We start from the raw sequence: 144,179 nt of genomic DNA, 5'->3' as shown, positions 1-144,179 counted from the left end.
TCAGCACAGATCTCGACAAACCTGATTGATAGCTTATTTTTTAAAGATTTTTAGACATTAATCCAATGCAAGCATTTATGCCTGCTTTCTTTTTGTTAGCTCTTGCTTGGTGTTGGCACAGTGAATGAACACAGTTCCTCTCTGGTTTTTGTTTTGTTTTCTTTTTTTTTTTTTCCCCCCACTCCTCTGGCATGATCTTGAAGTTCAGAAGGAATGAGCTGGTCTAGACAAAGCAGTAGGTTTCTAATTTACTTTATTTATTATGTAACTGAATGTAATTGCTAATAGAAAAACAAGTTATTACTGGCTGATGTGCCTAGTTAACAAGAGCAAAGACCAATTCAAACACAGCTCCACTTCTCGTGTTTAGTAACATCGCTTGGCTTTTTGATGGGCATGGCAGGAGCTTGTTAGCTGTTTCGTACGGCGGAGCCGTGCGGCGTTTGGGGCGGTTGCGGGAGGAAACAGGAGCGCGATAGGTGGCGGCGGTGCCCGACTGCACCAACGTCGCTGGGGCTTGGTCCCTTGTGCAGCTCTCGGAGTCCAGATGTTCAAATATCCGTGGGCAATTAAGCCCGTTGATTATTGTGCATATTAAGAACTTGGTGTCGGGGCCTTCGTCATTAGAGAGGTCTCTGCCGTTGAATGGCAGCCTCTTGTATAATTTTGCTGGCAGCCTTGCCCGCAGAAACTGAGCGTTTGCAGCAGAGCAAAGCCGGACACAAAGGTTGTTAATTGGCTGGCCCTATGGGAGATACCGGAGGGGTTTTTTGCAGAGCTGAAGTACCTCCAGGAGATTTTTCTGAAGCGAGGAATCTCAAGTAATTGCCTTATGCAATATGCAAAGCACTTGACTGCAAAGAGCCCGACGGTCGTTTGGAGACCTGAGATATCCCAGGGGTGCTGCCTGCAGGGAGGGGTGTGAGGGAGGGGATGCTGGGTCCCTGTTAAACTATTAGAGGTCTAGCTATGGTCCATCAGATTTATGAGTTGTTCTCGATGGGGGGAGGCTGAATAATTGAGTTGTTCAGGGGGGCTGCCCTCTGCTAAAGTGTGGTGAGGTTCTGCAGCTCACGCTGCAGCACTGCAGGTAGATGCAGTGAAAATGCATCATCTCCCAGCACGTCACAGTGTGCTACGTTTTAGGAACCTGCAATTTTTGTAGGAAAACTGTCGTTTCCGTTCCAGGAGCAAAGGATCTTGTACGCTGAGCTGGTGCTGTTGTGCTGCCCACAGGTAGTCCGATTGCGATGTGAATCTCCCTGGGGCTTGAGTGCTCCTGTGTCACACTGAGCAAAAGAAGTTTACAAGCTGTACTTACAAAGCTGTAATAACTTAATTGCATCTATTAATTCTCATACCTGCTCTTTAAACACTCTCATTTACCTTTGACTGCTGTGTGACATGGCATGGCTTTTTCTAGAGTCACTTAGCTACTTTTCCTGTGTAATCGTGGTTTGTATAAGAACTACCACATTTTTTGCAAATCTGGAACTATGGATTTATCTCTCTGCCTGTTGAGGTAAATTAAGACTAATTTCCAACCCTCACCCAAAATTAAAAATCATCCAGGTTCAGTCTTCCTTAATGACCATTCATAAAGGAATCCCATGCATGGCGTCTTCGCACTGATAAATGGTTCAATAACAAGGTTTTGCCTTCATGGTTGCACTTGTGTTGCTCATCCTTCCTGGTGCTTTCCAGCAACCAGAAGTGGGAACACTGACAGGAAAAGTCAAAAGTTTCAGCTCTTTCTTTATTACTTGCTCTAACACCCCCAAAGCATGGGAAACCTTACGACAATAGTCTGTTCCTCTGCAGTTTCTGTCCCCTGGCTGGATTCCTCTCCCACATTTAAATGTGTCTCTCAAACTCCAGGAGTTTTTTTGTGTCTCTGGAAATTTGCATGGCTCAATATTGGCTGGTTTTATGTTGATCGCCATGAAGATTAGGAGAACCTGTACTGCCTCATCCAGGGGTCTGCAGTATCTAAATCCTGACAGACCACTTATTCCTAATGACCGCAGTGCCTGTGGAAAGGGAGAAAAGAAATTGAAGACATCCATCTGGATACTTCTAAATCCTACACTCTGTCCTATTTATAAAAGTCATTCTGAGCTTGTATGGCACAAAAGGACAATAATATTTCAATATCCAAAAATAAACCCTACCCTGACTGGTCTGCTTGAGACCTGGGGAGTTCTTTGCTCTCTAAAGCGTTTGTATTGTGGAGGAGCGCAATGTGCGTGCGTGTGTGGTCAGCAGCCCTGGAGGCTGCTTGTGTGAATTAAGTTCTGAATAAAACACCTTTAGTACTCGAGAGCTTAAAATACGTTGCTGCCAGTGTTCATTTAGGGTATGGATGTGGAATACATCACCTTTGTGTGCTGCTGCAGGCGTGGAGGGGCAGAGAAAATAATTTATTTTCATGCTTTCAGGTCAAGGAGAGACCTTGCTGCTGGTAGCATCTACCCAAGTGTGAGAGTCTGCCTTGTATCTGATGAAGTAGGGCCTAACCTCGTGCACCAAACACGTGAGGTCCGGGAGTCTCTTATGTTTCATTTTGAAGTACTAACATCTCCATTTATATTGCATATAAATAGCCTACGCTCTGCAAATATTCATGGCTGGCTTGTCTGAGAGTATGAAACAATCCTACTGGCATGTTTCACTTGCCTGTTTTAAAATGTTTGATACTTGGTTTCTGCGAAGGTATTAAACAGCTTTTGGATCTTCTGTAATAAATAAATCCAGCCTGGCCCTCTTAATTCTTTGAATAATTGCAAAGAGATTTGAAATTATTTATGGAATGAGTGTTTTCCCAAGACTACATAGACATTACCTAAATTTTAAGCCAATCTAATTTCTTTATCCGGGTTTAACAATTATCATAATTCATGTACCAGACTGAGGTTTCTTCATAAAAATAGGAATCAATTAGGTATTTGGGAAACGGTATGAAATCTTGCACATGAGTTTTGCACATGTTTTTTCCTCTTTTCCCAAGGAAACACAAAGCTCAGGAAGTTTGGCATCTTTCTTCTCCTTCCCCTACGTCCAAAGCAGTAGGTAATACATGGGCCCATTTCACTTAAAGTTTAGAAAACGTAAAATTCGCTGCTCACAAAGATACCTATTCTTATTATCTCTCCAGCTTGTGGAAATGGGAGAGTGATTGATGCTAGCATGATCTTAAACACAAGATTTGTGATGCTTGTACGTGGAGGACTTGGATGTTAGTAACTGGATGCGCGTGAAGAGGAGGCAGAGAGGAACCTTATGAAATTCAACAAGGGCAAGTGTAGGGTGCTGCACCTGGGGAGGAATAACCCCCTGCACCAGGACAGGTTGGGGGCTGACCTGCTGGAGAGCAGCTCAGTGGAAAGAGACCTTGGAGTCCTGGTGGACAACAGGATGACCATGAGCCAGCAGTGTGCCCTCGTGGCCAAGAAGGCCAATGGCATCTTGGGGGGCATCAAGAAGAGTGTGGCCAGCAGGTGGAGGGAGGTCATCCTCCCCCTCTGCTCTGCCCTGGTGAGGCCACACCTGGAGTGCTGTGTCCAGTTCTGGGCACCCTGGTTCCAGAGGGACAGGGAACTGCTGGAGAGAGTGCAACAAAGGGCTACCAAGATGCTGAGGGGACTGGAACACCTCTCTTATGGAGAAAGGCTGAGGGATTTGGGTTTCTTCAGTCTGGAAAAAAGATGGCTGAGGGGGGACCTTATCAACACTTATAAATACTTAAAGGGTGGCTGTCAGGAGGATGGGGCCAGGCTCTTTTCAGTGGTGCCCGGGGACAGGACACGAGGTAATGGGCACAAACTTGAGCATAGGAAGTTCCACCTAAACATGAGGAGGAACTTCTTTCCTTTGAGGGTGGCAGAGCCCTGGCACAGGCTGCCCAGAGAGGTGGTGGAGTCTCCTTCTCTGGAGACATTCCAAACCCACCTGGACGCGTTCCTGTGCCACCTGCTCTGGGTGACCCTGCTCTGGCAGGGGGGTTGGACTAGATGATCTCCAGAGGTCCCTTCCAACCCTACGGTTCTATGATTCTATGATTTAGTTCAGTTTCGGTGTGATCACTCAGACCCAGACTTAATTTCATGTGAGTCTGAAGAATTAAAGCATGTATTTTTTCTTTGCATCATGAGATTTTTTCCATTATTTTGAAGCAGGGTTCTGATATGGTTAACATCTTTGCTCAAAGGTTGAGTAGAGAAAACACAGGCACGTCAAGTCTTATCTTTAAATTTGGCGTACTCCCTTGCTGGCGCAAGGATGCTCAGAACTTCAAATCTAAGATACTTGAGAGCAAGGATGTTCTGATGTGTGTGGTGCTTCTTTCTATACCTCCTTCTATTTTTTCTTAAAGTCAATGGAGTCTAGTTGTGTTTCTTCTGGACTGAACTGGGAAACGAGCTCCAGGTCTCATCATGCCCAGCTGTTCTTTGGTCTTCTGTTTGTCCTGGGGCACCCGCTTCTCCTGTTGGATCAAACATTGTGCTGGACATGCACTCTCTGGAGCAGTTACTGGTTGTCGCTATGTGATTGGTTGATACTAACGTTAACTGCTACCATACTACTGATTGGTACTATATTACTAATTGCTGATAGTAATTTGTAATAGCTCGGTCTCTATATTTACTTTATTAATCATAGGTATATTTGCTAATGGTGATTTTTTCTTTGTGATATTTGTCGTAATCTGGAATAATGTAGAGAAATGTAGAGGATAGAAGCTTCTGTCCTTGTGTATTAAGGAATTCTGTGACCCCATGGCCGATGATCTTCACACGCCTGCAGACTGGGTAACCCTTTAGGTCATGGCAGGTCCTTCTCTGCAGTTGTGTGTTGTGTAGATGCTGGTGTGTCCCTTGCCCAGCTTTGTGCCAGGCAGGCAGGGCTGGATGGCTCAGGGCAGAGTGTGCGAAAGGCTGGTTCCTGGGCAGTTTGGAGTTGGCCATTCTGGTTTTTGTTGGTTTTTTTTAATGAGATGAAAAAGTGTAAGTACATAGCTGTGAGTTGTGCTTTCCCATGTAGCTGCTGGCCAGGGAGCAGCACTTAGCCAGCTTTATTTACTACTGCAGACATAACTTGGAGCTTTAGCTGGAAAATCCTCCCACAAATGCTAGGCGAGATTCATGGGTAGGTTTTATTCATGTTCAGCTGCTCTGTCATAACTAAGTCTTTCTGTCAGTGTTTTCCGTCTGGGTTAGCTGGAGCCAATGTGTTGAGCTGTACATATGGAGACTTGTAGGAAACGTAGTCTCTGTGAATTTAGTTATGAGTCCCACACAAATGGGTATGGCTTCTTTCCCTGCTGTGCTCTAGTGCTCTGGTTATTCTCCCAGGATGCACAAGGTGATGTTTCAGATCTGTATCTGGGGCAGGCTGTCCTTTCTGTATGAGTAAACCCTACACGTTCCCTGTTGGAAGATGGTCTCTTTTGCTCAGTTATGTGAAGCGGAACAACTGTTTACTGAGGCTGTGAAGGAGGATGAGTAGTTTCTAGTTTGTGTGAAGGCAATCACCTGGGACAGGGTAACGCAGGTCGTGGCTCCAGACAATGTGAAACAAAAGTCATCAGAGGAGGGATTAAGAAATAGTTGAGAATGTTTTCAGGGTTGTCCTTTGAGAACAATCTCAGAGGAAAGTGGGGAGAGAGTTTGGCTCAAATGTCTTCTCAACTGATCAAGTAGAAAAGGGATTTGAACTGAGGTGGCACTATTAGCCCAGGCAATTCCTCCTGCTGAATTTCTTCTGCTTTTATTAACTATCAAAACAAAATGTTTTATTTAACCTGGAGTAAATTTCTCCCTGCTCCTCAGTGAGTGTCATTGGTTTGACTAACAAACCAAAGAAATCAATTATTCTCACGGCTTTCTGTTCAACATGCTTCACTCTCCTACCAAAATCACTTAAGAGTGTTTAAACTGTGGTGAAAATAGTATGAGGTTGTTTGCACTAAAATGTAACATATGGTAGACAAGTCAGATGAATATTGGGAAAAAGTATTATGGCTCATGTCTAACAGCTGGAGAATTGTATTATCATTATATGGTTGGTTACTTCCAAAGGGATTCAGAAACTTCTCATGGCGGAGATCTCCAAAGCAAATGGCTCTTCTCTGGTAGCCCAGGACCATGATGTTTAAAGGTCTATGCAATATTAGCCTTGGAACAGGTTGTGTCAATCACTGGATAGCCGTCTTGTGTAAATTCAGCATCACAACGGTTGCTTTGAGAGGTGTTCACATAACTAGGCACGCTGATGGAAGAAGACCTGATAAAGATGGAACCCTAGGCATAAGATAAGAAAAAAACCCACTCCCATACCTTCAGGTGGAAGCCCAAAAGGAAGGTGAAGTCCACCAGTGTGACTTTGTGTATGATTACCTGCCTTATAAGTGACTGGTATTTTTTTACTCATGTACACAGGGAGGTGATGGTTTTCAGAGACAATCCTGCCCCTTAGCCCCATGGCATCCAGGCTGCAGGAGCTATGGTGGAAAATGTTATAGTCAAGCTCCATCTCCAGGTTATCCACACCTTGCTGAAAAGGAGAAACATCTTAAGACAGAAAATAGATGATGGCCACGTATCCCTTGGCATACAGGTCCCTGGTTTGGGGATCCCAAATCAATAACAGGCAGGAATGGAGTGCTAGGAGATCTTGTTATCAAGCATTGGATAACTGGATTTATAAAACCAGTGGCTTTTCAGCTTGGTACAGAAGACCTTTGGGGAAGGGAGGTAGTTCTGGTTCACAGTGATGAAAATTATAAATGCTTGTGGCCCAAGTGGACACCAAAAATGCTAGGGACATTGGAAACTAGCCGTAAAGGTAAAGTATAAGCTGTTAAATTGGGCTGCAGAGATCTGGATTGCAATGATACCATTGTTGGAAGCGTTCCCATTGTATCCAGGGTTGTACATTAGACCCAGTTCAAGAAGTATCAAAGATACCCTTTATCATAATGACCAGAATGTTTTCAAATTCAGTGCCTTGTGGTTATTGCATGTACAAAAGGTCCATGTTTTCAAAAAAATCATAGAATGGTTTGGGTTGGAAGGGACCTTAAAGCTCTTCTAGTTCCACCAGACCAGGTTGCTCAAAGCCCCATCCAGCCTGGCCTTGAACACCTCCAGGGATGGGGCAGCCACGTTTTGTTGTAGGAACTGAATCATTCCCCAATGAACAGCATGGTGCTCCAGGGTTACTTTAATGTATTTTTCCTGGAATGAGGATGAACCAACAGTTCCTACTCTGCAGGTATGGCTGCAACACCTGATGAGGTGCTAACTGCAATCAGGTGAGAACACTGAGGAATAGATGCATAACGAACTGCCTCATCAAAAACCCATTATACTCTCCGAATTAATGAGATACTGAGTGCTTCAATTAATATTGGGCATTTTGCAGAAATCTTTTTTTATTAATTTAGCAACAATTCCTAGCAGGTGACTATCAGCAGAAGTTGCAACAAAAGTGCTGGGGTGCTCAGAACTGGTTCAGAGGTGGATCTAGGCATAGCTAGAATCTGGATGTTTAATAAAACATCTATTATGCATTATTCCCCCACATCTACAACTAGTTATATTTGAAAAGATGAAAGCATTGGTATTCTTGACTCATGTAAGTTTGATCTTTCAAGTGAATACTTCCATGCCCACTGAGAATATATATTAATCTGAACACTGAATTTACTTAAGCAGAAAGTATATATGTAAACACCTTTGTGTGTGCAAGACACGCACACTCAAATGCCTATTTGCATAGCTAAATGGAGGAGTTAGAGCTTAGAGATACTGCAAATGTTTTTGTATCTGCGTTCAACAGATGCATTAGTTTCCATTTCTAAAAAAGAAATGGTCTGTCTCAAGTAGTGTAAACAAATCTGCTGTGTATTTTTCTTTTTACAGAAATAATCAAAGCTTACTTTGGAAAGCTCTTATTACATTTGAGCCAGTACTGGAGCTGAGGCTCAAAGATATTTCCATTTCAAATAGACATTTTTTGGTTGCTGGTAGTTTTGATCTTAACTTCCATGCTGCAATCTGGCATATGCGGGTATGTGTATATTTGTCTCGGTGCAGGAACACGTGCTTATAATGAAGGTTGGCATTTTGGGGATCAAATCATGTCTCACGATGGGGGGTGCCAGCATCAAGGTTTACTCATTACCCAAAACCTGGGACTTGGGTTTTCAGCGGACTTCAGGTGCTTCTTGTGCACCCTCAAACTTCCATTACAGAAATCAATTGCCAGTGGTCCAACTGCCTTTGCGGATCTTCATCCGGTCTTCCAGAATTGCGATGCTTTCCTAATTAAGGACAATTTGCAAATTGAGACTTCTCAGTAGGTAAAAATCAAAGTCCATTGAATCCAACTCCATGTAATCTGAAGAAACACTGAATTTCTGAAGCCTTTGACAGATGTAGTCCAAGGCTTAGATATTGAAGCCAGAAGGCCCCTTAATTTGAAAAGAAACTTCCTTTTTTCCCTTTCTCTAATCTCCTTTCATTGTAAGTTACTGTTTCCAGAAACCTGAGCCATTTGTCTGCACCTAAATATGATGATTTAGATGCCTAAATGCAAGGGATTTTTGTGCTGAATCTTTATTTGGAAGAGCTGTCTAAATGTAGTCCAGTATTAGCTATTTAAGGCCAAGTGAAAGACAGTTTCCTCTAGGTTTTTTCTTTCTTGGTTGACATAAGCCTCTCCCTGCTGAAAATCCCCTCTCGGTTGCAGAGCCGTGCATTTGGTATTTAGGCACCTGGCCCTCCCCAGTAAGCATAAAGGGAATTTGGGGATTTAACTCTGATTTCCATACCAGGAACCACTTGCTTTTAATTTGGATGCTACTTCAAGAAAGTCTCAGTGCCATTATAGGCCTCATATTTTTTCTGAAATTAATCTTTACATCCAAATAATAAACTGTAGGCTTGCTCCCTCTTCATCACTCTTTTAGAAAAATATATGTTGGGTGATAAACACGTGATTGCATATAGAAGATTGAACTACTGAACATATGCAGTTTTTTAATTGATTTAAAACCACAAATAGTCCCATTTGAAATGTTGTCCGGGGAGGAGCAGGCCCAAAAGGAAATCAGGTATAATCACTAATACTTCCGGGGCATGAAAAAAAGCCGTCCCAACATTGGTAGTATCACTTGTCAAAATCACAAACCTGCTTTGTTAGATGTCAACTTTGAAAGCTGTTTCTTATTTTTTACAAAGTCATCATGTTGATTCGTTGTAATAAAGCCTCCTTCATTTTAAGTAGCACTATTCAAAACTTTTGGTTTGTAGGTGGTTTTTGCCAAGGCTCGTAACTTCTTTTGAGGGACAGTCTAATTTTGGCATATTGCTGGCAAAACACTTGCCGCTCTGGTGTTTTTGTAGGTTTTGAAAATCGGGATTGTGTATTGGGCAATTCCTCAAATTCCTCACGGGGAAGATCAGACTGGATTTTATTTTTTTTCTTTTACCCTTTGGCCTGAGTTTGTGTGATTCTGCAGGAATTAAGTCCCGCACAAACATCATTCTGTAAAGTCGGGCTTGTCCTGCCTGAGCAGTCCCCTCATGTGGAAATTCATCCTTCAAAAAAGACATTGGCTTGACTGATATTATGATACAGTATTTAGTTGCGATGACTCAATTTTTTTGAATGATCTTTGAAAAAGTGGCAGAAAAGGGCGAAAAGATCCACAGAATGGCCTTGGGGCTGTGGAAAACGCGTTATAGTACGAGACCTCAGGAACACAATCCGTGTAGTCCATCAAAAAAGGAGATTAAGGTGACTTGATCTGTCTAAGTGACTTCCTGGTGAGGATATATCAGCTCCTAAAGTCATCTAAATAATGTGAAAAGGGGGAGAAAGAACTAATGGTTGGGAGCTGAAGCAATAAAAATTCAAACATGAATTAGACCTAAATTTTTTTTTAGACAAATGTGGTTAAACGCTAGAGTTGGCTTCTATTGATGTCTTCCTAACACTAGTGAAAAATCTGTTTTTAAAGTATACTTTTTCTAGAATGTAATTATTCTTCAGTCATGTATAATCTGCTGGGCTCTATGTAACGGCAACTGGATAAAATACAATATACAGGATTTTGTTAGAGGACTTGGTGGTCGTTTGTGCCAGTAAAAGCATGCAATTTATTAAAGAAGCTATACTTGTGTTGGGTCAGACCTAAGATCTAAATCTCCCTTCCCCAGACAGGCTGAGGGACACACGAAATCCATGAGAAAAGGGGAAATACAATAACTTCTCCTTTAGTATGGGGGGTTATTTTGAGCTGACCTGTTGGACCAGCACTGGGCGGCAAAAGTACGGAGTGTAGCCGTGGTGTGATTTCTTGGTGCGGGAGACGCTGGAAACAGATTTGATCCATGAAACATCGAAATACAGAAGCTGACAAGTTGCTCCCTGTCTGTGCTCCGGCCTTAGGAAATAGACCCACTCTCAAAGAGGGCTTTACATTCTCTTGAACTGCCTTCAAGGAGACAGAGGCGTAATGCAAGTTAACATCTTTTGCTTTCACCGACACGTTTGGAAGCCTGTGCTGTAGTTTCCAAGCCCCAGAAGCTGCCTGCCTGCCTGCCTCTGCGCTTCTGTGTTTCACTGAATGTGCTCTCAGCACACAGCGAAAACCATGACAAGATGTTATTAAGAATCTGATGGGCTCTTTGTTAGAACCGTTTTCTTGGAAAATATTGTTTCCCTAGATTCAAAGCTGTTAGAGAAACCTTCCGACTCCGATGAAATTTTACTAAAATTGAGAAGAAATAGAGGGGAATTTTTGCTTCCTTACACTTGATAACAAGTTATATAAAACACCTTAGAAAAATTAGTCTGAGGGAAAAAGCTGAAGTCTTCTATTCTGTGTCACATTACCCCACGTTGTTCAATAAGCTCATTTTGCGGGAACGTTCAGCGTGACGGATGCTCTTGCCTGTGATGGTGATCATGAAGCAGAGGATGACGTACAGCCAACGGAAACATGCTTGCTTTGCCTGAGGTAGAACCACAGGTCTACGGTGGAGTTTGGGAGATTTTTACTCTCAGGTAAAGCCAATTGCCAATAACAAAGTATTTCACAGGTGGCAAGGAGTTTGGAGAAGGTAATTATTTTCCTATAATTCTGATGGAGTTTCATCGCTTTTGGATTCACAGAATACAGACCCAGATATCTTTTAATCTGAACACTGCAGATGACAGGCTTAATGACCTCTCTCTGTACTAACTGCAATAAAATCAACCCTATCTTCATCACATCTTATGTCCTCAATCTTCCCTTAGTTAAGAGGCCTTTGGCTGCTCTCTCCAAAGCAAGTTTTCCTAATTTTCCTAGAGTCATCCTTGTGACTCTCCTCTGACCTCTCTGCTTTTTCAGTATCTTCCTGGTGTTCCAGCTGTAAGAGTTCCAGCTGTGCCTGCTGCAGGGGTAGTTGGTCTCTCTCTTCCTGCCCTCTATATCCTTCACCAGCACTCTCCTCCTAGACCCAGTGTCATCCTGGGAGGTCATGACTAGTGGGCTGAGAAGACTTGAGCCTCAAGGTGGGTACTAGTTGTTTTTTTACAACGTCATCCTGGCTCCTGATGGTAGGAGCCGTGTTCTTTGTTCATATTTGCATGACCCTGTGCTGAAGAGCAGTGACGGTACCTCCATTCCTCATTACCAGGCAAACCAGGTGACATGAAGCTGTACACCTGCCCACTGAGGTAGACATACGGGAAACTGCCTAAGCTCCCCATGGAAGTCCTGTGACTGCTTCTGAGTGTCAACCTAACGGCAGCCTTCCCCCTGGTCATCTCCTTATTGCTCCAGGACCTCCTGAGAACCAACGTGAGCAGGTCCAGAGAGCTGCTCTGTTAGCCCAACAAAAGACCTGCCGGAGCACTTGGAAGACAACTGAGATCCCCCACTGACTTTCTGTGTTGAGGGTGCTTCAGGGTTGGTACCACCACCTTGGGGTTACTCCCGCTCCCCACCTCTGTTGCTAGAAGGCTTGGTGCTATGAGGCTGTGCTGGCAGAGGTTTCTGTTCACCATCTGCAGCAAAGAAACCTGCAGAGCTGCATGAAAAAAAAAAAAAAGGGTGAGTCAATATGACTTTAGGAATAGTGTAATTGTAGGATTAGAGGTTAGAGCCCGCACTGCTGGGGAATAGGTAATATTTGAAGGCTCATTACCCTGCCATTTTAGGAAGGAAATCTTGGAAGTCTTCAGTACAGTGAGGAGTGTTATTCACAGACACCTACTCTAGTCCCTCTATTTCTATTATTTTCTCTTGAGTCCTAGCGTGCTGTGTTTCAGTGTTCTTTGTCTTTTGGTAACTGAAATTTAGACACCGGCAGTTTTATTTGTCTGTATCAAGCCACATCTTGCATTTGTGGAAAACAGGGGGCAGATCTGTCTCTGCCTTTATCAGGTGCAACCAAACAGGTTTTCGTAAAGGATCTGGAACTCCTGTCCCTCGAGCTTGTCCGTTAACCTGCTCACCGCCAATAAACATCTCTGGGTCGTGGAGCTGGTCAGGTGTAAACTAATAGTAGAAATTCAAGTACCTTTGGCCAGTTAACTCCACAGGGACTGGTACAGTACAGCAGAAGGCATTAAAATGCTAGTTTATACCAGAAGAAGATACGTGCTGTTAGCTATGGCCTCTGCTTACTGCAGGCATCGTTATATGGCGTTCTTTGCATTTATTTCTGAGTGGGCCATATATTTTGCTTTTGGGGAAAGAAATCGTGGGGTCAAAGACATTAAAGTAGAGCATGAGAAGATACAGGGGAGGAAGAACTCTTGATGGATGGGGAGAAAGATGACATCTGCAGATGAACCTTTCATTAAAGTGAAACAATCTGTGCAAGCCATTTTCTTTTTTTTCCTAGATCTCCTTTTCCAGCCTGGCTTAACTTGCGGTTCTCATAAAACTGGAGATGGGCAATTTGGTTTATTGGCGATTCAGATGCTAGCAGAATAGGGCTGTGGTTGCCAGTCCACAAACTTTACGGACATTAGGCAGTTCCCGGCAATACCAGTCTGCTGTATTATTTCTGCTGGAGAGTCACTTTATGAAAAAGCAGCAGCTGCTCACTGAAAATAAACATCTTCTCTTGATACTGTAAGCAAAAAGCTGCCTTTTAATCATTAAATGCTCCATAGTGTTAAAAAACCAAAATGTCTTCTTGACAAAAATGCTGCGTTATCACTGTCACGCTATTGCCTCCTGTGTTGAAGTCTTCTCCCTTTTACTGGTTTTCCATGCATGTGACTCCTTTGACTTCAATAATGATAACCTTTGAGTAATTAAAATAGAATTAGAGCCTACTGATACTATATCCTAATGCCCTTATAGCATCAATACCTCATCGGGGAGCATGCCCTCAATTCACTTTCCTATAAATCCTCTTGTTGGCAAACAAAAAAAAAAATCTGCATGGAGACCTCTGAATGATTAATTCACTGTTTAAGAAGGAATGTGCAAACTGTAGAGGTTTTACCTAGACAACTTCATTAATAGAGGTAGCAAAAGCTTCCTGGTGAAATCCATGGAGAGTATACGACGTGTGGGTTTTTTGATTTGGTCAGGACTCCACCAAGGGATCATGACAATACATCTTTGAGTTGGGGGACCTTGCAGGCAGCTGAGGTTCTCCTAAAATGATGTAAAAACCAAAAAGAGTATTGCCTCATTGATACAAATGGTGGCAGCTCATGGGGCTGATGCTGGGCCCTGTGTCTCTGCACGGGGGTGAGGTTGGGGCATGAAGCCACGTTTGGTTTTGTTGGTTTCATCCACTAAAAACCTTGTAGCTCTAATCTCAGGTAGCGACGCTGCTTATACCTTATCTCCCAAATTTGCTCTTGGAATCCCTATGCCTTGACCATCCTCTGGGCACACACACTGCTTCACTGCTGGGGTGGTTTTTTGAGGTGTGATTCAACCCAGGTGTTATCCTGGGCGCTCGGAGCACCAAGGCAGCACGAGCGCCAAGCTCCACCTTGTCCCCGCGGTCCTCTGACACCAGCCCAGCACGCTTGGACTACTGTAGGGCTCCCCGCCATGCAACCATGTCTCTTTTAAAACCCCATTGTGGTGCCCTGCAATACAGCCCTCGCTTTTACAATAAAATAATTGCAAAAGCGTTGTAATTTCATGCACCCTGGGGGTGCTGCATGGGATACAGAGCTGTGCATTGCTCCAGAGAAGGCCAGCTCTGAGCTGCTCTGATGGAAAGCTCTACAACATTTTGCGTGGCACCAGGGATCGCTTCCAAGGGCAGATGCCTTTAGCAATGTAGACACAGCCATTGTTATACTTCCCTGGATTATAAACCTTTATTTTTGCTATTGCGACTGGAAACCGTCCGATGCACCATGTTTGGCTACGTCATTTTCTGCTCTGCAAAAAGCAATTACGGATACAGCCTCTTGTCTTTGCAGCTGAATAAGCCAGGGTTTGTAATAGTTCCGGGCAAATGAAAGGAACAGCATTTTTTAGAGGAAAACGTCTCAAGAAATATGTGCCCTCCATGTGCGCAGAGCTGCGGTAACATACTTGTTAGCCTAAAGCTTTCCACGGGGATTTGGCAGATAAAAAACCACTGGCCGTCACAGCTCTGTCAAACTGTCAGAAAACGCTGATTTGTTGAAACTGAAACTTCATGAAGAGATGCCTTTTTTTTTTCTTTTTTTCTTTTTTTTCTTTTTTTTCCTGGGGGGTGGGGAAAGTTCATAGGAAAAATTTCCCTGCTCAGAGGTGGAGTTTTTGAGCAGACCAACAGCTTTAATGAGGCGGTTGAGTGAAGCGAGGTTCAAGCTTGGTGGTGTTGGACCCCACAGCCAGAACTTCACCTGCTCCTGTTGTGCTGGCGTGCGAGTCCTGCCGTGCTCTCTCAGTGCACACTTAATTATCTTCAGGTTATGATGTAGTAATGGAAATCACTTTCTAGGTTTTTTTTTTTTATTTGTTAGCTCTCATGACAACTTTTCCATTATTTTCCTTAGGGTTGGCAGCAGACATCTCAGCCTGAAGCTTCCCTGACCCCTGCTTGCCATGGCTGTGTGTAGACACTCTTCCAGCCCCTTGAACTGCACTGATGTATCAAGGTATGTTAAAAACGTACAGTAATGTCTCGTGAATGGCTTGTAATTCTGCCAAGTGACTGAAACATCAGGGAGGCTTCACCGAGAGCAAATACGGGCTGTTTATCCTGCTCAGCATCGGGTAAAACATGATGTTAGCAGCTTGGTTTGCTGCCTGTGGATCTCCACTTGCCCCAAGCTCTCGGGCTTTGGTTGGGGTTTGCTGCTAGAGAAGGACTTTCATGCAATGCTTCCCGGGGTGAGCTCCTTTGTTTTGTTCTCATCCCTCTGAGATTTCCAGTCCCTTTTAATAACCATCTGTGATGGATGGTGCAACAAAAGAAGCCTCGTTAAATCCTTAAAAAAATTAATGTGTAAGCACTTTTCCCAAGGAGGGCAAAAAGAAAGGAGATAAATATATGATAGGCAAGACGTTAAAACAAATGGCCGGCAATTACTGGTTCGCTTGTTATTCTCTGCAATCATGAATCCAGAGGGTATGAACATGCTTTTAAATAGAATATCTGGTCCAGGAAATCTCTTCCAAATCCCTCCTGATTACAGGTTGTGATGGTGACTGATGATTCTGAATGGAAATGCCAATTTTTGCAAGTCTGCGACTGGTTGTTCAGGTTCTCTGCTATAACAGAGAGGCGTATGTGAGAAATTTGCTGCTGCCTCTTTCTTTTTCTCTTTTTTCCTTCTTTTTTTTTTTTTAAAGATTTGATTATTGTGAGGTTACCAAGGGTTTCTGAGAGAAAATGTGAACTGTTGTTTCCAAAGTAAATACTGGCAGCCACCCATGTGCCTGTAGTGCATCCTTACCTGCAGGCAGCTGCTTATTCGGTTCACATATTTGCTTATTTATTATTTTCCCAAAACCTGAGGGGTTTTTGACCTGGGGTTAACGCTTCCAATTTATCAGTGCATCAACATGCGTTAAAATGCAGAGGGAAAAAATGGAAAGAGCAGTGGTTTTGGGGGCTAATTAAGTGTGCCTTTCTCTTGCACTTGGCTATGGATTTGCATGTTGGCTGTGCCTTGAGCTCAGAACTGATGCATGTGTGGCCCCGGGCTGGGTGCAGCACAAATAATTCCTATCCTAAAACACGGCAGTCCAGGGGAGGTGGTGTGCTGGGCAATGCTGTCTGTCCTGGAAGGATTTGGGTGGCTTCCTAGCATATTTTTGCCTCCCCCTCCCACTCCTCTTTGCTTGTGGGAGTTGTGAGAGCAGCCAGACTCAGTGCAGTGGGGATGGACAAGCCTTGAGCAGGCAACGAGGGTGAGAACCAACGGAGATTGCTGAGTGGGGAAGGGACTTCAACTTCCCAGTGCCTGATTAAGATCCCTCCCACACTGTTAATTTACTGGATATCTTTTTTGGTCTTCTGTTTGTGGAGACATTTATGGCATCTTTAGTGTTCCTATGGAGGTTGGAGAGAGGTGGGTGTTGGCGTCTTCTCCCAGGTGAATAATGACAGGACCAGAGGAAATGGTCTGGAGTTGTGGCAGGGGAGGTTTAGATTAGATATTGGGAAGAATTACTTTACTGAAGAGTGTTCAGGCACTGGAACAGCCTGCCCAGGGGGGTGGTTGAGTCACCATCCCTAGAGGTATTGAAGAAACGTCTAGATGTGGCGCTTCAGGGCATGCTCTGAAGGGCAGAGATTGTAGGTTGTTGTGGGGTTTTTTTTGTTGTTTTTTTTTTTTTTTGTGCGTGTATGGTTGGACTCGATGATCTCAAAAGTCCTTTCCAACCATGAAGATTCTATGATTCTATGATATCTAGTTGCTAGGGATGTTTTTGTTTTAATTTCAGCGAGTCTTTGCAAGTCAAAGCCAGTCCATTTCATCCTTCACATCACAGAAGCTCTGGGGTAAAACCACTGATTTTAAGGGTTTGCTGTGATACCCTTAAGGGTTTCTTCCATGGACCAGTCTTGTTTTCTGCACTGATGGCAGTAAAAATGTTGGTGCCATGTCCATGCAGATAGGTAGGTAGCCAACTTCTGCTGACACTATTTGGGGGTTAGTCCAGATACTTCCATAGCACTAGGATATAAGGGCCCACAGATCCCCAAAGTAGTCTTCCAAAGAGGCAGGGAAAGACTTTCTGAGCCTCTGGGAGTGAAAGGTTTTTGAGGAGCAAGTGCTGATAGTCACTTAGAGTTAGAGAAGCCCAAGAACTGTGCCCCGAGATGGCTTGGTGCTGTGTCAGCATCTCTTGGTCAGGGTTGTTGGAAAGTCTGTGAAAGGAAAGAAGGCGGCAGTGTGGCTTCAAAATCCTCCTTGTTCACTAATGCAATGCAGATGGGCAGCGTTTTGATGTGCTCTTGCGCCTTGGTTATGATGCTTGTGGAACCTGGCCATCAAACCATCAAGGAAGAACAAACAATTGGTGGGAACATAGGTAGGGTCTGCACAAGGCTTTGAATTTAAAGTTGTATATAAATTTAATTGCAGTTCTCTAAAGCAGTCTGAGCTCTTTATTTGCTCAGCCCTTGTCATCTGGCATTTAGCAAAACTGGTAAAACGCCATGCTGTGGGGACGCGGTGCCCATGTTAGCGCTTGGTGCGTTATCAATCTAAGTGCGCCAAAATGACAAGTCTTTATTTGAGGCTGGCTCTGCAGTCGCTCCCAATGAAGTAATCACAGCACTTCTAATATAGTCATTTGATGCTGCGATATCATTTCTACAAGTGCACGAAGGCAATACTTCAAGAAAAAATAGAAAATGAGTGTGGTTCCCTCGTGTTCAGACTACATGAAGGTATATCTGCTATTTAATTTATTGAGTACTCAAGGGCGCCTGGCAGGATAGATGTTCCAGTCCCAGCCCATCTGAAATAACAAGCCAGGAGAAGTCCCTGCTACTGATATGAAGTGTCAGGGAAGAAGAAAAGCCTGCAGGAAAGAAAGCATTACGGATTTTAGGCAACGTGCCAGAGCGTAACCCTACAGAGAATCTTCATTTGATTTTTAATCAACCATTCTTGCAGCGAGTTAGGAAGGAGGATTTCAGAGGAGACTGAGCCCTGGTGCTTGCACTGGACAGGAGGGCAGGGCTCCCATCAAACAGAATCTGCGCACACACCTTGGGGATGAAAGCAAAATATATGCTCGGCGGCACCTTCCTCTTTAGCATGGAGAGGCCAAGAAATTAAAGCAGGAGGAGGATGTTTAGCACCGCTCTGGAGCACAAAGCCCAGTGTTTTGCATGAGTGGAAACACAATCTGTACAAGAGGAGAACATGGGCTGACAGCTTATGTTTACTGGCAGAAAATCAGGTAGGTGTGATTTCTAAGTCAGGCTGAGCTTCTTTAAGATGGGCGCCTCAACGGGAGCCGTCAGAAAGGAGCGTGAGGCAAAGAGAGAGGGATGGGGCCAACAGGCTGCAGCTCCAGCAGGAGCATGTCCCCTTCTGAAGCTGCCAAAATGCCAAGTTGCAGAGGAAGCTTCCAGTGATCTTGCAAATGTCAGAGAAAGATGGACAACATCGAGTCGGATCTGGTTGTTACGCTGTGATTGTCACAGGAGAAGATGAAAACTTGTAAGCAGTGCAGTAAAAGAAGAGGAGGATGTATAAGGAAAAGCTGTTTTGGGATCGGGGGTAACAAGGCTCAAGTGAGGTTTATATCTGAACTTGCCATCCTCAGGTGTTTTTAAACAGGGCTCTGTCGGCTTTTGTCCCTTATCCTCTGGCCTAATCCTAGTAATGTGTGTTCCAAAATTGCCCCTGGACTCATCTTTTGGTCTTCTATATCATTCTGTCCTTTATTGCTCCTTTCCTGTAGCCGCACCTCCAGAACCCCCGGGTCTGTCACACTAAACACAAAATCTTTTCGGAACATCTCCCCTTTTCAGTCTAAGTGCTTATGAACTTGAAGATGTGAACTTGAGTCGTGATGGATTTGATGGCTATTAATATTTTCTTACTCTTTTCCATTTATTTTCTTTTTCATTTCTACCCCAACAATTTTTTGCTTTCTCTCATGTTATCTTTCATGCTGATGGAGAGGGGGGGGATGTGGCAAGTGATTTGGACCGTGAATATGTCCAGGTATTATTGGTGGCTCCATGCTGAATTCAAAATTTAGTGTGCAAACTTAGCTCTCCCTTGATAAGCTGAAATCGGGCACTGAGGAAAAAGTCAAGGAATTTTCTTTACTAAGTAAAATACAAAACCAGGTAAACGCTCAGTTGTTTAAGGATATCACTGGGACTCAGCATCTGACCCAGTTTTGTGACCTTCAAGATGAAGGTCACATCTTGACCTGCTGGAACTTCAAGCTGAAGGGTTGAGAAGGAAAATTCATAAAACTGGTAGCGAGCATCCTCTGGTTTGCACATTTCAGTTCACTTCCGTACCCAAAAGACCACTGTGTTCTTAGAAAAGGCTTTGGCAAAGGTGGCTTGTTCTCCTCCGATGAGTATGCGAGGAAGCGCACAGCGTGGGACAGATCTTGCTCAGCTCTCCGGGAGCTCCTTTGGGATGTGTCAGACAAGTAAATTCACAGCTGGAGTTTGCATTGAACAGGGAAGTCCCACGTTGGCATGGAAATATTCTGTCCGGTTTTTCCCCTCAAAGTCAAGCACAAGCCAGATCTGCTCTGGCCTTCAACCTTTACTCCTCCAGCCTTTCCCTCCCTGCTACTGTGGTTTTCAAATGAGTACTTCGATTTTCTTTTCATCCTTTCACTGCCTGTACCAGATGTTGGGTCTCCTTGGGTTGTCAGTGGTCTAAGAAATTACAATATCAGTGATGAATGATTAACAAGAAATCGGAAAGTGATCTCATGTGCAAAGCGCAATGGCAGAAGGATGTTCTAAGTACCAGCAGGCAGCCACTGGGGTAGGCAGTAAACAGTCGGTGGTCCAACCTGGTGGGTCCACTGGGGATGAAGCAGCTTGGCGTCCCAAGTGGGATTGCTAAGGGGCACTGGAAGGAGGGCAGGAATGGGAGCTGAGTTACGCAGAGCTACGCAGGTCTTACTGCGGGCACCCAAGGAGTTGCCAATGGGCAACCAGCAGCATGTGAGCTATTCTTGCCTTGCTTGACAAGGGGAGCAGGGAGACGAAAAATGGGAGGAGAAGTGAATCAGTCTGACTGCAGCAGAGCTCTGGAATAATTGATGAATAATGTGCATTGACCTGGTTAGAGGGTTGTTTACTTCGTGAATGCCTGGATTTAGCTTAACAGGGAGCTGTAGGGGGAAAACCCTGAACAAACAGGAAGGGAAAATAATGACTGAGAAAATTCCTGTCTTCATTAAAACTTGAAGCTTGTTAAGAGACAATGTCAGGACAAGAAAATTTGCAGGCCCAGTTAATTTGACAAGAGAGGAGGATATTCCGTAGAAGGGATGGAGCAGCAAACTCTGGCATCCCTTTTTCCGCTGTGGGACCTGATGGAGCCCCTGGCATGCACAGCACCCTGTGCAAGGGGGGACTCGCAGACTGGGACCTTGCAGCGTGTTTGCAGGAGTCTTTTATGTTCTTCTGATCTACAAATATCTGTCAGACATTTGAATCAGGTCTCCTCAAGAAACTGGCTGGGGCCACTCCTCTGGGATGGATGGGTTTGCAAAACTGGCAGGATTTGGGAAAATCTAGATGCACAAAAGACTTAAGAGAAATTTCAGCTCAGAAGAGGTAAAGATTTGAGGGCTCCCTCTTCCTGGGGGGATGTTTAAAAAGGATGGGAGTGGGTCAGAAATGGAACTGAGTCTGGGAAGGAACTTTCTTTCATTTTAACTCTTTCTCACTAGGAGAGGAAGGATAAGAAAATTATAGAATAAACAAGACATTCAGACATGAAAATTCAGATACTGTTGGGAGTAGATTATGCGGGAGGAAACTACGGGGACATAATTATCTCAGATACCTAATTAATGAGATGGGAGGGTCTGTGCAGGCCCGCAGCTGTCTTGGTTGAGGAAGGAAAGGCTCGGAGGAAGGGAAGGGGAAACTTTGCTCCTTGGAGGAAAGGGGAGTTTCTGTGCAGTAATATTGCTTTGGTGTAGGTGGGGCCTATGGGTATTTTGAGCGGCGGGTGGGAATTAGCAGACCTGGGAAGGGCAAGTGGTTGGGGAAAGCTTTGTGGGTAAATCCTACATGTTAATATAAGAGGAAGGGGTTGGTGGGCTTGAGGCAGGGCTGGTGGCTGGGTGTGCCGAGACAGCCATGGAGGGACGGGAGGGCACTGCCTGGGAGGTGGGTGGCAGTGGCCTAAGCACGGGTGACTTCCGACTTGTGCGTCAGCTCAACCCTGTCCACCCCATGACAGATAGAAACAGGTTGGAGTATTGCAGTGGCTCCTCCTGCTCTCAAAAATCTCCATGGCTTGTTTTTCTGTAGCTATACCCCCTGCTTCCATCAACTGACTCCAACGCGTGCCTTTCCTTCCCTTCACATCTGGCCCCCTCCTTTTTAGGGGAGGGGGGCATTAATAAATAATTTGCTGTAAAATGAAGAGATGTAGGTTGTGGAAGCAAGTGTGTGCTTTGTGGTTTTGGTTTTTTTTTGTGTGACTGTCTAACGGAGTGGTGCCTTTCAAAGCAAAGCTGGAGTTTCCATTTGTGTTAGATTAGTTGTGATGATTAAGGCTTTTTGCTTGAGTACCTTTCTGGTGGACCTTTGTGATTAAAGTGAAAATCATTAACTGGGGCTTTGCAAGCCTTTTCTAAGATTTCAGGAGCCCTGACTGTATTGGCATTGAAAGAAAATGTCCTGGCTTGTCTTTCCCACTGCACTAACGAGTGTCTACAAACACAAATGTGTAAAACAGGCAGCGCGCAGCTATTGCAGCTCTGAGTAAGAGTAGGCAGATGCGCAATTAAATTAGAGTTTAACAAGTCGCTGTGTGTCAGCAGAGCCTCGGTTGCTGCCTGTGTGCGAATGTCAAGGTTTGCAGCAGACAGAGGCAATTTCCCGTGGTGTAAGCAGCATCCAGCAAGAATCCCGCTAAGTGAAATTACCCAGCTTTCTGGTGATCCGAGGGGATGCACGCAGATGGCTCTAACAGCTCAGGTGCTGGGTGGCAGCTCGCTGGGCTGCAGTGATTTGACAGTGCTTCATTCCCCTGAAGCAGGAGGAGCTTTGGAGTCCTTGGAGCTTTTGGGTTTCTGATGCACACGCAGGTCACCAGGTATAAAACCTTTGTTGGGCTTGAGGGCCGTGAAGCAAAACAACATGTTTGAGTTTGCTGAATATAATGCAACTTCAGGGCCATCAGTGATTCCTCTTGTGCTACTGCTGGGTGTTGTGGCTGCTGCCCCACATCGTGATTTGCACGGGCAGTTGGGTTACAGGACGCAGGCTCAGGCTTGGACCCTCGAATGGTTTGGGCGAATCCATATCCCCCTGTGCTGGGTGCTGCTGCTTGCACTGACTTGCAGGTGTTTGGGAACAAAGTGGGAGCGAATCTCCATCGCTCTGCAGGAGGAGGTGGCCTCTCTCCTGGTGTCCCCGCTGGGCACCTTGGCCACATGCTGACGTCCCCAGCCAAGCTGGCCCCTCTTTGCCTTCTCCCTTGCAAGTGGTGAAATGATATGGTAATCGTCCCTGTGTTTGAAAGGCTGAAGCGCAGATGTTGTTGTTGCTATGAAATCAGTTTGTTGATGGAAAAAGGAGTGTGTGGCTGCATGTTGTGACTAGGGCTGGTAATAGCGTGTGATTATTTCTTGCAACATCAACAGAAGTGCTTAATGAAAGAGGCTGCAAAATGACTGCTAAAACATTTGGTGCAAGAAGGCAGCAGCAGCTATGATATGTGGAGGTTGAGGCAGAGACAGTATTGTAATAGAAAGAATTTCAATGGCAATAGAGATGTTGCCATCCTGGACATGAGGGAAAATTCATTTCTCCAAGATTGTGTGAAGGGAATGGTATTGCATTTCCATTTGTCTTGCCAGAAGACTTTGGGGTTTGCTATGGCATGTAGCACGTGCTTTGTCTGTGCCCTGCTCACACCTACCAGCCCGTCTGAGCGCTCCAGCCTCTGCCCAAGCGCTGCCGGGGGAGCTCAGGGTGGCCATCACTCGGTCGGCAGCTCTGGGCATTGTGCTTCAGGTAGACCTTGCAGCCGGGCTGCCATGCCTGACCTTCGGCTGTGAAAATGCTCAGCTTGGGCCATTTTTTTATATCCAGCCATTTGGGACTTTGGGCATTCCATCAACAGGCGGGGAAGATGTAGAAAAGTGCGAGTCTAAACAGCGCACAAATGACACTTAGCTCATGGTATCCAGGCTCCTGTCTGTTATGCTGAAGACGGGCTTAAAGCCAGCAGAGACCACATTGTGAACTCTGTAACCGTGAGCTTGGTTTCACTTTAAGTTTCTTGATACTGAGAATATACTCCCGCATCTGGACTTCACTTCCTTGGACATGGGCTGGTGATTCTCCCTCATGCCCAGAAAGACAAACTGCTCATTTGATTAGAGACTTGGACCATGGATTTTTTTCTTCCTTGCTTTCTTTCTTCCTTGCTTTCTTTCTTCCTTGCTTTCTTTCTTTCTTTTCCTTCCTGCACAGTTTGTTTCTACAGTTTCAAAAATGCATTCACCAGTTAAACTTCATCACTGCTGAAACCTCCATTCAGAGGACAAAAGACTACAGAAGTATTTTTTCTCACTTATCCCTTGATGAGCTGGAGAAGAGGCTCACACTGGTTACAGCAAAGGAAGATAACGAGGGATGGGATGGGTAATTCCCTGCTGCTGTTATGATTACTCAGCCGCTCAGTTTAAACTAGCCCAGTGCAGGATGCTCCTTGGTGGTGGCTGGGGATGGAGGTGTTCACAAATGGCTTGTGGAAATGCCCCTCCTTGTCGAGTGTCCCTTGTCTTTGTGCTGCATGCGTTGATGGGAGCACCTCTAAAGCTCCACTGCTGGCCCTGCTCTGGGATGCTCTGCGTAGATGATTGCGCCAACCACAGCGGCTCCTCTCTTATCACGTGTGACTCTGTTTTCCCTCTGTACCCGCGCAGTTACAACTCGCCTTCGTGCTTACGACTCTAACAACAGCCCCCCAAAAGCCAGTGTGGGGGCTGTCAAGCAGCGCTGTGCACTGGTCCGCGCTGTTGCGTTACTGGTGGTGGGCTGGTCCTGGCTCTGCTGATGTTGTTCCCCCCGGCCGACATCAGCAGCGAAAGGAGAGGCTCTCCATGCGGGCACAGCCAGGGAGTGACTCATCCCCTCTTATATATAGGTCCTTGCAAGACGCCTGCAGGGAGTGACTCATTTCACCTCTCCGTGGGCTCTCAAGAGAGCTGCCACGACAAACCAGACGTCGAACTTCCCCATGGCTAGAGAGAGAGGAGGTGGCTTTTGCTCTCTGTAATGCCAGGGAAGCCACAGGTACAAGCTGTGTATTAGTTAGTGAAGGTGAAGGCTTCATAGCCTACTGGCTGCTTTCCCCTAATTATTGTGGAGACAAAATTCTGTGTTTCCAGGGCAGGAGGCAGAGCCCAATGTGTCATCTCCGAGCTGCTCAATGGGGGCATCCAAGCCATGCGTTGCTCTAACGTGAGGAGGAAGATTGCACTGTCTTGTTTCTTCCCTCCTTTGGTGTCCCTACACACTTCTGCCCTGTCCCAGGTGGATTTGACCTTGACAGGACTGGCCCGTCTCATCCGGTGGTCGTGCAATGTAGAATAATTGGATAATAAGAGGCCACACAGATCAGGAGATCCTGGATGCTGTCCCTCAGACCCAAGTGAGACCGGTGGTAAAGGGAAAAGCAAAATTTTTCTCAGTGTATTTCAGCTCTAATCGTCATTGCCACGTCTTTAAGAAAAGTAATCTTTTAGGAAAAAAGCAAGATTGTTGAATTTAATGCGGAGGAGGTTATTGTTTTAGCGGGGAGGAAAGCAAATGGCAGAACTTGTAACTTTTGGGCTCTCTCAAAGGTAGAAGATGTTCTGTGTTCCCTGCTGATGTTAGCTCCTTAAAATCCAGAGAAAATAGTCTTGTTTTTCTCAGGCTGTCTTATTGTGGTTGGGCTGCAAGTTGGACTGTTGTTGCCATTCGTCCTATGGAAACACCGGGGAAAGTTTCCCTTTGCTGACATATCTTGTCTTTTTAGTTTTGCTCAGAGAAGCTGCAAGTTCAGCTTTTTGATTAATTTAGACGGGTCTTGGACTTGTCTTGAATTTGGCCTGGAGTATAATGGGATGTAAAACTTAGGATTAATTCCCACCAACTTTGACTTTAGCACAAACTGAACATTTAAGCGTGGCGCAGGAAACACTTTTGTCTGCAGAAGCATTTTAAGAGGCTTGTGAGAAGCTGGAAAGTGACCTCTTTGCTCAAAAATGCAACTCCTCCAAATAAGACTTCCAGTTCCACGTTTCTCCAAATGACACGGATTTATGTGCCTACACCCCTGCGTGCAACAAAGCAATTGTATGTCCAAACCAGATAATAAAATACCTGAATTACCTGACTGTCCTGCCAGTGCCTTTGTAAGGCCATGTTGAGATTAGCAGATCTAGGTGTAAATATAACTTTTTTCCCCCTTATGAAATCTGCATGTAAATCCAGTCCTAGAGCCCTGTGCTGTGAGCAGGCAGTGAAAGGCTACAAAGCAAAGTCCCGTTCAGTCACAAACGATATCCTCTCCATAAAGTTACAGGTACTTTCCCCTTCCCTTTTAATAGGAATTATGTTTCCTGGCAGCGGTGCACGATGCGCACTCCACTCGTCAAGCTGCAGAAGAAATCCAGAACTTCGCGTAATGAGCCTGCCAGCTGGCAGTGGGTATTCGAGACAGTGGCTGTGCTGAAAGCAGTTATTCTCTGAATTTTCAGGGATAAATGAAATCAGAGTCCTGTGAGCTGCTTTCAGCTGTTGCTTCCAGTTACTATTATTTTCTTCAGATACACAAGGATTCAGCTTTCTGCTTTGGCTCTTCCCAGACCCACAGTGCTTGTCAGAGGACATAAACGTTTCCCTTCCCACCCCTAAGAATAACTAAACCATCATTAAATGGATTTAGAAATAAAAGACAGGGCATTTGGTGGAGTCCCACGGGGCCTGTGTTTGTGTCAAGATGTACATAAAGGCTGGACAAGGGTGTTTCAGCCCAAAGAGCCCGTGCAAGGGCAGAGAAGCAGAACCATGACCTGCAGCAGGCAGGGAGCGCATGGAGCCACGGTAGAGCCAAAGCAATTGGTGGACATGGGCAAGAAACAGGGATGGTCATTGTCGCTGAGAAAAACGCTCTTTTATACAACATTGTATTTTTCTCCTGTCCATCTGCCCGCCTCTTTCCTTTGCTGCTGGTATTTTACATAGCTCTGCATTCCCTTTTTATTTATTTATATATATTTTTTTCATTTCCCCTCCCTGTATTATTAAAGGAATTGTCCAACAAAAAGAGCAGCCCACACTTGAGTGCTCGAGCAAACAGCCTCAAAGGACCAGCATTTGAATTCTGGGCACAAAGAAGTCATTACTTGGCTGCTCTATCCATTTGTCATTATATGAAATGCACCCTGACTCCTCTGTAAAAGCTACAAAAAGCCATCTGGTCGTATTAGTCTTTCTCTTTCCTATATCGGTCTCTGGTTGTATGTCTTTATTATGTTCTTTTAAGAGAATCACAGTGTAAATGCTTGAAGCAGGGGAAGAAGAATCTATGGGTGTACCTGCCTTTGTAATTTTCCAGGGGGGGAGGATTTAATTCATGAAGGAGGTGGAAAAATAATGGTAAAATAACTCCCTCTTGTTGCTCATCTCAGGCAAAAGCTGAACCTTCCTGAGTCTTGATGCGCATGGCTTGGCATGGTGTACATGCCAAGATGCTTGAAGATCTTGGCATGGCGTACATGTGGCGGGAGGGAAAGGAAGAATTGCGTACTTGCAGAGACTGTTCAAACTCTTTCTTCTTGATGCATTTGCGTGAATCTGTGTTGAATGTGGCTTTTCCAGCCCAACACGGCTGTGAGGGACTGGCCCCGTGGAGAAGCAGTAGTTGAGAGCTTGTGCATTGAGAGGACCAAGGCTTGGCTCGTTGTGAGCAGTCACAAGGTGGTTGGGTTTTGCTGTCTTTTCCGTGGTGCCTCCGTATTCATGCGTTTGCTGTCACACATGGTGTTTTACAACTTAGAAGTGAGCTGCTGAATAAAGCAAGATCCGTATTGCCCATGTTAACAGCTACCAAGCAGAACTCATTATGAAATTCTATGAAAAATTTATTGCTGCTTTTCTTTTTTTTCCCCCGAATATCTTACAGTCTTTTGCCAGCACTCAAAGAACACAAAAGCTTTCATTGCACAGAACTTGTGAAAATGCTAGTGCATTTATGTTAAACAGGGGCACCTGTGGACAGTCTTGGGAGTGGAGAGGAAGCGTCCACATTCCACACACAGCTTCACAAATCCAGATTAAATAGGAAGATTACAGTTATCTTGGGTGTTGATTTGCAAGACAGTCCTTTGATAGGATACAAATGACTCTGTAAAAAGACTTTGCAAGTCACAATAACAAGTGTGATGTGTCACTTAGCGCTCCAGCAACATTTGGTAATTTATTTTATACCTTTTTTCCCTAGGTACGCTACAGATTGTGGTAAAATGGGAATAAAACCTTTAAAGGTCCCTTTTGTTCATTTCTGTAAACCGTGCTGCAGAGTTACTTCCACTTTTTCCATGTTTTCCATGAACAATTTTCAGCCTGTAAGAATACTTTGGCAGAAGCTGGGTGCTGAAGGGTTGGCTAAAACTCAACCTGTTGTCCAGGGGACATAAGGCCATTGTTTTACTAGTAATAAAATACGCTCGTGAGAGTTCTTCGGCTTTGGAATGGATGGAGCCAGGTTGGCCATATTACTAAGTGTTTTTATCCCCCCAAATAGTGTGGGCGCATATAGATAGCCCTTTAAAAATGGTCTTGGGAACCACATCTGGAAATTGTTGGAAAGACAACAAAACCCATGTTTGGGTGGGTAATTGCATGGCATTATTTCTGCTCCTGTTGTGAGAGACTGTCCTCCTGGAAAGAGCTCTCAAGTGCTCTCCTGACCTGTCTGTGCCACCGCTCTTGGCACAGGATCTGTGTCATTTGCCTTTTTGATGCATTTACCATACACCAAACAGGAGCAGAGTTGCATTTTGATGTGCATCTTCAGTGGGAGAAAGCTGCCCCTCGTGTTCCCAGTAACGGACAGAAGTGGCTCCCCACTACCGGGCAGGAGAGCGAGCTGGGGTAACCCGCACGCTTACAGCATGGTAATTGCTTTTTTTTTTCTTTTTGCAAAAAGAAGGGAAAACGAGGATCTGTATTTTCCAAGCTTGTAGACGATAAGGTAAGGATCACAGAAAGGACGTGATGCAGGTAGAGGAAGGGGCATGGTAATGGCTGAGGGTGCTCGTAGGTGTTGCTGAAGCTTGGCAAAGCGTGAAGGGCGAGTGCCCAGAGATCTTCCCCACTCTCTTCAACTCCCTGAAAGGAGGGTGTAGCGAGGGGGGGTCAGTCCCTTCTCCCAAGGAACAGGTGACAGGACAAGAGGAAACGGCCTCAAGTTGTGCCAGGAGAGGTTTAGGATGGATATTAGGAAAAATTTCTTCACCAAAAGGGTTATCAAACATTGGAACAGGCTGCCCGGGGAAGTGATGGAGTCACCTTCCCTGCAGGTACTGAGGGACATGGTTTAGTGGTGGTTTTGGCAGTGGTAGGCTAATGGTTGGACTTGATGATCTGAAAGGTCCCTTCCAACCTAGACAATTCTATGATTCTAAATACCCAAACCCTACATAGGCTCCCAGCCAAGCGGTGAGCTGTCAGTCTGGCTGTGCAGGCCAAAAGCCCTCGAAGATGCAACAATAGCTGCCTGGGCTTTGAATTTGACAACAAAAGTGTTTTTAATATCTGCAGGCTATGCTGATGCACTTCTTCCATGGTCTGAAATCAATACGTGAAGCTGCTTTGCATATTTATTGCTCTAGCTGCAATGTAACCACTTGGGCATCTGCTTGCAAGAGTGGTTCACATCCCCACAAAATATATCTGCTTTCAGTGGCGAAAGCTTAAGGAAAAAATACCCAGCAAAACCTATGGAAGTATCTTTATGAAGAAAGCTGAGTCCGCAGAGTCCGTTTAAAGCTAGTTGATATCCGTGTTTTTTTTTTTCCTGGGGAAAACAGAGAGGCATTTTTAAACTCCAGGAATTTTCCCAAATAAAAGACTTCATGCACAGTTTGGCGTAGTTGGGGCATTTATCCCATACAAGCTATCTGGGAGATTTGTGGACCTTTTTGTGTGGTGTTTTTTTTTTTTTTTTGTTGTGTGTTTTTTTTTTCTTTCCTGAAAAGATAGTGATGTGTGGGTAAGAAAAAAATAAAGCTCTTTGTGAGCTGCCTCAGAATATCTGGTGACAAGAAACAAGTATTCTAGTCCCGTGAGCAGATGTTCTTGCTGATGTGTAGGGTCACCAAATTAGTGGCTGACTAAGGAGAAGCTGCTGTCCCTGGGAGTGCCAAGCTCTGGTTTACCCAACCAAGGTCTTGAAAAATATGACGGGGTGAGATTAAAAAAGAATAACGTTGCTAGAGTGGAGTTTTCATCGCTTAAGGAACAGATGTGGTATTTTTGAAGTAAAAATTGGATATTGCTGGTTGGCTTTGTGTTAATCTGCTTTTATGGCTGTGTTTACACACAGCAGACAGCACCACTCTGTTATTTAACAGGTTGTAAGTGAAATGGAGCAATTCTGCTTCAGTCAGGAGCAGATGTGCTCTGGCAGGTACTCTTTGGAGATATGGCTGCAGTTTGCTTTTTGACCTGTGCTTGCTGTTCACCTGTGCCAGGTCCTTCTCCGAGGACCGACTCAGACTTGTCGTCAGCGTTTCCATTGCTCCCACCGCAAAGCCTTCTGCTGGTGGAGAACAGGCAAGATGCCCCTCAAGCTTTTTAAACATGGGGTAAAATCCTCCCTTGAGTTTCCCACATGGCTCTGCCCTGCCAGTTGCTCAAATGGCCTTTTCTGTGCGGCGAAGCAGTCTGTAGCCCCGGGAAGTGGCCAAGATGCCGGGTCCTGCACTTGGGTCACACCAGCCCCATGAACGCTACAGGCCTGGGGCAGAGTGGCTGGAGAGCTGCCCGGCAGAAAAGGACCTGGGCGTGTTGGTCGACAGCCAGCTGAATATGAGCCAGCAGTGTGCCCAGGTGGCCAAGAAGGCCAACAGCAGCCTGGCCTGTATCAGGAACAGTGTGGCCAGTAGGGCTAGGAAAGTGATTGACCCCCTGTGCTTGGCACTGGTGAGGCCCCACCTCGAGTTTGGGCCCCTCACTACAGGAAAGACGTTGAGGTGCTGGAGTGTGTCCAGAGAAGGGCAATGGAGCTGGTGAGGGGTCTGGAGCACAAGTCTTGTGAGGAGCGGCTGAGGGACCTGGGGGTGTTCATCCTGGATGAGGCTGAGGGGAGACCTTCTCGCTCTCTACAGCTACCCGAAAGGAGGGGGTAGCCCGGGGGGGTTGGTCTCTTCTCCCAAGGAACAGGCAATGGGACAAGAAGAAATGGCCTCAAGTTGCACCAGGGGAGGTTTAGGATGGATATTAGGAAAAATTTCTCCACCAAAAGGGTTGTCGAGCATTGGAACAGGCTGCCCAGGGAAGTAGGTGAATGACCATCCCTGGAGGTATTTAAAAGCCGGGCAGATGTGGTGCTGAGGGACATGGGGTAGTGGTGGCTTTGGCAGTGCTAGACTGATGGTTGGACTCGATGGTCTTAAAGGTCCCTTCCAACCCAGATGATTCTATGAAGCGACCTCTCAAGGTCTGTTCCAGATTTCCAGATTAATCCCTTAGTCTGTGGGCAGGACAAGTGAATGACACTGTCTGGGTTCGTTAACGCTCAACTACTATTTCATCTTGCACTGTAAAATTCAAAGGCTCTGACTGGGGTTATAGGGAAAGGCACACCAGAAGTTTTCTCTGGGATCTGCTGGACCAAAGACCTCAGAGAAGATCACTAAATATCTGCTCTTTTGCTGGAAGCGCCTCTGCGACACTGTCTCAGTTTGCTGCTCATCTCTCTGCGCTTCCTTCAGTGCCTCTCTCAAAAGCTTCCCATTCCCTAAACTTACCGCACGATAAAAGAAAACATTTTGTAAAATGCTTTCTGAATTTCCAAACCTTTTATCTTGCGCTCAGGCGAGCTGTTAGACTTATTCAGATGAGTGGGAACTGTGAAAGCAGGCATTATGCATGCCAATAAAAAATAGGACGCACTTCAAAGAGGAAGGGAATTTACCTTCAGACTCCGGGGGAATTCCACTGAAATTTGGAATATTATTAGATACTTCAAGTTTCCTTCACCAGAAAGTGTCTACCCAAATGCTCAGCAGACTGAATCACTTACTGCTGTACTGGTGGGCAATGAGATCCTAGAAAAATTCTCCCGAGGATGATTAATGATTTCATCTCTTGGGTCCCATACGGGCGCCAAGGTCGTTCATGTCAAGCAGCAGCGCCCTCTTTCACCCTGTCTCCGGGTGCCATGAGACGAGATCCACCGCCTCAGGGCTGCCAGGTCCGTCACCGTCTGATGGAAGCATCGCTCCTTCCATGTGATGCAGGTGAGCAAGTCCCGTGGCAGTTTCCTGCCTGAATGCCCCTAAATTTCCAAATCAGCAGGCAGGGCCACATTATCCTCCCAACAAGGGGAAAAGACAGGCAGGAGTGAATCAACTTTTCAAATATCAGTAGAATTGACCTAATTTTTTGAGCTAGCTAAAGCATTTGAAAACTTAATAAAAAGTTTTTTGGTTTTTTTTTTGAGACAACCCTTCCCTCAACTTGATATTTTGGTTGGAGATAACCCCTGATTGCGGAGGGACTACACATGTTTCACGGTTAAACAAGGGATTAAATATTCTGCTGAATAGGTGACAGGGAGCAAGTGCTGATTTTTCACTCTAAGTCCATTTGGCAATGTCTAGGCAGAAAAATATTCTTGCAGTTCATTTTAGTGACACTCTTGACTAATGGTGGTGGCTACCTCTGGCCAAGTAGATGGCCTGTTCTTCCTTTCTTGGGGCTGGACTAGGACTAGTTTAGTACCCATAAAGTCACTGGAAAGATGCTTTTGTAAAAAATCACTTTCACGTGTTGTTTTGCCCACAGTGACTTGGTATTGGTAATTTGCAGAAAACATGGGGAGGGTGAAAGGGATGTTTTTGGTTGTGGGGGGACGAGGTATTTGATCTCCAACTACTGGAAGCGAGGAAACAAAGGCCAGCAAGTGTCCCAGCCGCAAACAGCAATAATCTGAAGGAAGTTCTGGGCTGTGACCTGCTGTTGCACTTTCATGAGATGCCAGGGGACGCAGGGATGAAAATCTAGCTCAAAGATTGCTGAATTCTCTTTCCTCAATGAAGAGCAGAAAGGGTGTTAGTAGTAACAGGGAGAAAGTAAGCAATGGTTGCTTTAGTCTGCAGCTTCTTTTCTAAGCCTCCCTTTAGAGAGCTTTAAGAGAGATTATGCTTTTAAGTGGAGGTCTGTCTTTGGGGCATCTTTTTCCCTTAAGTTCTTAGTCAATCCTGTGTTAGCGAAGCATTGCTAAAGATAAAACACTTTACAGAGGAGGAGAGATTTCCATTTAAGAGCTGGTGAATCCTGTTTGGTAGGTAGGTAATCTTCACTAAAGCTTTCTGAAACCAACGGGAGCGTTTAAGCCGGTTACTTACAAGAAGCCACGTAAGGAGTTGTCTTGAAGCAGACAAATCAATAGCTATCACGAATCCTAATGCTGAAGGAAATCCCACTACTTCTCTCCGTTTACCAAAGCTGGCTCCTCTGCTCCCAGCGGGACCTTCTCCAGCGCTGGAAGTTCAATGCCTCATGGCGTGAGCTGGGAGATTCGGAGAGCACAAGAGGTTTGGGGACAATCAGTGGTCCTTGGGTAGCCATGAATCCACCAGCAACTGCAGTGGCTCCTCTGCCACGAAGAGCCGAGCTGTGGCCAGCAAGCACAGCGTTTTTCGATGCGTTGCAGTCTTTGAGAGTCTTCGGAATCCTTTGATGATCCCCTGGGGTCTGCGAGGCATTTTGTGAAATACTCAGCAGGCAGAAGAGTTACCCGCTCGGATTTCGTTATCCCGTTAAAACGACCCCAGGGACGTGTACGTGTGTGTGATCTGGGTGAGGCTTGACAACTTCATCTGGCGGCGGCTGGAAGGACGGAGGAACCTGAAAGGTTTAATCCCCGTCACGCTGCGTTGTCGTTTCCTTTGCTTTCTGCTGGCCTAATTGCCGCTCGCTCATGTAAGCGGTCCGGGTGAGCTGCGATAAAAGCTAAAATCTGAGAACGAAGGGAGAAGTGTGTTTGCTTGGATCAGGTATATTATATTGTCTGTGTTCTCTCCACAACGCCCTGAAAGGATGAAACCCACAAGGCTGCCATGCTTGGATGGGTTTGAAATTAGCTGCTGTCATCTCTTTCTCCTGTTCAACTTCTCTGTGAATTTATCTCGCCAGCCTCTCCGCTCCCTGAACAGAAAGTCCATTTAATCCATACGCAGCACATTTCTAATCACTCTTTTTTTCTTTTTTTTTTTTTTTGGCAGGGAATTCTTGGAACTTCCTTAAATTTAGCATTCAAGCTATTTATTTCCTTTTCTGGGGCGCTGAGTTAATTTCATCAGAATTTGTCAGGAGTCAAAATCTTGTTTTACATAAATCCAAAGAACTCTACTACTTTTATGTCCTACAGCTCTCTTTTCAAATGTAATTAATTCTCAAAGAGTTCATAACTTAAGAGCCAATAAAGAAGCCATTGTCCTTTCTTTTTAATTATTACTGGAGAAGTATCTCTTGTCTGTCAGAGACCGGTAAGGAAGTAGCTACAGCTCTGCCAGATAACCGATTTCCCAGTTTAATATTAATTTTTCCACTTGAATAAATGAATTCTCACATTAGTAGTGAGTACGGGCATCAAATGACCTTGCTGAATTCTACAAAATCATCTTTTCTACTTAGGTAAGAGCATATCAGGCAGTCACTGCATGAATCACAGCTGCATCTCTCCTGTGACTTGTCATCAGGTTTTCAGGTTTGTGCTACTATAAGAAAACAAGGACAGGAGGGAGCCAGCTTTCTTTATGGAGCATTTCCCAGCCTTCAGTATCCCTAAAATTGTATAGATGTAGAGTATTTCTGCAAAGTAAGCATCCCAAGATGCTTAATTCCTTGGGATAATTTTAAATTTTTGCATGTGGAGAGGGATGGAGGAGGTTTGCTTCGCGGCTTTCCTAATGGCTTGGATAACTCTTCCTCCTGTTTCTGCTTCTACATGCTTCCAAATTTCTGCTAAAGGAGGAACTTTGTAAAAGAGGCACAGATATCTGAAGACGTTTCTTTGGTTTGGGTTTTCTGTGGGTTTTGTTTATTTGTTGTTTGTTTGTTTATTTATTTATTTCTTAAGCTATGCTAAAATCATGCTCAGTTTAAACTGCTGTCTTGCAAAAGATACTCTGACGTGAGGACGATGCTCATCCTTTTGGAATGACTGTTAAACAAATTGTCGTAGTTTTCCAGTTTATCATTGCTAGTGCATTTACCATTTAGCATGAAAGATTTTTGTTAAGTATGATGTAAAAGGTACTTATTTGAACAACCAAAAGTTACGCGTGCACACTTTTGAACATAAAAAGGAATAATACAGAAAATTAAAGCAACTGAGAAGTCATAAAAGCTGTGTTTCAGAAGCTGTATAAGCACATTTAGATTTTTATGGGCAGCAATGTCATCTTTTTGGACGCTTGAGACTTGTCCTATGGTTACAGCAGAAAAGTCCCGGGAGCTTTCACTAGTATGAGATAAATCTAACCAAATATTGTGAAGGAAGGGAAATATCTCTCCTCCCAGATCACACGCATGTTATTCTCTGCAAGTTCCATCGGTATAAAGTAATTGTCAACATCTTTTAAAATTCTCTAAAACGCAGGCAAATTTGTGCTCTGTTGTGGGAAAAATAAAATGTGATAATATATCCATCCACTTTTCTCTCTTTTAAACCCTTCTGTCCGCACAGCCTGTGTACAAGCCTTTTTGTGCACCGTTACCTTTTATGTGGAAAAATGGAAGATACTTGAAGGCTTGGCCCATGCTGAGTTAACTAAAAGATGAAGATTTGCAGACAACTTTTTAAAATTTCTACGTATTTTTTAGATTCTTAGCTGGGTATCAGAAAAAGGAACCCTTCTGCTGGATGGATGCCTCACTGGATGAGTCTCTCGCTGCGTTTGTAAAGAGAAGAAAATGCATCTCATTATATGCAATTCATACCTGATGGGACAGATTCTTTTTCTGTTTTCTATTTTATATTTGCTGTTTTTTTCCAGCTTCTAACTTATTCCGATATAAAGTGGAATCAAGCCCATGCAGTCCTGCCAGTATCAGGAACTAACGACTTGATTTATGAGATTAAATTTAATCTGAAGGTCATGGTGATTATGGCTATTTCTTGTGGGTTTCTAGCCAAGAAAAAGTGACCAGTTGGCAAAATCCCACCTCAAAGTACTTATTAGATTAATTAGGTTACATGTTGTCTCTGTTCTTACTGAGAAATCAAGTAGATTGGGTGGAGTCATCTTTGCAGCCGTTCTTGAGAACTCATAGAAAGCTGGATGGTGCTAGACAGGTGCTGGAGTATCACCAAAATTTGCATTTAATGTGGTGCAAGCCCTTATGTGGTCCTTCCCATGCACCAGTACAGGTTGGGGGCTGACCTGCTGGAGAGCAGCTCGGTGGAAAGAGACCTGGGAGTCCTGGTGGACAGCAGGATGACCATGAGCCAGCAATGTGCCCTCATGGCCAAGAAGGCCAATGGCATCCTGGGGGGCATCAAGAGGAGTGTGGCCAGCAGGTGGAGGGAGGTCATCCTCCCCCTCTGCTCTGCCCTGGTGAGGCTGCACCTGGAGTGCTGTGTCCAGTTCTGGGCTCCCCGGTTCAAGAGGGACAGGGAACTGCTGGAGAGGGTGCAGCAAAGGGCTACCAAGATGCTGAGGGGACTGGCACACCTCTCTTATGGAGAAAGGCTGAGGGATTTGGGTCTCTTCAGTCTGGAAAAAAGATGGCTGAGGGGGGACCTTATCAACACTTAGAAATACTTAAAGGGTGGGTGTCAGGAGGATGGGGCCAGGCTCTTTTCAGTGGTGCCTGGGGACAGGACAAGAGGTAATGGGCACAAACCTGAGCATAGGAAGTTCCACCTAAACATGAGGAGGAACTTCTTTCCTTTGAGGGTGGCAAAGCCCTGGCACAGGCTGCCCAGAGAGGTGGTGGAGTCTCCAACTCTGGAGACATTCCAAACCCACCTGGACGCGTTCCTGTGCCACCTGCTCTGGGTGACCCTGCTCTGGCAGGGGGGTTGGACTAGATAATCTCCAGAGGTCCCTTCCAACCCTATGATTCTATGCTTCCAAAAGCAGCTGAGCTCCGGTCTGCTGCAGGTAGATTGCTGAATAGATGGCAGTGCAGTAGCAAGTGGAGAGGAATGTCTGAAGTTCTGGGGTGATTTAGATAACTTTCTGCCTGCTGAAGGTATCCAAGGATACGTTACTAAATTCTAAGATGAATGCTGCCTAGAGGAGCTGGTGATGGGCAGAGGTTCACCTTTCCAAGCAGCCATGGGAGCCAGGGTGTGCCAGGGTGGTGTTACCTTGATTGCTGCCCTTGCTGCAGAATGAACTTCCAGAGTTTAATTGGGCCAAATGCTGGATAGAATAACAAAGCAGCATTTCCCACTATTCCCAGCTCATGAGTTTCACTGCCTGCTGCTGCCGCCACTGTTTGGCCGGATTCTAGGATAATTCATTAGCGAGATGGCTGACTGTAATTGGCATGCTCTGAACCGCAGCCTGTTGTAGTTACAGCAGCTCCACCAACAGCCTTGCTGACCCACGGCCACGTTTCTCCGCAGCCGCCGACGTCACCCAATTTTGTCAGCCCTAAAGTGCAGAACGGAGGAGATCGGACAGTGCTGGTCTGGGGACAGGGGCAGGTCTGTGCAGGGAATAAATACGTAGTGGTGTGAAATTTCACCTTGCAGTGCCTGGCATTGCTCCCTTGCCAAGAGTGGAGTCATGCTGCCGTACTCCTGGGCTGGCTTGATGGGAGAGAGGAGGATGTCTGGAGGAGACATCACCGGAGAAGGGTTTCTCCAGCCTCTAGCTCAGTAATGAGGAACAGCGTATGGAAGAGGGGAGCGTTGTGCTCCCTCTCGCTCTCCCCCTCTTTTTAATGAGACTGGAATCAACTGTGTGAAATAAATAGTCTGTATTTAATTGCTATTTTGCCAAGATCCAGACCAAACAGGAGTCATCAAAAATCTGTGCGAATTCAGCTCTCATCTTTCACTGCTAAGAGCAAAGTATTTGGAGTGGGACAGAGAGTAATGTCATCTGTCCTCTTCCAAAATTAGTTATACAGAATGTGTTTTGTCTCCAGTAGACTAAGGCTTTAATTGTGCCGTGTGGAGGCCTGACATTTCCCCTTTTCCAGGGATTTTGCAGAAGTGATTTCTGCAGGAAGAAACCAGGCTTGGAGCGCAGAGCAGCAGATTCAGACAACGTGGTGTCACTTGTGTCCCCTCCCTCGTCTTCATCCCTGCCTGGAAGAGAGAATGAGGATGTGGTGAGGATGTTGACGTAGTGACAGTGCCAAAAAATAGGAAAAAAGGGGAAAATGTGTGTAGCGCTTGTGGAGGGAGGGCAGAGCACCTACTGCAGAGGTGGTCGGTGATGTGGGGGTCCCTGGCTGTGCATGGCAGAGTTTGGCAGAGTTGCCTGCAGCAGATTTGCCCATCCCATGGGAAGACGTGGCTTGAAGCTCTGGAAGCCTGAAGCACCATTTGGTCTGAAGGCAGCTGAGGGGTGTCCTCAGCTCCAGGTCCAGCCGGTGCCTTTTGGGAGAGAACGACGCTCCAGCACCCACCTGCAGATGTCTTTGTGCGTGGGGGAGCACCCCTTGCTTGTTCTTCTGGGTGGGTGCCAGCAGGACTCTTGGTTGGGGCTTTTGGCTGCAAATACTTGCAAGTCACAAATCAAGCCCCCCTATTTTAATTTTTTTAACCAACTTCTGTCTCTTTTTCTTTGCAACAAGGACTGAAGGACTGGCGTCTGGCAGTCTTGAAAACGGGCCTCTGATGTACTTATTTCACCCTGCTGGTAAGAGTTGCAGTAGGATCACAGACTCATGGCCTGTTGGCAACTGGTGGGATTGAAACGATCTAAGCCACGGTGACAATTACCTAGTATTTTTCTAGTTAGAAACATGTGGGAAGCCCCAACGTTTTACTGCAATCTCTTCACCGGTCCTTAGAAGTCAAACTTTATGGAAAGATGGTCTGATCTACATTTTATTATTTAAAATGAAAACATACCTCTATGTTTGTTTCATTCTAATGCATGAAAAGCAATACGTTGTTAATTACTTCTTCAACTTTAAAATGCAATATTTAAAACGAAAGATTCGCCTGTCTTGGCACCTAACAAAAAGCATAAGCTTCTCATTACTATTAAGCAAAAAAGGAGTTAACACTATTAAAAGCTTTTAAAGGTTAAATTATTTCAAGGTCCTTTCTTTTCCTTTCCAACTGGGAACTTTGAAAATACAGCTGTGGATGATTGGGTATCCCACCGAACAGTGCGAAGGGAAAACTTAACGCTACTTTAAGAATCCTCCTACCATCTCCTATGCTTGTAGATTTTATTTTAAAGTAAATGCCCACAAAACCTAAAAACCAAAACAAAATGTTATGAATAAGTCAGCTGGTTTAACGCTCCTAAGAACCAGAACTCAAGTTCTCTACAACGATAAATTATGATTATTGCAATACCTGCATTTTTTTAAACCCAATAACCTGCCCTGTTATCCAATAACACTGCAGGCAGGCTGAATAATTCACTCCCATCTTTCTTTTAATGTTGGAAGTCTTTTGAAACGGACTGATTCTTATCTTCTGCTACAGTCATTAAGGTGTCATTTAAAACCCACACAGCCTTTATGATGGCTTTATGCCTCCCCGAAGGATTAAACTATGAAGAGATAAATGCCTTCCTTAAGTTTTTAGCAGTGAATTCCATATCAAAGGAAAGCAGCAGATTGGCATCTTTTAGACTAAAACCCTTCATTAGCTTATATTTGGATGGAGCTTATTTTGGGTCAGAAAACATTTAGCATTATTCGCGTCACAAGGATCTGTCTGTGTTGCTGCTAGAGACTTGACCCTACTTCTTGTTGTTTTTTTCACTCTCTCACATAGCTCACGCTGACAGTATCGGCATAAAATTAAAATGGGATCATGGAAACGTGCTGTTTTTTCCCCCAGTCTTGTGTGTGAATTTCCAATTTTAGAGTTCTCTATTTTTGTCTCTCCGTATGCTCTCTCATCAGCTGGAGTTGAGCAGTCTCTCGGTTATTGGCAAAATGGAAAGCATCTGTCAGAGTCAGAAGTCCAATCAACACTTATCACCCATCAGGGAACGGAGATTTCTCTAAGTAATAAATGTTGGGTCCAGTAGTAAACATCTCCATACTGAGCCTTCATTTGTGATCCTACAGGTAACTCAAAAGCACTTCTGTGTTAATGGCAAGGCTTAGTTATTGATGTTATAATGGGGCTCAAAGCCCTCAGCCGGTTCGCTGTGTGCTTTGCTCTTGTGAAGCGGTGATCCTGAGCGTACCTATCGTTTCATCCAGGGCTGAATTCAATTGCAGCCCGTTACGTACATGATTCCGCAACAAATTTCCTTCTGCATTGCAGGAGAGAGGATAATAACCTGCAATTAGAATTGCCTGAGAAATGCCTTTTGTTGCTTCAGTGCTGTTCTTCCCCGGAAAATGTTGAAAGCTTTTGTTTTCTTGTAAATATTCCCGTGAGTAGGGTAAGGTTTTGTGACAAGAAACTCAAACAAAAGAACTTAGTAAAAATCTCATCGTTCACTGCCTGGCTGGGTTTAAACAAAACAAGACCCTTCAGCTTTTCTGCTGCATTCTCTGCAGGACTGCATCCTGCGGGCATCACTGTAGGAGATGGAAGCCAGATTATTATTATTTTCTTTTAGCTAAACCCAGAAGTTTTTACTGATAGAGAAACCAGAACCTGGTTTGCTTCTTGCCTTGAAAATAAAATTTAAAAGAAAAGCCGATCCAAACCCGTGTTGGGGCCGGAGGTAGGGCTTTTGGTGCCTTTCCAGTGTAGGAAAAGAGGATACTCCGTAATGCAGAATTTCTCCCAGAATGTTTTTTTTTACTTCAAAAGCCATGTTTTCATTGAAAACACAGTTGGCTGGCAAACCCTACCTCCTTAAATCCCCTCTCCCTCTATAGTGTTCCAGTAAGCGATGCCAGTGTGGGTGTTCTGCCAGGAGCACGCAGCGTGGCAGGGGCAGCTCATGCGGCCATCTGTCCCCCTACGTGGCGCCCTGCCGACCTGCAGGGTCTCCTCTTGATCCGTGTGGGTTCCACTACCCAGGTACAGCAGCAGCTCAGCCTGGTCCTGGGCCCCTGAGTGCACGCAGTCCCATTTAAAGAGCTGGGATGGGGTATGGGTGAGTGTTCCAGGCACATCAAGTGTTTCCAGATGAATCCGTAAACATAATAATTAGTGAGGGCCAATATACCTTAAACTAGAGTATATTGATATTTAATACACTACTAGTATGATAGTTGCACAAGCAGGTTTCTACTTTTGATCTCTCTGCAGTATTGCCCAAGAGGCATATTTGACTAAAAGGGAGGTGAGGTTGGAGGAGGAAAAAAGTGGTATTTTCTTTGGGGGAAAAAAAAAATGGTGGTATTTTCTTTCATTGACTTACTTTTTAAAGAGGAAAGTGCACAATGTAGAAATGCTTGAATTTCTTCTCATTTTAGAAAATCCTCTGGGAACGGACAGGCCACCATATACCTGATCATTCAAAATATACATGGTTTCCAGCAAGATGCCTGAAAGAAACATCACAGGTAGGTTTTCATTTCACAGATGCTATGAGTCCTGTGAGTCCTACTGGGAACTTGGAGTGCTTCTGGGTGTGATCACTTGAAAGGACTCTAATTCTCCAGTTTTTTGTTACAAGTCTGTAATAACCAGTATAAATCCAGTATGTCCTTCAGCAATAACATTAGTCAAGAGATAAATTCAGGAAAGCAGGGCCATGAGTGAATGAAGGTCATGAAATTTGGGTGTGCAGGGTGCTCAGAGGGGTACAGGGATGAAGATCATAGAATTATATTGTAGAATGGCTGGAGTTGGAAGGGACCTTAAAGATCATCTTGTTCCAACCCCCTGCCCTGGGCAGGGACACCTCCCACCAGACCAGGTCGCTCCAAGCCCCGTCCAACCTGGCCTTGAACACCTCCAGGGATGGGGCAGCCACAGCTTCTCGGGGCAACCTGGGCCAGGGGCCTACCACCCTCACAGCCAAGAATTTCTTCCTCAGATCTCATCTAAATCTCCCCTCTTCCAGTGTAAAACCGTGCCCCCTCGTCCCATGGCTCCCCTCCCTGATCCAGAGTCCCTCCCCAGCTTTCCTGGAGCCCCTTTAGGGACTGGAAGGGGCTGGAAGGTCTCCGCGGAGCCTTCTCTTCTCCAGGCTGAACCCCCCCAGCTCTCTCAGCCTGTCCTCACAGCAGAGGGGCTCCAGCCCTCCCAGCATCTCCGGGGCCTCCTCTGGCCCCACTCCAACAGCTCCGTGTCCTTCTGCTGTTGGTGCCCCAGCGCTGGAGGCAGCACTGCAGGGGGTCTCCCCAGAGCGGAGCAGAGGGGCAGAATCCCCCCCCTCGTCCTGCTGCCCACGATGCCGGGGATGCAGCCCAGGCTGTGGGGGCTTTCTGGGCTGTGAGCTATGTTGCCGGCTCATGTGCAGCTTCTCATCAACCGACGCCTCCCAGTCCTTCTCTTCAGGGCTCCATCCAATACCTCCAGCCCCTAGCTGTGGGAACAAGCGCAGCTCTGCATGCCTGCGTTACAACCTTGGGGACCAAGGAGGAGGCTACTGCAGTTGTGCAATGCCTTGGTGAAGCATCATTGTGGGAAGGAGGCAACCAGTGGAGGGAGGTGGGCTCCGGCGGAGCCCCAGGGGATGGCAGCCCCGGCTGCTGAGCACTGCCTCATGTTCGGAGGGACAGAGGTGAAGGCCCCTCTGTGGTTTGGGAAAGTCTCCTTTTCTTTTGAAGACCAAGAGAAGGGAAGTAGTGTCTGAGTGAGTCGAGCTACTGAGACAATTACTTACCTTCCCGCACAATAAAAATACAGGGAGCTATTTTTGTAAGCTTAGCAGCTATTCATTCCTGATCACGCTCAAATTATAAATGAATAAGATAATGAGGGCTATTAAAATAATTTTTCATCAAGGTTAATAGATGAATAAGACAATTTAATGTTGACACATACATCTCCAGGATTAATTCTGCGGGGTGCTAAGCAAGCTGTCCTCTTCCCAAGGATGGCTTTGAGGATCCATAGATGCCCTGGAAAACCCAGCATTAGCCTGTCTGAGTTTGATTCTTCATGAAAGCATCGTGTTCCTGAAATATTTAAGTTATTTAAATAAGTGCAGGGACACATTCCTACTCTGTGTCCTACTTAATGCGGCATTAGTGGATTGGTCACCTCATGCTGCATGAATAATGAAAACAGGGATTCAGCAATGTTTACAAGAATAAAAGCGGAGCATTAAGTTCTGCTATTTGTCCCCTCTGTTATTTGTGAGCGCTCCCACAGCCGCTGGGTGTTGTTGGTGATGCTTCTGAGCCCTGCATGACCTGCATGTTGAAAATGTATTTTCCAGAATGGAAATATTTATTTACCTGCATTTGGAGAGTCCTTATTTTTCTGGTTAGAAATATTGTAAGTGATGCAGCTAGGGAGCTGGTCTAATTCCAGCAGCTGGCTGAGCTTCAGAAACAGGGAGAGAAGTTGTCTAGAAACATAACACAGGCTGGAAGTTCTTTGTCCAAACTGTTTGGCAAACACCTCGGGCTTCATTCCTTGTCTATGGGGAGCTGGCTGGGAATTAGCAGCAGCCAGAGGAGAGGTGATGGACGTGGGAAGGACCTGGCTCTAATGTGCTCATTCAAATTGAGCTGCTGGGTTCCCAGCATTGCTCTTTTTGGAGCAAGTGAAGTCCAGCGTAGGGAAAGCGGCACAAATTTTGCATAGCACTTCAGTGAAACTTTGACGATTCTTTGCAAATCATTCCCGGCAGGGTTTTCTTCTTAAGTTCTTGATCAGCTTAACAGAACTGGGCTTTTGGCTAGAAACTAGAAAACTTAAGCCCTTTTTTTGATCATAATTTTTGCCTCTGTTTCTGGGAAAAAGCTTGAAAAGGTAAAAACAAAAACACTGAAACCCACAGGACTTTTAAGAAATAAAGGGCATATTTTTGAAGGACGGGTGGTTCAGTGATGTGGGGCTCCTTGTTAGCAGCTCCCCAAATACCCGGGGAAGGGGTCTGAGCTGCTCCGCTGCAGCGCTGCTTCCACGACTCGTGGCTTTTCTCCGGCAACAAGCAACTCTGCTGCTCAGCGGACAGGCACAGTGGTTTGCGACACTTGATCAGACGTATTAGGCATCAGATGGCCCAGAGACAAAAAAAAAAAATCACAGGGTTTCCAAGCATGGAAGGTGAGGAGACTTTAACTCCCAGGACAAATTTACCAGTCGTCTGCTATGCGTGGCTGGATGTCCTGAACTGCCACTAACGAGTCGGCTAGACAGATTAACCCCTGTGCTTTTGGGAGCAAGAGGGCAGGCGAGTCTGAGCATAGAGCTGAGAGAAGAACCCAAAATAGCCCCGAAGGCACAAACATCAGTCACAAACTCTATTCCTACTCTGGAAGTGCCCCGAAACAGCCGTGCACAGGCAGAGGGAGCACCGAATGCAAGCCAGCAGGGAGCTCCTGAGCCTGGATGACTCCAGGTTTATTTTCCCACTGAGTAAATGATTCCTAGATTGCATTTACACACGGGCACCTAAAGCCAGCCTAAATCCTCCTGTAGGCTCCCAAGCCCCAGCTCAGATCCAGTTTGGAGCGTGATTTGTAATAAGTAATTAAGCCCTTCAAATAGGTGGCTCCCCGATGTGGCTTGAAAACTGGCTGAACTTAATGCTCTTCTTGCTTTATAACGGAGAGATCTTTTATTTGTTGCGTAAGATGGGAAGATCTACAAGTGCTGCACTTTGCTAACAGGCCGAAGGCTACCACCTCCCTGGAAGTGAAAGTGAAAAGCTGAAACCATTCAAGAAACTGCTGTGTTGAAGTCCACTCCAAAGCCTCGTTAATTACAAACAAAACCTGGAAATAGCTCCAGCCCCTGAGGATTTTTTCACTTACAAAAACCCGTGTTTGGCTCCTAATTCCTCTGAACACAAACAGCCACTTACGACAAGAAACTTGTGTGAACGCTGCCCTCAGCGCATCCGACTGTGTTTCTTGCTACGGTGGTAAATGGAGTAGAAGTGAGGAAGCGGGGGTTGAGAAGAGGAGCCGTTGTCGTGGTTGGGTGTCGGAAGGTCTCTTAACTCCCAAATACATTTCTGTTTTTAATGTTTTTAGTGTTTGCTTACAGCTGAACCCGCTTTCATGTGTGCATCCGGCACCGCCGGGGTATGAAATGGCAGCACATTTAAAGCGGGAGAAGCAGCGCTTTGATTTAACTCCAGCTGTGCGAGTGGAGACTTAAGTGAAGTGCTGCTGTTCAGCTCCCGGCTGAGAGGAAGGCTGCTGTAGGAAATAACAACACATTCCTAAATTCTCGCCTGTTGGCTGACAGAGGGAGCAAAGCAGAATTAGCTGCGTTGGATCACAGGAGTAACAAGTACTAATTTCTGCACGGTTAAGCGTGCAATGAACTCAAATGAAGCGGGGTCACCGAAAGGAGTTTGGTGTCTCTCTGCGGTTTCCTGCATGACAAGAACTTAAGCTACTCAAACAATTACAGAAATAAAATTAGATAAGTGACCGGTGAACCTTTCCCAGCCCTGTTTCTGGTAGCTCTAATTTTTTTTTTTTAATTATTATTTCTATTTTTTTCAGGTGAAAATGTTTTAGAATTAAAATGCATGGGCACTTTGGGAAAGAAGAACTGCGTTTTGTTATTGTAGAGCAAACGCCTTTCACACGAGGGAAGATGAGAGCAACGCACAGCCAAAGCTGGGGAGGCCAGTGGGAGAGTGAAGCCACCGGTGTCCGGCAGCTCCTGGGTACCAGCTGGCGTGTGGGAGGATTGAGCATCCGATGAGTAAGTGAAAAGACGTTACTACTGGTCTGGATCGTCCGTAGTAAACCCAACGGTGATTCTTGCATTTGCCACAAGAATAATCAACTCTTCTCCTCCTGTTTCAATGTCAATTTATTCCTGATGGAACTGGCTGTGATTCTGTGAGCTGTCTTAAAATGTGATGAATATGATTGCTGTTATTCCGGTGACTAAGCATCAGGAGGTTGGAGGACACATAAGAGTTTGTCAATGCCATGTCTGCGTTCCATGACTTCCAACGGGACGGTTTTCTTCCGAGCCACGCTCTCTGCTTCTGGCTCAAACTTTTGTGGCTCACAGACATGTTCCTTTGTCTTGTTGCTAGTGGTGAGCATGGTTGTTATCATTAATGAAGGGGAAAAGCCACTGTCAGCGTAGATGGCTGAAGGAGGTTTGAGTAAGTAGCACAGGGCAGGCCATCAGCAATGTCCACTTACCCTGAACTCGGGTAGTTGGTCTGACGTGTCCTCCAAATTCTCATGTCCTCACATTAGAATTTGGATCGACTCTGCTCTGGCCAAGGCATGACCATGCAACAGCAACTACTCCTGTGCTCCTGTGACAGAAAACAGCCTTGGTGGCAGCACTTGGTCTCCTTGAACACGTTTTGTGTGATAATTAATCATGCTTATAAAACATAATTGCGCTTTGGACTATGCCTCTGTCATGCTTCCTTTTCTCTACTGTGGTGTGGGGTTTTTTTTGTTTTGTTGTGTTTTTTTTTTTTTTTAATAACTAATTTGGTGCAGAACTTTCCTGGCTTAATTTGACAAGCACAATAACCTGGGTAGGTAAGAGTCGCTCACCTTAGGTGATTTAGCAGTGTTACGGTCAGCAACAAATTACCTTTTCTCCTCTGATCAATGTCTGCCTGCAGCTCTTGTCTAGTTTTCTAAGAGGGCAATGATTCTTATTTATCTTAAATTTTAAAATCTATGGCAGAAAACAGACACAGCCACTACAACGTGGAGAAGGCTTAATCCAGCAGAGACACAACCTCCTAAGCGCAGGACAGGGGGTCCGGGTACCGCTGCTCCCTCCTCTTTAGCATTAGTGCTCCCTGGCAAATGCGCATCTTCTGCTCCCGGAATGCATCCGCAGTCCCACCTGCGTGCCCAGAGCTCAGCTGAACGCGCCCTGCCATAAATTGTGGTTGAAAACTAAACTGTGCAATAAAACGGTACGGGAACATAAATAGCTTAAACGGTGAGGCACAGAGGATGGGTAGTGATGGGGACCTGGAGGTTGCGGAGGGAGCTCGGCAGGCAGAGGAGACAATGAGAAGAATGATAGACCATTGAACCAGCTGGAGACAAAAATAATCAGGGCAGAGCTTTAGAAGATGAAGAAACTCAGAGGACGACAAGGAGAAACCAGCTTGGCACGGCCAGGAGGATTCAGAAATGAATTTTCACGCATGGGGATCATCGCACCCCCTCGTCTCACACTGGGGGAGCCTGGTCTGTCCCACTGCCCGGGAAGCTGCAGGCTCCTGGGGACATGCTGGGGACCCACGGGATGGCACAGGCGTCCCCATGTCCCACCCACAGCCCCGAGAGGCTGTAGAGGAGTTTGCTGAGGAGGCCCTTTTCTTGCCACTGGGTTCTTTTCCCCCAAACTTTGTGTTTGGACTCACCCTCCTTTTCATGCTTCCTGTATTTGTTGCCTTCAACCTGGAGACCCCGCAATAGGCAAAGCGAGGGGGGTTATCACCTGATGGTGTATGCCGAGAAGGGGTTTTCTTTTGAACAATCTCCAATGTGCTGCTCTGTGATTAGAGGCGAGCGCGCAGAGCTCCTGTAACACGACTTGCTGACAAAATGGCTCCTGGTTAGATATTTAAGAGGGTTTGCTGCTGAAATAATACACAACCCCAGCATATGGTAATTAGAGATAAGCAAACAGTTGAAATAAACATCTCTTAAATTATACCACACTGTGCACAAGGAAATGTGAGGCACATAAACAAACAAGCTTTCTTCCCCGGCTGCAGACAGGGTGTTAGCAGGTGATTCACTAGCGGTGCGTCTCCCCCTTGTCTAGTTCATTAGATCATCATTAATTTACACCTGTGTTTGGTGAATTACAGCAAAACACGGGCTTAGAAAACACCCTGGGCTTTTTGTTTTATTTTTTTTTTTTTGCAATGCTTACAAGGAAGAAATGTTACCGAACAAGGTGAGACCCCTTGGAAAATTAGGAAAGTGTTGGTTTCTTTCCCCAGAAGCAATTTGTTAACTCAGATACGAGTCTTATTTTTAAGTGCATTAGTGGGCTTGAAAGCAATTTTGAGACCCCTTGTCCTACGCACAGCATCATTTCTTTTTGCCTAAGAGCGGCTTATCCATTCAGCCGTTACAAGATCCGTTGCCTTGTCCAGAAAACATGAGGAAGGGGCTTTTCCTGTTGATTCTACAGTAACAGCTTAGTGTGAAAAAACCAACCCACAGCGCTTTTGGTTGTAACCAGGGGGCAGCTTTTGCCAAGAACTGTATTTTCTCTCCGTTTCTGTGCCTGTGTTTACATCGCTTCGTGCCGTTTCCAGGTATTTTGGAGGGTGGGGGGCGGGCATCGAAAATCTGTGCATTGACTGGCTTGAAAGAAAGACCATCCCTTGCTAAGGTGTGTGGTGAGCCTGGTCGTGGAGACCGCCGGAGGTACTGCAAATGGAAGCTGATGGGAAACGAAGTCCCTTCTTTTAGGGCCTTAGGGTATTTCATCTTTTCTCAAAGAGAAACCGTGCTGAGATTTCTCAGTTTTTAAAGTTGTGCGTACTGGGTGCCGTGTATATAGGTGTTAACGTCTGGTTAAAATGTGTAGGAGTGTTTCATAGAGCCTAACCTGGGACAGTTCAGACCCAGATCTGATTCAGGATCCGTGCCGGGAAAAAGAACAAATCAGCTGAACTAATCGTCCTCTTGCTTCAGTGTTTAATCGGGGAGTTTTCATCAAATGGTGAAGCAGCGCGTCTGTGAGCACTGAGGGCTGCAATTCCCCCATGACCCACGGCAGAGGGGGCTGGCATCCACGGGGATTTTGGCATTGAGAGATGTGCTCGAGCAGATCTGCAAGAAAAGTAGTCGATCTGGATATAAAGTGATCTTTGTAAGTGTTCGAGCAACCTCACCGCCTACAGTGCGTGTCTCGTTTGTAGTTTGAATTTGTTTGTGCTCAGTCAAGTATTGCTAGATTTCAGGATGTCTTTTAAAGCAAGACTAGCCATTTTTTTAATTGTATTTTTTATTAATTTGAGCTGCTTTTAGGGCATGATCAAGTCAATGCATGTGCATCTTAACACACTATTAATCTGCTTAAATTTTTGAGACCGTGAGCCACTCTTTTATCGAAATGAAACCCCTCCTGTGGGCAGTATTTCTTTCTTAAAACGCCAAGGTATGTGTCTTAACAAGGCAAAAATAGGGGATTTTGATTAAGTCAGGATCCTAAAGATGCATCTTAAACAATACAAGTGCTCCCAGACTGGAATGGGAAACATGGTAGTGTTTCATCATGTGAACATCTAAACTTGGCATCCTCTACTCACTGGCCATCTACTCTTAGCCAGGCTACCTGCACGGAGCCCACTAACTCTCGCTAACTCTTGATTAAAATTTAAGAGCTGCTATTTTTGAAAAGCAGTCTATCACCGAGCCTGGGAGAGCTGGAGAGTTTTGTGCTCTCCTCTGTAAGCTGTTGCGGTGGTTAGATACTCTCACATCAAAAGCGTGAATGTCTCTTCCTACTTCAGCTATTCTGTGATTTTCCAGCTCGAAATTTCCTGGCCAGGAGACAAATTACTGCTTTGCCTGCTAGACGGCTACAGCGTGAGATAAAGATGACTGAAGTAGGGCAGAAATGTTGAATACTCTGTCATTGGAAGTGAGGGGGGGGAGGGAATTTTTGCTGAAATACGCTGTTCTTCATGCGCTGCTCACCCAGGAACGGGCACAAAGGTAGGCATTCGTCTCGGCTCACAGCAGACATGCAGAAATTGGGTGACTCGTCTAAGCTGCCTGTCTAAATGGTCTCCTTCTCCCCCCAAAGCGCTAGGCATGTCCTCCCTGCTCCTGTGCTCCTGGAGTATGTGGAGAAGTTGGCCTGCACTGTTTGGGAGGTCAGCCCAGTTCACCCAGTTCCTTATCCTTGCCTGCATCTTTAGCTATGAAGGATCGAGGAAGATGGAGGGGAAACCAGCAGCTCTTCCTGCGAAGACTAATAGCTGTAGCAGCAGAGATCTGTCATATCTTCACGACTGCCTTGGTTTACAGTGCAGTCCCCGTCTGCTGCATGTAAAGAAGGCGATGTCAGCTGTAAAATATTGGAAGTCTGACTCCAGCAGCACAAAGATCCCTGACAATTTAATAAGAATTCCTCGTGATGCTTCACAGGCTCTTTCATGGTTTTGACACAATGCCTCAGGCAGGATGGATTACATGGACTCCCAGGCACTTTCCAAGAGGGAATTGCGCTGGCCGACGCGTATGAGTCAGCTAAGCATCTCACTCCATCATCACGGACTGACGCCTTGCATCCCGTAAACTGAGGCTAACCTCATGCTCCCTGACCCCTTCTTTTGCCACGAGGCAAGATAGAGGATGTTACTGTTGCCTCCTTGAAGGGCTGACACATAATCCTTAATGGGACATCAGGTTTAATAAATGCACGGCTGTGTTGCCTGTATAGGAAAGCTTTGTATCCTTCACGTAATCACACAGAGCCAACAGGGATGAACATAACCTTTTATATACTTATTTTCCTGAGATCTGTGAGTATATCCCAAATAAATCTTGGAAGAAGGTTTCATTTTTCTTTTGCGTGGTCGATACTCAGCTTGCAGGGAGCTGATACATCTGTTTATTTTCTTCATCATCTTGCAGGATGTACGTAGTGCACAGCAGCATGAACAAGAACTGGCTGGAAAAGGGATGCTGTTATTTCCTCTTATCTCAGCCCATGATTTTTGAAATGAGCTGACATAAGATCTAACAAATATTCAGTTAAAAGGGAAATGAAATGTTTTTTGCAAAGCTTCAGCTTTTGACTGGAGGGAAAGAAAAATAATAAAAAAAGAGAAATCTGAGATATTTCTGATTTCTAGGGTAGCTTTGTTAAAAGAAGACACGGGATGACTGTACCCAGAATAAAATACCAGACTGATATCCTTCATCACTACCTCAAGACAGTCTCTTAAGCCACACCTGGCAGCAAATGCCCTATCAGAACTCCATCCCAGTTCCTTGGCCGTGTTTCCACAGGAAATAAATGTATGACTGGATGATAAACAGATATATAACACAGAGACCAAAGGGAAAGATGGAATGTGTCAGGGCAGGCAAAACACAGCTATAGCACAGAAATGGGATCTTAAGGCCTCTTGGGACACAGGCTTAAAAAGTCTCTTGGTATTGATTAAACAGGTCTTCTCGCTGCTGGCATCCAGCTGCAGCTCGCAGCCAAAAGGTGCGAGGCAGCTTCCACTGTTCTCTGAAAAAAGTAAAAGGTAGCTAAATAGTAAAAGAATCCCGAGTTTCTCCCATGTCTGTGAGAAAGAAGAGAATCTATCACAGTGTGAAAAATCCAAAATGTAGGGAGATACAGATTAAAAGGACGCTTGAAAAAGGAGTAGGTTGAACGATGAGAAATACCGACATGTGGTTATTCAAATCTAACACCTTTCTCTTCTTGCTGCCCTGAGTGATGACTTCTGGGCTCACGGGAGTCTGGGGAGAGACCAGGTCCGGGCCCTTGCCAGTCAAAGACACTGCTTTCTACCAGCTGAGAACTTGGCTCCCAAATCACGTCCTCCAAAGCACCGTGCAAAGCACACAACGGTGAAGGTACTCCAGAAAGACTAGGTCAGTATTATACACTTCTGCATGATGAGCATCAGTACGTGATGTGAACAGATGGTGATGTGGCTGCTGCGGGAGGAGCCTGGGTGTGGACACAGCTACACTGGGAAGAGATTGCTTTAGTGGGTGAGGACAGGACAGGGCGTTATTTCAGGAGATAAACTCCTTGCGACAATTCAAATCTGCCCCAGGGGATGGTGTCAGGGGAGCAGAGCTGTGGTTACAGATACTTCTCCATCTTCTTCTGCCCAGGGAGGTTGTGGAGTCCCCTTCTCTGGAGATTTTCAAGACCCGCCTGGATGCAGCCCTGAGGGATGTGCTTTAGGCAGTCCTGCTCTAGCAGGGGAGTTGGACTAGATGATCTCTAGAGGTCCCTTCCAACTCTGAAGATTCCGTGATTCTTCATTTTTTTGGAGTGAAATCCTGTGCACATAAGCAAAGGCAGCGGGGGGGGGGGGGGGGGGGCGGGTTTTGCCGTTGGGATTCGGGTGGCTGGCTGATTAGTTACCAGCAAAACTTGGGATGAGAATTTCTATAGGGAGTGCTGTGATTCCTCCTTTGTTGTACTCCGTGGCTCCTCACTGCAAGTTTTGGTAGACCAATGAATGCCTATTCATGGGGTTTGGCACCTGCTTCAGCACTAGATCGGTTTGTCCTGTCCATCTAGATAGATTTTAAGCTTACCAAGTTTCGCCCATGGAGTCGTCTGCTTTCTGAGTCATCTGCTGCGTCCAATGAGGGTGTTATAGAGCCATGATATAAACCCAACCATTGGTAAATAGCCATCTTTAGCCATTAATGGCGTTTTAATAATGGCAAAGCTCCTGGTTAAAAATAACCCTTTGATCTTTGAAAGGCTTGCAAATGAGCAGAACGCAGCTGAAGTTCAGCTCAGATTACCTGCAAATGTTTGCGCACAGCACTGTGCCCTTTGGGGCCTTTGTTAAAAAAAAAACACAACACAAAACCCTCAAAACTTAATTAAATTAAAATAAGTATCAACAGTGATTTGAAAGAAGCATGGTTAAAAATGAGAAATGCTTTGACTTCCAGCTGAAAAGTGCTCCAAGAGAGGTCTCAGAGAAGAAGGTAATGAACTCCAAGAGAGGTCTCAGAGAAGAAATATTGCTCATGAACGTTCAGTTGGCTTTTAAATAGGAGTTTGCTTTGATTGCTGGTTCATACACCTGAGTGGCAATCATCTGTCAAAATATTATATTTCATCTCTGGGCCAGGGAACTTTCCTTGGGAGCTGCTCGCTGTCACGTTTAGAAGGTTATTGACTGTTGTATTATACCTGAAAAACGGCCCGTACTGTGGGTGCTCAGAAACTCTGTGGAGATGCAAGTAGTTCAGCTGGGCAAGTGGAGGGATGGTAGTTATCAAACAGAGATCTTTTGGAGGAGAAAGAGCTTTACCCCAACTGGTGGCTGACAGGCCAGAAGGTGGCCACAGGGAAGCAAAGAGCCTCCTAAGAGCTGAACAAGGCGATGCTGCGTCTCTGAGCCTACCTAGGAGGAAGGCGATGGAGAAGCAACCACGCGGCTGGTGCTGCTGGGACCACCACTGTAGCTCATAGACGGCAGGGTCCTCCCCCGTGGGATGTGGCATTGTGGTGGGGCACCACTGGAGACAGCCCTGCGGCAGCGTGGACAGGGGGCTGGTATCAACGACCCATCATCCAGCCCATTTCTCTCTGGGCCTTGGCTACTTTGCCCTTCAAGAAATGTTACTGCTCTCCAAACCATTCAGCTTGAAGGCTCCGGGGCTAGGATCTGTGGCTCCCAGTTGATGTCCTAGGCTCAGGCGTGAGCGCTGGTGAGGCTGAACCACTCTTCAAGGCAAAGGGTGGATCCCCTGCACGCTACCTGCAGAGTCAAGCGCCGTTTTGCTCACCCCTTTGCACTGCTGAGGGCTTCTGAGCCCTTGGTTCACAGCTGAGGTATCTCTTGAGGAGTGAAAGAAAACTTGCTTTGAGTAACATTCTCAGGGCTAAGATCTGTGAAACAGTCCTATCTTCCACCCCCCAGACTCAGGTAATCTTAACATCCCCCCCCGCCACGCTTTCTCCTTTCTGTTGCTGTTTGCCAGTAAGTGTGCAAGTTGTCCATGCTGCGCTGTCTCCACAAAGACCCCCCTAGCAGCTAACAGCAGCGTGCTCCGACCTCTGCCTGTCTTGTGATCGGTATCTCTGGTTCCTTGCAGCCTTCATCTGATGTCAGCGTTGGCAGCTCTAGGTTGAGGTGATAAGCACTGAGCAGCACGGCTTGTGCTCTGCTGGGTTTTCTGTCCGTGCAGCGCTGGGGACGGGGCGGTTCGTGTTATTCCAACTATGCATCATGTTTCAGACACACGGATGTGACAGACAGCTATCCAATACATCTGGCTGTAGTTTTGCTGTTATAGTTGGAGAATTTGAGGTTTTCTCTCGCTTGCTTAGGAAGCAAACTTTGGTATGAACTGGGAGAGGCAGCACGCTGCTCCTTCCAAATGTGTCCACTAGCTGGGTGGAAAACCACCTTTTCTGCTCTCTCTGCCTTTAGTCATCTTCAGACTTCCCATTTTTTTGAGCAGCAGGACACCAGTGGTGGCTTTGGCTGGCGCACAAACAGCCCAGCCTGTGTCCGTGGCCTGTGGCAGCTGCTGGCCTGGACTTTCAATGATGGAGGACAGGAGGGAAGGACGAGGGCCCCTGGTGCCGTCTGTAGTCATGCACTGTCAGCCAACACTGACTTGTTTTGTTCTGGAGGCGATATCATCTTGATGGATGGGGCCTGGGTGACACCTGGCAGGGGAGGAGCAGCAGAATAAGTGGTAACATGATCGTTAAGTTTGGTTGATGAACCAGAATCATTGGCAGAGCCTGACTTTAGCCAATATGAATGATTTTGGCCAATGTTTATTTCAAGGGGTTTTGTTTGTTTTTTATTTTTTTTTAATGGGTTGTGTGTGCATACACGTGCATTTATTTGTAATGCCAACTGTTTTCAAAGAAAATATAACGCCTGGACTAAAGAAACTTAGCTAGTTTATAGGATTTAAAAGGACCACAAGCTTTAAAAATGAAATCTCCTCGTTAGAGTTGATCCTCGCGCAAACAGCAAACCAAGGCGTCTCTAATTGCCTTCATTGTTTTAAGGAAGCTGGTCTAAGTGGAGAACAATCCGAAAGTTACATATGAAATGAGAAAGTCATTACCCACAGCACAGAAAGAAGCCACAGTAATTAGTAATCACACCTGTGTTACCTACATCAGTCTCAGCTGGAAAAATTCCTCAGTAAAGCCTGTTGCATAAAAAGAGAGCAGCTAGATTGCAACTTTCCCTGTTATGGTTGTTCTTCCTGAGTCTTTGTTATCATTCCAGAGGTTTTGGAGGTGCATTTCTAGCTCATCAGCAGGCAGGCTTTTTGCTTTAGAGCTTCTCTGAAGGACAGAGATGCAGCATCTCCTCCCTGTGCTCCGAGAAACTGGAAACACCAACGTGGTCCCGGAGACTCGTAGAGACACGACTCTCACTGCAGCCCTGTGAAAGGAGCTGGGTGTCTGGGCATGGCTTATCTTATGATAAATCCCGCTTGCTGAATCGGGGCTCTGGGAAGGAAGAGCCTACGTGTGTGTGTGTTTCTGCATGTGAGTGAGTTGAGAGGCAGAAGTGGGCCCTTTGAAGGTGCTGCCCATCATGTTTACCTTTGATGCGGGGTGGCCGAGCAGACCTCAGCAGATCCCGAGGTGCCGGAGTTTGGCAATTACAGTTGTCCATTGGCTGTGAGTGGGGTTACCAAGGTGATGGATTTCAAAAAGGCAAATCTGTGCTCGGTTTTCAAAGGCTGGGTTGTTTTCTTTTGATCTGCAAACCAGGGGGAAAGACAGATACAAGACTGCTGCCTGTTTTGTTTTGTTTCTGTGTTACAACCTGAATGATCTTGGCAGCAGAATTTGTTGGCTTAAAAACTCAGGGTAAGTTTTGACAGTGAGTAAAGTTGCTAAAGTCACTATCGAACTGCTAAAGTATTTTTGCAAACGGACATTTAAATACTGAGCCTGTGAATTCTTTGATGTTCTCTAATTCATGGGCAAAGTGATGCAATTGGGTTGACTTTTAAAGTCTTTACAATGCTCTGGTGGTACCCATGGGCATCCAGGATGCTGTTTGCAAAGCTTGTTGGATACGTACAATAGTTCTTGATTCATATAGTCATTGAAGGCATTCAATTTGCAGAGGGCGATGGGGACCACTGGGGGAACACATGTGCATCTACTCCATCTCCAACCTGAATAAGGACTGGGCATAAGAAACTACTTGTAGATTCCTGGTTTTTAATCAAGCTGGGGTTGAATTAGGCTCACAGCTTTCTCTTTGGCCTTTTTGTTGTCTCCTTAAGTTAATGCTTTTTATGTTCAGCTCAGAAGGAAGATATCCTGACTCAGCCGCTCAGACTCTAAAGACCAGTGAAGAACCTTGCACAACATGGTGCAGTGAATTTAAGCCTTTTAAATTTAAATTGGTGAATTTAATCTTCCCCAAATACTGCTTTCGTGGTTGAGGGAATACAATAACTAAAACGTGTGGTGCTCAGCTTTTGCAGATATCTGTGTCAAACATATTCCACCCACAAACAGTATAAGTGATGTTCAGAACTAGGCGAAATAATTCAGCATTTGCACAGCGCCCTTTAACGGACTCTCTGGGCATTCTTGATCACTCCAATTTTGCCATGCCCTCAGAGTGTATTAGGTGAATGCTCTGCCATTTCAGGGCCCTGGAAGAAGACAGGCGCTTTACTTGAACTTTCTCTTCTTCTGCAGAAATTTGGTCTGCAAAGACTTCAGGTGGATATCTGGCTCTCATTAGAGAACTTGTCTGACCAAAACTGTTGTCCCAGTTGCTTATTTTCAGCAGAGAGTACTGTTAGGTGCCTATAGCTCTTACCACTAACTGGTACCTCTGGTCTGAAACATAGGACTAATTTTTTGCAGATTAACAAACCATTACATGTACAACTCCCATCTGTGCTCCCAAGCTGTGGTAAACACCAGGAATTCATCTTTCCCTGGTTTCTAAGGAAAAAAAGAGAGTAAAGTGCCTTTAATTTGCACAGTTGTGGATAAGCTCATGTACCTGGGCAGCACCTGTGGCCACGCTGATGGGTGATAGTTGAGACACAACGCTCCACTCTCGTGTCAAAGCCCTCAAACAAATGTGTCCTTGTCCTCCAGCCTGAGGCATGAGCAGGGTGTTGTAGAATCATAGAATCTTCATGGTTGGAAAGGATCTTTGAGATCATCGAGTCCAGCCATACACACGCAAAAAAACTCACCAGCCTACAATCTCTGCCACTAGAGCATGCCCTGAAATGCCAAATCTAGACGTTTCTTCAATACCTCTAGGGATGGTGACTCAACCACCTCCCTGGGCAGGCTGTTCCAGTGCCTGACCACTCTTTCAGTAAAGTAATTCTTCATAATATCTAATCTAAACCTCCCCTGCCACAACTTCAGACCATTTCCTCTGGTCCTGTCATTATTCACCTGGGAGAAGAGGCAATAACTAAAACGTGTGGTGCTCAGCTTTTGCAGATATCTGTGTCAAACATATTCCACCCACAAACAGTAGAAGTGATGTTCAGAAGTACCAGCAACTTACTGATTAATCTCCGTCTGCTTGGTCAGAGGTTGCTAACACATAACCCGTTGGAGAGCATACCTTTCCTACTGTCGTGGCTGACCTCTGCATGCTGTGCCTATGTGGAATTGTTGTCTGGGTCTCAGTACTGTGTTGGCACCTGATGCCATCCTTGTGCATCATCTCTCTGCTGCCCGGGATGCTGCCGGCGTGTCAGAAGATGTCAGTGTTGATTCTGACTGCTGGTTTTCTAACACAGGTGACATTTGCTGCTCGTGTACTTCTTCTGCAGACATCTGCTGTGTGCTGCCACTGTGCAGGCAGGATAAAAGCGCTTGTTTTGTGTGATCTGCCTTGTGCTGGTAGCCCAGTGCACTGCCAACCTCGTGCTGTCTCCATGTTTGCTGAGTCCTGGCGGTGAACACACGCTGCCTGAGCTGGCGGTTACTCTCTGTAGTTCCTACCCTTTAGCGTCTGCGTTTCACTCCTCTCTGCATCTTTGCTAATGCTGAGACTTTCATGCAGGCATGGAAGTGTGAGCCTTGTTTTTCTCAGGGCTTTAACTTAAGCTGCCGTGGGTAGCGCAGCTCGCCGTGTGCTGACTCTTGTTTTTCGATGTAACACTGTTTTTATGGTTCAGCTTTGTAGTTCAAGTATTCACTGTCTTTCAGAAACAGCAAGACATGCTTTCTTCTACCTAAACTGTGGCTACTTTTAATGTTTTCAGAAACGTTTTGCTGCTGAGAGTATTTTCTTTGCCGGCATGCACCACTTTTGATATCCCGAGAGCACAGGGTGAGGGCAAATATAAAAGGCCAACCCTACCTTTAGAGAACATACACTGATTATCCTGCAGGTCTTCTCGCCTTGCAGAGTGCATTCCAGAATAGGAACAGGTCCCACCCTGCTGGCAGGTTTGGGCATTTGGAGGTGCCTGCTTTGGGGAGAGTGACTCGTTACTCTGAATAGGAGTCAATGGTGTGCCCTGGCAGCTAAAAGGGCCGGCCGCGTCCTGGGGTGCATCAAGCACGACACAGACAGCTGGTCGAGGGAGGTGATTGTCCCACTTGACACCGCACTGGTGTGGCCCCGCACAGAGTTCTGTGTGCAGTTTTGGGCACCTCAATATAAGCAGGACATCAAACTATTAGAGTGTGTCCAGAGGAGGGCGACTAAGATGGTGAAGGGTCTCGAGGGCAAGACTTATGAGGAGCAGCTGAAGTCACTTGGTTTGCTCATCTTGGAGAAGAGAAGGCTGAGGGGTCACCTCATTGCAGTCTACAACTTTCTTGAGGGGGAGGTGCTGGTGTCCTCTCTCTGACCAGCAATAAGACACGAGGACATGGAATGAAGTTGTGTCAGGGGAAGTTCAGATTGGGCATTAGGAAAAGGCTCCTCACTGAGAGGCTGGTCGGTCACTGGAACAGGCTCCGTAGGGAAGCTGTCATGGCACCAAGGCTGTCAGAGTTTAAGGACCCTCTGGAGGATGGTTTAGTTTTAGGTAGTCCTAGGAGGAGCAGGGAGTTGGATCCTTATGGGTCCTTCCAATCTGAGATATGCTCTGATTCTATAATTCAATAGTGTTTAAGACAGTGCTTAAGCACATTGTGGAGTGATGTGGAGCAGCTGGAGCAGAGATGAGGACATGGCCACACACTGAGCAAGGTCTGTAATGTGCACTTTCATGGCGTTTCTCTTCTGAACGAACCCAAAGAAGAGTTCATCTGCTCCCCAAAAAAGCAAGAGCAGCCAGAATTCCCATTCCTCTTTTCTGCTCTGGAGGTCTGAGCTTTGAGATGGGCTTGGGTCACCTACAGAGAAATGAGCAGAGGGATCAGTTTCCTGTGTTACTCCTGGAAAACAGGTGTTTGGATTTGATGATGTGAACCTGCTGCAGCTTCCTGGGCAGGTTTGCAGAGCAGAGGCGAGATTGGGGCTCATCTTCTCAGACACAGTGTTGGTACCTGCTGCTGCCCCTTTGGAGTCATCCCATGGAGAGCGTTTGTACAATGCAGAACTGAGTAGCCAGACCTGAGTGAATTCTGAATTAGTTGATGCTTGGGGAATTTCCACCCTGTTGAGGTGGCATTTTGTTTGTGTCACGTAGCCTTGCTGAGAAACAGTGAATATTAGCCTGGGAGGAATGCCATGGTAACCTGGCAGCGTTGCTTCCATTATCTGAGCTAACTTAACAGAGACAGCTTGAATATCCCTCCACAACTCTACCTAGTGTCTTACAGACATATACTTTGAAGTCTTGTGCAGAGAAAGAAGAGGCTGAGGCTCCAAACAAAAGCATTTCTCCTCGTCCTTCCTTGCCAGACTCTGTGCTTCAAATTTTTCCTCTTTAGCTTTTTGTTCTCATGGGACCGTATCAGCAAAAAGGCTGAAATTTATACCAGGCTCTGCAGGCAGCTATTTGATCTTCACTGCCTCTTCTTGTTTCATCTTCAGATAGACAGAGTGCTGGCCTAGGCATTAGGATTCTGTGTAATTCTGGAAGCTTTCTGTACTTAATTTTCCGGAGTCCTTCGTGGCATGGCTAATGGTCCTGTAATTTGAAAAAAGGGGAGCAGGCAATGTATTTCTGTTTGAATATCATGAGATACTGCTACTCTCTTAGGAAAACCCATGTTGTTTTCCAGTCCATCTGTTCCTACGGCTTTCCTGTCTATTGGAAAGGTAGTGGTGTCTTTATGGGTTTCTGCTATTATAGGTGGTTCCTTAATGTTAGCTGTATCTCTTGATGTCTACTTTGTGAAGGCTTTTCGTCCGGTGGGGTGCAGAGGAGATGGAAAAGGGAGACTAGGATAGGATATTTCAGTTGTAAGGGACGTACACTGATCATCTAGTCCAAATGTCTGACCTCTTCAGGCTGACCAAAAGTTAAAGGATATTATTAAGGGCATTGTCCAAATGCCTCTTGAGCGCTGACAGGCTTGAGGCATCGACAGCCTCTCTAGGAAGCTTGTTGCAGGGTTTGGCCATGCTCTCTGAAAGAAATGCTTCCCAATGTCAGGTCTAACCATGGAGGACGTGCTCTCCTCCAGCAGGTAGTTAACCATTTCTTTTCTGGAGATGGTTATCTGAGATTCTGATCAAAATAATTGAAAACTTGTTGTATCTGAAAAAAAGGAATGGTTGGTTGTCCAGCTAAGAACAACGTAGGCCAGGCTGTATCCAAGACCTTGGTAGCCAGGGAGGAGGAGGAGGAAGGTACAGTATCCGGTGAGTACCGGAGCTATAAGTGCACCTGCACCCTGTGGTCTTGGTGGCAGATGAGGTGCACTTGAGTGACAGGCGATAGCTGCCATCCTCTGCTGCCCAGAGGTTCATTGTAGTCAGGTAATTAGGGCAGTTCACGTGCAGCTGACCTGCGTCCTTGCTTTGTAATTTGGAAAGCTGTGGTTGACAATAAGAGGTTTCCTTGCTGGAACACTGTGGTCACTAACCATTTCCTTTGTGTCCTTTCAATCACAGGACGTTTTCCCTCTCGAGTGCTGTGTTACAACAGACTCACCTGCTGGTTCATTCCTCCGTACTGACACATTTTCTAACAGCACATGACATGACTGACGGTTGAACCCTTTGTTGCCTTATTTGTTGTGAAAGGTTGCTAACTTGAGTGAAGTGTGTTTAGAAAGTAAGACACTTGGCCTGGGGTTTAACCTTTAGAGTGCTGGGAGCAGGGAAATTTGGCTTTAGACATTGAACGTACCCACAGAGCTGCCAAGGGGGGAGCTCTGGGTCCGCCTGGGTGGGAGGTGGAGGCAAAGGGCAGGCTTTGCTACGAGTGGTTCAAATGTCTTCGCAATTGCGGATGCAGTGGAAGTGCTGCACATTTGCTCGGGGCTTTTTACACCATGTATTTGCACTTAACACGTGTATTTGCATGTGTAGTTTATCTGGAGACTTGGGTTTCAATCCCCTTTGAACGATTGCCTCCATCAACAGCTTGTGTTTTGTGGCTCAGATGAGATCGAAGGTTTACTTTTTGATATTTCTCCCCCTGCTCCTATTTTGGCCATTCCCCATTTGAAAGATGCACGCTCTTAGGAGCAGAACGAGGGAAGTGTCAGCAGAACAATCTACAGGCAGTCAAAGCCAGGGTTTTTGAAACAAATGTGCCATTGAAGTGAAACATTGCATAGCCCATGCACAAAGTGCTTTTTCCAACGAGGACTGCCATGGGGGAACTGCTGAAGGTGGCAGAAGCTCCCCTGTGGGCCAGCCTGCCTGAGCAGCTTAGCCGTGTGCATTCATTGTAGGGTGGGTTTGACTTTGGGTACAGTGAGACATCCCTGCTGGTGTCCATGGGGGAGAGCTTTTGTCCTCAGGAGAAACTATATTTCCTAACAGAATCCCAGACTGGCAGGAGTTGGAAGGGACCTCTGGAGATCATCTCATCAAACCCCCTGCCAGAGCAGGGTCACCCAGAGTAGGTGGGACAGGAACGCGTCCAGGCGGTTTTAGAATGTCTCCAGAGCAGGAGACTCCACAGCCTCTCTGGGCAGCCTCTTCCAGTGCTTTGGCACCCTCAAAGGAAAGAAGTTTTTCCTCATGTTGAGATGGAATTTCCCGCGTTCCAGTCTGTGCCCATTGCCCCTTGTCCTGTCGCTGGGGACCCCTGGGAACAGTCTGGCCCCATCCTCCTGCCACCCACCCTGTAAATATTGATAAGCATTGATGAGATCCCCTCTCCTCTTCTCCAGGCTTTCCTACCATCGTATGTATTTTGTGTGGTTTTGTTGCGTTGCCTGAGGGTGATACAGAGGTTATAACATCTAAAAAACATTTTTTTTGTTATTTTCCACCTTTTCATTTCTTTCTTGTGTAATAGTATTTAATGTGAAATGTTTTCTTCCCATGTAGAGCACTGTATTTAGAACAATTCAAAATATTCTTTTTTTGCACCTGTCTTTAAATACATTCAGGCCAAGTGATCTTTGCTGCAAGAACCTGCTGACTCCACAGCAGAGTCTCACTCTAAGTGGAAAGTAAGCAAATTCAATTGTGCTTGCTTTTCTTGCATCTTGTTGAGTGGAAGTAGGAGATTTTCATGGTAGCATCACTGCAAAAACAAAGGAAAAAAAAAAACCTTTGAAAAGAATTGGCTTGATCAGCTCGTTCTTTCTTTCCTCTTATGATGAAAGAGAAATTGTTATTTTTGAGACACAGAACACATTTTTACAAAGGAAGTCTGCTTCAGGCAGGTGTATCTTTGCTGAGGGTTAGAAGGTGTCCAGAAGCGTTGTGGGTATGGTTTAAAATATGAGATAATGACCCTTCTGAGGGTTGTGTTCCCACCATCCGAGGGACTACACAGAAACATCCAGAATAACCAGAACCTGTGCATAAGGTGCAGCACCAGGATGGAGAGGGGGAGCCAGGGAGGCCAAAGGAGACGTGGGGTGTTGTAAGGGGACAGAAAAAGACCTTGGTCTAGGATCGCTCATAAAAGCTGCCACTCACCATCTAGCCAGGTGTTGAGGAGCTGCAAAATACACTGGGGAAAAGAAATGTGGAGGAAACCGAGTTCATTTGTGCCTTTGTTGGGGCAGAAGGAGGGGGGATGCCCATCACCTGGTTGAACCGGTTTGTTCCCAGTTGAAAAGAAGGTGCACTAGAGAAAACGCTGCATGTATATCCTGACCTGACCGGTGCTCCCTGATCATGGCTGAAGCCTCCCAAAAAGGAGCATGGGGGAAAAAAAAACATATTCCCCAAGAATCTGAGCATGTTGGGCTTTGGAGATCCTCCTGGTGTGTCTGGTGAGCATCTGGGAGGATAATCAGGGAGGCAGATGGATGCATGCAGTGGAGGAGACACCTGAAGGGAAAAGGAAAGTCCGGCTATCTGCCTGTCCTGGGAGCAAATCCGGAGGCACGGAGCCTTCCTGCAGGCTGGGAGGAGACTGTAGTTCACCTCAGCCTGAGAAGGCACTGACAATTGCTGGAATCGAAAGAAAGGGACGGACGATCACAGCAGCAGGGTCAGCTGGTCTTCAGACTTGGTTCTTTGCACTCAGGTGTTCTTGTTTTTCCTAATTTTCAGAGATTTCTTCTAGTTGTTTGGGTGGTGGGTTTTTTGTTTGTTGGTTGGGTTTTTTTTATCCTGTGGTCTTAAAAAAACACCTCACCTTCCTTCAGTGATCGCATGTGTCTTCTAGCCTTTGGGAAAACCCTGGAAAGAAAGGAGGGAGCTGCCAGCGTCGTTGTCATGGTCAATGGTCATTTCTGGTCCCATTGTATACAGATTAAAGACAGTGCGGGCAAAGCAGGAGAGAAAGAGTGATTTGAGTCGAACTTGTGGAAGCTGCCGCTCCCATCATATAATATACACCGAGACCAATTTTTGATCCTGTGAGCTCCCAAACGTCTTCTGCAGCTCTTCAAGTTGAAAGAAACTGCTGATCAGGATCCTGAGGGACAGGAAGCAATATCTTCATCAGATATCTGATATGTGAGAAAAGCATTGCAGCTCCGTTTGTGAGCATACTTGAAATAACTTGTGTATAAGCAATAGGACCGTCAGAATGGTAGGGAAAAATTCTCATTATAATTTGCGTTGATTCAATTTCTTATTAAATTATCACAGGCATTCCAGTGATGAGAAGCAGGAGATGAGGTGGGAGTTGCATGCTTAGGCACGGGAGAGTCTCTGTGTGCTAATATATGTACAATGTACAGGTACTGCGACATTTAAAAATAAAACCCCAAATACTTGGGTCAAATGGGTGACATTTTTTTCTTTAGGAGGTCACTGTTGCACCTCTCCATCTCTGGCTGGACACTAACTTGGGTATCAGAAAACTATAGAGTGTTACCCAGGTGCCTGTGAGGTTGCACATTTACCTGCGATGATTCCTGGTGGTGTATTAAAACATAGTATTTGGTCTCTTTACGTGCACCTTTCTTACCTGGGAGTAAGAAGGTAGCACTCATTTTTTGGGAGCTTATAGTCATGTCTGTTTTTCCTGAGCCAGTCCTGGATTTCCTGCTTTCTCATGTCTTTTATTTTCTCCCTCCTGAGTGGCTGTAATTTGGGTTATGGCATTCTTTTTCTGTGCATTGATTGTAAAGGTGCAGGAAAACTATGTAAGTTTCCAGAGATACAACTGTAATTTAGCAAAGTGTCACAGGAGAAATGCAGATAGTCTTTGCTGTGGCTTCTGTGAATAAGGAGGAACCTGTGTACAATAGCACTGTAAACACTTCTCCCTTGTAGCGGGGAGATAATCCAGCTTTCATTTAAAAACAAAACAAACCCAAACCCTGAAACCTCCTTTGATTACAGAAGCATTGGGTATGTTTGTATGTTGGCTTTCCCTTCTTAACCACTCGTAGTATCTGTATTTGTTTTCTGCCCTGAGTCACGTAGCCACATTCTTTGGCTAACTGGCCATAAATCTGAATTGTGTCTGGATCTCGGTGCTTTTTTCTAATGGCCCAAGAGTTTGCTAATTGAGGAACGCACCTCAGAGAGCCCTACGAGGTACGGTGGGAATATCCTCCCTTTGGGAGAGCTCCTTCTCCATCCAGGGCTCTGCTCCATCCTCTCCTTGGGCTGCTCCACCTCAGGCAGGAGAAGGGGAGAAATTACTATTGCCTTGATTAATTTTGTTCCATGCTTTAGGAGCTGCTAGGAAAGACTGGGACTTCAGAATGGGTTATTTCCTCTAGAAATCCTTTACTGAAGAAGATCTCCATGTCACTATAAGCATGATGCAGAAACTACAATGCTAATACCCATCTGTGGCAATAAATCAGTGCAGTTCGTGTGCGGGCTCACCTGTTCAGAGTGTCCATGGGGAAGGCTGGGAGCCGCGTCTCCCTTCCCTGTACCTGAGCTCTACAAAATCCCTAGCTTGGGTTGGTTTGTCCTGATCGCTTGGTGTCTCAGTACTTCCAGTTGTGGATCCAGATGTCTCTGCGTGCCTGTGATGATGTGTCCCTGCTCTCTCCTTTATGCTATTGCCCAGGCTAGAGTCCCGTTTTAGGACTTGTGTGTATTTCTGTCCGCTACAGCTGATGGTGTGAACCTTGGGTGCTCTGCCAAGTGGTCGAGTGGTGAGTTCATGAAGGCAGCACAAATAACTCAGCCTCACCGAGGTGGTTGTGTGTCTCTCATCCGTCAGGCTTTCTGTCTCAGGGGTGGTGAGGTTGTGGCAGAGTCATCTCCTTGCTCCGTGTGCCCATGTGCATGGCTTCTTCTCTGCAGGATTCTCCTATGGTAGCACCAAGTGAAAAAGTACCTGGATTTGGCCTTGGAGCCAGAGCTGGCAGAGACGTATTTTTTTGTCCTGGAGGAGATGAGATTCTGTAAAACATTCTGAAATAATAAAGCCATCTTAAATAGGAATTAAAAGCCTAAACCCTAAACATATTGATCCACTGAAAATACAAAAGGGAAACAAGATTAAAAAAATAAAAAATATTCTTCATGCATCTTTGATTTATATTGCTTTGACTTGGGTTGTGGGGGGGAGCCACCAATAATCTTCTAAATTTGATCTTGGAATGGAATATTTCTACATATTTCTTTTTTTTGTATGCGTCCAAACAATTTTCTGGTAATTGTATTAGTTAGAACCAGCCCTGGGTCATGGATACTTGGTTTTCTCTGTCTTTTTCTTGAGTGGAGGGAAAAAAAAAAAGTTGGAAACAATCAACCCGTCATGTTCCAAATGGTGGAGGCTGAATTGTCTTCCCATGCCATGAGAAGCAGAACAGTAGGAGATGCTGTAAATAGCGATGCGCTTGGAACGAGCAGAACTCTTTACGGAATTTAGGAAGCCTGGGGAAAATATCGCTGCTGTGCCCCTGCTGTGGAAAAAAAGGAGAAGAGCATCCAATTCTTCGGCGTCCACCCGGCTTCCTTCTTTCACCTCTGCCGTGGTGGGCAGCCTGCCCCGCAGGCTGCAGTCCTAAGCGCAGGTTTTGTGCTTGCTTCACGGATATTTCTGCTATATCAGTGCTGACTCGATCAATACCGGGCTGAGCCTATGATTCCCTGCAATGTGCCATCATCTAGTGAGTAAAGGCAACGACAGCTTGGGGAAAAAAAAAATGCCAGGCAAGGCAGGCTTTTCAAACAAAGCTGGTGGGCTCATGGAGCTAGTGTTAGAGATTGCTTCCTAGAAGTACTCCAAGGGCAACATGCCGAGGGCTTCCTTTCATAAAATTCTGGCGATCTTATACGTGCATGTGCAATTCGGGTATTACAGAGCTGTTTGTTCCACTCCCTTTATTTCAGTTCTTTCATGGTAATAGGGAATTTATTTGGTACTATACTGGTGTAGATATAATATGGTGTGAAGGGTATTTATTTTCCCATCTCCTGATCTAAAGCTGAAGATGATTTGTTTAATGGTGAATCTCAAAGTAAGTGAGGAGGAGAAGGAAGAAAGCAATTTTCTGACTGTCTATGGCTTCCTAGGTTTATTACCCGAAACGGAAGGTAGAGTTGAGCTAAGCGTTCGGAGAATAATACTTTCTCTCTGGAGCTGTTCTTCTGTCGTGACGGTCTGGACGCAGCTCAGCTGAGGGTATCAAGAGGAGCAGAACAGGACCCATTTGACTGACCATCCAGGCTGGAAATGACAGGTCTGGGCTCAGCAGGTGGGTAGGAGGGTACGGACAAAGCGGTGTTATACAGAAGGGCAGAAAGATGCTGACTGTGCCCCTTCAGGGTGTAAGTTCTGTGTATCTGGGGGCAATGGTCCATGAGGAATAAGTGGCTGTGGCAAGCGGTGGAGGGGTTTGGAGCTGGGAAAGCTGCCTGTGGCTCCAGGCTGCTGGTCCTCGTTTAGCACGTGGTGAAGAAGTGGATGGGGATTGAGGGAAAAACTCTGAGCCAAGAGGAGCCGCTCGCAAGCTGGGGTTTTGCGTATGCACGGGGAAAACTGCATCGGTTTGGCAAACCCACCAGTGGCCTTCTTGCAGGCAGACTGATTCCATTTGAGGAGTGGCCAGCGGCATTTTACTTCAGCCTCTTCCCAATCAACAGAACCCAAATAAAATGTCTGGTTTAAGCTAATAGGAGGTTATCGCTATAGAGTCTTGCACCGGTTTAGCAAAACCGGTTTAAAAATCATCCCTTAAAGCACCGGCACTTAATAAATTGAGAAGCTCTGGATGGCGTAATGCGGAGGGATTAGGCACTTGGATTCATGGTGATGGACTTTCTGTGGGACCCTGGACACAAAGTGTTAGGGATAGATGAAATCATTGTGAAAGACATCTCCCTCTTGTCTAAACGTCTGCCTAATAACGTGTGAGTACATACAGTGAATTCAGCAGTTAGTGGTGATGCTTTGAGCCTAATTTCCACCTTTTTCACCTTGAAAGATTCACACCACCAAATAAAACCTGTGCTTTTGATTAATGGTATTTTCAGATGCATTTTTTTGGTGTTTGAAATGGTTTTTAAGAAACAATTTGGGAAAGTAAACCTATTTTTGGGAGTTTATTATTATGTCAAGCAATGTTTCCACTTAATGGTTATGTCCAATAAATTCCAGGCAGTGTTTCCAATTAATAATGATGTCCAAACTCCCATATTACCCTGCCACAGAGAGTTTAGTAATATATGGGCAAATTACTTCAATTCTTCCCAGTTCCATTAGCATGTTAAACTACAATTATCATATTCTCATATTTCAAAAATTCTGAAGTTTTTACCATATAGCATTGGAATTCCTTTCCGTGATGTCTGCAAAAAAAGGGAACTCATCTGCATAACACTATATTGGGTTTGAAGAGAGCTGAATCTGCTATTAAGAAATGAATATTTTACAGTCTGCATTAGGAAAAGACAGTTTTAATGGAGCAGGATATAGTTCATTTAAAACAACAACAACAAAAAAGGCTTGTCCCCTAGAACTGGCTGATCTGATCTATGTTTCTTTGTTAATTAAGAAAATAAAAACAGAGTTCTTGATGCTAATAGGCAGCAATAATTAGTCTCAAGACAGTATTGTGGGGAAAAGGAAGCTGTGGTGGTGTTTCCTAGAAATTCCTGGCGTTCCATTGGCTTGCTAAGAAATGTTGAAAACGTGTTCTGAACATGTCTGTTCAGAATTTATCACGTAGGGAAACAGAGCACAATGTGATACCAACATGTGTCCGCTGGCCGAAATCAAAGATTAATCTGCCTCAGTACCCCCATCACCAACCATGGTTTCCTGAGTGCCCAGGAAAGGACACGAAAAATAAGCCCAAATATCTAGATAAATTAATATTTTCCCCCAGAGCACTTCCTGTCTCTCCAGCTCTTCTGAGTCCAAAGACTTTGGATGCCAGATGTGGCTTCTGTTCGTGCAGCAATTCCTCTCCTTAGCAGCTCCATGCAAGTCTAAAGAAGAATCTGTAGGAGGTGGTTTTTCTCCTTTCATACAGGACTGGAAAAATGCAGGGAAATAACTGTGACTCTCTGGTAGCTCCCGCTGCGGTAGCGAGGTGAGGGCTGTCCTTTTCCCGGCTATGGATGTAAAGGAAATATAAGCTGCAGAAGCACAGAGGAGCCCTGTGCATTATCTTCTGGAGCCCTACACCATCCTTTGCCTGGAGAGGAAAGGGGACAGGAACAGAGCGAGGGCAAAAAGGGACACTGGCTCCGAAGCTGTGCAAGTCTGCTGGCCACTTCTCCTGGGAGAAATGCCACAGGCAAGGACCTAAAGAAAGGGATAAGAATAGCCAGCTCATTCTCATCATGGCAAAAGGATTACAGAGGCACTGCGATGTTCTATACCAAGGGATTTGTGTTTTAATCCATTTCTTGGTAATCCTCCCAAAAAACACTAAGAAAAGTATTAATAAATAATGATAATTGGAAAGGTAAGCTCTGAGCTAGCAAAATGTCCAAGTGAGCAAAGTAGTTTTTCCTTCTTTTTTAGGAGAGCCACACTGAGAGAAGACTGGTGGGATGTCAGAGACATCTAAACACTCTGGGACACCTGGGGGCGTGCGGGAATGAAGAGTCAGCTGCAGCAAAACTTTAACAATCTGTAGGATTTAAGGGTTTTACTGTTTCAGTAACAGGAACAAACTGTTAGTGTAGGTGCTGCAGTGAAAGTCTCTGCTTGGTGTGGTTATGAAAAAAGAAACAAAACAAAAAAGAAAAGCAAGACATCAGGGTAAGAAAGGGCTGAGAGGGAGACCTTCAGGGCCAATCTCACCAAACATCTGAAATCAGTGATGTAGCTTGGATGGGAGCCCTGTGTGGTATTGGTTAAAAAGATATTGCAGAGCTAGAAAGGGCTGAGGAGAGCAAGACGAATAAAGGCTGAGGTAAGCAAGCCTCTTCTCTGAAGAGCGTCTGGAAAGCACCTTTGTTCTCGGAGGGGACAGAGGGTGTGAGTGTGTCTGTAAAGGCTGCTCTATGGGGCACGGTCTGAACACACGGGTTTCCATCCTTGGTGTCTGAGCACAAGAAGGGGAGGAAATTCAGTGAAACTGAAAGGCAAGAAACCCTGAGAGGAAAAGAGTTTACTCTTTTATGCATTTTATACTGAGCCTGTGGAACCACCAAATGACATGACTGAAGCCAGAAGCAGCATTACCGAAAGCATGCTTTGCTGGATAATTAAAATAGCTAGGGTTCTTATAATTAAAGGGTGAGGGGGAACCCCCTTCCACGGCCCTTAGAGCAACCTCCCTCTTCTAGGATTGGCATGAAACTTATTGTCAGCAGCAGATTTTTTCGCCTGCCTCCCCGCAGTGTTTCACCTAACTCCCTTTAAAAGTCTCCTCTGCTAATAACGGCTACAAGCCAGTCATTTGGCTCCGTTCCAGCCTGGGAATTTCTGTGCTCCTGACTGCAAATTATTCTTGGTCAGGATAATTGAACCGGATTCTCTGTGGATGTAAATTATCCCTGGTCTGTTGGAATTGCTGTTGCGTGGTTTGTGCGGATCCAGCATTTATGGTATTGTGCATGGCGGTGTTGAACACGCCACGAGTACGTTGGGTATCTGCTCCTCTGGAAGTTTCGCAGGATTATTAAGTTAAATAGGTTAGCAGGAGGATTTGTAAAATGTTAATTTAATTGTACTCTGACTGCACTGATTAATTGCGCCTACCTTCAGGAGCAAAGCACGCTCGTCTGGTCGGTGCTGCAGAAATGAAGGCAGAGGGAGATACGTGACAATGTAATCATATAGTTTGATGTCTACTTCTTGCTTACTAATTTTATTAAACTCTGTAGATTCTCTTTATTGGTAGGCTTCACCTAACTTGTTAGGCTTCTTGCCCTAACTAGAGAAATCAAAAAAACCCTGAAAATTTGTTACTGGTAAACAGAATTCACGGTTTAAAAAAGAAGGGATTTTTATAGATCAGGAATTATTTTTTTTAGAGCCATTTATTTCTCTTAATCGTGTTGTGGTGCTAACAGCTTATCGAAATGTCTTTGTATGAGCCAGACATGAAGACAAGTTATTACTGCGCTGTGCAAAGGCAAACAGACGAACAAATTAAGACAAAAGATAAAAAGACACAGGAAAAAGTGAAGTATATTATTATAAGCTCATTTTGATGAAATGTGTGACTTCTAGTATTTTTCTAAAACGTTCACAGCTGATACCTTGGACGCGGCTTTTAATTCGAAAGAAATCTTTCTGTCTGAGTTACAGACCTGCTGAAAAGTGGTGCTTGTACAAACACCAGCCATGGAAAGCAAGGCTGGATTTTTGGGTATTTGACTGGGCTTGAGGCACGGCAGTTCAGTTCAGAATCTGCAGATCTCGGATGCAGACCGGCTGTTCCTTCTGTGTGCAGATGTGCTAGTGGTGTAGTTTGGACCGGGAATGCACTTTCAAAGGTAAATCTCCGTTCGTCCTCATTTTACTGCACTTGCGTGTTGTGGAGTGGTTTCGCCGTGCGAAATTGGTTTCCTTTGGGATGTAACTCGGCTGCATCCAACACGTGCCCATCACACACTCTAGTGTTCAGTGCACAGCACCAGACCAGAGCCAGGCCAAAGTAAAAACAGGTAAAACATAGTGAGGATGCTGAGTCTTCAGCGCCAACTGCTATGCTTTACGGATCCACTCCTGTTGTGGCCGCAGGAGAACGTTAAGGCAGCCGCTGCGCCTCAGTTCTCTCTCCATCCAACAGAGATTGCCATCTCGCCTTTCCTTCTCTCGCAGAGGACAGGAAAGAAAGAAGAACAGGCTTTAAATAATGGCATCGGGTGGGTGGGACTACATCTGTATGTACTACTGGACAGATTTCTTTGGGGGAGAGGGCTGAAATTTCCTCCTTCCCAGTATCCAGCACGTTGCAAGCTCTGGGGCATGTGAAGGAAAGGCTGGACTCCTTCCCGCGTTCCTACCGTACCCACATGTTACCTCAACAACCACCATGGCAGAAATGGTCGTTCATATTTAAATGGTCATTTTTTCCTACGGTCATTTATAAGACGTTGTAGAAACTTGAGTTGTATTACTCCTCCTACAGCAAACCACCTAGGTTACCCTAGAGTGTTCCTTGAGATGGATTTTAGAAACGAAGAAGCCCCAAGACTGGAATTATTGTCTTTAGAAATCATGCAGGGACTGAATTGCAGTGATCAGTACTCAGCTTCAGTATCTCTGCATTTCGTATGCTATTCGTTCAAAACTTTGCCATTCCTTCTGTGCCGTGCCATTGATTTTTAAAATTGCTTTGCTGCATAACGATGGCGTGCAGCGTTCAGAAGTGCAGAGGGCTGTGCTGCTGGGTATCCAATTGACATTCCCCAAGCTCCACGCGAAAAGGGGGATGCATCACAGATGTAATGAATTTTCCCAGCTCTGACCATAGACAAGGAGGGGCTTGGTGGCTGGCGTGCTCAGCATCCCCAAATACACCAATAAGAACAAAAATAAGAAATGCGATTAAGTTACTAGAGTTATATCTTGGTGTTCTATCAACTTGAATCTCTGTTCAGGACTTGGTCTTAGCCGGGGTCATGCAGATAGTTAATCATAGCAAATTTCCTGGAAAACTGCTTAATTTGAAGCTTTACCTTTAAGCAGAAGATTTCTCAGTATAGGTCATGACAAGATATTCAACTTCCATTCTAACTTTAGGGTTTGTTTTGTTTTTTTTTTTTTTTTTTCAATTATTGTAAGTTTTTCAGGACATGTGGATCAATAAAGCTGATTTGCAGCTAGTGTAAGACCTCTTTATGCACAGCTTCCAAAGCACTAACTAACTTTCTCTCGGTGAGAAAATCTCGGGTGAGAAAGGTTGAGAGCGAGAACCTCGCTAAGCTGACTGAGCTACAGCATGAAAGATCTGTAATTGATTTACAAGATGTATGTCTTTCCCCCACCTGAATGACCTTTCTTCCCCCCCGCCCCTCCTTTTTAAATCCCCAGGCTTTCTTGCTTTTAGCAAACACACAGGGAACGGTGACCCTGGTTGCAAATGGCTTACAGTAAAAAGGAATGAAATATGGCACGGAAAGGTTGGATTATGCTGTTAAGCGCGGTCATCGTGAAAGAGCGGTGTATGCAATGATAACTCGGTTTTAAGCAGGTTAAGAAGAAGCGAATGTTTTCAAGGTCACCTCTTGCTGTCTGGAGTACATTTGCGGCCCTCAGCCAGTGAGTGAAGCAGGAGGGAGATCAGAGGAGGGACAACCAAGAGGACAAAGCTGGCCTCTTCTTCCAGGTCCTCCCCGGGCCAGTCTCTCCATCACGGAGCTGTGACCTCGCGGCAGGGGAATGAGTACAGTCAAAGATGGGGTCTGGGAAAGACATGGGTTATAAAGAGGCCAGGTCGATAAGGGTCCTAAGTTGCTTGTTTTGTTTGCCCCATATAGAGCTGTAGCCATGGGATGATTTTCCTTTCCATTTATTGCTGGAAGACAGTAACTCGTGGTAGGTATGTGGGACTGAAGGGGACACTCGGGCTCACTGAATCGCGTCTCCTGTGCTTGCTGGTAATGGGTATCTCATCCAGAAGGATCCACAGAGCATCCCTTCCAAAAGCTGCCAAGCCCCAAAGGCTGCAAACCACTTTCCAGCGCCCTGGAATGAACATGACTTTCCAAAGTCCTTTTCCACTTTACTGCCCCACAGACTCTGCAAAATAAGGAGCAGGAGCCACGGACACATTTAAATAAGCTTTTCTCGAACAAAATATCAGTCCCCTGTCATCTGTCCATGGATGCCACCTTAGGCTATAAGCCAAGCTGATCAACCCCATTTGGCACTCAAAGCTAATATTTTGGCCAAATGAATCAGAATTACTGCAAGGCCCTTGTATGATATAGGCATTTGGCTTTTCTTTAAATATCTATTTAACCTCTTTTTTCTCCCTGCTCCCCCCCCCCCCATTTGTCTAATCCTTGCTATTTAGACTATCTGTACATTTTATCTTATCAATGTTAGTCATATTAATGAACGCCCATCACCAGTGTTAAGAATAAAGAGTTTAATTCCTAATTCATTCTTATAAGAGCATAAAAGCTGTTTGGCATAAACTTAGCATGATTCCTGACAGTACATAAAATTGCTGCTCTAATCGTGTGAATTCTGCCTGATATTCCCTGATGGGATTGTAATGGCTGTATAGTTTACTTTAAAAAAAAAAAATAAAAAATCTCCAGCCCCATCCATGACCTAGTACCTCAGATCTCACTGAAAAGGCAACTGCCATGAGCAGTGGCCAAAAGTTTCCATCTGTGGCCATTAGCAAGTCCTTAGCTACCATCCATAACGCTGCATCGCTCTCGGCTCGTGCACGTGCCCAGTGTTTTTTTTCAGCCACATCAAAATATGATTGTCAGGCGAGTCATTACAGCATCTTCCACAGATTTTGCTTAGAAGAAATTAAATACAGAAATTTGGAACTCGGAGCAAAATATGAAAGGTCATTAATATTCTTGTAGGTATTAAGGATGTTGTGCAGATAATATATTTGAGGAAGCTCAGAACCTCCCGATGTGTGAGGATGCAGCAGCTTTGAATTTGTACTTGCGGTTGCATTTCAGCTTCATTTATAAAAAAACCCCAAACTCGTGTTTTCATGACCTGTAGCCTGCTAGTGATTGCAATTAGCGGGTTTTCATCTGCAAAGTGGAACTGTGTCAGAGGTGTCGGGTCTCTTTTCATGTTATTTGGGTGCAGCTTACTGCTTAATTCTCATCGAAGTCACTCTCCTTTCTGTAACAGCGACAGCGGGTTTGTTCCCTTACGCCACTCAAGCGCAGGCCAAGTTGACACCATTAATTGGTGAACGCCCCAGCCCCCGATTGTATTTGTGGTCCCGCAAAGCGGCAGGACACGCAGCAGAGCCCTTGAGGAAGCGGCTCTTTTAGGAAACTTCTGTTTCCCCCTTTGCCGTCACAAAGAAGCTCTGCTGTTTGGACACTTATCCAAATATCCCACTTTTAAACGTTCACTGCTCGGTAGCAAGGGCCCAGCAACTTGGCCTTACTTGACTATCGTGTTACCAGGAGTAATACAAACTCTCTCTACCTTCGTAAAAGCAAGCTAGACACTTGTTTTCTTGATGTGAAGTAGATTTACCGGCATACTAACTGATCTCTGACAGTATTAAGAGATAATTCTTGACTAATCTGCAGTAACTTTTTTTTTTTTTGCTGCTCTCAAGAAGGCGCTTCCCCCAGTTACAATTCATTCTGCGTCTCCTAGATCGCTGCAGGATGGTCCCTGGCTACTCAGGCTTGTTCAATGTGTGTGCAGACGGATTGCATTATCTCTATTGTTTGGAATCAGATCCTGCTACGTCTTTAATCTCCAAATCAATTTCCCAATGAGTTTTGAGAGCGTTTGTTTCTGTTAGCTGAATTCTGCATGTGGAGAGCTGTGTGGCTGCAATAGCTCGAGTCCTTTCTGGGAAAGGCACGTTTTTTTGTATAGGAGTCTTATAACAAAACCAGAATAAGGATTTTTGGGTGCCCAACCTGGCTCTGTCATTTACTGAATGTAAAAGGTTCAGGGTATTTGTTAGTCCCAGTGGATCTATGGGGAGACTGGATACTTTAAGCCCTCTGGATTTAATAGGGGAAGAGGCCTGAACAAAAACTTCCAGCCGTTCAGCAGAACCCCCTAAAAGGCAGCTCAGGGGCTGCAGATTTCCCTTTTTGTGCAGAATTGTCACGGGAACTTGCACGCCAGTTGGCTGGACGACCCAGCCATGGCCAGAGCTCGGGCTTCAGTCCTCCGAGAGCTGCTGTGTCTGTAGGAGGATTTTGCACCCTTGCCTTTTTCTTTTGACCAGCTCTTGGAAGGCATGAGATGTGAAACCAAATTTGTGCGTGATCTCCTTGCCGGGGCAGGATGTCTTATTTCTGGTAGGTAGATTGCTCTTACCAACACAAGCAGAAATTAAAATCTTACTGGTTATTTCCTCCAGAAATATGTCAAAGTACTTCTGTAGCTATGGCGGAGTCGAAAAGGCTTTAACTTCCTACATTTCACCAGCTTTAGAACTAATAATTTCTTCTGTTGATGTCAATTGGTAACATTATGTGCCTGAAAAGAAATAATTTCATGCATGGCCATGCCAATTAAATCCAATTCTTTTGCTGATCTGGCCAGAAAGCTAGAAAATACTCATCTGTATAAACAACAACAAAAAAAAAAGTAACTTAAACTAGAATGTCTCTCAAAAAATAGAGAGAGGCAGCACAAGGACTTGGCAAGGAATGAGGCAAAAGAGCAAATTTTGAGGAAAGGTTGAAGTTTGCCTTTTAATCTGCTTTCCATGAACCCCCCATCCATTGTCCAGTGAGATCGATGGCTGTCTTTTCTTGCTCCGCTCCAGTTTTGTAGAGCAGCTAGAACAGTGGCAGATTTAAGTAAAACAGTGCAGTTCTTGGCTCTGCTCTCCGTTTCCTTCCAGTATTTCTGTGTTGGTTTTAAAGGACTAAGGGGGGGAAAAAAATCCCATTGGTAATAGCGTTTCTGAGAATACTTTGCTATGCATTGCAAAGGAAGGAACAATTCCACCAGAAATAAGGAGAGCTTGTATAAGAGCAAGGCTTTTTTTTTTTTTTTTTTCTTACCTCTAGTGTTCTCATGATCAATATTTCAACAGGACACAGCCCTGTAAGATGGAATAAACAAAGTAATCACAGAGAAACGGTAGCTGTATTGTTGCAGGAGAGAAACCGAAGAGATTCTGCAATAAAGTGGTCGAAACCCCAATGCCCTTAAGCCAGGATAATGACTGACTGACTTATTGTACCTCTCACTTAAAATTACTCTATACAGACAGTTTGCTTCACCCACAAATATAACCACTACAGCTTCTAAGACACAACATGGCAGCAGCTTAGCAGTACAGAAAAGCAGAAGAATTTTTTATATGACCAGACAAAGTACGTGCTAGTTATATGTTACTCTTAAGACGAGAAGCGTTTGGATGAACTGAAATAATGACCTGCATTTTTGGTACCTGGTTGCTGCACAAGGCTAATTATAATCTGCCGTTTCAATTCTTCTCGTTGCCTCAATTGGGTGCGTTATTAATGGATAACCATTATACTACATCTGAGAAATACCCACCCAGAAGAAAGCCATCTGCCGCGCTGTCAACAGCGGCCTGGAGAGCACCTGCATCTCTTCCAGGCCTGAAAAAACTCATCTTTTCGTATCTTATGCATTCAGCTCCAGGTTGGCTTGACATAGCGGGAGTAGTCTTTTAGAAACAAAGTTGAAAGAAACGAAGTAGAACAGTGGCGCATTGGAAATGAAAGCGCTTCATTTCAAATTTACACCCAAGGGCATTTTGTATCAGTATTATTGGAAGATTTCTGAAACCCAGTCGTGAGGTGCAGACCTGCAAGGGTGTAGCAAAGCCATCGACACCTCATTTTCTTTCCCAGTATATAGCAAGCCTGTCTGCTGTAGCTCTGAAACCAGATACAATCGGTTTCCAACAATATCACTGTAGGTGTCTTTTTGTCATTTTTCTAGATAATTTTCTGGCAAGAGGATTAGAGAGCGGCCTACAGGGAGAAGACAGCAGCTTTGACGACATCCCTCCCATTTAATGTTGGTTTTATCTGGTCTGGATGCTGCCCTGGCACAGGGACTGTGGGAAAACGCAGGGTAGGAGCTGCTGGGTTGGAGCATCCTTGTTGGAGAGACTCACAGAAACATTAAAAGTTTCCAGAGTCCCTCCAGGAATGTCATTTTTTGTGCATAGTCTTTAATAAATGTTCTGCCTTTGAGAAATCAGGGCAAAGAACACTTTTTGTGCAATACTAGGATGCACCAAGGAAAAATTTGGCTTTGCAATGGCAGTGACAGGCTTTCTTAGGCCAACTAGCCATGCCCTCTTCATGATAAGTAGCATCCCAACCTTCTAGATGATGGATGAACATGTTACGGGGTCAGGTGTGGCTCAGCATGAAGGACAGCTGCAAAAGTCTGCTTCCGTGCAAAAACTCAAAATACACGCTCTCTTTGGGCAAAAAGAGCAACCAAGCATTTTCTCTGCGTTTTTAATTTTTTTTTTTTTTTTTTCACAATAGCAACAGGAAATCCACCTGTAGAAATCCAACCACTTAATTTGCACCGAGATAAATTTTCCTAACTGGCCATCAGCATTACTTGGTTTAACAGCAAAGGGCTGATAAAGCTGCTGTTAGCGCAGCCCTGCGCAAAGGCAGACTCCGGGAGCCAGTGCCTGTGCCAGAAGCACACTGGAATCTTTCTCTGTTTCTGGCTTGTTCTTGGGGCGTACGAATTGCATGCAGCCCATCCCATCTCCTGGTAGCTGAGTATCTGTGCCCATCGCTCAATTAATAAGGTGGTCTTAATCAGCAGAAGTTGCGTTGAGCATCCATATCTGTGGTTCTCGGTTTCAGCGCTCCCAGAGTTCGGCGCCGGTGGATGGGTTTCCAGCTCAGCTGGCACAGCCGAGTGTGAAGGCGTGACACCTGCTACCCAATTAGAAAAGACTGGCAGTTGTAATAAGGCCAAAGAAGAGGTTTGTGGTTTTTTTTTCTCCGCAAATTTGTTGAACGTAGGAATTAAGACTTGCGACTCAAGCCCCCAGGATCATCAGTTTGGATTCAGAAATGCGAGAGGTGGTTTTTAAAGAATACTTGCAAGTTCTTAAAACTTCTCTGGTTCTTTAGTTTCATGTTTTCAGACTTTCCCCCTTAAGTAGAAGCTGTAAACTTTGATGTTTAAGGCAAAGTTGAAATTAAATTCTAGGCTTTTAGAGCTGTAAGAAAAAAAATCTATCTATTGTAGTTTTAAGGATGCAACTGTGAGAGCTAGTAACGGTGACTGAAGTATATAATTTACTTATGTTTTAGCAGTGCTCAGTCAGGTACAGTTTTATTTCCTGATGCCCTCTTTCTCTGAGCGCAGCAAACAGTTTTGCTCATTTAGACTAAGCTTGTTTTTACTCGATACTTTTATTGAATAATAAAAATAATAGGAATAACAAATATACATGTTCTCATATGTAGCGTGGTGAGGGCTGTGCTAGAGCTTTCAGGAGGATCATTTCAATGGAAATCGTCGGGGAGGTTTTTAATGCTTTTCAGACTGCCACCCGACTGCATTCATACGAGCACAACTACTGCAAAGAAAGTGCCTTTTAAGTTCAGTAAAAAAAGAGGCCCTCTTTATTTTCATGCTGTCTGGGTTATCATCTGGGGTTTTTAGTTGTCATTTTTAACCAAAAAAATTTAAAATATTTCTGTGCTTTAAAGGCAAACCCAAAAGTTGCTCCTTTCCTGGGACTGGTTTATTCTTTCCCAAAATACAAGAAGGAAAGAATGAAGAAAAATCGAGATCTGTTTCAAAGCTTTTTGCTGAAATCATTTGCTTTGGCCTCAAACCTAATACAGTGTAGCGCATCTCAAAAACTTTTAAAATCAGCTTCTCTCCTGTCTGCACTGTCTTAATTAATAACACTGGAACTATCCGTGTATTAAAAGGAATCCATTTACTTGAAGAAAGGGAATTACATTCTTGGCATATTTTCCCCACAAATCAATTTGCATTCACTTCCTATGCTACTGTGGACTCGAATAAAACAATTGTACTTTTAAGACTCTGGCAGAAGACAACTTTCAATGGAAATTTCTTTTGCAAACATTTTATTCTGACAGCTTTATTAGGCTTTGAATAGGAACTCGAGGCTGAATTTAGCGCATTGATAGGTTTTAAGATACTGCATGAGCAGAACCTGCTAAAAGCAATTTCATAAGTCAGTCACAATATCCATTAGTTTACCGATACACTGAAAGTAACTTTTGCCTTCTCTCCACTTCAGACCGGTTCTTTTCCACCTTCATAAAACACTACTTTGTCACTTCAGAGTGAAGGTCAAGCATTCAGGACTTAAAAGCCAGCAAGTGCAACAGGATGGTGGGAAGCTGCAAAGCCAGCGTTCAAATACGCCTTATTCATACGCATTTACGGCCTCTGTGCCAATTGTTGTTAAATCATGTGCCAAAAAGGGATGTAGAAAGTGCTTCTGATTCGTGTACTGCTCTAGTACTGGTAGCTGAAATACCACGAGCTCCTGCAGCAGTTTTAAGTGAAAACCCCACAGACTGGGAGCACCAGTGCTGAACGCCCATAAGATCTCCCCCATGGAGAGTCATATGTCTGTGTTTTTTCCATTTACGCTTTTTCTCCCTACTAGGGTGGATTTCTTTATGAAGCCCCTCCTGGTGAACCTGCTTCTCTCTTCCCTTCAACCTATCTGTATTTGGCCATTCTCGCTACAGCTCCCTGAAAGGAGGTTGTAGTGAGGGAGGGGTTGATCTCTTCTCCCAAGGAACAGGCGATAAGACAAGAGGAAACGGCCTCAAGTTGCGCCAGGGGAGGTTTAGGATGGATATTAGGCAAAATTTCTTCACCAAAAGGGTTGTCAAGCATTGGAACAGGCTGCCCAGGGCAGTGGTGGAGTCGCCATCCCTGGAGGGATTTGAAAGCCGGGCAGACGTGGTGTTGAGGGACATGGGGTAGTGGTGGGTTTGGCGGTGTTGGGTTGATGGTTGGACTCGATGCTCTTAAAGGTCCCTTCCAACCCAGACGATTCTATGATTCTGAGGGCTTTCTTTTTCTGACGCTTATTATTTTTAAGGCCTTTACTTTCCAGTTGCTTCCTATCTTAGTTGTATAAAATAATCACTTTATTATTGTTTTTTGAAGCTCTTGCAATCTTTTTGACGCTGAAAATGTTTGGAAGAAAAGTAGATGGCAGAAAAGTGGTGAACTTCATCCTCTCTGGGTTTTCAGTATGTTCAGTGGTCTGTCCAGCGGTGGGATAGTAGCTGATTTAAAACACAGATTTGTTCTTGATGCAGCTTTTTCTACCCGGTGCTATGCTGGAAAATATCACCCTACACAAATATCCCTTTACTTCCCACTTTCCGGAGCTGATTATGAGACACGGGGACATTTTAAAGGAAAGAATGAGAGACTCGTTTTTTGGACAAGCCTAGGTGGAGCGGGAATAAAAGAAAGGAAAGGTAAGAAAGAGAAGGAGGAAGCAAATGAGAAAAAGGATAGAATCCAGTAGCTGAGCGGCTCTTGATTCTGTGTTCATATAGTCACCTCCTTCTTTTGGAAAACACATGAAAGACACCTTGATTCTGCTACCCATTAAAAAAAAGGATTTACTTTCTGTCCAGACCAGTTCTTTAGAAAGAGCTCTGAGTCTTAAATTTTCTGGTAGAAAGGTGTTTGCAACCTGGGAGCTAGAAAACATTAGCAGTCAATTCCTGTTTTCATACCAAAATTACGGCTGTAGTGGCGTGGTCAACTGCAGTGTCATGGCTTTCCACAGTAAAATAAAAAAAAAAACCAAAACCCAACAATTACTAATTTTCATGCAAATTTGCATCAGCACCTTTTGTATTTGCTGCCAAGCCATGACCATTTCCTTTGATATACTGATAATTTCCTCCCGGCTGACACTGTAAATATGCCTGTTTGGTAAGGTGTTCTGGTTTTTCCATGCATATTTATTATAAATTAAGTGCTAAGTTTCCTTGCATTATCTCAGGGATGGATTTAAAGAGCAGAAAATGCAAGTAAGCTTTTGTTTTATGGGTTACAGTTTTTATAATATACTTTCTTCAAGGAAGAATGAACATGCTTTCCTCATTGACATAACTCTTTGAAAGCTAATATTTTTACTAGTGTTCACGGAGTGCAGTAAATTAATTTAAAATAGCTTTTAAGGATGTAATAACACAATGAATAAGAGAAGTGGAGAGGAAAAAGTGTAGTGAGAAAATCAAATGAAAATAATCAAAGCTGATCATGCCAGTGAGCTTTGAAACTTTATATAATGATGAACTTTAGGGAGGTAAAAAGAATAATAATTAAAAAAAATCTCATTTACTTCAGTCTAGAGACCTACTTCCATTTTTATCCTTAATTATCCTTGGCAGCATTCATTATATCCTAGCTTAGCCATCTTAAAAATTGCCACTCGTCCTAAATCTGTAATCTTGGCTTTCTCTAGTCGATGAAGAGACCTCGACATCCATGAAGAGCAGCTTGTCTGGTGCAAGATGTGCGTCTCGCACAGGTGAGGTGCCAGTAGGACGGAGGGAGGTGGTCCGAGGACTGGCACAAAACAGATCAATGATTTTGGAAAGCGAACCTTGAGCAAAAGATGTTTGAATAGGAGCTGGGCTCACACTCCAGCTCTTTCACAGACTTTCTGGATTATCTCCGTGCCAAAAGACAGCTTCTCCGCTACGGGGACATCCTGCTCTCAATAGGCAAGGAAGGGCTGTCTCCTCCGTTGTAGAGATGTGACAGTGAGACACCTGTAGATGAGTAATGTCTCCGTCTGTGCCAAAGGAACCCACATGCTGGTTTCACCGTCTCACAGCCTCTGTAATGCCAATATTATATTTATGTTCTTCCTTTTGTCTTTCTTCTGCATCTGTCCTTCACTATGTTTGTCCTTGCTCTCCAAGGTCTGGGATACGATTCACTGAGCACCTTCCAAAGGTGCAAACTGGCAGTTAGTGCCCATTGCCCGGCTCAGGAGTCTTCAAGCCCAGGATCAGATTTTGCAGGCGTGCGGGTTTTTCCTTACACATCTTTTCCAAATGACCACATTTGTCCCTGTACCCTGCGAGAAACCTACCTTCAAAGCACTTGTGATGTGGTTTTGGCTTTGACTTGGGGAATAGCTCCAGCTGAGAGCCTCGTAACTGCACTGGATCCAAAGGGACTGGAGTCTTTTACTCTGATGCTTGCTGACCTTCCCTTACTGCCCCTTCCTAGCCCGGGGTACGTAACTCTCAGGACACATTCACTACTCCCAAGTCTGTATCCCCTCCCAGTGCTGTGGGAGAAACAAGGAGAAAAAACCAAGAATTGCAATGTAGCTCGCACTCTGGGCTACCGACCGCCTGTTGGGATTGCTGACCCCGGTCTCCGGTTTCCCATCTCTGACTCCTAGCTTTGGAATCAAGAAGCTAATGAACAATAACCAGGCAGTCCATCTATCAGTCGGTCAACTCAGAAGAGTTATCTTCAACTCTCCTGCTTCAATAAAGTCTAAGCCAATCCTCTCTCTTTCTATATCTGTCTTCACGTAAAAGCATGGTCCTCTGCAAGGGGCCAAATTTAACTTAATTTATCTTTTAGGAAGCCAAAAAGTGAAGGGAGAGCTCAACGTCCATCCTTACGGAGACATCTACAGAAAAATAAATGGTAGGATAAAGCAGGTGGTGTCAGAGAACCTCCAAATCCTCCCGGAAAAGTCACGAATATTCAGGGAACCCATTGCCAGCTCTGTCCCACAAACATGCAAGGCGATGAATACTTCCCTCACGATTATTTGCACAGGGCAAACCAGCTGTGGCAGAACAGTGTTCTCACTGCTGAACAGGAGGATTGCTTTTAAAATCATACAATAACCATAAAACCAACCAACGGAAGTGTCCCAAGTATCCTAATTTCTCTTAAATTCTGTGAGAACAATATTACGTGGAGTTTGCAGCTGCAGTCCAGTGATGGCTAAATAGATGGGCATCAGCTAGTAATGGAGAGCACTTGAAAGTTCACAAGTCTGATTACAGAAATTGCTGTTATGACAGATTGTGGGTGCCAAACTGTAAAACTGGCTCGAATACTTGCAAGAAACACCCCCCCCCTTTTTTTTTTTTTTTCTTTTCTATAGATACCCAGCTCAGTTAAGGGAATAATTGTTTTTCACACATTTGTAAGTTTTAAGGTGAGAAGAATCCATAACGATTATCTAGTCTTGACCTTGCGTGTGAGACATTGCAGAATTCCACCTCCCGTTTCCTTCCCTGCTGTTCGCTTCAGGGACATATGAAAGCCCCTAATTCATCCAAGGCAGCAAATCTCTTTTTAACCTCGTCTGTCGCAGAGATCTCCAGATCCGTCAAGGAACCAAACAGTATCCGAGCAGGTGTGGTCTTTGGACTGATGTTAATATAATACTTTGGGATATAGAAATCTAGTTTATGATTAGCCTTCCTCTGTGCAATATTGATGCAAATCCTAAATGATATTATTGGCGGTCTTGTGCAGATTAAGGCTGGTGGGATGGTTTGATGCCATTGTATTCCGATCCTTTTGCTCATGGTGAGCCTCGTGTCTGGCCAGCAGGATGCTACTGGGTTCCCAGCTGCACAGAGGGATGGAGATGCCCTCTCTCCTCCCTGCTCCTGCAGCTAATTGCCCTCGTTGTCCAAACGTGTAGGTGACTTCTGCCCGGTGCTAGTCATTTCCAGTCTCCAGCCTTTCATTCCAGTTGCTGCTTCCTCCGCTGGCTTAGAGGAACATTTAACAATTCAGTACTTCTTTGCCTCTCAGAGTGGCGTTTTTTGGGGTGTTTCGTGTGGTTTTTTTTTTTTTTTTTTTTGCTAATGTGAGTGGGTCAAGCTCCTTCCAAGGAATTTTGTTCCTGGCCCATGGAAGATTTTTTTCAGCTCTTTTGTGTACGTTTTATTATTTTCCAACCGTCTTTTATAAACAGGAATGCCAGAACTCTGCTCAGTATGAGTGTCTGGTCTCCCCAGTGCTATATGCAGAAATAAAATTATCTGTTCTGGCTTTCTGCGATCCTACCCATGCACCCAAAGGTTGCTGCTGGGGTCTCAGTAGCATATAAAAAAGTTATACTGAGTTGGTATTTTCTGCTGTAAACCCATCACAATTTCCAGTCGTTGCTTTCCACGGCACGGTTGCTATTTCGCAGGTATGACCAAGTGCATGACCCTGGACAAGACTGTAATTAAATGTCAGTGCTTGAGTGGTCCTGCCTTGTTCAAGTCCATCGCTTGGACCTGGTGCTTGGCATTATCTACCATTGCTGATCTTGGTAGGTATCACCTGCAACTTTCATCATCATGTTATTAATGATAACGAGTACCGGTCTGTGGTGTGGCCAGTTCTCCATGCACATGCTGTGGACTTTACAGGTGTTGGAAGGGGCTCCCATTCTAGGACCAGCAGACAGGATGGGTCAGCAAGTCCCTTCCCAGGCTGTCATCAGAGCCATCAAATCGAGCACACTTGATGCAACGTTGCCTTTTGCTTATGTATTTCTTTTTCTTTCTTGGTGCTATGACTATTTTTGCAATGTAAGTCGACTGCGTGTGAACTGCTCAGCTATCGTTGGGCTTGCCTAACTGTCCCCAAGTTTTGTATTTCCTGCGCTTAAATGGTTTCTCTCCCTCCTGAACCTCAGAGTCACTTCTTTGAACCTTTCTCATTTTCCCTGGGCACAAGTAACCAAAGCAGTTTATAATATTTAGAATAATCTCCTTGTCACCTTTCATGATGCCCACTGCAAATAGTGTAGCAGAACATCAACCTGTGCTAAGTAACTGTGATTTCTTTAATGTCTGTTACAAAAATCTAGCTATATTGCCTCCATGCAAATACCTTTATTCACCAAATTGATAAGCTCATAAAAGAATGAAATCAGATTTGGCTGACATGACTTATTTTTCATGAAATGCGGTTGACTGGAATTAATTATATCCCTATCTTTTAATCCTTATTGATTTCCATATCAGCTTCCTCGTTATTTTGCCTGGGAATGAGGGCAGATTAATCAGCGTGTGAGTTACTTGTTTCATCACAACTTCTTGTTTGAATGTTAACACCACATTCAGACTTTTCCAATCTTTGGGAACTTTTTATGTTTTATCATACTTATTAAGGCTTAATAACAGTGGGGGAGAGATTTTTCTGAAGTAACTTTTTTTTAGGATTCTTGACTGAAATTTATCTGGGTGGACCTAATTTTCCCCTGCTGGCTTTGTCTTTTAAAAAAAATGAGGTTTATGAATGTCCTGGAAGATGTTTCACCAACACGTCTGGACGGGAATGCTTCCTGCTGTTTTCCAGAGGCGATGCTCAGGACTTGCTCACCCCACAGATAGAGGTTCCGAGGTCCTTGCGGGGCTGTGAGCTCCTCTCCCACTGCCCGTACCAGGGGGCTGACCTTCCCCTCTGTATTGCCACTGTGGAACTGGGAAAGGAGGAGCATGGGGAGGCAGCAGCGAGGTGAGGAGCAGCGTGAGCTCGTGGACTGCGCACCAGCTGAGCTGTCGGGAAAGCGTGATCCTCTTCCCACGTCGCGGCGGAACCCGCTGGTAATTCCCTCCATCGCTTTCTCTTCCTTTCCCTTTTGTATAATGTGGCTGTACCGTCCATAATGAGGGGGTTTGGGTGGGTGGGTGGGTGAATCTTACTCAGATGGTTTAATAAATAGTCATTATTGATAATAATACGTTATTGGTTGTTAATTTTAGTGCTTTGTCTCCCTGCATTTGTAGGGTTCCAACACTGACAACTTTCTGCTGCATGTAAGTAGGTCGTTCCTTTTCTAATTCCTACTATGTAATTATAGGAGGAACATTAAAATAGATATAAATTTAGTAAAGGTCACATTTTGCTTTTATTCTTTGGAATTTGTCCTTTGATAAATTTGCAGCTTGTAATGTTTACATGTCATTGAATACAATGGTAGTGACCTACTATTGTAGTTGAAAGTTCATTAGTTCTGGTAGATTAGGCAGTATTAATTAACTAAGATTAAACATTCTTTTAAACCATCATAAACTGCCATCTCAGTGTGGCAGCTTATTAAAGAACATTTTCTGGTTGTTTGTTAAACCAGACTGAAGTGACAACGTAATTATATTTATTCCATCAAACAGAAAGGTCAGTTGACAAGGCTGATGTTTTCTGGTTAATTACAAGTGGATGATTTCATTGATTAAAAATATGAGCTTGTTAAACCTTTGCATAGAACTAAGAGATATATAGGAACCAGGGGAGGCAGGAAAGGGGATGGGAGGAAGATGATTTTACATGTTATTTCCATTCCCTCCTGTTCAGACCCTTGGCATGAGCAGAAACCTATTCAAGCGCTGAAAATTCGCTTATCTTTGGGGTCCCTGCGTTTGGGGGTACAGCTCTGCGTTAGATCAGGAGGGGTGGTCTCCCCCACCTCACCCCAAGCACTGGTGCATCATGTCCGTAGTGACAATGTGTTTAAGCAAAAGGCAGGAGCATGCAGTGGAAGGCTCAGCCCTGCCTGGGAGAGCCGGGCCCTGCATAGATGTGCGGTGGGACCGGGGAGCGGGGTCGGGGTGCTGGATGGAGTCTGTATGAATCATGGAATTATTTGTGTTGGAAAAGACCTTTTAAGTTCATGGAGTCCAACTGTTAACCTGGCACTGCCAAGTCCACCACTAAACCGTGTCCCTCAGCACCGCGTCCACACATTTTTTAAACACCTCCAGGGATGGCGACTCCACCACTGCCCTGGGCAGCCTGTTCCAATGCTTGACAACCCTTTTGGTGAAGAAATTTGTCCTAATATCCGTCCTAAACCTCCCCTGGTGCAACTTGAGGCCGATCCCTCTTGTCTTATCGCCTGTCACTTGGGAGAAGAGCCTGACCCCCCCGGCTACCCCCTCCTTTCAGGGAGCCGTAGAGAGCGAGAAGGTCTCCCCTCAGCCTCCTTTTTTCCAGGCTGAACAGCCCCATCTGATACAGGCCAGGATGCTGTTGGCCTTCTTGGCCACCTGGGCACACTGCTGGCTCATATTCAACTGACATGAAGCTGAACTAAGGCTTGGCATCTGGCCTTCTGTTGCGGGGAGCAAGTTCAGAGCTCCAGGACTGAAAGTTTTAGAGTTCTGTTCATTTTGCTGGCTGGGCGAGACTGAATTGTGAAGCTCTGCTGTAGGGTCCTATCTGACCACCAGCTTCCAATTAAGAAACAATCAAGATGAATTTGAGAAGCCTCAAACAACTCTGCCTCCAAATATCTCTCTCTCTGATGTCCCTTGATCATGAGCTAACGTCTTTGGTGCAATGCAACCCTGCAAATACAAAAATGGAAGCCAATTTTTGGGTGCAAGCCTAATTTAAATCAATACCATCAACAAATATAATACTGTGTGGTAAGCGATGTTCGCTTTAGAAAAGGGTCTTAGATCTACTTATGCCTCCTGTATCTCCCTGGCTTGTTGTGAAAGGCTGGTATTCCACCTCTGTGCTGAAAAATAGGAATTTCCCGCTGGTTGAACTGATGTTGCCTGAATTGATGTTGGCTGAATCTTTGTGAATGGAAAATTGAGTTTGGGATTAGGTAGTTACAGTTTTTGTTCTTAACTGGAAAAGCTAGTCCTTTTTAATATTCATCAGCTTATCTTTTCTGTGATTTTAGAACTTTTAAAAAAATTCTTTTGAAACTCAAAATTACACCCTGAAAAATTTAGGGAAAATCATGTTTTGGTGTTTCCTTTTTTTTTTTTTTACTTTATTTATTTGTTGACAAAATTTTCTGTGGAAACTTTATGCTGTGATAACATATGGGATTCAAACATAACAAGGGCCCATCAGAAACACCACTTCTGGCCTACTAGGACAAAGCTGACGTCAATCCCGATAAGCAACTGATCTGCTTGGACTGATATAACTAAAGGTCAACAATGCCCTAAACAAAGCAAAACCCAGGCATGATACTGTTAGTTTAGAGGGTGTTCTTTTTTTAAGGCCCATTTCTAAATAAGTTCCATTATCACAGGTCTAACTTCTTCCAAAAGTACATCTAGAAAGCGCCCACTGCTGCAAAAATAATGCAGGTGGCAGCTAAAACATTGCACTTTGTCTGCACTGAGAGAAGGCACGGTGCTGGTGTGGTAAGTGGTGGCAAATCTTGGGAGCGATCTTTAGAGCCACAGATCAGGCAGGCGTCAGCAGAGCTCGGGTTAACACGTTTTATTTCTGTCCGTCGAAGGAAGCTGTAGAGTCAGTCAGTCCCCACATTTGCAGCCAGGTGCAGGAACATCTGGTTTTTTTGCGTTTCCTAAACTGGTTTTGAGCCGGATTCTTTAGTAGCAGGATTTCTGCCGAGCTGGGCTGCCGTGGTCACTCCCCGCTGAGGGCACAGATCTAAGGGAAGGGCACAAAAGGTTTATTTTCCTTCCCTCTCCTCTAAAGCTTGCTAAAAATGGACTTAGAGAAAGAACATCACAGATCCTTGTTTGACCTGGGGGAGGTCCATGTGATGTGCCCCTGGCTCTCTAGCCATCCGTCTGGAGACACCAGGTTGGAAGGGACAGAGGGTTGCTTTGGCAGATGGCAAGAAGGACTTTTGTCCCATTTGTTCCCTCCCCTGCACACAGTATTTTGCAGGATAAAGGACTTTGCTAATTGAGGGGCAGAGCAGGCAGGATAAACAAACACAGGCAATGAGAACTGAGCAGAGGGGTTCCGATAGTTCTTGGCAACCAGAGAAATAAAGATGTTCCTTCTCCCTTCGTGAACCCCAGATCCTCTCAGGATAAAGATGCTGCTTAGAGCAGGCAGAGTGACTATTACAAATTCACTTTGAAAACTCGAAAGGCATCATGTGGTGACAAAGTCAAAACAAGTGTGCCTTGTGCAGGGCAAGCCAACCGTGAAAATGTGAGGCGTGTTCCAGGCGGAAGAGGGATGGGGCCACAGAAATGATAGGAAGGGTGCCAAGGCATCAGGAACCAAAAGCTCCTACTGGCAACAGGCTCCAACGCTACACGAGGAAGCAGCATTAGTATCTTTCATCCTCGGCAACCAGCATCCCTGTTAGAAAGACCATTCCTCCTCTGACTTTGAGGCTGTGCGACATGACGATCAAAACTGGAAGATTGTCCTTCTAAAGGCTGCCCTTCAGCTTGTGCCGGGTGCCTGCTGAATTGGGCATCACCTTGTAAGAGGTCAAATGAAAAAAATCATCACATTGACTGCTAGCATTGATCAGCTTTCAAAGGAGAGGGGTATTTAAAGAGCCATTTTTCACAAGAAGATCCCGCATTAAATCACTAAGAAAGAAAATCGGCGCTGGAATGGATGGAGGGGTATTGGGTACTGACTCTTAAGAATTTCTGCCTTCAGTGTGACACTGCTAGGCTCAGCCATTTGCCAGTTTGCAGCCTGATAGCGAAGCTGCAATCTTTCTCCTTTGTTTTAATGGTTCCTGTTTTGTGAACTACCCCCTAAGATGAATCTGAGGATACAAATGACGCAACCTTGAATGCACGGATGGACTGTGCAGTCCCTGGGCTGCATATTTCTGTACCCCCCTATAGTAGCCTTCCTTCTGCAGAAAGGTTTCCTAATCTATTACTGCCCTCCCAGTTAGGCAGTTCCCTTTTATCTGGAGTGTCTCACCTCGAATTAATTTCCTATGAAAGCCATTGAGATGAGTGGTGTGTTGCAGTAATATCCCCATAACAAACAGTAAAAGAGGGTACGGGGCGTACAACGGATGTTCATGTCAAGCTCATGCTGCCTCCAGGACACATTTTGCTGTTAATGTAGAGGTTTTATGGTTCCATTAACTCTAAAGGGAGTCACACAATTAAATGCTCCACAGCTTCTTGGAAATTCAGTCCTGGAAGCATCCCGTGCTCCTTCATCTGGCTGGTGACATAAAGGCATGGCCACAACATAGCAGGAAGGTTCTCTGCAGCAGCTTGTGAGCTGTTCCCGGCAGAAGTGACACAGCCCAGCGTAGGGTGCAATACGTGAGGATCAGTACAGAGGCACAGCACATCAGCTGGGTGAAGGTCTCAGTTCCTTCTGCAGCATGGTGAGGATATGGGCTGAAACCCAACCCAAGTCAGGAGAAGCTGATAACTATTGCCACTGGGGGGGTGCGTGGTGGGGACTCACACGGCGTTAGCAGATCGTCTGCATTCATTTCCTCATGCGAGGTTTGTTTGGTTTTTTTTTTTTTCCCCTAGCGGTGCTGTCATTGAACCACACCAAGAAAAAGGAGGCAGAGGAGGGATAGAGAAGAGAAAGACCTACCCCGTGCCGGTAACATCTCAGGGACCGAGGAACTGATGCTCTTGCAGCTCTGCGTAAAGGACTTCAGCTTCTGGCCACTGCTCTGCCATCTTCCCCCAACCCTCTCTGGAAATAGGTAACTAAAACTACGGAAGAGCTTGTTCTTTTTCCTGGGAGACCTTAACCAAGTGCATGGTAAGAATATGTGAGGCAAGGTCAGGAGAAAACACACAGCAGAACGCAGAGCTGTTTCCGTTTTCTAAATCATATTGCAATGGCACGAGATCCTTTGAGAGAGGTTGCCAGAGGCCATTAGGCAGCTTATGTGGCATTGTGCTTAACGCATGTGACCTCCTGGCAGCTTTTGTGTTCCTCCCACTTGCTGCTGCTTAGAGTCGTCTCATATAATGCACGAACACGTTAAAAAATACCTTGATGTGGAACAGCGGAGGCTTAAACTTTTTATGAGAAATGCTCCTTGCTCTGAAGTTTCAGGCAGACTTTTCCGTTGTCATGTCACTGCCATAAAATAAAGTGGCAAAGGAGAAATTCTATTATACATTAAACACCCCGGTGAAAGCAATATTTATTGACCTGTGTTTTGGGACACTAAAATGCATGAAAAAGAGAAGATTTACAGACTTTGCTATGCTGGCCTTTCCTTACAGACACTCATTAAAGATCTTTCCCTCCCAGAGCATGATTCTCCTGCCGTCTCTCAAATCTTTTATTCCTTCTTCTTTTCTAAATCCCAGAATATATGTCTCTCACCCCCTACAAACCCTAAAATCCTCCAGCTTTCAGGGCTTTTATTCCCACAGATTTGTGGACTTTGACATCAAAGAGCTTCAGTCCAGATCAAGGAGACCTGATCCTGCAGTGCCGGACTTCCCCCTTGCCTTTAGTCCCTGGGCCAGTGCCATGTCCCACGGTGAAGGACTTCTGCACAGATGACAATTCACAGCGCTCTGTTGCTTGATCCTGTGGCAAGTTCGTGCCTCAATAACCCATCTTTAACCCAATGGGGCCATTGCTGTTTTGTTGCCCAACAGGTCTGCTATGTGTGAGATGTAGAGAAAATGTTGCAGGCTACTGCTGGCCTTGAAATTTGAAATTAAAATAGCATACAATGACGTCAGGAGGCAGGCTGCAATGTAAATGCGATTCTCATCTTGCTGTTCCTCCTATATTTTCAGATATGTTTGACCCAGCCTTAGGACACATAGATAGAGCAGAAAACCTTCCCGCATCATCCCATCCAATCCTATTTTTCTATTATTCCTTTAACACATCCAGAATAACATGCCTCATGCCTGTAGCGTTCCCGTACTGGGGCTTGATTAGCATTTGTACGTACCTAATATACAGATTTACCTCTACTCTTACAGACTCACGGGGGAACTGTCTTGTCTTGCTTGGTGTTTCCATGTACTTCAAGCCCAGATGACAGAATTTCTTTTTTTTTTCCCCAACTAAGTATTGAATAAAGGATTACATTTGATTAGTCCATGACACCTTCTGAAGAGCATTTCCCCTCTCTCCTTTTGTTCCTTCTGATGCCTTCGCTTTGATTTACATAGCAAATGAAAAAGTAATATATCCCAGCTGCCGTTAGTCTGAGGTTTGGCATTTGAGCAGCTTGACAATTACATTACTGGAAATTCTGGTCCCCCCACCTCCCTCCCCCTTTCCACTTCGGGAAATTCCCAAGGTATCTCCTACTTTTGTATGGTCAGATCATATTTTCGAAGGTGTATAAAGATCAAGGTTTGCCTTTTAGTCTTTGCTCAACTAATCAGTCTGGCATCGTCGAACTACACTCCCCAGGTGTTTGCAAAAACACTACGATAATGCGAGTGACTGATGGGGTGACATGACAAAGGCATATGCTGGATTTCACCTGCCAGCATGAGAATGAACAGGTTTGTAGTGGAAGAGGTGCCCTGGCAGAGAAGCGTGGAGTGGGAAGGAGAAAACACCTCCTTCAGAAATCAGAGCAGAGGTTTGCGGGCTCGTGGTTGCACAAACCTTGTCATATTTGTGCCTATTTTTCTTCAAGTCCCAGGTCCTGGCATTAAGGCAGTATAGAAGAATTTTTTTATAGAAGTCTTTTTTTCCCCGCTTTTTCTTTTTTTTTTTTTCTGTTTTCTTAAATAAATTGATATAGGTTTTAAGGATATTTGAGGCTTTTGTATAATGATAAGGACAGTCTAATGTTATCTGGTCTTCTAAGGGTGAGTGTTTTCTCCTGTTAGATGTGGTGGGCTGCTGGCTCGTGTATTAAATGCAGCAGGACAGAGGTGTTGGTCAGAGAAGCTGGTAGCCGGAGGGACAAAGTGCATTAAATACAAAGAAGAGTTCGAGGGGGCGAGTTTATAAATTTACATGTTGGCGTCAAATAATAAAATCAATCTTGTTGGACTTCAGAAATTCAGAGACGCAACAGAAAGTTAACCCAATTGTTTATTTAAAGAAAGGTGTCCTCTGGCATTTGGCAGCTGGTGTAGGAATTCAGGATATTTGGGGCTGCATTCCCTTAATCAAATAAGGGTAAGAGCTTTGGTACAAGAGGGGATGCTAAAACAATCTTGAGCGACAGCCGTGTAAACATGCCCGTCACGCGGCTGCCCGAATGCCCATGCCAGAAAGATTAAGTGAGAGATTGTAAATCAAAGCAGCTACGTCTAAACCAGGCGATGGGCAGAGAGCACGAGAAGAAGCTTTTCTGCCAGGGACGAGAGGTGGCAAAGCAGCCTTGACACCCACCAGCCAACGCTGCCGATGGGCAAAGCCCCTGAGACGGCACAGAAGTGACAAGTTAAAGGGTTGTTTCCTCACCAGGCCTGAGCGGCTGTCAATAAATTTAATATCAAAGAGAAAAGAAAGAGAAACACTCCAGGGTTTTGTTTTCTTTTTTTTTTTTTTTTTTTCCTCTCGTGTTTTTTCTTCACATCCGGAACAGAGGTTGTCATACTGCCCAGTAATAGCAACTGATTTGTATTCAGTCGGAAAGTTTGGCAGATGTATTAATTTGGAAGTTTCTTGCAAAGATGATCCAGTATTTACTCTGGTATGACTGAAAAGGCTCCAAATGGAACTATAATCCATAAAATAGGTCTTGAACGATGTTATTATAAATTCAAATTATGCCCTGAAATGCCAGGCTACAAATGAAGACTTAAAGGCAGGCGAAAGCTAAGGCTGGTGTTAGTATGCAGCACGGTGGTTTTGTTTGTGGCAGAGTAATCGCCGGGATTTTCATGAAATAACCAAAGAAAGTGATTTCTAAAGGGAATCTATTTGCAATGGAGGTACCCTGACCCATGTGACAGCTGACCTGCTGCCCACAGAGAAAGCAAGTGAATCTTGCTGTTAAATACCTTCCTATCTCTCATATTTAGATAGCGCTGGCATATATATCGTACGTGTGTAACGAACTCCAGCGGACAGCCTTGTGACTGGCAGTGTCACTGGACAGGAGGGGGTTTGCACCTGCTAACGAAGCTGTGCGAGCCTGTAGACTGGAGAGATCTGGAGGACTGAGCAGGGGCACAGTCCACCCACCAAAGCAAGTCCCTGCTCCCAGACACCTCCCCCGGTGATCCTCATGTGGGCCAGAGTTGGCCAAGAAAGCAGATCTGGGTGAAACCTTCCCTCTCACTGGTGACTTTCCAACTTTTTGCCCATGAAATTGGCTTCTTTTAAACAGGACTTAGCTGAGATCTGAGGAAGAAATTCTTGGCTGTGAGGGTGGTGAGCCCCTGGCCCAGGTTGCCCAGAGAAGCTGTGGCTGCCCCATCCCTGGAGGTGTTCAAGGCCAGGCTGGACGGGGCTTGAAGCAACCTGGGCTGGTGGGAGGTGTCCCTGCCCAGGGCAGGGGGCGGGAATGAGATGGTCTTTAAGGTCCCTTCCAACCCGTCTGCAAGTCCCCAAACTCAGTTACTTGTGTTTTGCATGGCTGATGCATGGAGTACCTACCATGCTGGATCTCGGGCCGGATCCCTTCTAGTTAAGCTCATCCAAGCATCATTTGCTGTGGAGATGGGCTGCTGCCAGCAGCAGGGCTGAGCACATCGCCCGGGGCTGCCGGAATTCATCCTGCCAGGCGGGCAGAGGAGGCTGCTCCCTGATGGCAGGTCACTGCGCATCGTCTGTTTGTCGAAAGCCTTCCTCGGCTAACGCCTTGTCTTTCTCTCCGCTGTTCTGTATGCATAACTAAAAAGGCAGTCAGATTATATTTCAGCTAGGAAGGAAATGGAAGCTCTGGGTGCACGTCTGCTGGCACTCAAACCCCCCATGTATGGCTTGCTGGCACCGTACCACCGACAACTCACGGCATTTGGTTTCATAGTCATTTGTGATGGATGTAACTACTCGCAAAAAAAAAAAGCACAGAGTTGTTTTACAGGCAAGTGCACTTGTGTAGATTTAGTCAGCTGCCCTGTGATTGTGTGGGCAAATGCGCTCACAAATAACCTGAAAAAGTAGTGTTTAAAAATTCCAGACGCCCACCAAGTCCAAAGTGCGGGAGAAGGTAAGCTGAATCCTGCATTCAGTACGCTGCAATGAAGCATCTAAAGATCATCATTAGCCAAGAGTATAAATTCACTGAGTTCAGCTTTGTTTATAAATTCTTTGGGTTTCTGAGTTAATGCTGGAGTGTTATTTTAGCAAAATAAAACTGTTGGATTTGTGGGCTTTAGTCATAGAGGGATTTATAAGGGAAAGACACACAACAGCTAACTGGTGGTGTGTTAGCTTGCAGAAACCTTTGTTAATCCCGCGTTAATCCCATGAAGTCAGTGCTTTGGCTTTTGACAAGAGGCATCAAAGTGAAGCCACCATATAGATTTTGCGGTGCTCATTCGTTTTCTGCATTGCCGTGACCGAGACTGCAATTCCATTGTGTTCAGGCACTGCACAAATTCATAATAATAAAACTCCCGTGATCTGAAGAGGGCAAGATGGATTTCTCTTGCCTTGGATTGTCACCTACCCCCAAAAACTTGGTAATAACCCCTATTAATAGCTAATACGTGCCACTGAAATGTCAGAGGGAGAGGAGGGTCCCTTGGAAGTTTTCTGGGGTGCGAAGAAGCAGAAATAAGGTGCTGGGGATTTGGGCAGAAAGGTCCAGGAAAGGGAAAACCTATAAACAGAGGAAATAATAGTAATAGAACTGTGGGGGTAAGGGATAATGGTGAGGAAAGGGAGTGAAGAAGAGGAAGATGAGAGTTAAGTCGGAGGGTGGCTTCTTTGGCTGTAAAGGGGAATTTACTTCTCTCAAGAGCTGCCGGAATAAAGGATGCCTCTTCCTTCCCCAGGCAGCGCCAAGTCATTGTGGCATTTGAGAGATTTCTGTCCATTTTTCCACACGGACGTATACGGTTAACTAGCCCCTAAACAATTCTCTGAGCTGCATGGTACGATCTGGATGAAGCCAGACAATTTGCACTGTGCGTGTTCCCCAAACTCAATTGATGCAGTTCATAGATAGGTGAGAATACACCAAAGAGCGGCTTTGTCTCCTCATTAAACCAAATTAGAATATCTTTGTTACTGGAAACCCACCTGCTCTTTCCTGTTTCCTTACTGATTTTGTCAAATGCTAAGTGCCTTCCCTTGTTTTCCTGTTCCTGGAAATCATTCGGTGCTGCGTGGGGAGCAAGGGGATACTTGGAGCAGCCCAAGCGGGACTGTCACTGTAGCAGAAAGTGTCCCCTCGCCTCTCATGGAGGCACTTTGGGGCTGTGCATCTGCAAAACCAGCCTCCTGTGCCAGCCTGTATCCTGGCTGCGGGGATGCGGTCAGCAAAGGGCGAACCTCTGTTCACAGTGGGACAGGTTTCATATCTGGTGGGCTTCTAATTCCCCGCACGCCAGACTTAGCTCTGCAGCTGAGATGTTGGAGTTCAGCTATTTTTGGTCTGCAAACCCCTCGGGACAGAGCTCTTACCAGATTACTCTTTTAGAGCTCTGCTCGAGCATCTTCTTTTATTAGTAATAATATAAACTAAAAACAGCCGTAAAGCTGCAGCCTTTGTGCGTTTGTAGTGTGTTAACTTGATTTATTCTGCTTTTGATAAGACCGCAGCAGTCTTCTCATTGAGGCACAGATCGATGAATTTTGGGGGCTTTGCAGAGCAGTTCTCAGGCTGGTTTTGTCAAACTCAGATCGATGTATTTTTGGCAGAAGCACATTTCAAGGGGCTGCAATTCCACCAGCCAAATGCTGTGCAGAGGACTGGGCTGCTGCAGGAATTTCGCAGGAGATATTGTTTTCGATGCAAGATTTGGAGAGCTGCTCTCTCTTGCCGCTGGTCACAGAGATAAGCAGGCTGAAGATTTTGTCTCTTCTCTTTCTGCCTTCGTTTTCCATGAGGACTTTAGGACGATTGTTCTGCTGTGCCCTATGGGCTACCAACGTGACTGCGCTGCGCGGCTTGCGCTGCCCAGCACGCTTGAAGACCTCCTTAAATGACAGTTTAGCTGAGTATGCTCATCCATTCTCCCCTCATATTTAGTGACCTTCAAAAATCCGTGTCCTGACATTTTTAAAAAAATCACTGAAATCACGGAAGTGATATTAACAGAAAAGTGGCATAAGAAAACAGAAAATCCGAGCAAGATGGCAGTTGAATCGAAGCCAAACCATGTTCGTTTTCTTCACTTTAGAAATTTTGCAGGAAAAGTTTGATTCCATTGCAATTAATGTTCTTCCGTGGGAAGACATAAGTAATCACAAGAAATATCGAAAATGAAAATGTCTGCTACAATTATAATTTGGAAATGAAATTATGCTTCATTCTGACTTTAATGTTGGACTTGTGGGGATTTGAAGAGCTGTACAATTTTGGTTTCCTATTTTAAGGTTCCCTTATCTCCTCTTAAAAGCAAACCAAACTGTAACATCCCATATAGTTCTTCCATTGGAGAAGAGAAAAAATAGGCAAAAGAACCTGAAAGTGAGGTGTACTCAGGAACATGAAATGCTGCGCCCGGATTTATGCCAGAAGCCTTTTGTTTCCTATGTAACACAGAAAAGAGACGCTGGTAGCACTGTCTACAGCATGGTCTTTGAAATCCTGAAGGCCAAGTCGGGCAGTGAGGAGCTCAGTCCAGCTGGGCAGCTCTCCAAGTCAAGGTGCTCAGTGAAGCTCGTTCTGGGGGATGCCCTAATCTGCCATTGCAGGGGGACAGCTGGACGTTTGCCATTCGAGTTTTCCCTTTTTATTTCAGAGTTTGGGTTGACTTCTTTCCCAGCATGACCTCCGGGGGTAGGCTTATCAAGGATATCTCATGACTTTCTCTTCCCAGCGTGGAGCAGGGCAGGGAGCTCAGCACAGATTCTTTGTTTATAGCCGAAGACAATTATTAAAAAACAGGGTGAGGGCATCAGTGGTACATCCCATCACTCGATTCGCAAGTATTTGTATGACAAAGTCACATTAGTCCAAGAACGCTGCATACAATTATGCTGGTGACCCAGCAGGTTCACCCCTTTTGCGATGAGTTTTCTCCTTCCCCGGAGTAGGGGGATGCTGTAAGCTTGCAAGTAGCAACACCTCACTGCAGATAAGAGGGAGGAAAAGAGTTGATATGAGTTTTGACTGCTTATTTTGTGTTTATCCTTGTAATGATTGATATATTGTGCTTCGAAGAACATTAAGCTGTAAGACTTCTGTTAAAAGAAGGTTTTAAGCAGTGGGTTTTTATGAACCTTTATAGGCAACTTTATTCCCTTGTTGACTTAATGAAAGGAGTAGAAGACTGTGATGTATTAGAAGAATCATCTCCATAATTGTGGTGTGCTTTATGGTGCCATCGTGCCCCTCTTAGGCACCTGCAGTCAGAGGAAGGGATACAGGTTTCCTTCCTGTCACTGTGCTGTTGTCACCGCTCCGATATGAAAAGCAAAAGGAGATCAAAAGATGTCTTAATGTGCTGGTTGTGCCCCATCTCACATCGCCTCAGGGTTACTCAGGGACTAGATCTCTTTGGAATGAAGTTACGCTCCTCCTAAGCACAAATTATTAGGGTTGAAAGAAGGTGAAATTCAATGGTGTCTGTTACATGGGACAGCCACACAAATGATTCCGCGAGCTCCTCTCAGCTCAAACACTGTAATTCTCTGTGTCTGCTTCTGCAGCCTACCTGTGACTCAGCTCACGCTGTGTTTATGATCAGGGACAGAGGCCTCTCTCCTTTCATCAGTGACTTCCTTTTCCTTGATTCCTTGACTTTATTTCCTTCACCCCTTTCGGATGCTTGAACCCAGGATTTTCTTCCTGCATTTCGATGAACCCTGGTGATACAAACCAAGACACGTCTTGTTATTTATTCCCAGCTGGATATTGTTCACTCGGGGTGTGCGAATATATCAAATAGTGGCATCACCAGAGGAAACAGCAAGGTGGCAAGATCAAAAGACAGTGTGAGCAGCAGAAGGGGCAGTGATGGCTCCAGCAGATGAGAAGGAAAGACGCCAGCGACAGATGATGACAGCTTGTGTGTTTCTGCAGCAACATGACACGAGTGAAGTTTTGTCGTTCTCGCTACGATTTTCATAAGAAAACAGTTTTGGCTGAAGCAGACAAAACAAAATAAATAAATAAAAAAATATAGGAAGAGAGAAAGAGGAAAAAACGCTGGAGCTGTCAGTTAGTCAGAATTTATTTTGTGAAGTAACTGCAACGTTTTCTGGGCTTTCATTTGCGGATCAGGTTCTTTCCTGAGCTGTCTCGCTTCCCTTCCGCTCTTTCTGTCACCACCCAAATTGAACACTGAACTATTTCCAGCATAAGTGGCATGTAGCTTTTCTGTTTTACATGCAAAAAATTCCCTCTTTGAGGCCGTTTTACAGTCATAAGAGGCTCCTTGGAGTCCTTCCTTGATACATCGTGTTGTGTCCCCAATAAATACTAACAGGAGTAGCTTTCCAAAAGCATCTCACTTTTTTGCTCAAGGCTTCAGTGCATCGCATTCGAATGTATTTGCCTACATTTGCCCAGCGCTGAGGATTTTGATACATATTTTTGGGACATTATATCAACAATTGATTTAGGAACATTTCCTGTTGGAGGACATCCACCGCTGCATATGAGCACAGCTGTACCGCTGGAAATGGTCATGAGCTACATTAATGCGAACTGGTCTTTTGAGCAGCTCTGTCTCCCCGCTACTTTGCTGCATGGGTTTTGAGTAGCTATAAAAATAAACAGGCAACCCTCCCCGGTAAAGCAGCTTAAAAAATTACGGAAGTCCAAAATTCCCTGTTTACACAGCTGAATGAGAGTGGTAAACGCTCCCCACTCCCCAATGGTGGGCACCTGTAAACAAGAAAGAGGAGACATGGGGAAGTGATTCCAGAAAGGTTACTGCGTCCGTCAGCTTAGCAGGGACAGGCAGCACAATTTTTCTGAGGCAGATGGCTGACATTGGTGTTAATACAAATGGGATGCTCAGAAGAAGGTTGCAGAAGGTCCTAGTTAGCAGCAAGGTAATTGCTGCGCAGCCCTGCATTTCTCTGTCATTTCTTCGCTAAATACAAAGGAATATTAAAAAAAAAAAAAAAAAAGAAAAAAAAATTGGCTGTAATGCCAAAGAGAAAACTGATGGGATACAAGGCAGGGATGTAGACTGAGCAGTCACGAGGAGCTTTTGGGGTGGGATGCATTAAGCTGTGGAATAGCCTCCCAGAAGAAAAGGATGAATACATGTAACTGCTGGAGACATTACCTTAGACTGAGCAAAACTCTAGCAAACCACTGGAAATCATCACAAGTCCCCTGTGATTCCATCCATTAAGGGGTTTTATGGTCACGTTTAGTGACGAGTTACGCTTTCTAGTTGTCCATATAATGGCATAGTGGGTAAATATTATACATAAAAGGACATGCCGGTGAGTAAAAATATCCTAATCTTAGCTTTGGTGCAGCATACAACGTATTCCCTGTTGGGCCGTGCACGTTCGGTGGGTTGTAATGCTCTAAAAACTTCCCAGAGTGTTTATTTTTCCTACTTCTGGGAAGAGTTACGCGGACTGTAGCACAGGCAGTAGAATCTCATTTCCTTCCCTGTATAAAATCAGAGAGAAGTCTGGCAAAAGCAAAGAGGGGAATTAAATAGACTTTCTGACATGCAATGGGCACGGCAACATGACAGCATCAGGACCAAGTGTGACAACCTCCCTCCCGTCCATTCCCTGGCAAAAAGCACCTCTGAAGGTGAAAATAAGCTGCAGGTTGTCATGGCTGGAGGGTTATTAAATCAGGCCATCAACTTCAGTTTTGTTAACACTCTAGTCAGAGGGAAAAAAAACCCAAAACAACAACACCTTGTTGCTTGTTCTCAACTTTGATCACCTGCGGGCAACGGGCCCAGACTCGTCTCACTCTTGTGCTCCTCCATGCAGATAAAGAAGATGCAGAACACCGTGATGGCAGCAGTTCCTGCTGTAAAGGATACAGACTGCAGAGCATCTAAGGAATTTGGTCCATGTAGCTATAAATATTTCAGACTCAGAAGTAGCGCACAACGCAGCATAATCTTAGAAACCAACCAAACCAAAAATCCTATACGAAAGTTTAGTTAGGGGAGCAAATGAATATTTTGGGGTATATCCATATAGGAGTGTCTTCGTTACCGGTGTCTTTTGTGCCAGCATCCCTGAGGCCGTTACACTGGATAAAATTGATGGGCACTTATTCTTGCTTCAGCCCTAGAGTATTCAGCCTGTACAAGCTAATGTTGCAGTTGCTATTTTTTTGCTATTTCCTCATTAAAGCCTTTGCTTCACACTTACAAAAGTTCTTTGTCTTGCCTGCGTTAAACGAACACGGATTTGGCTGCCACCAGCAAAATTTGCAGTGGCATGAAGTTTGCAGACATCACTTAAAACAACCCAGACACTTTCGCTCCGATGATAATGCTACAAGATCTATATTTAGCCATCCCAAGTGTACAGAGAAAACCAGAAGTCATTTGAACCTTTGTAGATACTTGAGTGCCATGAGATTGGGTGGCAATAATGGGGAAACACAACATAATCAGCTGAGAAAATGGCTTCCTAGCATGCTCTTTATTTTTTCTTTTTCCTTTCCCTCAAAAAACTGCAAAAGGCACTACATAGGAAGCAATGGCAATATGTTTTTCACAATAAAGCAGGCTAATAACGCAGTGGGATGTATAATATAGGAGAGCAATCTGTGTTGTGTGGGAGATAAGTCTCCTGAGACAAATCATCCATCTGAAACCCATGCTGTCACTTTTATTAACTTAGGATGAGAAGTCCAGGGTTCTCTATGGCCTGATTCTCCCTGGTGCTGAGTGCTCACTCACTTTGGCAAGATGCTCAGCCGTTCTCATCATCAGGCCGTAGGTTCCTATTTACTCCGTTGGCTTGTTATGGACCTCAGATCACATTTCCTGAGTTTATGGTATGATATTTCTGCACTGGACAGAAAATGTATGAGAGCTTGATGCAGTGAAGTGTCAGGAAAGGGTAAGATAGGGGTTTGCTGTTGTTCCAAACTGGGATTTTTCATAAGAGCCATCCTCCAATAATCACTAAACAATCTGCAAGGTCATGGCCAATAACTTCAGCAGTGGCTGGATTTCATTGGGGCTGGACTGTGTAAGTCAACTGGTGTAAAACGGCACTGACCTGAGGAGTTTGGTGGGATGCACTGGGGATTCTTTTGGAAATAACTTTTATCTGGAGCATCTTCAGAGTGGTTCATTCCTCTTATCTCAGCTTTCAATGAATCAGCCCCTGAAACTCTGTGCCATGCTGCTGTACAGAGGGAGCGTCAGAAGCTTAAATATTATAGAATAAAAGCTAAGAAAGATTAATTCCGTTGCATGAGGAATAGGTAAGGTACAAGTCAAGATTCCAACCTTCTCTACTGTTATCAGGAGATTTCATTGTTTTTTTTTATTTCTCAAAAACTGCTGACTCTTTCTGTACTTCCAAATTCCACGGCCATGGGATGAAGTGTAGGCATCAGCTGTAGGTCCTCTCAAAACAGAGAAATTCACGTTCTTCAGATCTTCAGATTTCTGCCATGAGATGACGATTGTAAAACAGGTCTGGAATTAAACCCGTAAAAATCTGTGGTACGCCTTCCACTCTACTCCTTGAGCCTTGAATCAAGCCCTTGGGAAGAGATTAAAAAAGAAGTGGCAGATCAGCTGTGGATGCTGAGCATGAGGATGTAGAGCACGGGATGTCTAAGCAATGTCTTGTGATCTACTGGAGGTAATAATGACTGAAAAAAACCTCCAATTATTAAAGGTTTTCAAGCCAGTTCATCACCTCTGATTTTGCTGGTGACTGCTGTTGCAAACAACTTGCTCTCATACACGAAAAGCGGGCTTTCCGAAAGAGTTTCTCCGTTGAGAAGAGACGACTTCTTGTTATAGGGCTGCTTCAATCTACATCATGTCTTTGACACAGCTTTACACGTTGTACCGCCGGAGTCCCCAGGGAAGCGACTGGAACTGACATCCCTCTGCTAATGCAAGAGGAAGGGTGAAAGAGCAAGGACACGCTGATAAACTCGGAGAGGCTGCTGAGTGTCTGTGTTTTGTTTTGGCGAAGGGAGGTTTGCACTCCAGGGCGGCCCACGCGGAGGCGGGACACAGGCTGCTGCCATTCACCGCTGTGATGGATGGGACAGCGGGGCTGATTTACGATCACCCATGTCACACAGACACTTGCCCTTGTCCCTGAGCTATGAAAGGCTGTAAGAATAAAGGAGATAAATGGCAAAGTACTGCAGCTGCAGAAATAATTACCTTCCAGAAATGTAAAAACAAACCATTTTTCCCCTATCCATTTCAAACCTAAACTCTTCAGCCCTGGATACCTGCAAGAAGGGGCTGGCTTTTCAGGATGCCATTCACAGGGATGATAACATGGTTTTTCACTCCGAATGTCAGCCCTACAGACTCTGGTCACTCTGTGCCTCTTTGGTTGCTGAAAAAGATGTTGGTATACAGTCAGCGCACTGACACACGTGTTTCTGTGGACTGGATCAGTACAGCTGTGTGAGTAAATAAAAGGTTTAGACTGGATATTAGGAAAAAATTTTTACAGTGAAAGGGTTGTCAAGCGTTGGAACAGGCTGCCCAGGGAAGTGGTGGAGTCACCATCCCTGGAGGTATTTAAAAGCCAGGCAGACGTGGTGCTGAGGGACATGGGGTAGTGGCGGGTTTGGCAGTACTGGGTTGATGATTGGGCTCGATGATCTGAAAGGTCCCTTCCAACCCAGACGATTCCATGATTCTATACCTGCTTCATCTTGCCTTCTGGGCACTGTCCCTACCCCTTGTTGTTGGCCAAGCTGTGTTACAGCAGTGTTTGGAGCAGACCAAAGGAAACAGGCCTCCAGTTAAGGACCAGAGATGATTATGGTCCACAGCTTGACTTTGTGCTTAGGTGCTCTTTTATTTACTGGGACAGATGTAACCAACAGTGCCGAGTTACGGCAGTCATCCTTCGGTTTGCTCCTGTTACAGCATTCATCGGTTGTTTTTGACTGTTTCCTTTTCTTAAGACCATCATGATTTTTGTTTTAAGCAAGGAAGGTACTCTGCCAGTCATTGTAGTAAGACATAAACCAGGCACATTGGTGCATTTGCAGCCTTGCGCTGAAACAGCAAACTTAATGAATGGGGCGCTCACCAGCAATTCTGTTCTGAGGTCATTATCAAAACCAGAGCTTCATATGAGCAGATGTTTCACGTCTTGACTGCAGGACGCGTTCTGGCTCCCAGCTTGTACAGAGCATCTCTGGATGAAAACGAACAGTTTTGGCTGGCGTCTGTCGGTAATGACATCTGGCTGACCATAAATCCTGTTATCGGGCTTGCAGCTGGTGGCAGTGGGAAGGCAGGTGGAGCAGGTCCCGCACAGCTTTCATGCCCATAGCTCCACCCCAGTTCCTCCTCTATGAGCCACAGCTCTTTAGCAGGACATGTAGCTGGGGTGCTCCTGCGTTGAATCTGTGGAGCAGTACCCATACGCTTTGTCCTGGCAGGAATACAGGGAAAGAAATGGAGCTGAATGGAGAACTTGTGGTAGGGAAGAGGCTTCACTAGGATGGGAAGTTGTTATCCACAGCTGTTTACATCACAGTCCTCTTCCTTCTCTTCCTCTGTCTGAGATTTAACGGAAAACTTGTTCACATCCTTCAAGAACATCCTCAGGACAGGGGTTGGGGTTCTTGGCTCAGGATTATGAGGAGATGGAGAAGCCTCCTCGGACACTTTTCCTGGGCATCGGGCAAGTTGCCAAGATTCACGTGTAGCCCTCTGCTCAGTCCTTCCCTGGGGGCTAGCTCTAGGCAGCTTTCTGCCTTGCGTGCAAGGATTTTGGGGTTGCCTTTCTCTGGTGCCAGGTTTTCATCATGCACAGCAGAAGATGATAGGTTTTGTGTTTCACTGCATGAGGTACATGTCTCTGTGCTCTGTGGGATTTGGCTCCTAAGTCAGATTTTCCGTGAGTGGTCTCCAGCCGCGTGCTCCCTGATTTCTGGGTGCTTGCCCTGTGACCCTGGCGGGAGGCTTGCACAAGCGCTGAGCATTCCCAGCTGTGTATGGAGTCTCAGATCCAGAACATGTTCATAATGCTAAGTGGGCTAAAAGGACTGTAATTGGTGTTTCAAAACTGATGCCCACAATTAGTGGAGGCTTTCAACCCTGAGCGCTCTATGCAGCTGCTCCCAGTCTGTAAAACCACCCCTCCTTCACCCAGAAAATTAAATGGGTAGGTAATACAGCTGGTTTTGGAGCAGAGTTTGAAGAGCACACAATAAATAAGGACTTAGATGGCATACCGAACAATGCTAAAAAGCAAAATATTGATTTTCTCTTATTAAGGGAACGACCTCTATTCTGTGTGCAAAGAATTAGGCAGAGGACCTGAGGATAAAAATGGTGTATGATCATAAAATTAAAGATAGCATCGGAAACAGCTCCACTTGGAGGCTGAATCTGCATATGCAGCTTTATCTCTTTTTGGTCCTTAGTTTTGTTGATGTTATACCATTATCAATTTTCTTTTTTGGTAAATAAGATCCAGAAATGCTCAGTAAATCAGTGTGCACTTAATGTAGTCTTTTGTAGTGACCATGCATTTGTTAAGCTCTTGAAGGCAATGCCTAATGAACATCATCAGCTGAATGATTTTAATTAACAGGAGAAACAGGACCAGCCTTTTGCAGAAGGACATTTTCTGTCTAAGATGCTTTTCTCTTCTACAAAATGTGGACTGTATAAATGTAGCACAGGCTCCCATCTCTAGGAGGTAGAATTAAGATAGTCAAACCATCCAACCACCAGTGACATGGACAATTTTTTTTCTCTTTAACCTACTAATGTTTTCAGTGTTGAGCAGAGACACCCATTTATAAGGGAAGGTCAAGATGTCACGTCCACATTGTCAAAATCCTATTGGAAAGAACAATCCCTGCTTGGCTTTGGCCAGAGTGGGCGAGCCGTGGTGCTGGTCCCCCGGGGAGGTGGCCAGGTGCTCATCACCGCAGCCAAAATCAGGTCTGTAGGGTGAGAGGTTAAAACATATGGAGACTAAAAGCACATGGAGACTCAGACCTTTTCCCAGCCCAGCAAGCTATCTCAGATACACTTATGGTTCCTACAACAAGACAGAGAAAACCAGAAGAGACGTGGGGTACTCAGTGGTGCCAGAAATCACTTCCACACTGAGGTCATTTCATATCAGTGCAAGTACCTGAGCTTTGGGGAGAGGTCTGGGTTTGCTTATCTGTACACCTGGTTCTTTTCTACAGTCACTCCTTATCTCAATATAACACTGTAATAAGAATTTCAATATATCTTTTCAATTTCTCTTCCTAAACAATATGATATCAGCCTCTGAGGCATTAAGAAGAAAGTGAGTACTAATTAAAACAACTTCCATATGGAAATACAATCTCCCCATATAATTTTGGTAGATTAAATCCATACTGAGGGCAAAGAATGTTATCATCAGTGGGAGCGTGACATCAGATTGCTAATGATACCAGACACATAAAAGAAAAACAATACAGGTGTCAAAATGAAACCCATTGGGATTCCTTGGTTGGAACAGGAAAAAACAGAATTCTGTTTTCTCTTCGGACTTGCTGGAAGTTACGATGCACTGCAGCCTTTAAAGAGAAGAAAAATATGGCATTGATAATTTCCAGGGCAAGATGGGGAAGCACGATTTTCCATCCCTGCTTCATGGGGGTGGGATGTAAAGATCTTGCAGGGCCTGCAGCCGCCTCCCAGGCTGGACGCTGAAGCGCAGGGCAGGTGTGGCTGTCACTGCTGTGGAGAGTCGGGATGGCATCGAACCATGGAATCATGGAATGGTTTGGGTTGGAAGGGACCTTAAAGACCATCCAGTGCCACCCCCTGCCCTGGGCAGGGACACCTCCCACCAGCCCAGGTTGCTCCAAGCCCCGTCCAGCCTGGACTTGAACACCTCCAGGGATGGGGCAACCACAGCTTCTCTGGGCAACCTGGGCCAGGGTCTCACCACCCTCACAGCCAAGAATTTCTTCCTCAGATCTCACCTAAATCTTCCCTCTTCCAGTTTAAAACCATTCCCCCTCGTCCCATGGCTCCCCTCCCTGATCCAGAGTCCCTCCCCAGCTTTCCTGGAGCCCCTTTAGGGACTAGAAGGGGCTGGAAGGTCTCCGTGGAGCCTTCTCTTCTCCAGGCTGAACCCCCCCAGCTCTCTCAGCCTGTCCTCACAGCAGAGGGGCTCCAGCCCTCCCAGCATCTCCGGGGCCTCCTCTGGCCCCACTCCAACAGCTCCGTGTCCTTCTGCTGTTGGTGCCCCAGCGCTGGAGGCAGCACTGCAGGGGGGTCTCACAGAGCAGAGCAGAGGGGCAGAATCCCCTGCCTTGCCCTGCTGCCCACGCTGCTGGGGATGCAGCCCAGGCTGTGGGGGCTTTCTGGGCTGCGAGCACATTTATGCCCTTCCAGCACATCAGGTCTGAAGATGTTCCCCAAGCTCTTCTGATGAGATGACCCTCCCCATGGCACAATCCCCTCCCAGCTCTCCCACAGAGGGTTTGCCTCCCCAACGCTGCTTATGCAGGGAAGTGTGACAGCTGGAACTTTTGCACATGGAGCAGTGAAGTATTAAGAGTTGATAGACGAGCCTCACCCCATGCTGGCACATCCCAAAATCTAGCTGCTGGGCTATTAATTTGTGGCAATTTCAGCAGCAGCAGAGCACATGCTTTCCAAGCCAAATAACTTGAAAACAAGTTGTGCCTTATGTTTGAATGTCAATAAAGACGTGATCTAAAGGAACAGATGTTGTTGTCTTCGGTGAAATTTCATCTCTGCATACAAATTTATGTAAGACTTGAGTGACTCCATGGAGATGGCCTCTGCTTAATACGTAGGCCTTTATAGAGGTTCAGTCTGTAAATAGCCAGACGAAGGAACCCATATTAGATACTTTGAACCAATAGATCTTAGTCCTACCTGTGCGTTAGGTGGGAAGTCTTGCTGACTTTAGCAAGGCCAGAGATGCATCTTTCTAGTGAGGGGTTCTGGTGTGTTGTTCTGTCCTGTGCCACAGAGAACCCATAACCCATCTCTTTTTAGTGAATATTTAACATCTGTTAACCAGCATCTTAAGTGAAGCCAAGCATAGTGTCATCAAAACAGTGTCAGTGTGTTAGGTCAACTCAAAATGATTTTTTTCCCCCAATGGTAAGTTCAGCAACAGGACCAAAAAAAAAAAACCCCACTGATTTTCGTAGAGCTTCTGAGCAAATCTGCATTAATCCCTCACCCTTCTAGACTACTTGTGTAACCTAGCAAATCTAGACCCTGCTGATTTCCAGGCTGCTGTTGCTTTTTAGCTGCTTTGTCTACTTGTAACATCTACCAGCCAGTTGGCCTCTTTCTGTGACTCTGTTGGATCCGAGCACGGCACGCAGAAACCCTTACTTCCCACTGCAGACACCTTTTTGACTCCAATAAACTGGTGTTTGCGGAAAGTGAACTTCCCCGATGCGTCCATTTATTCTGAAATTATGCTACGTGTAGTGTTTGCTTTGACAAATCTTCAGCTGCTTCCAAGAGGACATTGAAAGATTAGACAACTTTAATGCAAATACAGTTGCGGCCAGCCCAGGCACTGGAAACTACTCACAGTAGCTCAGCTAATTATGGAGGATGTAGCTAATAAAGGTAAATAAGCGTTAGCCATGCATTCTTTATAAATATGCACAGCAAGGCAGATGTACAGTCGTCTGGTTATTACATGGCTGAATGGTAGCTGCAGTTTGATTACAAAGCTGTAGTCAGAAGTGTATCATCTAAATAACTTTGTAATCAGTCCTTTGCCTCAGTTTTGCCTGATTAAAATTGCTGCACAAGTATGTATTCTTCCGTAATCTCTTTCCCCAAGGGTTTTTTTTACAGACCACAGCAAAGGGAGATGTTTTTAAATGTCCAGGATTTCCTCTCCGAGGTTGCCTCCCCTATGTTTGAACGCGTAAGTGCCACCGAATGCGAACTCAGACTGTGGAGGGATGGAGGAAGAAAGAATAAGGTGAGCAGAACTGGTAGGAGCAAAGGCTCCGAGCCCTTATGCTCTTTGGAGTATTTAGGGATGAAACCCAACCCTCCTTTGCAGTTCACAGGGTCCTGACCGGAGTCTTTGCCTGCAGACTCAGCTCCTCCGCGGAGCTCTGGGTCTGTTGGATGGAGGCCCCCGAGTTGTATCTTCTGCTGGGCGTGGGGTGAGCACTGTGCGTGCAGGAAGCAGGTTTTGGAAAGCAAGGATTCTGCCCCACATTTTTCAGCCTCTCCTGAACGCAGAGAAATTGCCCCCCTGTTTCTATATTCTTGACGTAGCTGCCTGCCTCTGAAACAGCCGGAGCTCTCCTTTCCGCCTAACTGATACTTGTCCACAAAGGTCACGGTGCGTGGGTTATGAAAGTGCACAAGGCCTTCGTTTACTGCAATACGTCTATGTAAATAGAAGATGACTGCAGAATTACATCCAGATCATAACAATAAGAGAGAGCAAGCCGCAGAAGAGGCAATCTGCTCAAGGTGTTCAGCGAGTCTGAAAACGCCTTAGTAATACCTGTAATAAATAACACCAAATCTGGCAATAGTTTTCCCTCTCATTTTAGCATCAAAGCTGCTGTTAGGAGCTTTCACACGAAGACAAAAAAATACAGCCTAATGTTCTTTGCTTTCCAGAAGTGCTCTTTCACTAACGCCCTAGTCCAGATAATGCAGCTCTCCCTCCTTCTGCCAGTTCTCCCAGGTCCTCAGCCCGAGGTTTGATTTAAAATTTTGATGAGAAATTGAGCAGCTGATTTATATTTTTTTTCAAACCAGCAGCGGTGCACCAGCTATCAGAGAGTTTGCAGCTGCATCTTGTCAAAGCCAGCACAACATTCCTAACAGTCTTTGGGTACCCAGGGATTTTAAAAGAGATCCTTGCTGTTGCTGGCAGCTCAACCTGTAGGCGATTGAAGGTCTCAGTTTCGTGAAGGGGACAGCTTGACCCTATAGCTCCTGGGGCTGGTCTAGGGCCACTAAATTTGAGCATTTTCAGTGTGGCATTTCTTGAGGCTCAGGTAAAAGGCTGCCCTCCACTCGCTCCAGGCAGGTTGGCCTTTACCTCCCACATTTGCCTTCAATGCCTTGTGTCAGTCCCACTGTCTGCAGCACTGGGTTGCGTCCTGTCAGGTCCCAGGTGTCCTGCAGATCATGACAAGAGCCCTAGCAGTTCATGCTGCAGACCAGGAGAGCCACCACACCGCTGTGCTGCAGTCTTGGACTAGCCATGAAAGCTGGAGCCGTACTAGAGAAGATCTATTTCCTGGCTTCAGCCCAGAGCTATCATCCTGCCCTGTCATATCAGTGGCAATGCCAGTGTGCCCATCACCTCACCTGATATGACTTTGTTTCACGTCAGATAAAAAATGAGATGGGCGAGTGACAGTGACACTGCATTTCCAGGTCCTTCATCTCTGGCAGAGTGGCTGAAGCTCCATCTTCCAACTTTGCCATCTCAGCAGCTCCAAAAGATTGGAAAAGATCCGACAGTGGCTGCACAAACCAGTTTAGGAGCTGTTTGGGAGGTAAGTGGGGACCTGCTCTTCCAAAGCCTTCCCATTTCCCTCCCCAAGGCTGGCCTGGCCACCTGGCATTTCCCAGCACAGGCAGAGCAGCTTTGGCACAGGACAGAGGAAAAAGCTTTCCATGGTGGGACACCTTGTGCGAGAGGAAATATTTTCCCAGTACTACTATGCAGGAAAAAAGCGACTGTGGAACCATGCTGGTTCCAGGATGGGATGGCTTTGTAGAACGGTGGCAGCAGAAAGCCATCTTGGAAGGTTTCAGTAGCCAAGATCTAAGCCTTGCACAACACGTGGTTTGTTGGCAATTAGTTTGTGCATGTGTCTGAGCATCTGTCTTCATCCCCACAGATTATGTAAAAGATCATGATGGCCTGTATGAATTATACAGAGAAGCATCATTTCCAAAGGTTTTGGTGGTAAGCAGGGTTCCTAGTTGTTGTTTCACATAACGTATACTTGCCAATTAGTTGGGCATTATTAACTAAGTCATGACACAAAGCATCTTATTATGGGAGCTCACGTCACCTCCTATTAGCGCTAACCTCTGAAAAATGAAAATTTGTGGTCTGGAAAAAGAGGAGCATTTCAGCTTTTCAGATCTAAGGCATGCACACACTGCACTCCCTATCTAATTTTCCTGCTAATTTAGTGGAGCCTATTTAAAAAAACCCGACGAAGCACAGTCTACAAGTCACGTAGGCAGCCTCCGGTTGCGCACTGGTTACACAAGCCATCAGAGCCCATTTCTGTACAGGGGCTGCTCGTTCCGACTCAACATTTTTGCCAGGCCGTCTGAGTTTTGCCCAGGGGTCAGACAATATTGTTGTTCTCCGTCCAAGCCGGCTCACTGAAGCACTTCTTTAAATAGAGGTTGAGGTTTCTGTTGCCTGCGTTCTTCTGGCCCTACCCGAGGTTTTATTGTTTCAAGGTCAAGAGAATTCACTGTACTGCAGTGCTATTAATGCATTCGCTGAGGATAGACTAGAGGATCTGAATAAAGTCGAAAAACCACCCTTCCCAGTATAGCACTTTATTAGAACTGAATCTGCACCGAGCTTTCCTTTTTTTTTTCTATTCAAATGAGTGCAAAAGCCAATTAAATACACATCTCTCTTTGCAGGCATTTTCAGATTCTTCCAAAGACAGGGACGAGACATATAAAAACACAGAGAAATGCAGGAACTGTCACATACGTTGGGAAAGGGATTAAAATATTGCCAAATCTGACTCAATTGTTCCATGTGGCTCTTGAAATCTGTTTCTCTGGAAGTTGCTGCTGCTTAAACCAAGAGACAGAAACTGAAACTCAGCTTTGATTTAAAAAACAAGTTTCAAGAAAAACTTTTCCAGGAAAGAAGCTTGGACGTGAGAGATAAATTAAGTTTCTGAACTGAGAGTCAAATAAGAACTGGTGGTATGTTTTTTTCAGAAAAAAAACCCAAAACAACCTGAAGATAAATCAACATTGTGATAATTTTTAAAAGTTTTGTTTTAATATTTGAAGACCTAATTTTGAGAACGGTAACAGCATGATAAATAGAGGCTGTTTTCCACACAGCTCGCCTGAGCTGGAGTAAGTGAGGGTCTTATAGGAAAGGTAATTTGCTTGAGCTATTCAGCTGAGTTTTTCTCTTTCAAGTTGCCTGAGAAGGTCCGGGTAATGATCTGAACTCTGGGTGCTTCTTTTCCATGAAATCCGTCTTTGAATCTCTGGTGCACCGACAGCTAATGATCCAGCACTCTCAAAGCCTGGCAGGATCGCATCCTTTCAACGCAGTTTCTCTACTTGCAGTTCACCAACACGCTTTTGCTTTTTCATCCTACGCTGAGCAGACATTCGCAAGTGCTACAGCCGGTGCGAGGCACAATATCCCGTGCATGCCCACGCTCCCCATGACCTTTGGCTCAGGGTTCCCAAGCAGGTGGTATATTTAGCAGAGAAGATCGCCATTTCATTAAGAAGAGTGTGGCCGGCAGGTGGAGGGAGCTCATCCTCCCCCTCTGCTCTGCCCTGGTGAGCCCACATCTGGAGTGCTGGGGCCAGTGCTGGGTTCCCCAGGTCAAGGAATTCCTGGAGAGAGGCCAGCAGAGGCTACAAAGGTGATCAAAGGATGGGAGCATCACTCTGCTGAGGAAAGGCTGAGAGCGCTGGGGCTGTTCCGCCTGGAGAAGAGCAGACAGAGGGTATCTCATCAATGCTCAGCAATATCTACAGGGTGGGTGTCAAGAGGATGGGGCCAGACTCTTCTCAGTGGTGCCCAGCGACAGGACAAGGGGCAACGGGCACAAAGTGGAGCACTGGAAATTCCATCTCAATGTGAGGGAAAACTTCTTTCTTTTGAGGGTGGCAGATCCCTGGAAGAGGCTGCCCAGAGAGGCTGTGGAGTCTCCTGCCCTGGAGATATTCCAAACCCACCTGGATGCGTTCCTGTGCAACCTGCTCTGGGTGACCCTGCCTTGGCAGGGGGTTGGACGAGGTGATCTCCAGAGGTCCCTTCCAACCTTGACCATTCTGGGATTCTGTGATCTCAGCCTTTGCAGCTCCCAGAACTCTCGCTGGGCTCAATCCCTGCTCAGTGTGAGCTTCCAGACCTCATCTCTTCATGCCTCTTTGTTCCCTTGCCTGTTGGAAGGGTTATCTGTGATGCTCGTCTTGCTCCCTTGCGTGCCTGACCGTGTTGCAGTGACGTCCCCAGCCTTCGCCTCTCACAACTCCCCGCTCCAAGCTGCACGACCCGACATTATCCTCCTAATGGACAAGCCCACCCTGAAGCTTTCTATAATGGAAAGAAAGGCCAGAGGGAATTTTAATAGGCTCCTTTATGCCTTTCATTGTTCTGAAGCAATCTTATTCAGACAGGCTCTTGGAAGAATTTCTGTGAGCTCTAGAGGATCAATTACAATGAAGAGATGATTAAAGAATAGATAAAGGTTTTTAATAAATTATAAACTTCCCACAGAAGTACTTTAACAAAATGAAGTTATGATGGTGGTGATATGATACTGCCTTATGATCATTTCCCATTCGTGAATAGGAGATTAGATAAAGATTAGTGAAACAATGGAGAAATAGGAAATGTGAGGTTCAGGTTCAAATGCGTAAGAATACTACAGTGACAATGGGAATCATGTTAAAACCAGAAAATACATGATTTGTATGGCACCCTGCCTTATTCACCAGAAATTCCATAAATTAGATCTCGGTCAGCATGAGACGTGCAAACACTTTTGAGTTTTTGATATTCAAACCGCAAGTCTGTGTCGTTGGACACAGACTTCAGGCAGTATGATTCTGTGCCGTGACTGGATGAATGTAAATTTTAAAGTGGGGTTTCCAGGGAAACTGATATTTATGAATCCAGAATTTGCTTTCCAAATTCATTGTCTCCAATAAAATTCACTTCGGTGGTGTCAGTCGTGGCTGGATGATAGGAAAGGTGCACGAAGTGAACTCACTGGGTAAACAAACAAAACCAGAAGTATGTTACAAGGAGGTTTTCACCCATTCGTTTTAGGAGTAGCAGCGATCAGAAAACTGACTCACAAGAATTTAAAGTTGATAAAAATTGCCTTCTTTCACAAATCAATCAGAAGGAAAAGTGGAAACATCCAAATCTAGTCCAACAAACAAATGCATCTAAAGCAATTAATGTTGGGGAAAAATATTAATATAATATTCAACATTAAGAAAGTGAAAACCATACAACTTCTGGATTGCTCTCCCCAGTACGACACAAAACATCAGATAAAACAGGAATATAAAGTACAGTATGCCAAAATTAACTGCAACCATTAATAAATACTAGCAAAACATAAGATAAAAGAAGTCAGTACAAATGGAAAATTTTAATCTGAATTGTTTTGATCCCCTTTCCCCAGAGAAAACCACTAAAATTGGCTCCCATGAAACATTTCTATTTCAAGAAAACCCTTTTTATCTGCTGGCAAAATGCTACACCCATTTTTTTCTCCATGTATCTCCGGTATCCAATAACTCAGGTTATCATCATCATCATCCTGCTGAAAAGGATCTGACCTTGTGCTTAGTGATGCTGATTTTAATGAGGCTCTTGAATGAGTAAACTACTTCTCAAGATGAGCAGAGGGATCAAAATGTCACCCATCGTCATTTCAATGGAGTCAGTTGTTCAGAGCTGATCCTGGCTGACCTCCAGCTGAATAAATGACCCTGTGGGAAAAATCCCATGCTCCCTATTTACTCATCTACAAAAGGTGGTGCAGGTTCTGAGCCATCCCCCGACATTCATCATCCGTTTTCGGGTTGCTCTCAGACTTTTCTCAAGACGTGAACAGGGGGCGAAAACCAGCAAGGTGTGTCTGAATAAACTTTTTGTGCCATTTCCATTCCTAGTAATACTATCAAATTCAATTACGTTTCACGCTGATGGCATTTGATTTCTCAGCTGTTCTATAAATATTTTTTTACAGGAAACAGTGTCTCAGAATGTCGTGCGCTAGTAAATCAGCCGAGCTCGATTAAGCCCAGGGAAAGATGCTGATTTACTCTACCTGAGTTTTTCTCCCTGCGTATTTATTCTCAGTGATCTGGGGATATACAGGGATTGAAAATGGCAAATGACTAATGCAGCTTTGTGAATCTCCATCCATCTGTCCAATCTTCCCTGGCTTATAATAACACATTAGTCAGGAGGAAGAAATAATATTTAATGATATTATTTCTCCCATTCATTTGCTAGTTGACTAATTCAGTCGTACAGAAGTAGTGTAGCGTCTCTCTTGGAGAAATTAAAAGCTGGCCTTGAATGCTGCAGAAGAATGACTGTTTGCTGTGACATTCAGTTTATATATACCTTTTTCATGTACTCGTGGCAAAACCCTTCTTTGAAACAACATATTATTTACCCCTTCTTGGTTATGAGTGTTGCAGTCACTGGACGGCAAAGTGAAAAGATGAAAAGATGATGAATATAAGGCTTGCAGATTTTATAAAGGAAAGGAAGCATTTGAACGACTGCTATATAATTCTTGCATTGTTCTTTCTAAAGCAAAACCCCCTCACTTTAATAATAGAGTTCCCTGGCATAGTGAGTCATAGTCTTGAAACTAGATCATGAGCTGCTTTTAATACTCATGGCATCTTGTTACTTTCTGGGTATTTTCAAAGGTTCCACATGTTGCTATTTTGGGGAGGGCCGGTGAGCAGCAACTTAGAGAAATACTTACTCGCTGAAAAAAACTCCTCTCATTACTGGCTAGTGATGTACCAAAATGAACCTGTTGGACATCTCATCTGTGGATTGCCATTAAAAAAATAAATAAATACGGGAGTGACTCAGGACTGTTCTGTATTCAGTTGTGACCGTGATTGAGCAGACGCTAAATTTCAGGCTAGTGGTTATTTCAGCAACTGGAACTGCAACATAAACGCTTTCCCTGTAATGTGTTGCAGCATGGTGCCGCACATGAGGAGAAACATTAATCCGTTTTTTATCAATTTTGAATCCATTCCAGAAAAAGAAACCCTTGAGAATAACATGTGTCAGAAACCTTGAGAGATTGCTCAGCTACTCTTTTTGAATGAGACGTGTAACTTGTTGCATTAGCTCCTAACACCTGCCAGTGATTTGTGCAGCAGGATCAAAACTGGATGCTGTTCTTGGGATTTGCTGCAGTCATCGTGTTTTGTTCTGATGTCAAATTGTTATTGGAAAGGGCTGAAATACCAATAAATGCAGTTGCCTAAAATCTATTTGGAGAACTATTAAAGCACTGGCTAATATTCTTTTTTCTTAAAATGAGTGGAAAAATACACTTCCATGTTTTTATTAATTTCGTATTTCCTGGTTGAAAAAGTACCAAAACCAAGGGCTAAATAAACCTGAATTTTCAGGTCTGCAGGTGGTGTAGTTGCAATGATGGAATTGGTACTGAAGCGATTTGTGACTGTCAGAAGCGTTGTGCTGGAAAGGGATGAACTGTGCCCTGGCCAGCCATGATAACTGTCATCACATTCATCAGCTTTTTGAGAAAGAAGTAGCATATTTAAGCCAATGCCTGAAACCAATAGTTAAGATTCGAGTTTTAGGAGTATTAAATATAGACCAGGAAAAAAAATGACATCGACGCCTCCATGTCCTCAAGACAAACTGATAAAACAGAAGAAGAAAAAGAATAATTAGGAATAAACTTCACATAAATCTGCATGTCATCTGCATAAAAACTGATCTCTTTTCCTTATCTTCAGATCATCTCAGTCAAAGGAAGCTTGTGGAGGCTGAATAAAGATGAGCCCAATGAGAAACCCCGTGGGGCGTCAGAGGAACTCTGTGAAATCAGAGAAGATCGGCCAACCCGTGCGAATATGATGGATACAGAGAGAAGGCAAACCCCCAGAGCCCAGCTGAAAGGCCAGCCGCCTTGCAGGTAGTGAGGTGGTCAGGACTGGGCTGCTGGTGGCCAGATTGTCTGGGTGCTGAGGAGCAGAGCTGATGGTGCACCATGGTGGGAGGGAGGAGAAAGCTGGCTGAAAGAGAGCTGCTGGTCTCGCTCCAGCCCTTGGGTAAGGGTATTGCTGTAAAGTCTGTCAGGATCTAGGGCACTGTTTTAGGAAATGGGCTTACAGACCTCATTTTTACTTGGGTTAATGTTGCGCTGGTGGTCTCAGCACAACTCCTGCTGCAGATGGTGAAGTCTCCTGGGCAGTGTTGGACAATGTCCAGGGATGGAGCATCTCCCACCTCTCTGGGCAACCTGGGCCAGTGTCTCACCACCCTCACAGTAAAAATTTTTTTCCTTATATCTGATCTAAATCTCCCCTCTCTCAGTTTAAAACTGTTCCCCCTATGGAAGACGCTATGTCTCCCCACCCTGATCCAGAGTCCCTCCCCAGCTTTCCTGGAGCCCCTTTAGGGACTGGGGGCTTTCTGGGCTGCGAGCTACATTGCCGGCTCATGGCCAGCTTTTCACCCACCAGTACCCCAAGTCCTTCTTGGCAGGGCTGCTCTCAATCCCTTCATCCCTAGCCTGTCCATGTTCAAGTACTTTGCTGATTTAGGGGCTAAATTAATTGGTAGTGATTTTATTAACAATACCATATACATCATTTCCACATTAAGTTCTAAATATTGTTTTTGATGAATTCAAACAATTACACCATGCATCAACACCATTCATGAAAATAAATTATTACCTGCCCACCTTTATTAATGGTGCTAGCCCTACCGTACTTCTGGACTACGTCAGATTGCTTAGCTGGTGTAAATCAGCAATACTGCACTGTCGCAGTGGTAGGAAGTTAATTTAAACCTCTGAGGACCTGGCCCGGTGTGCTGAGTCAAGTTTTTAGAACGCCATGGTCCAGGTGGATCACAGCTGGTCTGATTAAAGTACAAGCAAAGTTGGCTGGATGGAATCCAGAATAAGCTGATTACCCAGTAGTGGCCTGAAAACACATAAATCATGTGTTCAAAGTATTGTGCTATGGTTTCTAATAAGCTTATCTCCTAGCTCCAGCAAGCCAGTCTCTTATGGGAAAGCCAATAAATAACTGTAAAATGCAATAGTAATCTCAGAAATTATTACTGTTATTTATAATTTATTAAGCGTGCTGCACTGGTGTAGGGGAAGGCACTCTGTGCAAAGGGGGATTATGCACGAAGTCACACGTCATACCCAAGAGATGCACATGGACCGCAGCAGACCTAAATTACTGGAGAAACCTAGTGTCACCCCTCACCTCGCCCCCTTAATTTTTGGACAACATTGTTTATAATCTCATTCAGAAAACTTATCAAACTTCATCTTCTAACTACGAGCACTTCAACTTCCTACTCACACTCATACTCCCACAGGAAGTCAGCTAAAGCATTTTCTAATTTCTAGCCCAGAACAACTTCTGGTCTGTTCAAACACCATTAGTTCTTGTCTCTGCATTTTTCTTTACTTTAAAAAGCTCGATTCCCTTCTGTTTCTTCTGTATATAGTTATTATATCCTTCTATATTTTTTATATCCTTCTATATTTATTATATCCTTCTCCCTTCTGGATATATTTATTAAAAAATGTGTTTCCTTTTCCTTTTGTGAGACCCAACACCCAAACGACCTCAGGATAGAGGGATTTTCTATGAGTGGTTTCAGGGAAGACTTTCAAGCATGCTTAGAGTAAGAACCAGTTGGTTTAACAATGTAAATGATATCTGATTTAAGTAGCTGTGAACGTTGGGCTAAATAACACAGTGAAAGTACCCTGAGCGTTCTTCCACCCAACAGACTTTGCAATTGGGGATTCCCCAGTCTCAGGACGGCAATGGACAGGGACCTACCTGCATCTGCTGGAGTACCTTGCGTCACACATCACCTAGACAAAACAGAGTGGGGTTTTACAGAGAGAAGAGCCTAAGCTTTGGATGTGGGGTTTAGGGCTATGAACTAGGTGCAGGGTGAAAGGAGCAGCAGGGGTATTTTGGATATTGGGCAGTGAATAGATGATGTGAGGAGCTGGAAAATCTAGTAGGCAGAGCCGGGGTTGGGACAAGGACATATCGTCCTTAGACTTCGCCTTTGCTGTAATGTCCGCAAAGCTGCATGACCGCAGGGCAAACGATTAGATGAGACCTTGGCTTATGACGTTGACCAAAATGATCTTTTTTGCATGCTTCATTTACCTATATTGGGCTCTTACTGCTCAGATTTTAATTCCTTTGTGGCTGGAAACATCTCTTTGTTCTGTGTATCTCTTTGTACCGCCTAGCGCGTACAGTCCTGCTCCAATTTTTGCACTTCTGCGTGCTACCATATTAAACAGCGCATTCAAATAATGTATCCTAATAACGTCAAAAAGGGAGAGGAAAGTATCTCGTGAAAAAAATCAGGATCATTAGAACAAGATGGGCAGATCTCTGCAACCATCATATGGACAAGGTGAAAGAAAGGCTCTGTTGTTAGGGAAACCACTTTCTCATTAGTGAATAAAATAACATCTGAAACATGGCAGAAATCAAGTTTGTTATGAATATTCACTTTTTTTTTCCTCCTTCAGAACCACACCCTACTGAGGACCGCAAGCGTATCGCAAGGTTTTACCTTTAGTCATTTCGTAAAAGGATTTGAGAAAGTGGGGTTGGTGAGGGGGCAGGAAGGGGGAGCGGCACTTTATCTTGGTGATCTTCATCCTAATGGGAGCGTTTGCAGAGTGTAAGTACTCCCATTGGGATCTCCTGCCTCCTCTGCAAGTGCCCCAGGATTTCATATAAAATGCAGATAGAAGTTGCTGCTACGTGCTCGTTTAGATGCGTTTTGGTATGTTAAATAAGCTCACAGCTAACCCATGGGCTGTGCTTCCAGCAGTCCAAGTCCCAAAGCACCCACACCCACTGAGAGATGTGACCAGTTTCTTCTCCTCCACAAGCACCCAACTCCCGTTTCCAGTGGTGATGGGTTTTATAGAATCACAGAACAACTGAGGCTGGAAGGGATCTCTGGGGTTCTGTAGATTAGATCAGGTTGCCCAGGGACTTGTCCAGTCCAATTTTGAGTAGCCCCAAAACATTTCTCAACCTCTTCAGGTCCCTATTGCGGTTTTTGAGTACCTTCACGCTGAAAAAGAAATAATCCCTGCCCCAAGTTGCAATTTGTGCCGTTTCCCTCATCCTTCTGCTGTGCACGGCTTAGAAGGGTCTGTCTCTGTCTCCTCTATGTCCTGGCTCTACGGGCTGTCACTCGTCATGTGGAAAGGACAGTCAAGGTGTAGGTCTGCGCATCAGCCATGATGGAGCGAGATGTCACTTAAGTAGAATGACGGGACATGGTTTTGGGAGGCGGTCCCTCACAGATGTGTTCTGGATATGCGTGTGCTCTGAGGTGGGCTGTTTTGGTGGCTCTCGTGAAATGACGTTATTTTACATGAAGACGACGGCACCAGTGTTTTTCTTGAGTGATAAAATTGCTTTAGAAATGGCCACAAATGTTGCATGTGCAGATATGAAGGGTTTGAACTTAAAATGCACTCACGAAGCCTGTGGGCTTCGGAGAGAGGTCAGTGCTGAGTTTGAATGTGTTCTGAGCATATGAAAATTCTTCAAAAAATGTAAAAAGGTGACCCTGGGGTTACACTGGGAAAGTGGAAGAGAAGGAGGAATTTAAGTGACTTGTGCTCCTGTGCTGCCTTGGGATGCTCAAATGTGTGAATGTTCATCCCAGCCATTAACACTGTTTCTATCTCAGTTCCTTGCACTCTACAGGCTTAAATTTAAATAAAGATTTCATAATAAAATGCAACAGCTCTGTTTTTAAGGCAGGGGACTCCAGGCAATATTTTAGTATGGCTCTCAAACCAGGAAGGAGCCTGTGTGGACCTTGGTGCACTGGAAGTTAAATCTGTACTTCTTGGGTGTGTTCTTTGGCACAAATTTTGCTAAATGTGGTGAGTGAGAGATGCAGAGATCTGTACATAGGAGAGGCTGACGAAAAAGGGACATCAGCTGGAGATGTAAAGGAGAAGAACAATTTAATCATTCTGACCCAGCTTAAAAGTAGTCCAGAAAAGTCACCTCCTCGCAGATCTTAGCATATTCACCTGATGACAGTAATTAGACATTTCTTAGACATCTTCAAGACTCTTGGCCTTTTATAAATCCTCCTTTGCTGTGGCACAATGTGAGCTTAAATCTTTCCCCAGTCATTTCAAACGCTTGGATGAAGACCTGGATTTCTACTCCCTTCAGGTAGGTCATGTCTCAATCACCCATTCTAAATCTCAGTCAATTCCTGCTTTTTGTGTTGGTTTTTCTTGATTTTTTTTTCTAGTTACAAAACTAATAAAATTACATCTTTATGTGGATTATGACTTTTCTTTGCCTGCCTTTACCTTTTTCCCAGTGACATTTAGTGCTAAAAACCAAAACACCATTTCCATGGCTAGAAAAAGCAGAGACAGGTTGTGTGATGTTCAAGGAGGAAAGACTTACGGTAATAAATCTGGGTAAAAAATTTCAGTCTGGGCTGTATCACTCACCAAGGACAAAGGAGCAAGACAGATACTATTCTGGAAGCCGCAACCACCCATTAGAATTTGTCATTTGTTGGACTGTAGCACCACATAAATGTAGCAGAGCTGTTCCAGTTATGCTTATATTTTTATAAGATTTATGCCTCTATTTCTGAGGCCACCTCTGGTTGAAACACGCGTGTGCTCGTACATGCAGATCTCTTCTCAGCTCTCTCGTGCTTTTGATTTTTTGCTTTGTTTAAAGTTGGTTAGCTTCAGGAAAGGGGGCGGGGAGTAGATTTTGGTAGCTATCTTTCTGGAAATGTTAATGGAAGGCAGAAAAGGAGATATTAAATCACCGCAATATTAATTCTGCCCATACTGCTCAGCGTACGCTTCTCAACCTGTCTCTAAGTGGGACTCCCCACGAGTCACTCCTTTATGAAGACTTGGCTTTGCAAACTAAGCAAGCAGGTTAAGTGCTCAAGTTACAGAATTATTATCCAGGCTGTTCCCTGGAGCCTGGAGTGGAGTGGATAAGCCGTAAAGGCTGCATAATAAACCGGCCCAGGAATTCTCAGCAGCTTCGCAGGCGGGCGCGCTGTCATTGCCTTCGCTCCGTGGGGAGCACTAATTGTAGCACTTGCTGCAGTCCCCTTCAGCTTACTGACAGAATGCCAATTTCAGGCAAGAACTAATTTATCAATGGCTGGAGTGGCTAAAGAGAATATATCTCCTGTCATGTTCCAGCCTGCGACTGCAGGGTTTCTGAAGTAGCTTTTGTTGCTCTCAGAAATAATGCATGTTAGCAGGGTATTTCTGCAACGAGCAAGAAGGTCCTCTAGGCTTCTAGTCTTATTAGATAACAGTTGTTCTACATTAATCTGTTTTAATGAAGTTCCTGACCTTCTTCCTTGGTAGACTGATGAGTAATTTTCCAAATAAATCTTGCCTCGCGTCTTAATCCTATTTTGCAAATAATCCCAGTAACTCATGTATGAACACTTACAACGTTAGGGCTGTGCAAAAAAAAAAAAAAAAAAAAGAGAGAGAGTAATACAGAGGGAGACTAATACTCTGGGTAATTACATTGTGTGGTACTTAGGACAGTGATTGCAATGTGGGAAATGCCAGTGATTCATGGGGAAAACAGCATACAAGAAAGATGTGAAGTGGACTATCAAACCCCGTAAAAAATTATGCAGATGTCTTCAACAAACCTGTTCAATCGTAAAGTAACCAGGCAATGTGGGAAAAAAGGCCTTATTTATGGTGCATTGCATAAGTCAAGAGATTTAGTAGGATCTTATAACAAAGTGAGAGTAATTAAATGCCTCACGATCAGATATAGGACACTGGAAATGAAAAATGTCTGAAGAGGAACAGTTAATAGAGTATGTCAGTGTGTGTTTCTAGAGAAGTTAATGGACATGATTAAATCTATTTTTTATCTCTGCCCATAAACCATATTGTTTCGCAGGTACTGATCTCTACGTCTGTGCACGGGGAGAAGTGAGGAAGAGGTGCACGCTCATGTCTAGATGGGTAGCACGGGAGAGAGAGTGGAACGAGGGTGCAGGAGGTGCTTTTAAGGTTATGCTTTAGATCAGAGGGGGGAAAAGGGGACGTGCAGCAAAGGCTGGGCATAGTGACAGCTCACCGTGATTTGTGGCTGTGATGGATATTCGGTGAGGGGTGCTGCGGTCACGCTTAGCTCTTCAGGAGTGCAGTGCTTTGTGGAGACGTTTTCTCTTCCCATGCTGTCAGGCGAAACTTCCCAACCCTACCATTCCCAGGATAAATTTCAACCCTCTCATTTGCCACCTGGTTACACGCAGCAGTCTCAGTTCCATTTTCTTCCAGGAAATGGAAGCTGCCAAGTGAAATGCCTGTAAAGAAGCCTCCAAATAACAAAGAATAAAATATGCCAAGCCAGAGGTACATGAAATCTGTTATTTCGGAATTTTTCTGGGTACCTTCTTACAGGTTTTCATCAGCTTGGGGCCTCCGTTTCTGGTTGGAGAAGACAACTAGGTACCTGCAGTTGCCTCTTTGGCTGTCTTTGTCCCACCAATGCTCCTTTCACCCAAGCTTGAACCAAGGCTGACAACCCAGTATTTCACTGTTCAAACGTTTTATTTAATTCAGCGAATATGTGACTATCTTCATTTTTTTCCATTGCTTCTTTGGCCATTATATTTTTGGATGCGGCACTTGGATCTGGTCATTGGTAAAATGAACAGCCCTTACTGTCCAGTGTAATGTTTAATATACGAGCAGCTTTCTACTCACAGAGTACAGACTGACCCATTTTTTTAGGAATTCTTATTTTGTAGAACTGCGTTGGCTTTTTGAAGGAGAAGGTGGCCAGATATTGCATTGTGTTTTTCTTGTGCATTATGCTTAGTTAGTCACTGCTGTGAAAGAGATGAAGAATGAAGCAAAGTACAACACAATTTTTCCTTTTTTACAAGATTTTGTTAACAGCTTATGCCACTTAAGAAACAGATCTCCGTCATAAGCAGATAAAAAAAAAAATTACTTTCTTTGAACAATGAGGAAATGCAGCATGTTAGCAGAGGTGAGCTGCAGCTATTTTCCTTGCAGCTGCTTACGCGTACGTATGTATCCCTTGCTATTCTCAGTGAGAGACACCAATTAAGTGTTCATTTGTTAAACGGAAAGTCTATGATCGCAGTTTTACAACCTCAGTTGAGCATCCAGCGACAGATAGGCTTCTGCCTGCTCTAGCTCTCCGATGTTCTGCACCTCTGCTCTGCGTGGTCCTTCACAGCTCATTGGAGATTTTGGGAGGTTCTGACTTCAGCCCAGGTTTGAAGGCAGGCTGTGTAATGCTTGGGGTAATCATTCTAGACCAAGATGACTTCATGGCTCACCAGGACTGAGAGGAGATAATTGTGGCATGATTCCTACTTTGTCAGTAAGAAAGCATCTTTGTCTTTAAAATATTGTCAGAAATGGTGAGAACCTTCTTACCACGCATCTGTGTAATGTCTCTGCAATGATCCTTCAAAACCAGCGTGAGTGAGATTTTTCTGGGTGGTTCAGACTGGAAAATATGAGCAAGTTGATTAAAACTCCTTAATGAGGGAAAGGTGGAAAGGGAATCTCTATATCTATCATTTCTTTATCATGATTTCTCAAGTTTTATTTAAGCGTATCTGGGAGTACATTATAAATGATGGTCCCTAGAGACACACTGTACTTGTCTTTAAGGTAAACACAAAAATCCAAAAAAATAAAGTAAGTTGTTTGGAGAACTTGAACTGGCCACAGAAGACAATAACATGGTTAGTTGTGATTGACTGACAGAGTTGTTAAGGTCAGGCTTGTATAAAATCCAGCCTGACCTCAGGCACCCCCTGGGTCAGGGATGCTCACCCCGTAACCTGCATCACATCGGTAACCCCTAGGTGAGCTACAGCAGGGATCTGGGGAAGCAACCCGGTTAGGATTTAGAGGTGGAATCAGCGTCTCCTTGTAAATAGACTAAATAGATCCTGTTCCTCCAAAAAAGCAGAGTGCTGTCAAAAAAGAGCAAGTGCGGGGAGGTAAAAACAAGAGCAGCAACAATCACAGTATGGGTAAGACGCGCTCTTTGTTTTGAGATCCTTGTTAAAACCGTGACAGCTTAAAGCACTCTACGGAAATGAAACATTGGAGCAAAATGCTGTGGGACTGCTGCGAGGGTGGTTTTGCAGCAAATTCCAGAGCTGAGAAGTGGAGGAACGCATTGACTGGATGCCCAGGAGAGAAAGCAAAAATGGCTATGAACGAATGACTATGTTTCTGCAGCCGGGCAAGTGATCGTGCCGGTGTTTGGATCGAACGAGCTCTGCCCGGCCGTCGCGGCGGCAGGAGAGTACACACGGTGGGTAATTACTTCAGCCTGGCTGACAGTGATACATTTATTAAGCTGTGATAAGTCACTGCTTTCACTTGTCCATCCAGGCCCGAAGTACTTCTGTAGTGATAAAGTCCAAAAAGAGATTGTGAAGATTTCTACCTGCAGGAGCAAATTAAATTTCTGCCCCCATGCTACCAAGACTCTTAGCAGAGGAGATAATTTATGTCAAGAAGGTGACTAGCCTCTTGGCAGAGGTAAGGGAGCGGAGGAGCCGAGTCTAGGGAAAAATTCAGGGAGGCAGAAGTTTGATCCCTCTGTAGAAGAGAAATTGCAGAGAGCCTCTGAGGCCGAAGCAATGCATTCTTGTAGAGAAACCTTGAAAAATCTTTCAGTGTGCTGGCAGGAAGCAGAGAAACAGGCTGGAAGCCACAGCGATGCCATTTAAAAATTCAGATTCTGGACAGCAACGTGCTTTTCTCGTACAATTTAAGGTTTCCTGGGCCAAGCCTGGTATTTTTCTCCAATCTCATTCTCAGCACTGAATTAATATTTCTATTTTGCTTTGCAGTAAGCAGCAGTACCACATTATAAACACAAAGTCGTGCAAATATACTAACCATCACTGATTACAAACGCTGCTCCTGTAGGCTGGTTTTCAGCCAGCAATTTTGAAGACAGAGTGTATTAGTGCCTAGATTTTGCCAGTTCACAAGCTACAGTAAATGAAAGCCTCATTAGAAAAAAAATCCCCACATATATTTATTTTCTTCTCTTTGAACTCATCATTTAAGGCTAAATCCATTTATAGAGCTAAATGAGAATGACAGAAAACAAAATAATGTGTAGATGGCTCATAGGCATACAGGGAAAGTTGGCTTAGTTTTATTCTTTCCAGCCCAGCATCTGTCATGCTCTCAGGCCAGGGTCTCTGCTGGAAAACATTGGAAAACTGCAACTGCACACGGTTAAAGATAATCTATTTGACAAAAATAAAAAGGGCAATCCACTGATAAAGAATGTCTTATGTCAGACGGTAAGCGAGAGGAAAAGAAGCAGCGGCCTGTGCTCTAATAACGCTTTGCAAAAACCTACACTGCGAAAAAAGATCCTTGGAGAACTTTGGTGCAGGAAGCAGTGATCCAAAAAGCGGGTGGCGGATAATCAGATGGACGAGAACCCCCGTCCAAACGGGTGATGAAATCCTTGGATACAAATACAGGGAACTATTGAGGGGCAGCAAAGGGTTTCTGTTCCATTGGTACTTAGCGCTGATGCGAGAGTAACGGGTTTACTGCGTTATGTCCTTTGTCCACAGCTGCAGGAGAAGGTTAATAGGTTAAACAAGGCTCATACTGGAACCAAACAAATGTTGGAAATGTGGTAAAATATGCCTTGGTAGCAACAGAGTGCAGGAGCACAATGTGGGTAATTTAGAAAGAGATTAAAAGATGACTTGATCGTAACGAGTGAGTACAGACACAGGGAACAGAAATTAAGATAATGGCCTCTTGAGTCTTTCAGGCCCATATGTAACAAGATCTAGTGGCTGGAAGCCGAAACTAGACAAATTAAGAGTAGAAACAAAATGCACGCCTGATGATGAGAGTAAATTAACCAATGGGACCGCTGGCTGGGTGTTGGGAAACATATAAACACATATATCACTGGAAATGTGTAAACCGGTGAGGTATTTTTCAAAGCAGCGTGCTGATTATTTTAGGAGGGTCTTCTGGCTAGTCTCACACAGGTAGCTTGCAGGATAGCATGGATAAACTCAGGTTAAATAATCCATGAGTTCCTGACGCTCTCTGGTGATTAGGATGTAAAGACACAAGAGCAGCTCCAGTTGCCTCTGCTCTGGCCTGGTCAGAGCTCATCTTGTTTATAAACCACGCCAAGCCCACAGAGGTTTTCCCAAATATTTGTCCCAAGTTTGTTCCTTGTGGCCCCCATGCCAGGAAGGCAGAAGCAGGATGGAGGGCTTCGCACCCAAGGCACCGTTCACCGGGGTGTGTGGAGTGAGAGGAGCCAGCGGAGCAAGATAAGAAAGTAATCGCACGGCCGTCACTGAAACACAAGGCATTTTAGTGACGGAGACTGGCAGAGGTTAATTAAAAGTGTGAATTTCAAATGGTTCCATTAAACTGGTACAAATCCCATTTTGAACACTCATTTTTAATTTGAAAACCGTGGGCTCTAATTTAGTATAAGGAACAGTCTTCAAGTAACCTGCGATGGGAACCATTTAAACCCCCAATACATATAGGCCTGTGAAGGCGTGCAGCACTTCGGTGGCCTGAGCAGCTTAGTGTGAAACGGTATGTATCTTAAACCTCATAGTCTTGTGAAAAAGAGAAATGTGTGCAATTAATTTTTTTTAACTAATTTTGCCCTCCTCCTGCGTCTCTCTTTCCCACGCCAATTACATGTACTTCAAGCATAGAAATCAATGCAAGATTTCCCCGTTCTCCCTGAGTGGAATGCTAGTTCTTTCTGTGCCTCGGGTCACTTGTAGAAAAGGTAACCATGTAGAAAAAGTAACCATCCAGACAAAATTGTTTTTCAACAACTTTTTAGCTTTCAACATTCCTTTTAAATTGCACTGGAGTGCAAGCATTTCACAAGCTCCGTTTGTCCAAAAAGCTATTTCAGGTCCTGAAACTCTGAAGCTTCTGAGTTGCTTCGGCTTCTGTGGTTGAAGAGACCCTGAAGAGACCTCAAAAACCCGAAAGTTGCTAACCTTTCAGAAAATACTTGGCTTTCCGTGGACTTGCATATTTGACATGCAGTTGAAGGTTTGAGCGTTAAATGGGATTTCTTTGTCTTCAGTTACTCATAGCTTTTACTTGCCCAGTCTCTGCCCTGCAATAATTATTTTTTGGAGGGACGTTGGAGCTTTTTCCATTATACAAAGAAATGTAAGTGCTCAATCGCTTTTATTTTGGAAAAAGTAAAGATTGACTTTAAGGGCGTTTTGGTGAGTCAAATTTACACTATGTTCTTGTTGCTCAAACAAAATATTTCAGGGGTGGTTTTCAGTACAGCTGGAGTGGCGTGTTAGGCACAATCCACGCTTAAAATGCCTTGCCTGAAATTGTTTCTAACTGTACATTTCTGTGCAGCAGCTTTGCCTTCATTTAAAGGAAATGTTTGTGTGGTTGCGAGTGCAGCGCAAATGGTGTGTTACATCCCGTTTGTTTTCCATGCCTGCCGCAGGTGCGGGGCAAGGGGTGCATTACGGCAGCTCTCGTGACTCATCAAGGGCCACCTTTTATTCCAAATTGAAAAATTTCTCTGTACTTTGAGACGCAAAAGCTAAATTTATCCCTGGCTTGACAAACAGGGCAACCTATTTCGTCTCATCGGAGAGAGTTTGAAAAGGGCGATTTTAATTTTATTACATAGCGGCGTAGTGGCATAGTCTCTTTAATCCAAGAGAGTTGTGCCAGTCCTACACGCACTCATTGAACATTGTTTATGACTTTCGCTTTCTGGTTTATGAAATAAACCGGGGGTTTATTCTGCAGATTATCTCAGGAATACTGTTTTGAAATGAGTGCCACAGAAGTTCGAGTCTTTCCTCTAAGTAGGATAGCCGTAGGTGTGACCCTGGGAAATACTTGGAGAATTCAAATGTCACTTCTGAGAAATATGTTCAAAATTGTTGAACCCAATACATAAAAGTTTATTTTATAAACTTTTTTTGCAAAAGTTCGTGCAGCTTTCCAATACTGTGACAAGGGAGAAAGAGCCATGGTGCTTTGCATTATCCGGTGCAACGTGATGACAATTAGAACAGGAATTAAGGACTAACCAGTATTTATCAGCAGGCTGACTTGTCTCACAATCCTGATTTTATTTTGAGGAAAAAAAAGTGATAGTTTAATATAGTTAAATCTCTTGGGAAAAGGCAGATGCTCTTGCAGTTTAGGCATTATATTAGTCACAAGGAGACCTGATTTCCATTCCAAGTTGTGCTATTGATATCAACATACCTCCCTGGAGGTATTTAAAAGGCGTGTAGGTGTGGTGCTGAGGGACATGGGTTAGAGGTAACTTGGCAGTGCTGGGTTGACGGCTGGACTTGATGATCTCAAAGGTCTCTTCCAACCAGAACAATTCTAGGATTCCATGATTCTCTAACAAGGGGAAATCCATTGGATTAAGCTGGAGGCACCTAATTGTTATATCTCAGAAACACTGTACTGAAACATAGACCGTGTGAGCCACACACCACGTGTGGTGGCTCTCGCAAGCCCTGTTCAATTTGCTGCAGATGCTGTGCACAGATTTCTCCCAGACGTGCCAAAAGCACATTGCACTTTTGAGGCCCTGGACTTGCTCCGCACAGAGACTGGTCCAACAGTGTAGACGGAGGGGACTTCTGAAACTTCTGGGCATGAAGATCTCCTAGCAGACTGCTGGATAAATGCAAATCCTGACAAAGGAAAAGTATCTTTTTTTTTCTGCCTTTTTTTTTTTCCTTTTTTTCTTTCTTTTTTTCTCCTGAACGATTGTTCTGGGCAATAAAAGAAATTTGAAAAGAGACAATCAGGAGGGAAACCCAGCTGACTGGCAGCTCCACTGAGGAAATTTAGCTTCTTTTAAAACAATTCTCAGGTTTGCAAAGAGAGCTTTTCCTGCACAGGAATTGATTCCTGGTTTGCATTTGTGAGGCGTGTAATAAATAAAACCTCTGATCCACCTGGAGCCTCCAGGGCCCCTTTGTAGAGCCTGAGATCAACAAGTTCATTTAGTAGTGTAAATCACAGAAAGGTAAGGAAGCTCAAACCACCAGGAACATCAAAGCTCTGCACTGAGGGAAAATATCCCTTATTCCTGCCCTGCTCCCAGGGCAGACTGTTCATCTCATGTTCTTGCAGACATTCACCAGAGAGGAGGACTCAGCTCCCCGCTTCATTGGCGTTACAGTTAAAGATGTTTCTCTAAAAGCCAAATGAAATCTTGGAGGTGAGAATTTAATTCCTTCCTCAACTGGTGGAGAAACACTGATTGCCCTCACGTTTATGACCCATTTTACCTATCTTATCATCCTCACCATACCCATTCCCTATAGCTATCCATATCCCTCTACCTGTCCGAGCAGCTCATGCTTGCTGGATGGCTAAACAATTCTGGTTCTTTCCTGCAAATTCTTTCCACTTTCCTACGTCTTCCTTCCTTGAGTACAGTGCTCAGAACATGGGGTAACACCTCAGTAACCTGTATCCTACCTCCAGCTCTCCTGTTAATATCTGCCATTCCACTAAAAAGAGCAGCCCATGGTTCGCTCCCAGAGAGTTGTAGGCTATTAATTCTTGCAAATCTTTCCCAGATATTAAATGTTCCTTTAAAACAGGGAACAAAACCCGATGCTGCGATGATGCCAACAGTGATGGCTACTCAAAATGCAGATGTTCAGCCGGACAAACCTTCTTCTGACCACCCAGTTTCTCAATTTGAGTGGAATATTTGCCACAGGTATGCAATCAGCTAAATGCAGATCAGCTGCATTTGTTGTTATTAATACTGAAGGTCCTCAGAGTTTCTCAGGCCCATCTCCTGTTGTGACAATAAGCTATAGATGAACATAAATGCTGTAAGCTGTTAAAATATTATGAGCGTACACTTGAAACACTGACAAATAAACTAGCGTAACTGGCATTTGACTCACTGGGTCACATTTCATTTAACTTAAGAAAGTAAATAAGAAGATATGACAGTTCTGTTCATGCAGAAATAAAATGGTGCTGTCTTAGGAAGTGGGTGTTCACATGCAGTGCCAGTTTCTGTCGAATGTATGCAAAATATATAAATCAACTGAGCTGATTTGACATTAATTACATGTTTAATTTTTCCTACAGTAAACTGTATAGTGAATAAAAAACTCTAAAAGGGTGGAGGTGAAATCTCACTTCCGTTGCCTCTCAAACACATCAAAATTGAGTCTATGCTTGCAATCACTGAAATCTGGCTGCATGAAGAAAAAGATGGTTGGTGACATCCCTCACTTGTTCTTCAGTGGTGCGGGTTCAAAATCAGCTCTTCCACATGTTTGGAGCATGGCTTTGGAAAAAACTGCTTCTCTTAAGCAGCATATTAAGCTATACATCAACGGACCTTAATCACTCTTTGCACCGAACCTGGAAATATGACATTGTAACTCTTCCTTTCTCCCGGCCTTATTTAAGGTGTGCGCTCCTTTGTGGCAAAGGTTGACTGCGGGGACAGGTTTGGACAGAGTCAGATTTACTGATCCATGTGACTGCTGTGCTCTCATTTTATCTAGTTTGATTTATCATGAACTAAAAGATTGCATTTTCCCAGAGACTCAGGCAACCCTTGTGCTCAGAAGGTCCATAGAAAACACAACCCTCTGGGAGGAAAGAGTAGTACAAAACTTTCCCGGTTTCTGTTGGACTTGAGAGAATCATGTTTTATTCCCTGTAGATCTATGGTCTGCCTGTCCTGCCTGGGACCAGGCTGTGAAACTCATTTGTGCACCTAAAGGTAGGTACCCACAGCTAGGCCTGGACAGGGACAGGGCACATAACACTTAATTCTTTTTGTTGTCTATCTCCTAGATCCTAAGTCCTCAGTTACACTTGTGGGATCCTAAACATCTTGAAGATTTTGGGTCCTGGTGGAATTTTCAAGGCTTCTTAGTGGCCTAAAAAGATACTTGGATTATATTTAGTTTAAAAAAAATAATCTTGTATCTGTATTTGATCACCTTATCATCTAAATTCCCTTAATATTGTCCTGTAGGTAGTTCTAGAAATACAATATAAATCATCAAGCACTTAAACATTTTAAATACTGAGAAGGGCTGCTGAAATTTATTTGAGAATATTCATGGATTCAACAGGAACAACGTCCAAGTCTTCAGAGGTTAGCACCCTCCCTCTAGAGCATAGGAGAGCGGCCAAAAGGCTTTGAAAGATCAAAAAGCATTGCTGGATTTAGGAAGAGGCTGTGAGAGACTGGAACCTCAAAATAATTGTCTCAAAGCTTGCTTAAGCTTCTGCAAATTAACGGCAGCCTTGCGGTGTGATAAGGAGCTTGTTTGTATCTATTTAGCGCCTTCTGCAGACCATTCTTTTGCTTATCAGTCACCACCTAAGATTGCCCCCAGGTGGAAAGGGTGTGTTGCCACCAGCTGAAAATGGTGTAGGCCTTTGGTTATCAGAGTGGCCAGACTCTGTTAACCCCAAACTCGCTGAGGCATGTGGCTGTGCTGAGCCAAGCACTACCCAAGCAACAGGGGTCAGGAAGAGCTCATATGGTGACTGTGTCAAACAACAATTAGCTGGGTAAAGGCCATCATCACGCTGATTGATCAAGCTATGGACCAACCTGGACTATAACTGGTGTGGTGACCCACCACAATTTGGAAACCGGAACCCCCACCATCATCACAACTTGGGAACCATAGATCACTGAGATGCCCCTGAAATCCCAGAGGACCATCGAGAGGTCATTGGTCCTGTGGTGGTGACTATACTCTTGCTGTGCTCTGTAATACTGCTTCTCCTTTCTACCTTTCCTCTACTTCTGCCTTTACTCTGTTGCTCATCTCTGACTATTGCTGGGGAATAACAATGAAACCGCAGTGAGCGGTGTCTGACCTCGTTTGTGTCTTAATCTCATACTTGGAATCGTTGCAAACCTCTCCTGGGCCCAATGTAATTGGACCAGGATATAACGGAGGCAGAAAAGGGAAGTGGAACCACAGGTCAGATAATTTGCGTTTCTGGAGGTATACCGGAGAAACCGGAATAAGAGTGGAGAAACTGGAATGAGGATGAATGTTGGAGAAACTGGAATGAATCTGACATCCTCAGTGATGCTGGGCCAGAATGGAAGGTGGTTTGAGAGACGCTTTGATTGTAAGTACAATCTGGACAAATTTTATGTTTTGGAACAAGCAATTGCTTATACACAAGCTGAGGACAGCTGGATGAAGAGCCCGCAAAGAGTTAGAGGAGGAAACCTCAGACTGCTGTGAAAAAAATAAAAAGTCATCCTGGGACATGCGTACAGGAGTACTGTATTATAAACCCTTCCTTCTCTGCCATTATGGTGAGGTGTCAGCTGTCCAGGTATAGGTCCCAGAAAGCAAGAAAGACGTGAAATAATGGGAGAGAGTCCAGGGGGGAAAAAAAAACCAAACAGATAAAACCAACTAGGAACCTAGAAAACATAATGACTGAAAGAGCTGGGATTGTTTCGTTTAGAGAACAGAAGGCAGATATACGAGAGCTTAAATGTTTAAACTATTGCCGCAGAGAGGAAACATCCATTTTCCATATCCAGTGCAAGAAGTTATGGGTATGAGTTGTAGTAAGGGAGGGAGAGATTGGCCAGTAAGGAAGCCTCCAAAAGCCTGTGGTTTAGCACTGGAGCCGGCAGCCTGGGGAGGCGGGAGCATCTCCCTCCATCAGCCAAGGTGTCTGAGCAGCCGTAACTGTTTGAGAAGAGCTGAAACAGCCTTTGTGCAAAGAGCTGGACTGGGTGACCTCTATCATACTGAAAAATTAGGCCCTTAGTTTCACTGTCACTCATATTTTTCTCTGTAAAATGGGGACAATTCATAGCAAGCCACGCTATTACCTTAAATCTGTCAAAGATTATGAGGAGCTCGGATGCTTCAGGAGCAAAGGAAGGGAGCTGTATAAGCCTCTGAGGTTGATCAGCAGCCTCTTAAAACCATGATTTAAGTGGCACAGTGCTGTTGTGATATAACTCAGATGCTGCTGTACTGAGTTTCCTGCAGGGGATGGGACATAATTTTTTTTTTCTTTTCCACTAAGCATTATCAAACACAATGTCAGAGATAGTATTTGAGAATCCCGACATAGACCAAGAGTTGCAATCTTTATTTTCCTGTCACGGCGGTTCCATGCGGCGGCTGATGAAGGACTGTGAAGTCTCACTGCATCCCGGCAGCACGCAATAATCAGTCTGGCAAAAAACCCGCTCTTGGCAGCTGAGTGTTCCCCTTTCGTATTGGGCTCCACCAGAACGGAGAGAGAGGATTGCTAACCGGGTGGGGGAGCTTAAACTGGACTCCGTCTCAAATAGGAATTTGGGCTGGGAACATATGTTATGAATTGCAAGAAAGCTGAGGCAGTGGCACAAAAATACTGTCCAAATTTGATTGCCAAATATTGGGTTTTCTCGAAAAGAAATTACTCATTATTGAAAGGAATCAGAAGTGTCCAGCAGCAGTTTAGGGTCCAGCAAATAAGACAACAAAAAACCAACCAAACAAAAAGGTAATTTCTTTACTTAGAGACCATGGCTTCATGATTTAGGCATGTGAGTGCAGCAACTGAGTTGTGATGGTTACCAGTAAGTTACCAGTGATGAGCTGAGTTGCAGGACATTGGTGGGCTGTAGCGAAGTGATGACTTAGGACAGAGAACGGCTGAGATATCAGCAACTGAGACAAAGACAAAACTTCCACAGCGGGGAGAAGGTTAACTTGTCACCAAAGCATTCTCCTCCATCTCTCTTCAGATTGCAGTGATACTATTCACAGATTCTTCAATACCAGTCCAGCAGGCCAGACCCCTTGGAAGTTATCAATTAAATAGTTTGGCCAAACTATTTTTTATAGACTTTTAATAGACGTTTGGCCAAAAGCAACTCAGATAATTGAAAAATTCAAAGAAAAATTCAGGCTTTCCTGTACCTGACCCAAATCTTCTCCTACAAGAACTTGCAGTGCCCTGACCACAATTTTAAACACCGCGAAGCTGATCTTCCTCACAGAATGGAGCAATAACTTTTTTTTTTTTTTTTGACAAAGTTTTAAATACACTGTTATTTGAGTTATAGATCTTAGAGCCAGAGGAAACTGCTAGAAGCCCTTCTGACCTCCCAAGCACCCACGGGAGCGCTCCAGGCAAGCCCTTGTTTTCTGACTGAGCTGAAACATCTCCTCTAGACAATCTTCCCCCCTTTGGTTTAACGACTTCACATGGCTGACAGTTCACTACTTGTACAGGTAAATTACCTCACAAACTAATCGTTTTATTGTTCAAAAAAAAAAAAAAAAAGCAGGCTGTATTTCCTGCCAGATTTCTCCCAAATTCTGCTTTCAGTCATAGATCTTGCCGCACCTTTGGAGACATGGGAAGATCCTATCCAAAAGAAATCTGTTACTCAGGTACTCGGAAAACAGATCACGTCATCTCTTCCACTTTTCTTAGTAAAGCAGTTTTCCAGACTTGAAATAAAACCAAATAACTTGCCCTCTTCCACATACTTATCTCTGCCCGGTGAAGCATTGTTTTAAAAGCTAAATACTCTGCAAGCCAGCCATGCTGTTGTGTTTGGAGATTGTTTATTCCAGGTCATATTGTTCTCCTGGAGCAATGAACTTGTTCGGCAAGAACATCTAAGGGGAGAATCTGGAATTTAAAATTTAAAATTAGATGTTGGAAGTAAGGAGGGACTCTTTTCAGCGCATCCTCAGTGTGTCTGATTAAGGACTAGATACTAAAGAGGGATAAAATATCCTTGTATTTAACACAGCAGCTGTCTGGGATTTGTAGGTTAAAGAACAATCTTGATACCTCAGAGTATGAATGATGAAATGCTGGATTTGGAAATGCACCAGGCTATAATGCAAAGGTCTGTATGGAAAAAGAAGAGAAGGCTGTCCATTTGGTATCTGTGGTAGCATAAATTGCAGATTTTCATGGGAGAGGCAACAAAACAGTAATTTATTCAGCACAGTTTCTTATCAGGAAATCGCCTATTTTTAGGCAACAGTAATGTTCACTGCTGTGGATTTGCAGCTTCTAGTAATGATGAATACCTGCCTAATCATTTATAAAAATTTGTATCATTGTGCCTTCCTGTATTGTTTCCTAACAGCCTTGTTGATTCAGCTCAAGATAGTCATAGAGTAAATATCTTGCTAATGGGGAAAGGATACGTAGTTCACACAGCCATGAATTATTGAATACTGATTCTTGATTTAGTTTATCGAGGTATTTACTGTATATCTGGTTGGACTAAATAAACAGAGGTGGTAGCACAAAGTTCAGTGAAACAGGAATGATTTAAGACAGCAGCATCTATAACCCCTAAGGAATCCTGACTTTGCATCCACAATACACCTACGTGTCTCTACACCGCGATGGGGACCTCTAAAGCCTGCTGTAGTCTGATCCCCACTGTCACATTGTCTCTTCCATAGCAGGATTTAGCTCACCTTCAGGCTCCCAACGAGGACCCACTCCTCGGCATTGCTCTATTAATAGGTACAGACCTGCAGCCTTGCAGAAAGCACGGGAGAAGCTCTGAGAGGACGGATGAGAAAACAGGGTCCTGCCCTGTTAGGCAGCACTTTGCACTTCCGACTCTGGAGTCAGACCTTCCTTCACTTGCTCTTACGCTGCCCCAAAGATAAACTTGTGTCTTTCCTCGCAGTGGGCCCAGACCAAGGATGAAAGGCTGCAGCGGCAGGAAAAGCCAGAGAGCCTGGTGCTTCCCAGCAGGGAGCAAAGAAATCGGGGCAGCATCCTTCTTGGTCTCAGCAGCCCCCTCCTCCCAGCAGATGTCTGATATGTGCGGTTTTTCATACTGCGGAGGGGGAAGATACTCACAAAACTAAACTATGCATATCTACTCACTACCTGCTGGGTCTCTGCGTGTGTTTCTTTGGTGTTGTGGGTTCTCTACTGACCCAAAGGGAAAATGCATATTCTGGCATGTCTTGCCACTAACTACAGGCACAGAGGGTATCGTGAAGCATGGAATGACTTCAAAAGACATGAAGTAGGTAGCAATTAAATGGGAAAACTGCTCATGAGTAACAGTTTGCTGTTAAAATTGTAACAGCTAATTTTTTAGAGGCTAGAAGTGAGTATAGGGTTTTGCCCAGCACTCTTTTATCCTTCCTGCAGCCAAGCTTTATGATGCATTACAGTTTTTGATTGGTTAATAGAAAACAAATCAATTTGTGAGCTTTCTTATTGAAAGCATAATGTAATCATTCCTAAAACAGATCATTATCTGCGAAGAACAAGATTATTTTGCAAGGGCCATGATGGGTTAAGAGTAATTATCGCCTAACAAATATGCCTGAAATCTTGTACTGAGAGGCACGGTTGTCTTTTTCTTTTCAAGAGAATTTAATTTAAGCGATGCTGTGGTGCTGCTAGTGCCAAAAAAACAAAGCAGGAGATTCTTGAGAACGCTGAACTCTTGGTGACCTCTCCAATGATGATGTTAGCACTTGGAAGTACTTGGTAGGAAAGAGCACACTGAGAACAGATCACAAGTTGAACCCTTACTGCTGAAGGCAATCCTACGGAATGCGGATTGCACTCACCTCTGAACCACTCCACTGGATTTCAAAAAAGTTACAGCAGTGTAAAGCTGGAGTAAAGCAACGGCCAATTTGTCCAGTTGGCTTTTCATTGACATTTAGGTGCAATTGCAAATGGAAGATGTAACAATTTTAAATTTCTCATGCTGAGGTCGGACACAGAAAGCCAAATGCCTGGGACACAGCAAGCAAGCCTTCATTCTGGGCCAGATCTGAATGAATGGGGTTGCAACCAACCCCATGGAGGGTTTTGTGTAATGCCATATGTTGTGTGCTTTCAAAACTTGGACTGAGGGTACCCAAGGCCAGTTCCTGCTCTAACCGATGGTCACATCATGCAGTCCTCACTACAAAGCCCTTTTTCATCTGTCTCCGAGGTGTTTCTCCATTTAGAGGAGGCACAAGAAGCACCAGGATCCAGACAAGAGGTGATGCAGAGCACGGCTGCAGCTAAAACCAGCAAAGTCAGAAGTTGCTTAATCTGGAAGTGAAAGTTAATGGAGATGGAGAACATAACTTGGCATTTTCCAACAGGGGCAAGAGGCAACTAATGGATTAGAAATCAGATGTAGCCCTAGCGTGGATTTACCCAATCTGAAATAAAAAAAAAAACAACAAGAAAACTCCATTAGTGTAATACATCTTTCACACAGCTGTGACCAAGCTGCAGGCTCTGTGTGTGGAGGGAACAACAATTTCGCCTGCTCTGAGCATTAGTACATTAGTGTCATCTTGGATGAAGAGGGAGAAAATGAGAAATTGAAAGCGTAAGGAACCTTGTTTCTCTGAAGGAGCACCCCATGGGACAGAGGTGAATCCTGCAATCCCAGCCCTGTGGGAATGCTATTTAAGGACTGATGATGTGTTTCTCTGGCCCTGTGTTTCCACTGTTCATTGCTGAGATCCTGGTCCAGTCCTGAAAGTCTCAGGATTGCCCCACCTCTGATGTTGACAGCAAGGTGAGGAAGCCCATTTGCTTTTGCTGTAAGGAGAGGATTCAAGAAAGCTAAGATTGCCCCAGCTTTACCCCAGGCTGGCTCCTTGGGTTCAGCATGCTTGATATAGCATGGATGGAGTTGCTGAAGTTTGCCTTATTCACACTGAAGCCATGCCAACCCAAAATTACACCTGTTGCTGCTGTCTAGCCTTGGGAGCATGCAACAGCACGGTCCTGGGCAAGCCTGGAGGTGCCTTCACCCTCGCAGTGCTGAGCAACCCCATCCCTGAGTCATGCCTATGTCCTCCCAGCAGCTGTGAATTAAGCATTGTCTGCTTAGGTTGCCTGAAGGCTTGGCTCGAATGAATGAATGTACGCTCAATGTCCTCTGCTCTCTTCGTGTTCATTTTCAGCTTCTAATATCCTAGTAGTTAAAAAATGCCACCAGGAAATGTGAGACTTCGTTCCTACCTCTGCTCACACCAGAGTATCCCAGGTGAGTGCCTTTGCCCCATGTCTGCAGGCTACTCTGGAGGAAAGTGGACTCAGACCCTCCTTCTGGAGCTGTGCTCCTTTGCAAAATACTTAAGTAGAGGAGAAAAAGGAAAGTGGTCCAGGCTGGGATTGTCTTGTCTAGTGGTTGGAAGAGACCTCTTAGTGATGAGGAGATGCTGATGGGCAGAGCTACAAACCCAAGAATCTCACATGTGGTCCTACCGTGTCTGAGTTGCTGTGGGGACGTACCCCTCCACTGCCCTCTGGCTTTCTGAGGCATGGGTCATGGAGGTACCTTGAGGGCCTGAAACACTGGGGTATGAATGCTTCCCACAATTGTTATTGCTCTAGACAGTGAGAAGCCATTGCTTTTGTCAGGAGCAAGCTACTAAAACACAGAAACACAAGAAAAAGAATTGACATGCTACAGAGGAGATAGAAGAAAGTCAATACCATGAAGTCACAGACAAATGTAGAAGAAATAAAGAAAATTGGGAACAATTTCAGGACATTAAATTTGCAAATAAAGGAAAATGCGGGACAAACTATGATGAAAGCCAGGAGTGGTGAAAGCTGGTGTATTTCTGCAGAGATCAACAAAACAGGCCCAGCTATTGATACTTTGTTTGATCAGCTGTGGAAAGGTGCTTTAGTGAATATCCAAATGGTTCCACCTCCTCGAAACCCAAGGAACCCGCCCACCATCAGGGTCTATTCCTGTGATCCCTCCTGGCCACCAGCCTGCATTAGCTCTTTGTCCTCAAGGAGAAGGTAAAGGCTTGTTGAAGCACTCACCCTTAGCAGCATGTTCTGATGAGTGGCCAGGAGCGTGCATGGGAGGCTTTCTGCAAATTATCCTGATTTTTTTTTTTTCTTGTTAAAATTCTGGCTCTCTAAAAGGCCATGCCTTTCACCTGCTCCAGCACTCGTCAGGGAGGACATGGTAGGGACTGGGAGAGAAGGCTGGCCAGGTTGAGAAATCAATATATACGCAGCGTTGAAAGGGTCAGCACAGTGCAGCACCGTGTATTTCTTTCCCCTGCTTAATAGTTGATCCCTGCAGTTAAGCTACACCACTCTCTGATTTAATGCCATGCTTCATGCCACAGCGTGATGCTGCTGACCCAGCCTGACATGAGAAGCCATAAAAGGACACTTTGACAGGATGATCATCTTCAAAAAGGTTTTAAAGTGTGATTACAGAAACTTCAAATTTCAAAAGCTGGGAGCCTATCAAAGATGTTCTCGGTATGTTCGTACATAACTATAACTTCAAAGAAAGGTTGGAAGGGCTCACATCCCTTCCTGCTTGAATACCGGCCAAAATTGCCTAGTTAACTTAAATTACCTCCTGGGAGTGATCACGGCAGGGTTTTCCACTTTTATCCACCGAAAGGTTCTTAACCAATTCTTACGAAGCTGGACCCAAGTTTCTCTCCCTGTGTGTCCTACAGATGGGTCACATTGTCACCGAGGGTTTCAGAGGGAGCTCCTTGCACTGCTTGCTTAATCTGGAAGACTGCACATATTGCTGCCAAAATTAACCCCCTCTGCAAAGCCCAGGCCTATGATAGGAACTGAACAGGTCACAGAGCTCCAGAACACCATTATTTATTTGTTTGTTAGAACAAAGGGCCCTTAAGAATTGCATATGGAAAATATAGTCCACATGACGAAGACAAAACTGGTATTAAAAGGATATACCTTCTTCACCCCTTCCTTTTTCCACATTCCCCATTTTTCATTTCCTATTGTACCCCTTAAAAACAAAAAGGGTGGAGGGGAAATAAGGAAGAAAATTTAGGTGAAAAACGGAAATGGAAAAAAGTGCTGATTTAGTCTATAGGTTCTCTTGTAAAAACATAAAACGTGAGGAAAATTGTTGAGTGAATTTTTCATCAATTTCCCATGAAAAAAGGACTGCCTTCCAAGCCATTCTGCTTGGGGGCATGGCTGTTGTTGCTATTGTAGCAAACCCTTTTTTCAGTCAAGGTCCTCCAGCAGGTTACTCCTGATGCTGAAGACTTCCAAGGTCCTCCAGGTGTTGCCAGCTCTACTATTTCTCAGCAGCGTGAGACAAGAACTGTCTTGTACCCTCCCTTGCACAGTGAGAGGCAGTCTCCCTTCCTTGTGAACTCTTGTACCGTGCCATCTCTCCCTTCTCCGGAACTGCTCGTACTTTGCGTTTCTGAAATAGAGAATTTTAGCCAGTTTTCCATCATGCCTTTTCTCTTGACTAACCTGAGGTGCGTTAATACCGTAACGGGGGCAGCATGAATTCCTGGAAAACCTTATCAGTCATTTCTTTTTCTTTTGCTCTCTCTCCTTCCCAGTCTCTTATGCCTGCCCACTCTTTGCTCAATCCCTTCCTCTCCCACCTTTCAGGGAAGGCCAGAGAATTCATGTGGGAAATTGCACTGAAGGTAGGACTTCTGAAATCTTGGCAGATATGTCAATAACAATGCAGCTTTTCACAAAGCTTTTCATCCTCCCTGCCAAACAGGTTGCAAAAGTCCTGATTTTTTATTAGTCGGGGTTTTAAAAGACACACGTAATCCCTTGACCTTCAGTGCATTCACTTTCCGTGCCTACCTTGTCTAAAAGGATGCTAGCAGCTTGGGCAGGAAACTGCTGGCACAGAGACATCCAGTCTCTCCAATTAAATGGACAGGACGTTGTTCACTGCTCTGAGACTTTAAGCATAGACAACGTGCTTGGCTCTGTTTGGTTCAGTTTCTCCCTAGTAAGTTACTGTCTTGACACTAAAAAACCCCACCTCTGAAAACCTGGTAGCTGCCAAGGTCTTCCTGGATAACCCAACAGAAAACTGGAATGAAATTTAAACAATGTCCTTTTGTCAGTTCTTTGTAATATCGCCAGCCTATTGAGGTGGTGAGCCTAGTCAAAAGCTGAAATTTAAACATGAAATAAACCTTTTTCAGGGTTACTTGGAGTAAAATGGTGAGGTTTTGGATTTACCCTTGAAGTTTCAAAGACTACTAAGTGCTGGTATATCACCACCTCAAAGTAGCACAAGAAAGACACTGTCATGCCCTGTAGGTTACTGAATAGCGGACGTACGGCCTTGGACCACTCTCATTTCCAGGGCCATAAGAGGAAGAGTCTCAGCAGCACCAAACTCACCCTGCTCAAATAATCCCTCTAGAGCAATGCTGATCTGGGGCAGATGTTTAGGGGGCAGAAAAACCTGCCAGCCAACGAACCCCACCAGGGCCAAAGAGTATCGTTACATTTACTTATCAAACATGGTTTGGTCAGTAGGTAGGTGTAAAGATACAAGAAGTTGACCAAAATTATGCTCCATGTTGGCTTCAGTGTTTGCATTTTTTAAAAAAAATGATGCTAGATCAAAGTTGGTCCAGATCCATGTTCCCCTTGCCGCAACCAAAAATTAGAAATGTCTGAGCTGATAACATACTTCTGATGGCTGCGGGCAGAGCTTCTCCTTACCCCACACCAGCACTGCTGACATTTGTGTTACTGACTACTTCTACCCTTTTGTGAGAGGAGATAAAACGCACCGTAATTGCAGTATACAGGTCTGTAATTGGGAGGACTGAAAGGAGAAATTGGAGAAAAATAACTGAAAAGGCTCATTTTTCGTAGACACAAAAAGAAATAATATGCATGTGGGTGCCTGTTTTTCATAAGAAGTCATTTACAGCTCTTTTCAGAAGGGATGTCTGTGAGCAAGACACACATGTATATAATAGAGACAAATTGAACTCCCCTGAGTTGATGGTGGCTCTGCACGGCATTGCAATGCAAAGGGGAAGTACCTGGAGAAACACTCGATTAGACCCTGGTTGTAGAAGCCATACCACTTGAAGTCTCACAGGTTTGAGCACCTAATTCTCTCAAACTTCCGCTTGCTACCTCCTCCTTTCACTGTTTGATCTTTTTTTTTCTTTTTTTTTAATATTCTTTTGATTTACCTACATCCTCTTGGGAACCTTATAGTGGATCTCTCTATTCTCTTTGAAATCTGATTTCTAAGTGTGCTATGGTCAGGAATAATTGCAGTAACTGTAATAACTGAGTAATAAGGTTTTGAAAATACCCTTAGCATTTTCAGCCTTGAAGAAGTAGAAGCTAGGAAGCTACACTCCAGCTCATGGCTTCTTCCAAGGAGCTCACATTACAGATCTTTTTAGTATTATTTCTCATTAGCGCTTTTACCTGTGGTCCCTTAATTGTTGTGAAGATACAGAATGACTAATAGGGATATTGAGAACAGCTGACCAAAAGTGTGCAATGTTAACGATGCACAGGTGGCCAGCCATGTGCCCTTGTGGCCAAGAAGGCCAATGGTCTCCTGGGGCACACTAAAAAGAGCGTGGACAGCAGGTGGTGGGGGGTTATCCTCCCCCTCTGCTCTGCCCTGGGGAGGACACATCTGCAGTGCTGGGGCCAGTGGTGGGCCCCCGAGGTTAAGAGGGACAGGGAACTACTGGAGAGAGGCCAGTGGAGGCTATGAAGATGATCAAGGGATGGGAGCATCGCTCTGCTGAGGACAGGCTGAGAGCCCTGGGGCTGTTCAGCTGGAGAAGAGCAGAGAGAGGGGATCCTATCAATGCTCATCAATATCTATAGGGCGGGTGGCAAGAGGATGGGGCCAGACTCTTCCCAGGGGTGCCCAGTGACAGGACAAGGGGCAACGGGCACAGACTGGAACACAGGAAATTCCATCTCAATGGTGAGGAAGTGAGGAAAATCTTCTTTCCTTTGAGGGTGGCAGATCCCTGGAAGAGGCTGCCCAGAGAGGCTGTGGAGTCTCCTGCTCTGGAGACATTCCAAACCCACCTGGACTCGTTCCTGTGCAACCTGCTCTGGGTGACCTTGCTCTGGCAGGGGGTTGGACTGGATGGTCTCCAGAGGTCCCTTCCAACCTTGACCATTCTGTGATTCTGTGTATCCCCGTGAGATGTAAACTCCCCATGGGGCAAAGCAGCTGGTGCAGGAAGATTCAAGTCATGTTTCCTCACTGAGCATATGCAGCAGCTGCAGAGACCCAGAATATCCCGTTGGCGTGTTGTTGCTCGTGTTGCTAACAATTAAGAATATTTACTGGTTTCTGGCTCTTTCATTTCTAGGCATTCAGCTGTGCAGCCACAAGAAAAACAGTAAATCAGAGAGACGCGCACACAAATCCCTCTTTTTAGTTTGTGACTGTGCTGAGTGCTGGATTTTATCAAGGAGAAAGAACATGGGCTCTGTGAGCCAGAGATATCAACAGTCCTGAAAGGACCAACAATCCCATGACACTCAAATGTCTATGCATGGAC

Source organism: Rissa tridactyla, chromosome 4 (genome assembly GCF_028500815.1).
Source record: "Rissa tridactyla isolate bRisTri1 chromosome 4, bRisTri1.patW.cur.20221130, whole genome shotgun sequence".
Classification (NCBI taxonomy): Eukaryota; Metazoa; Chordata; class Aves; order Charadriiformes; family Laridae; genus Rissa; species Rissa tridactyla.
The sequence above is the reverse complement of the archived record's forward strand: the minus strand, read 5'-3'. Positions refer to the sequence as shown.